At 33.4% G+C, this 144,179-nt stretch overlaps 1 pseudogene; it reads right to left on the bottom strand.

The window, feature by feature from the left end:
• Nucleotides 1-50,288: 50,288 nt before the first annotated feature.
• Nucleotides 50,289-133,413, bottom strand: LOC143386181 (axin interactor, dorsalization-associated protein-like; annotated as a pseudogene).
• Nucleotides 133,414-144,179: the final 10,766 nt, after the last annotated feature.

Here is a 144,179-nt window from a genome sequence, read left to right as displayed (position 1 = left end):
GTTCTACATTTGGTCACTGAGTGGGAATTTGTACAGCTTGCTCAATTTTGGAGTTACTTTTTATTTTAAATTTTTATTTATTCATTATAGTTTTTGGCTTTAGCTTACTATTTTTTTCTGTGAAAAAATGATTTTGGCTCAACACTTTTTACTCACTTTTCTTCATTTGTGTCATCAATTATATCTAAGTATATGTCAGCTAATATCTCCAATTCTGATGCAATACCTCAGAGTTCTTTCTGCTCCTTCTGTTTTTCTCCCTTTTCTTTTCTGTGATTTGCTTGACTGACATGAAAAACCTTTCTGTTCTTATCTTTAACATACTTTATTACTATATAAATCTCACTCTATCTACCAAATCTCTCTTTGAAGCTGACCTGTGATACCCCTTTATTAACACCATGCTTGACGTACTCATGTTACAACCTTCCAAAATCTTCCCTTTCCACTGCTGGGATGTCCTCCCCTCACAGCCTTGAGTACTGGGTCCACATACCCTTCCCTCAGCTTGGACTCTAAACCCACAAGAAACTGCTAGAGGTGTTTTCTTCTTTTCATAACATGTGGATACTTATCTACTCTTCTAAACATAAATAGGAATTTTTAGGCTGAAGTGATTTATACATCAAGGAAATGGAAATATAAGGAGAAATTGATAAAAATAAAAACTTCTTCAGTCTTCAAAAGAATTTTGAGTTTGTAGAGACCTATCAAGTGACAACAGTCAGCACTTATCATGTTGTAGTATGGAGAAATTAGCAATTCATTCTTCATTTTTATTTAATTGATTGTACATGTTTTTATCATTTCACTTTCAGCATAATGCCTTACTTTATTGATCAACTACTTGTTTGGTTAATATGATATTTACAACAAGTTATTTATGCCAATCAGAACCATTGACACCTAAGATGTAGGCTAAAAATTTGATCTGTTAGTGAAATGGAAGTATAACTTTAAGTCAACAAGGTAAATTTTGGTAGTACCAGAAAAAGAAGAGAGATATGATTTAGTAATAATAGTCTTGTGGGGAAAAGGATCATAAAAAACAATCACACATTTAAGTATATATAGGCAAAATAATAAAGAACATATTCTACAGAATGTATAGGACTTATAGGACTAAGCATATTTGAACATAGGGTGGGGAAAGAGAGGCAAGAAGGGAGGAAGGGAAGAAACACAGAGAGAAAAAGACAAAGGCAGAAAAACAGAGATTTACCCATTGCAACTTTTTATCTTAATACAGTTTAATAAATTCTGTTCATAAATACATGTTAGAATAAGTAATTCAGAAATACAATACTATTTAAAACATCTTTAGATTCATATATTTCATAAATTTTATTTTTCTGTATTTCATTAGCAAAATTAACAGTGAAGTCACCTTACATTTTCATACTTAAATACACTAGTGATTCTAACTCCTCATTTTTCTGGTCAATTGAGTTGACACAGAAATAGGCTTTAGCATTCAAGTATTCTTAACTTTTAGTATTTTTTATCAGACTAGCCAAGTGATGCATTTTTTTTCAGAAGTCTCATTTTTGTTTGTTTTCAAAGCTTATTTTGATATTAGAAGTACAGTATAAATATCATATATTTTATAACTACATAATTTACATTTGAGGGTTTTTTTTAATGCTTGAGACAGGTGAGAATTTTTTTTGACTGGTGTACATACCATCGTTTGTTTTTCATCATAGATTCTATCTACAGTCTAAAAATTATCTTCCTCTACGACTGAAATTGTAATCCAAATTTTCAACTAAAAAGAATAGAGATTTGTCAGACTGATTTTTAAATTGACATGATACTTGAGGAATGATTTGATTTTTTATATTAAAATTATCATGGTTCTAAAGTGATAATATTTTAAAGCAAATTACATTCTGTAAGCTATGACTAAAGAGAATATAAGGAAAATAATGAAATGATAGTATATCTACTTTTAAGAGAAATCATAGTTTATTAAAATAAATTCTGATAAAATTCATATAAAGAATACACTAGCCTTAGGCATAGCATTCTATAGCAATAGTGTATAACAACTTTGGGAATTAATTTAATTTTCTTCTATAAGAAAGTAAATATTTGAAATGAGGCATTTCCTTTACTCTTAATTTTTTATGCCACTTCTAAACCACAAATTTATTTTTCTTACTTCATGTCTTTTCATTTATTCAATTATCTCCTGTGTTATAAAAGGCTAGTCTATTTCATTTTTTTTTCTTTAGAATAAAGTTCTACTTTTCTAAATTCTGTTTATTAAGGTATTTTTGGCTATTGTTACATTTCCTTTTTGGGGAAATGAAAACAGGACGCATCACCGTAGTATTTAGTGTATTAATTATTGTTCTAATCATTCTGTGTAATGAACCAGCTCTCAAATTCTCCCACTTGAAGCAATCACATTTTCTTCATTATTTTCTTCCACACATCTATATATCAGTTGGTGCATTAGTTCATTTCCAATCGTTAATAATAAAAGGCCACAGAATGAGTACATTTAAATAAAAATAGATTTATTTTGGCTCATGTACTGGAAGTGCAAGGTCATGGGTCCACTGGTGATTGATGGCTTTCTCTCTGCAGAGATCTGAGCCAGTACAGAGCACAAGGCAACAGACAGGGAATGCATGTGCTCATGTCTTCTGGTTTCTCTCTCTTTTCTTATAGTCAGCAGGATTCAGTCATGGGTCTTCAAACAAATGACCTCATTTAATGCTAATCATTTTCCAAAGGCCCACCTCAAAATGCCTTAAAGAACTTCAAAATGCCTTCTCTCTCATACCTCACAATGGGATAAATTTAAACACGTGAGGCTTGGGGTACAGACTCAACTCATAACCAAACCTTAACAGCTGGTGCTTCGTTGAACTGGGTCAGAATGGCTGTGGTTTCCCCCAAGCTACAAGTCAGATCTGGTTATGCCCTACATGTCTCTCATCCACTTTGGACAGGTATGCCAAATGGGCAGGAGCTTTTCACTGCTACAACAGAAGTAGACATGAAGAAAGTAAAGCCCCATCACACAATTCCATTCCATGCCTGTTCTCTGAAAAATGTGAATGTCCCCACTTTCCACAGGAAGATGTACAGAGCCTATGTTTGAGTGATAGGAAAGTATACCCCAGCTTTACTAGAAGTAAATGTAACAAATCATACTGAAGGTCATGAATATCAGAAAAGGTGGAAAAAAACTGGGATTGATAATTCCATCCAACACATTGTCTATGCAATTATATATAACCCATATTGATTTTTCAATTTAACCTACAAAAATTGAGGCAATTTCTCCTTCATTTGTTCCTTTCCATCCCTGTCTTATAGCTATTAGTAGACAGAGCCCTTCCTTGTTCTAGAATCAGTGATCATGCAGTACAAATTATCAATAGTTTTCACTCAATTTATTAATGGAGTCTGGGAATAACATAGTATTTTAATAAATGTTGATCACACTAAAGAACCAAGGATGAATTCATATCTCTTCCTATGGACAGAGTAATGAAAAAGCAAATTGTCTTTTTAGTGTTACTTCTTACATATTTGATATACCTTTAATTATGGAAGAATAATTAGAGAAGTGTGTATGAGATCAAGCAAAGGTTGACTTTACAGTAGTGGCAAATAGGCACTCAACTTTTTACTAGTAAGCAAAAAAAGACCATTGTATTTGTTGAAAATAAGTAAATATTCATCTCAGATGTATTTTGGAGGAAAAAAAATCTGACTAACCATTAAAAGTACAATTTTCTTTGTCAGAAACTCTAGCTATTATCTACCTTTGAAAAGTACTGAAAGCTTTTATATTTGATCATTGTCATTGAACACATTTGTTTTGTTTGAATCAAAGACTGGAAGTTATAATAGTTTCTCACTGTTAACTAGGGTAAGGGGTGAAACACATGTGGACAATCTCTCATTTAATGAAGTATATGAAGAAAATGAACCTAGTCTTACATTCTGCATACAAAGAGAATTAATATTCTTTTTTCCTAAAAAAAAGCTTGCTAAGTCTTTTTCTTTTACTAAAACATTCAAAGTAATAAATATTAGAAGATTTTTATAGTGTTAAGCAGGATAACCAATCTGTCCTGCTGTCTCTGAAAGAAATGAAAGAATGAATTTAGCACTGTAATTAACATAAATATTTTAATGAATGCCATTTGCTACTGTACCAAAATTGCTCCCCAGCATTGCAGTGCATTAGGCTGGTGTGTGTTAATCTGTCAGCTGCTCTTACAACAGTGTCTGTTGAATAGGTTATGGATGCAAAAGGCTCAGAAAGATAAATATTCTAAAAATGCTTAAATCCAATTGGAAGTTGAATAAATTTTCACTCATACCAATTTTTAAAAAGCTCATAATTTTTTTACCAAAAATATTAATTTCATTCATAATGTTGAAATTATTAAAAAATGGAAAGGTTATAAATCTAAGTTAGTTTATATGCAAAATAAATTTCAGATTAATTAAATGTCTAAGTATTAAAAGGCAAAAAAGAAATTAAAAGAAAGAATCAAAAAATACATTCATTAATAATATTTTTAAACAAATGGAAAATCTATAGCTATTTGCTGAAAGCAAGTCTTCTAAAAATAAATTATTATTTTCACAGTTTAAGACTTATAGATGTAACTGCAAAACTGCAACTACTCTTCTCGATTGTCAATATCCTCTAAAAGTTTGGTTACATTTATATGAGTTGTCAACCAATATGATACATTATAAATAAAAAAGTGCATTCTCTGAGATTTTTTACTGTTTACCTAATTAATCTTTTATTTTATCAGGATTTCACCTAACACACCACTCTTTATTTATTTATTTTACCTTTTTAGTCTTCTCTCATATTTAAGAGTTCCTATACCTTTTGCTTGTTTTAATTTGCCATAAGAGTTTTGTCAAATACTGGTAAGACATTTGGATTTTTCTGATATTTTTGTAATGGTTAAACTGGGTCATATATTTCTTGGGGGAAACTGGCAGCATCACAACCTATCAGAAGCACACAAAGTCAGTGCACCATTCCTGGGTGTTGGCCTCCATCACCTGGCTGAAAAGGCGTTTGCCAGGAATCCCCACTGTGGAAGTTACTTACCCCTTTCTTGCACATACTTTATTCTTTGGAATTCAATAATCAATGCATATCTCTCACTAAAGGAGTGGGGTATTATGCTCCATTTCCCTGTGGGGATCTATAGAATATATTTGGATCATTATTCACTGAATATTTGTCTCTTACTGTATTAATTAATGTATCTATTTATTTATTTTGTGGTCCCAGGGATTGAGTCACGTCTTTTCACACATTAAGCAAGCTCCCTTCCACTCAGTTACTTTATCAATTATTGTGTCTGTACAGTAGCTCTGCTTTGAATTTCACAGACTGTACTCATTTCCAAAATTTTTCAGGTCATGTTTTTGCCCCACCTCCCTTAGTGAGGTTGTTTCACAAATTTATTAAAAACAAACAAAACAAAACAAAAATAACATCAAGTTTTGAAAAAAAAAATAGGGCTGGGGTTATGGCTCAGTGGTAGAGTGCTTGCCTGACAAGTGTGAGGCACTGGGTTCCATTTTCAGCACCACATAGAAATAAATAAACATACTGTATCTATCTACAACTAAAAAAACCTCAAAAGTTAAAAAAAAATTTTGCAAAAATATTCATATTTTAATAAACTGAATTAAATTTTTGATGAAAAAGGGTAAAAGGAAGTCAATTTTAAAGAGTTATATGTATGAAAACTGTGTTGATATGAAAAAAAGTATATGAATTTTGAAAGTGACATGAAAAATACAAATGTTCCAATAGCATATTTGAAAGTGGAATGATTAGAAATGTTTCAGAAGAATAAATCCAAATTGTCACTGTTACATGTAAAGATACTCAAATTCCTACATAGCCAGTGAATTTGAAAAGAAATTAACAATCATTGACCAAAATACAAAAGAATACCACAATAAATCAAAAGCCATTTTGTTTTAGAATAAGAAGAAAGGTTATCCATGCTCATTGCTAAGAGAAAGCAATCCACCCACAAATTTTTAAATAGAAAAATAAATATACCATTCTGCTGAAAACTGCTTTGGAAATTTCATCTCATAAAAAGTTAACATTTCAGGAGACATATGCACTAATATGTACCATATCATTCTATACTTTGAAAAGAAAAAAAAAACAATTGTATACCCATTTGTAGAAAAATAACAATATCACTTGTTCATTTAATCTGATCATTTAATTGGAAGTATATTCACAGGATATTGAGAAAAACAACTCACCCCAAAGTTTTAATAATAGTGTCTTACTTTAATTTTTTAAGAGAGAGAGAATTTTAATATGTATTTTTTAATTTTTGGCAGACACAACAGCTTTATTTGTATGTGGTGCTGAGGATCAAACCTGGGCCGCATGCATGCCATGTGAGCGTGCTACCGCTTGAGACATATCCCCAGCCCAATAGTGTCTTATTTTAAAGCAATATATGTCATATACATATACATGAGTATCACATAAACCTTAGTAAGATAAACATGGCATCTTTACTAATTGTCTATATATTTTTAAAAATATTTTTGTTAGTTATCCATGGATTTTTATTTATTTATTTGCTCATGTGGTACTGAGAATCAAACCCAGTGCCTCACACATGCTAGGCAAACCCTCTACTACTGAGCTCCAATGCTAGCCCCTTTTAATTACATTTTTAATATCAAAATAAAGGTTGATGAGGGGCATGGATCATTTCAGTGGTCATAGAAAAACAGTGTAGGGAAATAAGTAAAAACTATACACAAACAACATTGAGAAATGGTCATATTAATGCAAAAATACAAAATTGTGTAAGTGACATATGTGAAAAAATAAATGAAATAGTATAGAACAGATTATATTATAGATTCCTATTTAGAATAAGATATTGAATTTATATGTGGGTTGGCCATTTGAAACAGATGGAAAAAATATATGATTGTGTGCATGCCTGTGCCTGTGCATATTTCCACCTTACTTTATTTTTGACAGTGCATAGTAACATCTTTTTTGTTGATAAGACATGATGAGACATCTATACAAATTATTTTAATGAAAACTATGCAAGAATATGTAAATTACAAGGTATAATAAGTGAATAAATATCAATTTAATCTGATGTATGAACTTCAATCAAACTTGAGCTAAGTAATAGCTGGGAAGTAATTAGGCACAAATTTTCATATGACTCTTTCCAAATGTAGGTTAGCTTAGAGCAAGTAATTCCACAGATGACTTTATTTTAAAACTCCACTTCAGGCTTAATTGAAAGGTAGAAAATTCTTATGATCTCTGAAGTCTATTCAGAGAACTAATTTCAATCACAGTGACAGATTCCCTTGCCTATATAGGCAGGGATATGTATTTATACTTGAAAAAATTTTATATACCTACATACTATAAAATATTCTGTTGATTTTACTTGTTTATAAAACAGTTGATGATTTAAACTGAATGTGTTTTGTCCCCATTAAATGTTATTAACCTTTGTAGTCTCTGAGATTTATGTCATTGTAATCCATTAGTCAAGTTAATCCATTTCTTTCTTTAATAAAAATGGCTTATCTTGGGTAAATAGTATGTAATATCTGGAAAACCAAGTATATTACAACAAGGATCCTCTGGAAATTAAAATATGCTTGGTCAAATATATGCAGTCAAGTATAATGGCCCCCTGAGGAAAAGGCAACTAGAGATATTAGTCCTGGTAAATTAATTCACCAAAAAAAATGCACTTGACATTTTGATGTGAGAGTGAATATAGACATAGAAAAAATCTTCATTATACCTTGTTATGTTGTAATTTTTCCACTCATTCAGGAAAGATATTAGTTGAAAATTCTGATGCTATACACATTTATGCAGCAAACTTTCTAATATTTCAAAGTTGGAATCCATACTGTGAAATAAAACATTTAGAATGTTATTGTTTGGGGAAAGTGGTTACATTTTTTAATCTTTTCAACACTTGGCTACATTTTTTAAATGTTTTCAATGCTTGGCACATAACAGGTGCTGTAACTGGTTGAAGATTAAGGGACATCTCTGAGTTGTGCATACTTGTTACAGAACATTAAAATTCAATTTAAGTAAAGTTGTTTCTGGCTAAAAAAAAATATGTCTCTAGTATGCAATATCCTCTAGTATCCTCAGGTGTGACTACCTAGCAACACAATTTGCTAGTATGAGAAATATAGTTTGCCTTCCACTTCTGGAAGACAAAAGTACAAAGAATAAGAGGTGACTTCCCTTCTCAAAGACCAAGCAAACAAGACATAAAACTGCTGAACAGATAATTGTGAAGTAATTGAAGTGTGAATCAAATTAGTTGATCTCTTCACTGTCCCAATTTACCATCAGGAGAGATTTTTCAGTCAGAAACAGGGGGATAGAAAAATCTGGAAGAGTCTGATGTGTGTGAGTTGAGTAGATATAAAATATTGAAGAGACTGAGTAGCTTAGACCTCACAGAAGAGAAAACTGGAATTATAGAAGGAAAGAAATATAAAAATATGTAGAAGATGCACCTTCATTATTCAGATGAGTAATGGTCACAGCATATGTTAGAAAATAAACAAGCAGCATATTTACAGGAATGGAAATCTTCTGGATTTAGCAACAGTTCCTGCTCTCATTTGTGTTAATCAGGCTTCTGTTACTGGGGGAAAAAACTGAGAAAATCAACTTAGAGGAAAAAAAATATTTTAACTCACATATGTGAAGGTTTCAATCCAAGATCTCTGGCTCCATTGTTTGGGTCTAAAGTGAGGCAAAATATTATGGCAGAAGGGTATAGTGGAGGAAGCAGCTCAGCTCATTTCCTGGCAGCTAAGAAGGGGAGATGGTGGGTGGGGGTTGGGGAACCAGATACAATATACAGTGCTCAGGTGTATGCCCCCAAAGACCCACTCCAACAACTGGGTTCCCAACTCCTACAGTTTCCACCACATCCTCTCAGTAATGCCATCAAATTATTAATTCACAGATGAGGTCAGACCCCTCATGGTTCAGTCACTTCCCCAAAGCCCCATCTCTGCACATTGCTGTCTTGGGGACCAAACCTTCAACACATGCACCTTTGGGAGACATTCAGGATCCAAATTGTAATACCATTAGCTACCCCAGAATGTTTCATGATTCACTACACCTTGGTGCCACAGAAGACAAAAGACCTTGATAAATGATTCATTTCAGATTAATAAGTCTTAAAAGCCAGACCTGAAAGGATCTACCTGTTTCAATACTCTTACTATGTCATAAAGTAAAACTCACAATATTTGTAAAAATATGTATACACACACACACACACACACACACACACACACACACTATTAACTGCCAAAAAGGTAAAATTCAGTTTTGGGTGTGACCAATTCAAAATTTCCAACTATGCTAGATGTTACAAAATTTGGCCCATATTTAAGAGGGAAAAAAAATCAAATTTAAATAAGCTACAGCAGCCATGTAAGGTGATGCAAACTTTTAATCCCAGAAGCCCAGGAGGCTGAATCAGGAGAATTGCAAGTTCAAGTCTAGCCTCAGCAACTTAGGGAGGCCTTAACAACTTGGCAAGACCTTGTCTTGAAATAAAAAAAAAATGTTTGGGAATATGGCTCAGTGGTTAAACACATGTGACCTCAGTCTCCCGTACTGACCCCAACCAAAAATATAAAACTAACACTTATTTTAGTGTTAGAAGACAATGAAATTGAAACTTACTTACCTCTGGTACGCTCAAGAACTTAAGTAGATCTAAGGATATTTTTAAAGACAAATAGAAATGAGATAAAAACTAAAATACATAAGACTAAAAATGCATAGTGTTGGGCTGGGGATGTGGCTCAAGCGGTAACGCTCTTGCCTGGCATGCACGGGGTGCTGGATTCGATCCTCAACACCACATACAAATAAAATAAAGATTTTGTGTCCACCAAAAACTGAAAAATAAATATTAAAAAATTCTCTATCTTCTCTCTCTCTCTTTAAAAAAATGCATAGTGTTATTAATGACATATTAGACATTTGATAAGAGAAGTCTGCTAAATGTGAAGATTTTAAAATGGTACCTATCTAAAATTAAACAAAGAAAAGAAAACTGAATGATCAGGAGGGCAGTGAACATAGAATGTCTGCTCTTTCTGGCCTGACCAAAGATAACTTGAATGGCTCTCCGTGACTATGGTCAAGGAGGATACTTGCTCTCCAAAAACCAGACTTCGGACTCAGCCAGTATGTTAAAGTCATGGAAGGTACATTAGGTCAAGGTTAAGGCTCACATGTCTCCACCTGATCAAGCTAAAGCCAGCCATGATTTTAAGTAAATCTGAGATCCTCTCAGTCCACACTTAAGTTTCTTACCAGGTGTTTCCTTGGGGGTTGAATTTAGTTAATAAAAGTTAAAAGATTTTAAATGAATAAAATTTAACTTTTGCTTGGTTGATCCTGTTTTGCAAATTTTTGTTTACTGAGGACTTTAATTCTTTTGTTTTTAAATATATTATATAAATTTAATAACAATAGTGATTAATTTTATTAATAAAATTCGCAACCTCTGCATTCTCATGCCTAATGTTCTTATTTGTAGCTGTTTTTTTTTTTTAAATAAAATTGGCAAATCTCACTTTTCCAATATATTTTTTCCTTGGTCATTACATTTTTGTTTCAACTGGCAGCTATAATTTAACCTCACTTTATTCTTTGCCATGACTGTTCTCCAGGTCTCTGTGTCTTTTACTTCAATCCATCTTTCATATTGATTTCAGATTGGCTTATAGTGCATTTCATCACTTAACTTCAAAGCTCAAAGTTTATTAACTACTTCTCATTTTTAATGAAGAGGAGGAGGAGGAGGAGGAGGAGGAGGAGGAGGAAGAAAGCTTTTACTCTTCCATAACTGAAATTCTATAATATGGCCCCAACGCTTCATGTATTCAACCATAATTAATACCTGCCAATCATATGTCAAGAAAGAGGTAGCATCTGAACAGTGAAAACATAATACTCTCTTCCTTTCTGACCTTTTATTTAGGGATGGAGTAAAACATTAATCAAATTTGCATAAACACAAGAAATTTCAGAGATGACAGGTGTTAGAATGCAAAAGAACACATTCTACAGAAAGATGAAATAGAGGTATTTAATTCAGTCAGTAACATATGCAGTTTGTTTGTAAAGGTGACAAACTCTTAGTAACTCAGGAGTAAATAATATTTGGATAAAAATTAAAGACATTTGGCCTCCCAGATGGAAGTTGGGTGGGGTTGGGTGAGTTGACACTGTATCCTTCTAATTGGACCTCTATGATTCATTCCAAATTGATTATTACTTATTAAGTTAATAAGTAATACTAAATTATACTAAATACATCTAAATTACATTAATATATACTTTAAAATAACATTTAATTGAGACAATATAGTCTTGAAAATAGACTACAATATAACATTTTAGTACATGTCCATCTTTTAATTCTTGACCATACAGCTCCAATAGCATCTTCATATTGCAACATTCACCAAATACTTATCAATTTTTGTACAATCTCCTTTGACTTTTATAAAGAGCTATATAGACTCTTCTTTAATAACTTCTAAATTTTTATTATATTACATGTAGTTCCTGGACATTGTTTTTATCTAGTTACAAGTTCACTTCTCAAACACATCATGCACTTTTTAGATACTATTGCTGCCTTTATATTTCTGTGAGATGTGCTTGGTAAGTGGGATATGTTCAGTAAATTGTTACTTTTTGTATGTGGTTGATGAAAACAAAGAGACAGTGAAAGAAAAGAACAAAAAAAAAAGAATGTTGGAGGAGGAAGAAAGGCAGACAGCCAATAGGCAGACAGAAAGGGAGGGAAAGGAAGGAGGAGATTATACTGCTCCATAAAGTACTATTTTCAAATGCAATATATGAATCAGAGTAACAATATTCACCTTCTACTTCACATTTTATTTGACAAATACTGTTTTCTTTCACAGGTTTTACATAAATAAATTTGAATGCATGTATTTTCAATAAGTATAATATCACCTTGGATTTCAATTCAGAAATATTTAAATCTCCAGTACAATATATATGTACATATTTTTGAAAGTGTTCTAAAACTTGCAAAATCAGGATTGAATCCATTAAAAATGGACCAATTCCACACTGACTTTACAGATACAAAAACCAAAGCATAATTGTCATTCACTATTCATAACTCTTGTCTATTTATTAACTCTGAGGAAGAGAAAATAAACTTTTATGATAAGCAATAGAAATACATCTAATTACATATGGTAGCCTTGGCTTTGATAGTTTATTAAGTTAACACTCATTGGAAATGCAGTGCTAATACTATTTTTATATATTTAAAAATCTTTGTATTAATAATAGGTTAAAGAAATTACAAAAGTAAGTGTTAAATATCTGAAGACAAGGAAGATGAAAACACAACATATAAAAATTTATGGGATCAAGTATAGTAGTGCTAACTAATAATATATGATTTGTTACATTTAAACAGAAGATTTAAAATTAACAAGCTAATCATGAATATTGAGAAACTTATAAATGATGAAGACACTCAACTCAAAATTATACTTTCATTGCCATTCCCATCAATATCCCAATGCCATTTTTGGTATAACACCTTTAATGAATATTCCAACCTGAAATTGACATGGAATTTTAATAATTATGAAATTTCAAAACAGTCTTGGAAAATAAAAATAATAAAAACTGAAGAAATGACATTTCTTTATTTTAAATCTAGCTACATAGGTATGGTAAACAAAAGACAAACACCCAATACAATAGAATTGAAAAAGAAATTTGCACATAGGGCCATATAATTTTTGTGTGTGTAGCTCTGGGATTCAAATTTAGGGCCCAGTCCATGTTAGCCAAGCACCTTATCACTAATGTATACCGCCTAGTGAAGGTATTTTTTGATAAGTGTTCAAAGATCATTCAATGGGGGAATGACAGTTTTTTCAATGGATGACATTGAAAAAACTGGATTTCCAATATAAAAGGAGGTTGAATTCTTTCATATAATATGTTATAAATATTACTATCACAAAATGGATTAAACAGCTACATGTAAGAACTAAAATGAAGGCATAAATGCAAAGTTTTAAAATTCAAATACAACATAGAGAAAAGGCTTCACAATGTGTTTGGGATACCTTACCAAGTATACACAACAAAAGAAAACAGGTAAACCACACATTAGAACATCAACATTAACATCTGTGCATCACAGAATATACTCTCAACAGAATGGAAATGCAATTCACAGTTTGGCGAAATATTTTAAAATCATATATCTAATAAGGGGTTAATATTCAGAATATTAAAAAAATTTTACAATTCAAGAACAACAAAAAATCATGAGTAAGACAAGAGAAAATGCCTTGAATAAACAGTTCCCCAAAGAAGATATACAAATGGCAGAAAAGCACAAGAACATAATGTTCAAAGTTCCTAATCATTAAAGAAATGCAAGTAAATGTCATACCTACCATAAAAACAGAAAATACAAATACAAAGTATGGACCATGATGTAGAAAAATTACAATCCTTGTGCAGTATTGGTAGAAATGTTTCCATAGTGATACTATAGAAAACAGAAAAGTGACAACTCAATAATAAAAACTAGAATTGCTATCTAATCTATCAATTTTACTCTACAAAGGAATATTAAAAACAAAAAGAAAAAAAAAACAGGATCATGAAGAGATATATACACACTCATTTACAAAATAATCTTTTTTATGTTAGTCAAAAAAAGGAAATGACCCAAGTATCTATTGATGGATGAATAAAGAAAATGTGATATACACATACGATGGTGTCTTATTCCACCTTAAAAAAGGAAGGAAGGGCTGGAGTTGTGGCTCAGCAGTAGAGTACTTGCCTAGCATGTGTGAGGCATTGGGTTCGATCCTCAGCACCACATAAAAATAAACAAATAAAATTAAGGTGTTGTGTCCAACTATGACTAAAAAAATTATTTTTCAAAAAAGGAATGGATTCTAACATGTGAATGAAAGTAAGAGGCAAGGTGTAAAATAAACCCTTCCAGAGCATAGGCCCAGTAATCTACTTCTTTCAACTAATTCCCACCTCCCAGTAATACACATAGCTATCAGCGGATTAATTCATCAAATTTGAATTAATGTGTCTACACAGCTACAAATGAATTAATCCATAAATAGATTAATCATAAACGTGATTAATTCATTAAATGGATTAATCCACTGATAAAGTCAGAGCTCTCATAATCCCATCATTATACAAAAACCCTACCTCTGAAACTTGTTTCGTTATAGATCACAATTTTAAAACATGAGCTTGTGGGGACATTCCAGATCCAAATTTTAACAATATTGCATATATTATTCTGTTTATTATTTTCCCTATTAATCTTCTTTCTGATATCTTTTTCCAAGATATTTTTCTCTTTTTAGTTGTAGATGGACACAACACACTCATTTTTATTTATTTATATTTATGTGGTGCTGAGGATCAAACCCAGTGCTTCACATGTGCTCGGCAAATGCACCAACACTGAGCCACAATCCCAATCCCTACAGTATAATCTTTATAGAGAAAGAAAAATTGTTGGTCAATTAAACACACAATAGTAATGAATATATCCATAACTAATAAATCCTCATATCTCTAACCCTACTCTTGATTTTTCTGTTATGAGAATAAAATCATAGATGCTCAAGCATGTCAAATAATGTAAATTAATTAATTTGCCTTTTATAAATAAGACTTTTATTAAATGAAGCCATTGTACGGGCATACAATTTACATACAAAGGATATAACATTTACTTTAAATCATTGTAGCTGGTTGAATGAAAAACACCTAAAATGTCTTCATCTCAGTGAATGACTATGGCACTCTTACTAGGATAATCAGATTCTAAAAAGTACTCTTATATATACACTCTTTAATTTGAAATGTCACATTTTTCATTTTTGATTTATCATGTGAAAATATATATATGTGTAAGTATACATGTAAACTTAAAATGTTATACTCAATGAATTTAGAATATGTGTGGACTTGATTTTTTTTTAAATTTATGCTACTTGAAAATATTATTTATGATTGTAATGGATAAGAGGTTGCTAATTTTTGAAGAGAATAATTTAGCATGGTATATGTAAAAATTCATCAGGGATTTTTACTGATGTTATGAGTAAATTCTATTATAGAATCAAAGTCTTGAACTACTAAAATTGTAGATTCTTTCTGAATTGTTATTTTTGTATTAAATTAAAAGGATTTGCATTACCAGTATTCACATTGCCAAAAAAAACAAAAAAAAAAACCAAAAAAGTAGACTTGCAGGTATTCAATCATATGCAAAAAATGAAAAAAAAATGAGGTAATTAAAAGTGGAAGAAATACAAAAAAAACTATAAAGGAAGTTACAATGATCTAATATGGCCAACACCATTAAAATTCATGCCATAAATATGATTGTTATATATTTTCTTATAAAGTAGCCATATATAAGTAAAATTTGATTTTTTTTCTATCTTGACAAAAGTCAGTTAAGCAATGAAAAACCTTTTTCAAATTATGAAAGAATAATTAATAAAAGTAAAATGAACATGAGTAGTTCATTGAATTATATGACGAACTGCATAACTGATGTGTATTTAAAACTCTGCATCCATACTAGAGGCTCCAGAGAATCAAGGTCATGACTAATGACTGTAATGGGACCAGTGAGCAGTTTACTGGAACTAATTACCTTTAGAAGTTGTTGTGAGCAAAAATTGGAATTTGATGACTCTCTCCTTTTCCCTTTTCCATTTCTTTGTAGCTGTGACCTCTGTGCGTCTTGATCACTCTTTTGAAATTCAGGACAGATTACATGTACATAGTATTAGAAGAGGATAAATCTGATTCTAGTTTTTCAAAAATGTTTGAAATAGGTATTTTATTAAGTTTATTCAGAATGAGATGAGTAGAGGAGATGAGTAAAAAACTGGCTTCTAGGAAATTAAACAAGTTATTTTACTTAATTTGAAAGTCTATACGAGAATTTATAAAAACTGAATATTATTGAGATACATGCTCATTTGAATAAAATAAATTATTTCACATTTCAATTTTACCTTTTTTAAAATTTCTTACATACATGACTATAGTGTAGTTCATTACAATCATAATTATCCATTCACAGCACAACTTTACCTTTTCTCAACAACTTCTGACAGTTCCAATTCTACTTGCACATGCAAGACAATATACAAGGATAGTTTTCTACAGGCTTCTTATCTGAGTTTTCTCCTCTTATTTTCTCCCCTTTTCTTAAAAATTTAATTTGATCACATTTACTGAATCATCATTTGTATATTTACATTTTCAAAAGCCTATTACTGGGGCTGGGGCATGCGGCCCTGGTTCGATCCTCAGCACCACATACAAAACAAAGATGTTATGCCCGCAGAAAACTAAAAAATAAATATATTTTTTTAATTAATTTTTATTGTAGGTTGTTCAAAACATTACATAGTTCTTGATATATCATATTTCACACTTTGATTCAAGTGGGATATGCGCTCCCATTTTTACCCCATATACAGATTGCAGAATCACATCAGTTGCACAACCATTGATTTACATATTGCCATTCTGGTGTCTGTTGTATTCTGCTGCCTTTCCTATCCTCTACTATCCCCCCTCCCCCCTCCCCTCCCCTCTTCTCTCTCTACCCCCTCTACTGTAATTCATTTCTCCCCCTTATATTTTTCCTCCTTTCCCCTCACTTCCTCTTGTATGTAATTTTGTATACCCCTGAGGGTCTCCTTCCATTTACATGCAATTTCCCTTCTCTCTCCCTTTCCCTCCCACCTCTCATCCCTGTTTAATGTTAATCTTCTTCTCATGCTCTTTGTCCCTACTCTGTTCTTAGCTACTCTCCTTATATCAAAGAAGACATTTGGCATTTGTTTTTAAGGGATTGGCTAGCTTCACTTAGCATAATCTGCTCTAATGCCATCCATTTCCCTCCAAATAAAAAATAAATATTAAAAAAAAAATTCTCGCTCTGTCTCTCTCACTCTCTCGTTAAAAAAAAAAAAAAGCCTATTACTTTTTTTTTTACGTTATTCTCATGTTATAACATCTCTTGGACAGCCAGGTAACAATCATTTAACATAATTATCTTAATGACCCAACTGGGGTCAAGTGTGAGAGGAGATGATACTTCTCTTCTTATTAAATGGAATCCTCTAATTCTATCAGTGAGTCTGACTGCATTACAACTTTATTTGTAACTGTTTTTTCTTCTACAAATTTTGCAACTACAATTTCCCTTCTGTACTTGCCACTTACTCTTCTTTGTTCTACTAAAAATTTTTCGAATTTTATTTGTTTAAATTTCTTATATATCAAGACACAACTTAAGTCATTTCTTCCAACAAGCTGTCTGCAATCCTAAATTAGTCTGTTACTACATTAATGCTTAGCTAGTTCCTTTAGTGTGTATTTATCTCAGCAATCAGCATATTATATTGTCCTATGATTTTTAAGTATGTCATCAACATTTAATGCACTTCGTGGGGCCAACAGATTCTGGAATTTAGATAGTTGAATAAACTAAACTGAATTAGACAATGGATTAATTCTGAGTCATATTGTCTATCATTCAACTCAAGAAACTGAATTTAAAGTAAAGCTATTCAATTCATTCTTTTTTGCCCTAAAATTTATTTTTTTTCAGAAACAATATTTATTTTTAAGCATAATCTCATTCAATTACTTCTTTGTTTTTGTTTGTTTGTGACATGAGGTCACATAATGCTGCTCAAGCAGGCCTTAAACTCCTGATCTCAGATGATTCTCCTGCATCAGGCTAACAAGGAGCTGGGAGTACAACTGTACCATCAATTTCTATCTCAATAAAATCATTTCTTGATATTTCATTCCCAATCATAGTTTCTTATGATTTGTATATCATTCATTTCTCTCACTTCTCAGAATTCATCTTACCTTAAGTACCTAAAGGACTGCACATCTCACACTCTTCTTTCTCATTTTCCACAATAAAATATATAGTTAATTATTCAAAATATTATCCATAAGTCTCCTATAATAAGCTACAATAAGTGGAGGACTTTGACATTCCTGTTGATAATATATTTTGAATACAATAAAGCAGAAATATGTAAGTTAGAATCAAATGCATATATTAACATCTTTCTTATAATTTGATTTGAAAATTATTTCCTCTAACAAAAAATTTTACAGACTTTTTATTTTTCATTTATGACTGGCATATAATATTTATGCATATTTTTGAGAACCAATATGATATTTTGATTCATATAAACATTAGACAGTGATCATCTAAGGTTAATTAGAATCCATCAGCTTAAACATTAATTATTTCCTTAAAATTCATTCAAATTCAAATTATTCTCCTCTATTTTTAGATTTATAATGTATTATTATTATTTACATTCTACTTTCTGTGCAATAGAACACCAGAACTTATTCCTCCTATCAAAGAATAACGCTGTATGTATTGATTGCCATCCTGCACCCTGTCCTGTTCTCCCCCCTCCTTTTTTTTGAAACTACTGTTGTACTCTGAACCTCTGGGACAGCAAATACCAAGACTCCCATGTTTATTGCAGCACTTTGCACAATATCCAAGATATGGAAAACTGTTTATGATGTAAGTCTTTGAAATTTTGGTGAGTCCTCGAAGTTTTAAAAACACAAAAATAAACCAAACTAAAAGGATACACACATTCCCTTGGAGATGAATCTCTGTTTTTGAAGAAGTGGCTTGAATTAACTTTGAATTGCTTCATTTCCTATGGCCAGAATAAGTTCCCAGAAAAAATTTTTAATTGGTTCCTACAACTCATTTTTTTCCTCCAATACAGTCATCAAACTCCCTTTGAAATGGAAGTTTAAGCTCACATTAGTCCAAGGCAGAACGATATAAAACAAAACAAAAATTTATGTTCACATTTTTCTTTAATCTAACTCTTTTTATTTATTGTGTAATCCCTAGCAATGAAAAATCAACATTGTTTTATTTGCTTTCTTAAGTGATGGAAAAAATCTGAGTAAATTCTTCTTAATATAAGGCAATTTGTACCTCTTAGGTGTGAGGTTAAAATATTATGGGAATGCAGGCTGGGTGCAGTGGCACAGGTCTGTAATCCCAGCATCTCGGGAGGCTGAGGCAGGAGGACCTGGTGTTCAGAGCCAGCCTCAGCAAAAAGTGAGGCACTTAACAACTCAGTGAAGACCCTGTCTCTAAATAAAATACAAAAAATAGGGCCGGGAATTTGGCTCAGTGGTTGAATGCCCCTGATTTCAATCCCCAATACCACCCCCCTCCCAAAAAATTATGTGACTACAATCCAAGTGTCAATTTTAGATATGTTTAACAATGGCTTTATGGACCACTTGCCTGTTTGTCCTAAACCCACTAATTAAAACTCCTTGAAAGAAATCTGCTTAGGTGACTCCATGGATCCTAGTGAAGATGAAGTCTTCCAAGTCCCTCAGTGTTTCTCTTGCTCCCACCTTATGTCTGAACTTCAAATCCTGGATGAATCTTTCTTTGGAACTTGGGAGGTGTACTGACCTCTTTGCTCTGGGATCTGTGAGTAATAAACTGTGTGTGATATTTCACAACATTTATTAACTTCATTTCTTTGTATCTCACCTGTCACATAACTGAACTTAACTTTTTTCTTAGTCAAGGCTGTTCTAAATGTTGGCTACCTTGACAGGCATGAACTAGACAGCCAGATAAGAGCCAGGAAGACATCTTCCAGTATCAAAAAGATTCCTGTGAGAGTGCCACCTCATCACGGACTGGACAGTTAAGTATTAGACTGCAGAATAAACAAGTATTGGGAAGGACACTCTGTAAACAATCATAGGATCACATCCTCTGTAGCCCCTTTGAGGCAGAGCTAGATATTATTGTCACTCTCTAGAGAAAGAACTCAAGGCAAAATCAGAGAAAAACTATAATACTTTGTCTTAAGAGTACTAAACAGCATTGCAGTACTGAGCTTAGGAGCCATTTTAAAGACAAAATCACCAACACATAGAAATGTGAAGAGCATGACAATGAATAGCCTTTTAAGAGGATATGTTGAAATGAATATGCTGAAAGAAAAAATAATAATAAAATAGAGTGTTACCTTCTTTAACCTAATCTGGAAAGATGTAAATCAGGCAACTCAAAATTTTCACTGCTCTGAGTGTGCCCCTTAATTTGGGTTTTATATAGGAGCTAGGAAAATTCTCCAATAAAGTCTCTCACAATAAGGAGGAATGAGTGCCTCTGTGTCTGTCTTTTTTTCTGTTCCTGTATCTGTCTCTTTCTTACTTTATGCATACATGTGTGTATGCATACATAAACATTATATACATGCAGTGTTGCGTGTGCCCACACATGGTGTATGCATATATGTTTATATAAAATATACAATAATTGTAGACATATGTAGATACATAGATATATAAACATTTATATATCTGAATCTTTGTAATAGAGGTCGGTGGGAATATAAGAAAAAACAAGTGTGATGACAGAAGCAGTTTCAAGATAGTGCAATGCTAGAGTGTTTACCCTTTCAATTCTGGCTTTGCTGATGCAGGAGACAAGAGGTGACCAGCCAAGATTCATGAATGGCCTCCAAAGGATAGAGAAAGCAGGAAAATGCTTCTTTCTTAAAATCCTCAAAAGAATACAGCCCTGTTGATTTTAACCCAGTTGAATTTGAGATTTCTGTCCTTTAGATCAATAATTCATATATTTTTGTAACAGTAAGCTTTTGAATTTCTACAGTTAATTATATAAGCAATAGAAAGCTATCACTTCTTTCCATTCTCTGACTATTGCCACCATACACAACACATACACACACACATACACACATGCACACACACACAAGTTATCCATACATATGTATATAAAACATGCAAATTATGTCTATATTTGGTCCATAGATTAGTTATTTGTAGTTTGTACTATACATTAGACTTTTAAAAAAATCCCTGGTAAAATATTATTCCATATATATTTATATATACATATATGTCTATATATGTCTATATGTATGTGTATATATATATATATATATATATATATATATATATATATATATATATATATATGTAATTGACGAGCCCCATTTTATATTTTATTTAGTGACAGGGTCTTACTGAGTTGCTTAGCACCTCACATTTGCTGAGGCTGTCTTCAAACTTGTGATTCTCCTGCCTCAGCCTCCCAAGTCACTGGGATTACAGGACTGCACCACTGAACCCTCCTTGAAATTCCAAATTATACTCTATTAATACTAAACACTAACTTTCTTTAAATCTGTACTTGTGAAACTTTATGTTTTATGTAAAAATTATTTGATTTAGTTCTATGAAAATAGGAACAAATTATGAACATCTCACATGAGCTTACAGTAGAGATTCACATTCTAGATTTTTCAGATTTATTCCCATATTATCATTGGGCGAGCTTGAAATGCTCTACCACCACCATTTTAGAAAAGCCAATGAAACTTGTGTAAGGTTGGGAGATGAATGTTCTGTCATTTAAACAACCAAGTTCAGATTTCTTCTTACAAAGGGAACTGTGTGTGGTTGAATCTTTCAATAGGTCATTTGTATCAAATGAGATCCTGAAGGTGCAATAAAAGAAAGGAAATTTAAAGAGTAGACAGAATGGCCGTACTGAATTAGAAAATATGAATTAAAGTGGAGAGATGCTAAGCAAGCCCTTTAACTATTTTGGTAGTGATATCTTACCCCTATTATGCAAATGACAGTAAGAGTGTGTGGTTTGCTTTTTTTTTTCAGTTGATGGGGCTTGCATTGTCTAGAGGGGAAGATGGCTGGTTGATCTCTCCTTCAGGAGTTACATATTCAAACCTCCACTGTACATGTTCCACTAACTTGTAAAGGCAAATAATCTTTACTAATATAACAAAATATGGAAAAATAATAACATTTCTACAGAAGAAATGTTTACATTCTTGAATGTTCTCTCCCCCCATACTGCTCTCCTCCACTGGTTTGCTATTATTCAAAATATTGCAATGAACTGAATCTGATAGCTCCAAAGTAAATTTTATTGCTATTTTTTGTAATTTTGTTTCATTTTGCTACTTATTCTGTCATTCTTTACATATTTTATGTTTATGATTCACAAACATGACTGAAAGTGCAATTTAAGCACTTTTAGAATTTGGTGTGGAATTCTGTGTCTAAACCTTAGACAATCCTGAGATGTTTCATAGTGAAGAATACCTTGAACCCTGAAGCAAATAACTACCTCCATTAACAAGGGAGCTCCCCACAGAAAATTCATGTTCGTGGTGAAAGCTAATTTTAAATGGGTTTTACATTAGCTGGTAATCCAAAACCATAAAACTATTTTGGAAAAGGATGGTAAAGAACAACTTGTAAATGTGGCAATTACATAAAAAAAAAAAATTAAAAGTCACTAAACTCTATTTTGTAACTGAAAAATAATAAAAATTTGAAGAAAATTAAGCTTTTTTTTTTTTTTGCAAATTATGTTCAGTATAATTGCTTAAGAAGAAAGTCATTTAGTCACAAAACTGAAGTATACTCAGACAAAATAATTCATAGTTTGTGAGAACCTAATAATTTAACATAATTTAAAAAATGCAGGCCAATGATGTAGCTTAAAAAGTGAAAAACAATCTCATCTCCTATCTGTTGATACATTGATGATGACAGGTCATATCCTGTGGAGATGTTCTGTGATAAAGCACCTTCAAATGCCTGAGTCTAGTCCACTACTATTTCCAAATACCTTCAAATAGTGAATTTAAAATAGGAATTTATGTCTTGCTGTTCTGAAGGCTGGGAACTTCAAGATCAAGGCTGGTTTTGTATCTGGTGGGCTTCCCACATCCCTTTGATAGTGTCCTACTTTAGCATCTTCACATTGAGAAGGGTAAGTGACATGTCACCAGAGGATAAAATATGAAGGGGAAAAGAAACTAAAGATACCCTTTAGTCTTTTCATCAACGCACTAGTTACACTTATGAAAGCAGAACTCTCATAACCTAATCACTCCTAAACCCCTATCACAGAATACTATTGTACTACGGAATTAAGCTTCAATAGAAATACACAAACCAGAGCACAAAATTCTTTGTCAAATCTGTCAACTGGCAGTATTTGAAACCGTTTTTAGATGATGATGAACTTCAAAAATTTAATTCTTTGTTGTAAGGATCTGGGCATAAATAACAAATAAAGTAAATTTTATATTTATAATTATAAACCAAAGCCTGTGATTGTGATATTGTGTGGGCTTCTCTATTGACAGAGCATCACTGATAACTTCCAAAAATAAAGCATAATTTTTTTATAGATTCTTGAAAATCTTGCATCTTCCCAACAGGTTGATATTTTTGCAGATAACAAAGACTTTTAAATATAAAATTTTAAAATATAATTATTACTTAGGAGTACAAGTGATTATTAAAAATAAATGCTTTTGTAGAAAATGTCATAAAACCTCATTTGCAGGCAATAATAATAATAATAATAATAATAATAATAATAATAATAATAACCTTTTCCATGTAGAAATTCAGAAATTTTCAACAGATTTGCTTTCTACAGGATTTCCTATGGAAAATAAAATGCATGAGTACATGTAAGAAGACAATAAGTCACATTTTGTGAGTGCATTCAATAGAAATATTTTCTGCAGAAACTAGGTAACTTAGCAGATGTTTGCCATTATATGTAAAAACTAGAGAGACTCTGGAGAAAATATTTTTGTTTCAATTAATGAGGATTTTGGATTTTAAAAGCGAATATACGAAACATCATACTATAAAAGGAAATCCAGTAAATTTCCTCTTGCTGCTTATATTAGGGGGTTGGTGGAGATCACCAAATATTATATCTTATTTGGTGACAACTAGCTCTTTCTCTTCCATTAACCACAAATGTTACTAGACAGAAATTCCTTTGTATCTTCTGTTTAGCTTCAAAACTTGACTTTAACTAAAGATGAAAATTTTTGCAAGGGGAATAGGTAAATTAGTTCCTTCTAGTCCCTTACATTTTAATGCCAATAGTTTCTTAAGAATGTTATGCTTTACAATTTTCTAATGCACTGAATATTTTTTAATTGAAGTCTGCATATTTTGTGTAGCATTGAGTAGAGAATCTGGAGTTCATTATTATCCTTGAACATGCCAATTTTTTGTTGTATTATAGTAAATAATTGATTTGATAATTTATTCAAATAACAAACTTTTGTTGTTGTTGTTATTGTTTTTCCCTGTAGTAGTTGGCAGCTAAAATTTATAACATAGTCATTCAATCTTAGCTGGCCTTTGTTAAGTTGGCCCTGGGTTCTTATAGTTCAAGTGTTTTCCATATATGTGGTTGGAATTCATATAAAAAATTAGTGGCTCCTGTTTTCTAGTGCTGTCCTTTCTAGGATTTTTTCCCTTTTAGCCACGTGGCTATGATTGCACAAATACCATCTTCTGATTTTATGAAAAAAAATGAGACTCTGAGTTTTCCTAATGAAGTTTTAACCTCATTGTAAGATGTAACTGAATTATTCTCAGGCCAAGAGTGACTGAAATGAGAAAAATCACTCTTTATTCTGTGCTTTTCCTGTTTCCATGTGTTAACCCCCATGTAACATCTGCCATTTTTCACACTGTGGAGATCCACCAAATATCATATCTGTAGTGCTCTTAGGTATATTATTTAGCATACTTTATTTTCAGGAAATAACATTTTTAATACCAGAGATTGAACCGAGGGGTGCTTAACTGCTGAGACACATCCCAAAACAATTAATTTTATTTTATTTTTTTTATTTTTTATTTTGAGGAAGGATCTTATTAAGTTGCTCAGTGCCTCAGTAAGTTGCTTAGTATGGCCTTGAACTTGCAATCCTCTTGCCTCAGCTCCCTGAGATGTGAGGATTACAGGTGTGTACCACCATGCTCCACTAAAAATATATTTCTTTATTCAATCTGAAATCACTGAAATGGGGAGAAAAAATAACACTATTTTACATATCATATATCTTAAAACATACTTAGAAGAATATTTTACAGTAGAAATTAGTTACGATATACTTAGCCATTTATAGATAAAGTACTAGACAGGACTTTTTTCCTTTTCTTCTTTTAATGAAAAAAAAGCCAGGAGAAATTTGAAGCCTAATGTTTCCTCTTTTTTCAGTAATGACTTGTATAGAATAGATATATTTCTGGGGATAGTGAATCAAACATGAAAATAAGATGATAAAATGGCAAATACGAATTTTGAGGAGAATATTCTCTACATTAAAAAAGAATTGAAAATTATAATTATATTTTTTGGTATACAAAAGTGCTAATCATTCTTATACATAGTATATTATAGATATAGATTTGTCTTCCATCATCCCCAGGGTTTGGTTTTAGGATTCAACTTTGATGTCAATATCTTCAGATGCTCAAGCCTCTTATATATAAAATACCTAACATTTGCAGGTAACTTATTAACATGTGCTGTTATACATTAAGATAACACAAGTAATTTTAATACCTAGTACAATGTAAATGCATGTAAATAGTTGATATACTAAAATTTTCTGGGACAATGACAAAAATAAAACTGTACATGTTCAGTATAGATGCGGTATTTTTTCTAATATTTTTGATCCATGGTTGGTTGAATCATGAGTACAGAATCCATGAATATGGTAGGATACCATGATGATTATTACTGTAGCGATTCCTTGATATTTGACCAATTATCTGGGAATCTTTCCAGCATAGAAAATACTTAATTTTTAATGATTTGAAAATCACTAAAATAAGAGCCAAAGAGTACAATGGAACTTGGTAGCTACTAGAAAAAACAAACAGAAAACAATTTAATAGTAGAAGAAGGATTTTGGTACCATTATAGATATTTTTATGAATGGGTGTGGTGGAAACTGGAAATCCAAATGCAACAAAATGAAATTAAACTCCTCTCTCTCACCATGCACAAAACTCAACTCAAAGTGAATCAAAGACCTAGGAATTAAACCAGAGACTCTGCATCTATTAGAAGAAAAATAAATCTAATCCTACTAATCTTCATCATGTGGGATTAGGCCCCAATTTCCTTAATCAGACTCTAGTGGCATAAGAATTAAAAACAAGAATCCATAAATGGGATGCACTCAAACTAAAAAGTTTCTTCTCAGCAAAAGAAACAATCTGTAAGGTGAATAGAGAGCCTACAGAATGGGAGCAAATTTTTACCCCTCACACATCAGATAGACCACTAATCTCTAGGATATATAAAGAACTCAAAAATCCAAGTACCAAAAAAAAATACAATCAATAAATGGGCCAAGGACATGAACAGACACTTCTCAAAAGAGGATATACAATCAATCAACAAATATATATAAAAAAAAAAACTGTTCACCGTCTCTACCAATTAGAGAAATGCAAATCAAAACTACTCTAAGATAAGTGTTGGTGAGAATGTGAGGTAAAGGCACACTCATACATTGCTGGTAGGATTGCAAATTGATGCAGCAATTTGGAAAGCAATATGGATATTCCTTGGAAAACTGGGAATGGAAGCACCATTTGACCCAGCTATTCCTCTCCTCAATCTACATCCAAAAGATTTAAAAACAGCATACTACAGGGACACAGACACATCAATGTTTATAGCAGCACAATTCACAATAGCTAAACTGTGGAGCCAACCTAGATGCCCTTTAGTAGATGAATGGATATAAAAATGCGGCATATATACACAATGGAATATTACTCAGCAATAAAAGAGAATAAAATCATGGCATTTGCAGGTAAATTGAGTTGGAGAAGATAATGCTAAATGAAGTTAGCCAATCCCCCCCCAAAAACAAATGCCTAATGTTTTCTTTGATATAAGGAGTCTGACTCATAGTAGGGTAGGGATGGGGATTATGAGAGGAATAGAAGAACTCTATATAGGGAAGGGGAGTGGGAAAGAAGGGAGGAGACAGGGGGTTAGCAATGATGGTGGAATGTGATGGAAATCATTATCCAAAGTACATGTATGAAGACATGAATTCATGTAAACATAATTTATATACAAACAGAGATAAAAATTTGTGCTCTATATGTGTAATAAGAATTGTAATGCATTCCACTGTCATGTAGTTAAAAAATGAAATCAAGAAAGAAAGAAAGAAAGAAAGAAAGAAGGAAGGAAAGAAAGAAGGAAGGAAGGAAGGAAGGAAGGAAGGAAGGAAGGAAGGAAGGAAGGAAAGAGAAAGAAAGAAAGGACAGAAGGAAAGAAAACTGAGGACTAGTTGGTTCTTTGTTTTTTCCCAGAGTTTAGATGTGATCAATGTGGTGTTATTTTCTGTGAAAAATAATATATATATATATATATGTTTTCACTTCTTTACCTCTTGACAAGAAGAAATCTTGATTGGATTTTAAAATTATAAACAGATGAAAATTCTAACAATGAAAATGTAGTTGTCATATTTTACCACATGTGGTTGTGTTTATTTTAACCAAATGCATTCCACTAAAAAAAATGATTGGGGGAAGAAAAGAAAAGAAAAACAAACAAAAAGAATGGGCAATGTTAATTGATGTATTCTGATTTCTTCACAAAATTCTTAGATATAGTATTTTCACCCTTTCCAAATATTTAATGTGTCTTTACTTACAAGTCATGATGATAATATTGGATTGTCAATCCATAGAACATTTATGTGATGGCAATGCAACCAGAAGTTTTCAGAGGTAATGATGCAGACTCATGAGACCAAGTTTAATTTAACCATGATTGCTATATGTTGTTTCACTTTAAGAGAGTGGTAGTGGCCTGGGGTTTTGGCTCATTGGCAGAGCACTTCCCTCACACACTGTGACGCACTGACTTTGATCCTCAGCACCACAAACAAATAAATAAATAAAGATATTGTGTCCATCTACAACTAAAAATATTTAAAAAAAAGAATGGTGGTGATAAAGAAATAGAGAAAGGTGATAGTTTACTACAACACTAATAGATATTATCTTTGAATGAATTGAAAATGTTTTGAAAATAGGAATTTTTTTAAAGGATAAAATATTGAAACCAACATCATAACAGCATTTCTTAGGTTCCTGTTGAAATAAATAGAAAATATTGTAAAATTTTCTATATTGAAGTGAATTCTCTTTCAGTGTTTGTGGATTGATATGTCAGATGGAGTAGAGCAGATTGTACTCCCAGTGCAAGAACTTGATTTACTAAACTTTTCCATCCTGATTGCAATGTGTGAATAGTCATTTGAGATATATTTTCTGCAAAATGATAGACTACTTTTTGTTTTACATGGGCAATATTTTAGATAGAAAACCCACATTACAAGAAATAAATATTCAGGCATGAGATAAATTTGAAAGTCACTAGTATTAGATGTTCAATAACATATTGTAGGTAAGGGTTAAAATGAATAGTGTATTGTGTTTTTCTGACACTTCTTTGAATAGCATGAAGAACTAAAGCTTTGACCTGAACAATAATGCAATTATAACCTTTGCAAAAATGAATTAAAACATAGTCTAACCTTTTCATCATTTGACTTTTTCTTTATCTGGAGAACATTATTCAAAAGGGAAAAGAATGATTTTGCTGTGAACTCTTTCTGAGAGTTATATTTCAATTTGTCATTAAAATGAAATGTGAAGGACATAAAAAGGATGATAGAGAGACTTTGTTGCATCACAATATGTAGTTTTTCAGATGCAATACTTTTTATGGATTAAGAAACGAAGAGAACAATCCCTTTGGTTTTGATATTTGGAGAAAGCTTGTTGATCTGTTGTTGAGGCAGTTTTTGCTTAATAAATGTATTTGAAATGTAGCAACATGTACATTTTATTTGTAAAATGTGAGGAAGATCTTATTTTAAAGGGAACATTCACAACTTGAGAGTTTAATTAAAAAATACCAAGTGTACAAAATTAATAAGGGACTGTGAACATTAAGTTAGGTGAAAATTACAAACCTTTAATACAAAAAATTAAATTATATGACCCTTTGTTTGTTAAACATCCTAATACTTACTGAAACAGGCCAAATGACATTTTTATCATATGAAGGTCTTCTTGATATACAGCACTTGAGACTTACCCCATTGTTCATGATCATTAATGCTTAATTTCAAAGATACTTTAATATATACTTTATAAGCAGTCTAGATTTAAAATCAGGTTTGCATGCTTGATTGATTTTGTGAGTTGAAAGACAGTGCTTCATCAAATACATAAAACTGATAAAATATAAATGGCTCTAAGGTGAATTCTCAAGTATATATTATTTGCACTTTAAAGAAAAAAAACTTTTAACTTTTGTTTATTTGTTTCTAAGAGCAATTGACAGTTTAATATCACAGTTTATATTTAAGCCAAATCATGCATATTTGTCTTTTTACTTTTTTAGTAATTCAACATAAATATATATGTATTGAAGACTCACTGTGAATCAAATTCAACTGTATTTTCCTAAAATACATTAAGGATTTAATACTGTTTGGTTTCTGGGGAGACACATGAGAATAAAAGCATTTCACAAATGATAAATTATGTGATAGCACATGAGGCTTATGGAAGAAAAAATAGATCATGGAAAGAGTTTGCAATTATAGATAGGGAATGGGCTTGGTAGTAATTTTATTAAATCTGATAGAAATAAAATTTCCTTGATGATATTTAACCAAAAAAAAGATGAAGAGATGAGGATCTAGCCATGAGGACCCTTAGGGGAAATTGATCCAGCACAGCTTAGGTACAATCGTCACAGTGGAACTTGCAAGGAAGGTGAGGAGAAAAATCTTAGGACGTGCCACTGGGGAAGGAGAAGACAGAACATGAAGAATAATTGAAGATGGCTAAGAACTAAATAGGGCTGACCTGTTTGGGATGGGGGATAAGTCATTTCCTGACGTGAACATAATTTATATACAGAGATATGAAAAATTGTGCTCTATATGTGTAATAAAGATTGTAATGCATTCCACTGTTGTTGTGTATTAAAAAAAATAATATAATCAACCTGGCCCTATAAACTTTGCGTGTGTGTGTGTGTGTGTGTGTGTGTATGTGTGTATGTGTGTGTGTGTATATTTGTTGTTGCTGTTTATATTATTCCCCATTATAAAATAACAAGAGATATAAAGGCGTTATAACTTCATTAAGAGAAGGGGCTGGAGATGTAGCTTGGTGGTAAAGCACTTGCCCAGCATGTGTGAGGCCCTGGGATCAATCTCTAGTATGGGCGGAAAAAAAAGTGAATGGGGTGGGGGTTGGAGGGGGTGGATAAAGAATCTTGAGTATTTTGTTTTTCTCTGTTAGAATTAGATTTTAGCTAAACTATCTTGTAAGTAGCTGTTTCCTTTTGAAAAATAACATATATGGTGGTAATAAATTAACTTCATGTTGTTTTGGAATTATAAATAAGAAAAATACTTTTTTAAAAAAAGTGATTTATGGGCTGGGGTTGTGGCTCAGTGGTAGAGCGCTTGCCTTGCATGGGTGAGGCACTAGGTTCGATCCTCAGCACCACATAAAATAAATGAAAAAAGGTATTATGTTCATCTACAACTAAAAATTTTTTTTTTAAAAAGTGATTTATACTTTTGTTTAATAATAAAACTAAAACTCAGATGCTTTATGTTGTTAATAGAATTGTTTTCATATTCAGTTAAAGTATCAATGCTGACTAATTGCCACAAAATATGTTATGATTGAGTTTTTTGCTTGTGTTTTTTCCTATCAAAGATTCATGGTAAGATGTTGACATCAAGCATGGATGCTTCTAGACAAATGATGTCAAACGAAGAACAGTTGGAAGATATGAGGCAAGAACTTGTACGACAGTATGAAGAACATCAACAGGCCACAGAACTGTTGAGGCAGGCACACATGAGACACATGGAGCAGCTGCAAGAAGAGATTAAGAGACTTAATAGAGAGTTAGCCCAGGTATGGATCTTTAGAGTCTCTTTTCTCCTCGATTGAAATGATGGTATTTTTAATGTGGCTTTTTTTTAAGTCAAAATTATTTTTCCTAGATACAAATAAATTACAGATACTTAACATCAGAAAGTTCCTGGGATCAACTTTAGACCTTGTTAGGGACACCCTACTCAACTGATATAATGTGCATTTTCATTTTATTTAACTGCCTTTCAGGCACTGGAAATGTGACTACAATATAAATTTAAAAATTCTATTGACCATACATAGCTAAAGCACTTTGAGAGTTTTGGAAATATTATACTGAGGTACTTGAGTATACACTTGCTGTCATTCACTTTTTCAATGTTCATTTATAGTTCTGTGAGTCTACCAATTACCATCTCCAAGGTTTATCTTTATCTATCTTTAATCCATCTTTTTAATCATGAATGGAAATCTTCTGAAGTAATCTGTTTCTAGAACTCTCTCCAAGGACACAACTCTTGTTGATTAGAAAAATTCAAATTTATATAACATTCTTTTCTAAATTTAAATATCTCATGGTATTTGGGAGCTATATTCTTGTCAACTCCTTTATAAAATATACTCACAAAATTATTGCAGAAAAGCAAGAAATATTTACATGAAAGTTCTTATGAAAACAAATTTATTGAATTTAATTTTGAAAACTAAAATGTGTATTTTTTAAATATAAAATAATAGGGAAATTAATATTTGAGAATAAAATATATCATTTGAAAAATCAGTTTTGCTTTTCTTCGTTGCATTTTGTGAATTTATTCTTCTAAAATTTCAATGCAAAAATTAACAGAGAAAATATTACTCGAACTATACAAATTCCTGAATATTTAAGTTTAAATAACTTTTTTTCTAAAGTTGCAAATTTTGCATTGAACTTCATATGTGCCTTTTAATCCCTAATAATGAAATATGAATCATAAGGTAGAACCAAGGTCTCTTGGTCCCAAGGGGTTAAAAGAAATCTGCTTGATGTTTCTGCTTTTTACCTCTATTGCAATCAACATTCTTCCATGACCTCTTTTCTTATTTAGAGATTCTCATTAAACAACAAAAACCTGGTTTCAGAAAAAGAAAGGATGCTTTTAGAGGAGTTGGAAGCACTAAAGCAGCTGTTTTTAGCTGGAAGAGAAAAGCTGTGTTGTGAGCTGTGCAGCAGCAGTACGCAAACACAGGTAGTATTGACTTTGGTGCATTTAGGAACAGTAGATCAACAATGCAGTAGGATTTGTTTGTCTTTATTGTTGGTGGGAGACGTATTTTTATAGTTACTAAGCTTAACATATTGGTGATCACTTAGATGTAAGGTAGATGGAGTCAAAATGCCTTGCTTTCTGTTTAAGATAATTTGAATCTGGCATTGCTATAGGAGAAACTGTTGTTCTACCAAGGAGCAACCTTTATTGACAACCCTTATTGCCACACTATATAGAGTATATTAGTTTGAAGCCATTAAAACATTTTTCATCTCTACACTTTAATGTTTTATCCTTTCTTGATACTGCTGATCTCTTGATAAATTGTAGTTAAATATTATTTCAAGCACTTTCTGTTTCACATCATACCAGTATAGAAGAATGATATGCTGTTTTTAAGATGACAGGTTTTCTTTATGTCTTGTCCTCTCTGCTGTTGCACAAACTTAAACAGAATGAAAATGAAAACCAAAGGGAAATTGAGGAACAGACATTGAAAGAAAAGGAAATGGACAGAAAACCTGAAGATGTACCTCCTGATAGTCTGTCCAGTGAAAGCTATACAAAATGTGTATTTTTTCAGTGCAAAGTCAATTAAAATGGTTGTTCAAATGTAATAAACTTTATTCATCCTGATTTTTATCTTGTACATGTGTATTTTCTTAAAATGTCAATCAGTTATTAACTTGCATAGCCTCAAAGAAACTTTTTAAATCAGAAAATTAAGTGTTTTATGATCCTCTTTTGAGTAGTTACTGATTCACCGGCCAAGGGAAGATTACATGATAAGGAGTCTAAATTTAGGAGACAGTCATATGTGCCCAGCCATTCCTGCTGGAGGTAAATTATTTGAATTGGCAGCAATTTTCTGGGGAATGCAATAAACAGGGTCAACTTCCTGAGAGCTCTGATGTTCTTACTGCAGCTGTGAGAGTTGGAGCCACTCCGCCCTCTTCCTTAACCAAGGTCTCAACCCCCTCGATTGAGGCAGGCCACGGAGGAGTATGGTTCTCTATTTCTCTGTCTAAGTCTTGTAGTCCTGATGTATCCAGTGCAGAAACCCCTCCCTAACCCATAGGAATTCATGTGTTTTGACTTTTCAGTTGCAGCAGGAAGTCAAAGATTGGAGTGCATCACACGCTGAGCTCAGTGAACAAATCAAATCATTTGAGAAGTTCCAGAAAGATTTACTTGTAGCTCTTAATCACAAAGATGATACTATTAATGTAAGTTTATACTCCAAATACATGTTTCATCTCATGAATTCTCCTGAAATCTTCTGAATTAAAATCGAGAGTCTTCCAACCTTTTGCTTCTTTTCTAGGCTTTGACTAATTATATCACAGTTGAATCGGTTACAATGTGAATCTGAATCTGAGGATCAAAATAGAGAAGATGAGTCAGATGAATTAACCAACGGAGAGGTAGCAGGTAAGATCAGTCTCAGGGAGGTTGAATCCGTTTTTTGCTTTCCTGTTTTTAATTAAGTATTTATACAGATGCCACTTTTCAGCTGGCTGATTTTCTTTTTAAGCTTCAGGGTTGTAGACACATATCACTGGATCTATAGATATGTCTGTTGCATTGGCAGAGGTGGGTTGCTGGGGTATAATATAGCAATAGGCATGTGAAGAACACTGACTTTTTCTATCCCATTGAAAACTAGTAAGTACACTGCAGCTACAATAGTCACATTCTATACCTCTAAGTATTGAGCATTGTACAGTAAGAGAAATTTATTTCTTAACTTATGCAGATGATAGTTGATTTTGATACTCATCATCTCTATGGCTCTGTGGTTTTAAGGTCCACAGTCAGTCTTAAGAGTCCGGAGGTAGTTGGAACCATAAACTAAGGCTGTGAGAACAGAGGCTAGAGACTATCAGAAAGCTAGAGAGAGGGAGTGTAACAGTGTTTACTAATGAGGAAAATATTTCCAGATGTTTTCTTCCAAGTTGGATATTGCTTACATAGCAAGTATTTCAAACCACACCTGGTAGTAGATTCAGGGAGAAAATAGAGGATTGAATCTTTCTAAATAAGACACTTACTTGCCCAGGTGAAGATAGATCTGAGAGAGAAGAAAAGCTTTTATCTTATAAGAATAGCATAGATAACATTTTAGTTGTGCAAACTAGAAATTCACCTTTTTTTTGTTTTGTTTTTAAGACAGACACAGTACTTTTATTTATTTTTATGCTGAGAATCAAAATCAGTGCCTCACACATGCTAGATGAGCACTCTACCACTGAGCCACAACTCCAGCCTGAAATTCACCTCTCTCTCTCTTTTTTTTAAATCTAAGCTTGCAATTCTCTTAAAAGTCATTAGTCTAATCAGTTTAGTTATTTAATTGATTTTTTTTTCTTCTGGTGTTTGAACACAATCATTATTTAGTTTGGGGAAGTTAGGAGAATATAGAGTTAAAAGTAAGGAAAGAAAAAGCTAAAGTCTTTTGTTTTTTAGGTGATCAGAATGAGAAGATCAAAGATCAAATTAAGCAGATGATGGATGTCTCTCGGGTATAGTTCTTTGTAAGAGTCCCATAGTGCCTGTGAATTCTTCCTGTGCCTTACTTTTAAGAATACCTCTATTTTTGCAATTTTTAGACACAAACTACAATATCAGTAGTTGATGAGGATCTAAAACTTTTACAACTTAAGCTAAGAGCCTCGATGTCCACAAAATGTAATCTAGAAGATGGGTTCTTCTTGAGAAGAAATTGCCATGTTGGAAAGACTTAAAATTTTATTGGAAAGATAAAGAATGGCTTCTTGCTTTCATGCTTCTTACTTTTCTTGGCACTACTCCCTCAAACAAGTTCTTAAGTCCTTGTACACATATAGAGATAAGCTGTTTTATCCTTTACAGACCAAATAAAGAAATTAGAAGGTGACTGCAATTCACTACAGTCTTCTAAAGTTGGACTGGAAGAGGAATGCAAAACTCTAAGGCAGAAAGTGGAGATTTTAAATGAACTCTACCAGAAAAATGAGATGGCACTACAAAAGTAAGATTTTCATTGTTTGTTATTGTTATCACTGTGTGAACTAATAGATAATTTTATCTTTTCTTAAGATTATTTACAATTTCTTCTAGTTGTAATAAGTAGAGATTTGTCTTTTTTCCTTTGTGTTTTGTTTCCTATAAGTTGCATTTTTCTTTCCATTGTCAGTCTTAAGAGTCCTGAGGTAGTTGGAACCATAAACTAAGGCTGTGAGGACATCGTAATCAATTGTCAAATTCATATGAAGGCAGGAAGTGGTAAAATGGTATTAACAGTCACTGATGTGGAAATACCTCTCAAAGTTCTAGACCCTTTCTATGATCTCCCTATTTATTTTAATTACCTTTCATTGTGATCAGTTATGTAATTCTAATGTTTTGAACTTGTATCTCTAAATCTGGACCTTTAAAAATACTGAGTGATTTGGAATGACATGTTTTAGTAGAATAAAAACTTCAAAAAGGAATAATATTTACTTATTGATGGTACAAGTTTTGGACTTGAATATCTCAGATGTTCACACAAAATTGAACTGTGGCAAGGACCTTAAGAGTTATGATTACAGAAGTACTTGTTTATAGTATATATTTATATATTAATCTTCTTAGTGTGGAGCTAGTTATTTTTTGAAAGTTCATTTGAAGTTTTTAATCCACAAAAATACTTGGATTCTCTAAAAATGGTTGTGTCAGATTTTATTTGTTTGCACCTGATTTTACTCTTCGGTATATATATATTTGTAAAGCAAAGACAGACCTTCTTACAGACCTAACTATTTTTAGGCATTTTGACTTCTGTTGCCTAATTAATGCATTAAATATTGAAACCTTTCCATTAATTTTTCTAAAATTTTGTGATCTCCAAGCGACCTTTTTAGAATCTCAAATTTTTGTTCAGGCCAGTTCTAAATTCCTGGCCTGTTTCAAGGAAACATTTCTCATTTTATCACTTTTTTTAAAAGAACACTTGTTTTCTCTGTCCCTACTAGTAATCTGAATGACCTAAATGGCAATTAATTTTCTTTGTACTGCAATTAAATTGTAGCACTATTTTTCTCAACTCCTCCAAAATTCATTCGGTCATCATCTGTGGTTTGTACTCTTTTTACTCATCTCCAGGTACTATGTTAGTTCATTCCTGTATCATCTTTTCTGTTTCTAACCTAGATCATCTGTCTTCATTCTCCATTTTTTATATTTGTATATAACCTTTTTCAAATCCTTAGTAGTTTTCTCTATAGCCGCTTGAGTGGACTTTCTAAAATATAAGTCTGTCCATGTCAATATGTGCCTGTGGTTTATGAAGAATTTGCTTTCTATTTGATGACCTGTTCTTTTTTTCTTCCTTGTATCTTTTTAATAATTTAAATATTTTTAATTATTTTCCTCATCCCCTGTATAAGCTTGATGTAATCATAAATTATAATGGAATTATAATTGTATAATTATAATTTTATTCATCTTCTCATAATTTAAAGGCCATGGTATATATTCTGGATTTAATAAAGACCTGACATAGATTAATAGGTTTATTATTTTTTTTATGGGCTTTAAGTAGCTCCTGAATCAGATAACTGTTGTGGCATTGTATGTTAGTACTTCATATACTGTGAACTCCACAAGACATTCATTCAATTTATACACATATTTAAAATTTCTGTAGTTCTGCATTCTACACTGTTGGTTTCTTATTTGAAATTATTTTCATTCTATTTGAACATTGTCCTTTAATGATAGATTTGATTAGTGTATCAAAGGTAGTACAAGGATAAACAGAGAATAGTATTTTATCCACTAAATATTGCTACCTTTATAATCTGTATTAGGTTGACATGAACTTCATGATTAGAGTTAAAACCAGTTTCCATTTTTAAAGGATCTTTCTTTTGGCTACTGAATTTTGACTGTTACTTAGTTTTAGCAATTTAAAAATATCCAATTAATCACCATCTGTTTTAATTTTTTTCTTTAAGGAGTCCATTATCATTGTTGTTTGGACTTATCCCTCCCCTAGTTTCTGTAGTCCTTTCTCTGTTTTTTTAACAGTTGTATTGGGAAGTGCCTAGGTGTAGTTTTCCCCACCCCACCCACTTTTCCTCTTGCAGTTATGTTGCTTGGGACCATTAAACACTTCTTGAATTTTCAAGTCTTTTTCTAAATGTTGATTTTACCTCATTCTCTCTTCTGATTATAATAATGCATATTAGAATTTGATTTCCCCTGCCTCCTACATTCTGGATTTACTTCTTCTGGACATTTTCTTCTGACCTATCTTAAAAGCGCTAGGATTTATTTTACTTCCCAAATCTGCTGCTAAAATCATTCATTGAGTTTAGGATTTTAAAAAATTCAGGGTTTAAAATATTATTTTATTTGTATATGGACACAATATTTTATTTTTATAGGATTTTTTTAAGCGAGAGAGAAAGAGAATTTTAATATTTATTATTTAGTTTTTGGCAGACAAAACATCTTTGTTTGCATGGGGTGCTGAGTATTGGACCCGGGCCACACGCATGCCACGCGAGCACGCTACCGCTTGAGCCACATCCCCAGCCTGACACCATATTTTATTTATTTTATGTGGTGTTGAGGACTGATCCCAGTGCCCCACACATGTGGGGCCCATGCTTCACCACTGAGCCACAACCCCAGTCCTATTTCAGTACTACAGCTCAAACCCAGGACCTTGAGCCATGTGCTCTACTATTGAGCTACCTCCCCAGACTCCTTGCTCTTTCTCATAAGGGACTAGGGTCTTACTGCTTTCCAAGCTATCTTTAATCTCATAATTCTGCCTCTGCCTCCTGAGTATCTTCGACTGTAGGTAGGTCACCACACCCAACTATTTCTTGTTTTTTTAGTTTCTAATCCTTTGACAAAATTCGTAATTTTTTTTTCCTCTTTTGTGGTGCTGGGGTTTGAACCCAGAGCCTTGTGCATGCAAGGCAGCACTCTACCAACTAAACTATATTCCCAGCCCTGAAATTCATAATCTTGACTTTACTTTTTTGACTATATAAAGCACAGTGATTTTAAAACGTGCAAATAACCCCATTAGGTGGTTTCCTTTTCTGTGGGATTTTTTCTCACAGAATTTTTTCTTATGGAATGCCTTGTCAGTTTTGATTGGCCAACATTTTTGTGATAATTATAGATAAAATTTGAGGACTAAGACGAAGTTATCTTCTTATAGAAAAGTGTTGAGGTTACTTGAGTAAGATTGTCACATTAAACTTAGTCAGCAATTAAGATAATTCAAAAATGACTTGTCTTTTCAATGTTTCAGTATTGTTCCTTTTGGATTTTTTTCCTGTTCATCACTTAAGTGTGCAGTACTTTCTAATCTAAACTCAAAGGCTAGGGCTTTTATTAAGGGTCCCTTTATTGGTAGCCTCTTTTTTCCTCTAAGCCCAGGAATTTAATGAAGGCTTGGTTCAGACTCATATCTTTGAGTTATCTTCAATAGGAGAAAAGTACCTTAAAGTGCCAGCCTTACTTGTAATTCTGAGATTCCTTTTTCTAATGGATCTTGGCCACATACATATATCTTCACTGACTTTTTAGCTTGGATCCCTTCAAACACAATTTTGTATTCTTATAAAGATGTTTTGATTGTTCTTAGTGCTCTCAGACTAACTCTTTGATAATTGGAAACAAATTTCTTTCTGTCCTTCAAGATTTAGTTTTCTCCATATTCCTTCTTAAGCCAGTGGGGAAAATTATTATATTCCTTTAGGCATCATTTATACCTGAAACAGTGAGCTCTTTTATTCTTTAGCATCTTACAAGGTAACTAGTATATTATAGCCACTCATAAAAAACTTGCTGAAGAATTAAATGAGAAGCTATATAAGAATATATAATCCCCTTTTTCTATTTGGTGTCAGTAATCCTTTTTTACTGTAGTTCTTCTGATATATGGAAAATTAAGTTTCAAGTTAATTATCTTTTGAATTGGAACTATGGCTAAAGTAGTACAAGGATAGCAGAAAATAGTATTTTTTAAATCATTAAATGTGGCTACCTTTGTGTCAGTAGATGGACATCTTGAGTTTCATGATCAGAGTTAAAACTTGTCAGTAGATAATACTCTGATAGTGGGTTAGTTTGGCTTCTTTTTCTGGTTGATAGACATTATCAAAACTCAGATTTGTCTTTTTGCTTAATTTACAATTCTTTTGAAATAGATATCTAAAGTGTGAAAAAATGTTCTGTGGTTAATTGCATAGCTAAAAGACATATTCTAGAAGATTTTTTCTTTGACTGACTATATGTTTATTATGGTACCAGTCTTGGATTGAGAAAAGAGTTCCTCCATGACAAAGATATACTTAGTGTCCTACCCATGGCAGAAAAGAGAAAATAATTATCCCCTGCTTTATTCTAATATGTTTAATTATGTTAGGTTGATCAGTCCTGATCTTCCACATTGAAGTAAAGTGAGTTTTTATTATCTTACACACAGGAGACTTGCCCTTGGGGCACATGTTGTTTTCACATTTATTTTATTTACTGGTAAGTAGAGAATAAAGAGGAGAAGTTAGAAAATGTAAGTGATTTGCCAGAGTTTGATTTATGAAATTGCAGTTTTGAATTCCTATTTTATGTGCCTAAGCATTGTATAGAATTGTGGGAAGTGATATTCACAAAGAGAAACTTTTGATTTGATAACTGGCTTTATTTTAGGAAACTGAGTCAAGAAGAATGTGAGAGACTAGAAAAAGAGCATCAGCTGTCAGCTGCAGATGAAAAGGTGGTTTCCACTGTACAGGAAGTTAAAAATTACAAGTGAGTTCAGTTTCTAAAGGAGGGTGTCAATGTCTAATGAATTAGTGTTAGCTTTCTTTTTAATCTTTTTTTTTACATTATGTAGATAGAAGAAAATAGCATGGAAGTATAAATAACGAGAGGATATGAACACATTCAATTCACACAGGAGAAAAAATAAATTTCAACTTAACAAATAAAAAATGTTAACATAAATTTACTTGTACCCAATGGGCAAGACCATAGGGAACTTGGTCAATGCAAACAGTTCTGGGGGTTTTGTATGTTGTAGTAATTCTTTAAGAAATCAGTTTGCTGTGTGTTATATCAAGACCCACAAAAGTGTGGCATTTGATAGACCTTGGAAATCTTCTATGGATATAATTTGAAAAAAAGAAAAAAAGTTTTAAGGAGGAAGATATTTCTAGCAGAATTACTTGAGAACACACTGATGAACAGTTAAGGAAATTATAATTTATCAATTCAGAGTCTCTAGCAATTAAATGATAAAGAAGTTATTAGTATTAGATTTTTATTCTATTTATTTATTTATTTATTTATTTTTGGTGCTTTACTACTAAGCTACATCCTTAGACCTTTTTTTTACTTTGAGACAGGGTCTCAGTTGCATAGGTTCCCACTTAATTGCTGAGATTGACCTCGAACTTGTGATCCTCCTGCCTCAGCTTCCCAATCATTGGTATTACTGGCATGTGGCATTGCACCTGGCCTGTAGTATTAGTTTTGATCACTCTGAATTCATATAACTATAGAAATGTTTTTCTTATGTATGATAAAAGTCTTTAAAAGTATAGCTGATGGAATAAAGGGAAAATGGTCAGAATGTTTCAAATTTTATTCAATTGTTGTAATTCTTAGGCGGAGAATTGAAAAGATGGAAGAAAAATTACAGAAAATTGAGTCCTCATTTAAAAACCAGGTAGTAATTAATACTGTCCTGTAGTTGCAGAATTCTTTGATATCTAATACAGACAATTATAGGCTATTATAATAAGTCCCTAAAAACATTTTTTTAATGTATTGTCTTTTTCAGATTGCTATGCATGAGAAGAAAGCTCATGATAATTGGGTAAGATTTTTCCCCCTTTTCTTTATTTTTTGCATAGCCTACTGCAACTGAATTTGAATATTTTCTCTTTAATAGCTCAAAGCTTGTTCTGCAGAAAGAGCTATAGCTGAAGAGAAAAGGGAAGCTGCTAATTTGAGACAGAAGTATGTGATTTTTGTGTCTTACTGTATGTTTTATAGTGTTTTAAGGTTATGCTAGATATTATCTATGATTGCTGTTTCATAATTCAGCCCATTCTTTCTCAATATTCAAGACTACTGGAAATGACCCAAAAGATGGCAATGTGGCAAGATGAACCTGTGATTGTAAAACCAATGCCGGGGAGACCAAATTTACAAAATCCTCCTCAGAGAGGTAGGGGGCACTTTGTAAAAGGAGCTATTTTATTTCTTGGTGCAGAATGTATGTAAATTACTTTTTATTTCTGTGTGTAATGGTTATGAAATAATCTGACTGATTTGCTAAAGTTGGAGGTGTGGGGGTTGGTGTCAGGGAGAAGGCTGCCTTAAAGTAGTAACACGGCATTGTTGTCTTTAGGTCAACTGAACCATAATGGCTCTTTTGGTCCATCCCCCGTGAGTGGTGGAGACTGTTCCCCTTCACTGACAGCAGAGCCAGCTGGGAGACCTCCTTCTGCTACTCTTAATCAAAGAGATATGCCTAGAAATGGATTTGGTGAGCATTCACATGTTGCTTTATAGTAAATTACTTCAAGGTTTTGTTTTTTTTTTCCCTTTTGAATATTCTAATGAAAACATAGAATTTGGGCCTGTACAATATATAGAAGATAATTTCTTACTTTATCTTAATGAATGTTTTCTGAAAAATCTGTTCTAGAATAGAAAACATTTTTTTTCCTGGAGGTCCCTGTATTGTTTTTTTCTTTTAAATTTTAAACTGTGAAGTGTAAACCTTTATCTTTAAATTAAATCTCTATGGTGTTCCTTTTCCAAATATTATAAAAGTAGCCTTAAACTTTATGTAGCATACATATTTCCAATATGAAATACTGAGTCTTATTTCCAATTCTAAATAGGACTGTAGTCTTGGTAAGATTGGAAGTCAGGTTATACAGACTAAAGAAAAGCCAACTTACACATACTTCAAGTCTGTAGCTTAAAGTTTAGGACCAGTACGTATTAATTTGCTGTTCTATCAACCCAAGGCAGTTCTTTATTTTACTTAAGTCTCTTCATAAATTGTGATTTATGTATTGGGCAACCCATTTTTTTAAAATATTTTTAATTGTAGATGGTGTGATGCTGAGAATCAAACCCAGTGCCTCACACATGCTAGGCAAACACTCTGCAACTGAGCTACAACCCCAACCCCTGAGCAACCCATTTTTAATGTTGCTTTCTAGTTATTGTTGAACCCTGACCTGTCCACCAGTGGTTTATTTCTTCTGAAAAATACATACAAGGGCTCTGATCTTTTTTCCCAAGGGTCAATGGATGGACCTTTACCTCGTACTCAATGGTCTTCTGAGGCATCTGGGAAACCCGTTGCCTCTGGTAAAGAGACCAAGTAATTTCAAAGAATCTGTAATTGTGGATGCAGGATTTTTATTCTCTTCATGTTAAAATAAGTCTGAATCCATTCTTTGATCTCTAACAGACCCAGGATGTGGTCCAGCTCACATGAATAGCAGCTCCAAAAGTTCTTCTCCAGCTAAGGTGACAGATGAGGGCAAGGTAAGTTCTGTAGTTACTGTGAATCACGTGGTCGTGCAGGAACATGTTGCTTTCCTACAGTACTTGCTCTTTGCTTTATCCTTCTTTGTGTTCTATTTGTACTATCCCATTTGTTTTTTAAAAAGCAAACTGTTCCCCAAGAACCTGAGACCCCCTCAGTTTCAACCATTACTTCTTTAACTGAGCATCCAGTTGGAGTAAGTACTTAGAGGTTGAGAACTGAATTGGGTTTTATTCTGTGCATTTCTGGGAAGGATATTCAGAGCATGACACTGATCTTGTTTGCTTTAAACTGCATGCAATATTGAGCTTACTTTTCTCCTTGGAAATGTGGCTTAAGTGTGTACAACTATAATGAACTACAGAATGTGAAAAGTTATCACTCTAAGTTTATATGGTGTTTTGTGTTGAATGTTGTAAGGCAAAGTAAATTCATTATAAATTATATAATTCATCATTTTTATTTTTGTTTGGAAGAATGCTATTTAAGAATTCCTCCATTTGTGCAAACCCTATTTTGAGTGATTTGAATTAGATTGGTATCAGATTTTCTGAAAGTGAAATACTCTTTCAGTGCAACAATGATAATCTGAAATGACCTCTTGAGCCAGTCCCAAGCAATGGTCTCATTTGTTCACATAAGTGCATTCTCTTGTAACTGTGTTGCTATTATATCTGGTAGGTCTTCTGCAGCTCTATAATAAAATAAATTTTTAATTGTTTAGTTTCAAACTCACTACTCATAGGAAATGATAAATCAATATCTCAAATGGTGTACAGTAAATGAAAGTAAATATTAAAGCCCTGTCTTCCTAATTTGTGTATATAGCAATGTGTTGGAAAATACTTCTCAAGTTCCAGTGTATACATATTCCAGGAACATACATCTCTGGAGCAATCTAAGGGCAGCTTAGATAAGACCCCCAAACCCCTTTGTAGTAGAGGATTTAAAAGAGAGCAAAGACCCGTTGTTATAGAGGAGTAGAGGTGGGAAAAGCATGGCTTGGAGGCAAACATGGGATTGAGACCCTTTAATATGCAGTGTGGCCTTCAACAAATTATCATAATCCATTTGCTTTTGTTCCCTCTTATTTAAAACAAGACCATCTACTTAAAGATCTCAGAGGTTGAATAATTATGAAAGACTTACTGAAGATACTCTGAATAGTAGCTATTTTTACATGGGTACAGAATGTATTTTTCATTTTATTCTGTTCATTCTTAATATGGAAGTAATGAGCTATTGTGATGAAAGGGAAGTGATGGGGAGGAGGGGGACTCCCTTTGAAATAGGTTGTAGTGAATACAGCATGACATACTGGTCAGAAATCACCTCTGTTAATAACCTCTGCCAGTCCTCTTGCCTTTCCCTTTCCTGTGCAGATATAATCACTAACAAACTGCTCCCTCTTGTGGAATTCTTCTAACTTCTGTAAGCTGTCAGTGGGAATACACAGGAGGGGTGAGTAGAGTTTTGTTGCACTGATGGTGTTCTCTGGACAGGTGCCTGTTTTGGGTTTTAGCTTTTATCGGTGTTGGTACTTTGTCTTAATACATAGGAATTTTAAAACTTTTAACTGCTTTCAAATCTTAAATTGCAGGTTAATATGGCTATGAAAGGGCCCCCTCCTTTCTCAGGGGTACCCTTCATGGGCCCCCCTATGGAACCCCCGATGGGACGGCCTCCACCACCTCCCTTTTGGTATGGACTGCCATTTCAGCTCGGTGGGCCTTTTGGGTCTCGGCCAATTCCTCCACCATTTGGTATGATGATCTGAACAGTAGTGATTGACTTATAAATCACATTCATCTTTCATTTCTATTGCTTGCTAAAACGGTTGGTTGCTATCTCAGGTCTTAACAATGAAAGGATACAGCTGAGTACATTTTAAATTTTCCTCCAGTTTTTTGGGACATATGGGACACTACATAATCTTATACTGAGATAGGCAATAGCTATCTCATAGACAAGGATAAGGGGCTAATAGAGAAAAGCCAGAAATATTACTTCTGCAGATGTTTGTTGAAAATATGTTGATATGCACTGCAATAGATGAAAAGGTGGATGAGACACATGCCATAACTTAAAATTTTGTCACAGATATGAAAATCCTATAACATAAAGTTTGTAATCACCGATAATGGAAGCATAGGCAGTAGGTTATAGAATATAGAAAAGGAAAAGTCAAACCCTCCTTACCTTGAGAAAAGTCAGAGGGAAGTGTTAAAGAGGAGGATTTAACAGTGACCTAATAAATGTTGTTGATTTAATCAGGTGGCTGTGGAAGGCCTTTTCCAGGAGGGCATGCACCTTGATTCTGATGGCATGTGTAAAGTCCATGCTGAAATACTTCATGAATTTTTAATGGATACAGTAATAAATAGTGGGATTTCCTTTTATCAAAATTTCTTTGATGTAGTAAAGTTCTTATTTCATAATCTATCATCTTGTCATGGTAATATAGTACTTCCAAATATAAATGGAGCTCTTGTGAGATAGAAATAATTCTGCAATTATATAGTAGGGAAAGATAAAAGATAAGCCTGGAGCTAGGTAGAGCCATGTTTAAATCCTTAATATGTTGCTTCATGGCTGGTTGGCCAGGCTATAACCTAAACTTGTTCCATTTCAGTTTGCCTCATCTGGCAAGTCAGGATGTTCACCAGTTGATGTTCTAGGCTTGGGAGAAATTAAAGACTATATTAACATACTTGAAATCACCCAAGTTCAGAAATTTCTGGGTATTTACATAACTTCCTTTTTATTTTCCAGGTCCTAGTATGCGTCCACCAATAGGCTTCAGAGAATATGCACCAGGTGTTCCACCTGGACAATGGGATTTGCCTTTTGACCCTCGTGATTTTTTTCCAGGACCTGCACCATTTAGACCTTTAGGCTCATTTGGCCCAAGAGAGTACTTCATTCCTGGTGCCCCATTACCACCTCCAACTCATGGTCCCCAAGACTATGGGCCACCACCTGCTGCAAAAGACTTAATGTCTTCAGGCTTAAAGATGAACCTCCACCTACACCCGATTCTCAGAGTAGTGAGGGCTGTTCACAGGCCTTAAAACAGGGCCCATAAAATTAACCTCTGACACTTAGTCAGAAAGTGGACTATGAACTATTCATGTGTTGAAGGATTATTGGCTTCAAAATATAAAAGTTTATTTTAAATGGTTTATGTTTTTAGAATGAAGCTGCCTTGGTGCAGTATACATTTGGAGCCAAAATATTTCCCCCCTAAATATCCCCCACTTAAACTAGAGTATCCTTCCAACTTTAAAATGTGCAATAAGGAATACCTTTGTTTTAGTTAATGTAGCATATACAATTGCTAAATGATTTAGAATGTCATAATTATGGACATTTCCTGTGGAAATGCTTTAAGAACATGTATTTCCAGTATCCTATTTTTAGTGTATTCCAGTTGATAACAGAGAAATGGTGTTTTATAAGCTTGATTTTTCTCTTTAAATATCTGGTCACAGAGACTGTTACACTAAAAATGTTTACTCAAAGATCATAAACTTCATTTTCCTTCTTGCTGAAGTTCTTTGTTGTAATAGTTCATAAAAAAATGTTTATTAATATTTCCCAAGTGTCTGTTGATTCATTGGATCGTCATGAGACTTTGTGCCATTGGGGAAGCATGTAAACTCACTCTCAGAACTGAAGATGGTGACTTGGCAGCATATTTCCTGTTGCTCACTGTTAAGGAGGCTGGACCTTGGTCAACTGTGGACTTATACAGAGGAATTTCTTTTACTTGTGAGAAGTCTTGTGGCTCTATTTTTGTAGCACATTCATGTACTTTTTTCTAACCACTGTCCATGTGAGAATGGTTTTCTGAGAATGAGTTTACATTAGTAGCAAGAGTTGTTTGACCTGAAGTTCTACTGCTTTTGCCATTATTGCATTAAAACAATAAAATATAGGGTGGTATGTTGTGTCTATAAAAAATAAGGAAATTTCTTTTAGAAAAAATGTGCACACACACTCTTCTCTTTCCCATACCTTGCCACTGATTTTCAAGGAATATGATAAAAAAATTAGAAAAGTATAATCCTCTAAGAATGAATGAAACCCTAAGGCTTATAATGTCCTTAATCAGCAACTATGGGCTGAATTAAATTCTTTTTTATTTTTTACAGATACTCAAATATATTTTATTTAAAAATCAATTAAAGCAAGTCCTGAATCTGTAACTACTGTCTTTAAAACAATGTTCCTAAGAACTAGCTCTCCAGAGCTGTAATTTTAATTACAGCAATTTTAACAGTACATTTTAAGAGGTTTAAGATTTAAATAAAATTATAAAAGCCTGGTACTTTTGTTTACTGCTAGACCATATTTTTCCATTCTTTCAAGTTCTAGAAAGTAATAGGATTGTTGGAACCTTGAACATATCATTGTTCTTTTTATGTCCCCTAAGTATTTTCAAAATAGGGGCAAAAGCTTCAGTGTGAAACAAAATCTCTGTGAAACAAAATCGCTAAACTTCTGAAGATGACTCAGAATCAAAAAGAATTTGAGTCCGTTAGGAAGAATTCAATCTACATAGCCTCCATTTAATATCAGAAGCAGCAGCTGTGTGTAAGAGAAAAACCATATAATACCTTATGCCATTTTTAGCCATGTAAAATAAAATTTAAGTCACAAACACCAATTTTGAATGTATCTTTCAACCTCTACAGGACACAAGGCAATGCTGAAGTTACTATAACTTCTAATTTTAAAATAGCATTTAAATAAAGGTGATGTCAGCTAGGAAGATAGATTTTCAAGGAAAGGCAGATTTATTTTTTTATTCAAAGCAACAGTAGTTTTCCCTCTAATGCCTTTTTTGTATTTATTCTATTAGTAAGCTATAATGCATTCTACGTAGTTTATCTGAGCAGTTCTGAGCCCACCCATAATTTCCTCTCCTTACATCCATCTGATTGTACCACTTCTGTAGCAAAGCCCAAGGTAGCTGCCCATATACCGGTTGTGAGAGAATACTGTCCCTTGATTCAATTATACTTTCGTATCTCAAAAGTTTTAGAAGTCCTCTCCAGCAAATTGTGTTTGAGTTTAGTTACTAAAATCATTTCATTTGTGAAGCAGTAGTGTTTCAACCTGAAAGTACTACTGCTATAGTTGTAATTATTGTCCAGTGACTCATCCCCTCCCACACTAGAAAGTAAATTTAAACAACTAATTTGTGAGATACAGATTGTTTCGTGTTAATTGCTTCAAGATAAAACCACCTTTTTTGGCAGGGGAAGTTTGGTCATTCAGGTCTGAATTAAAGCTAAGCTAATGACAATGTTCAATTTAAGTTTGTTTAATGCTGATGAAAGACATTCATACAAAGCATCCTCTTTTTTTTCATATAACCCCATTCTTTGGTGGCAGCTGGGGTTGTGGCTCAGTGGTAGAGTACTTGCCTAGCACAGGCAAGGCCCTGGGTTTAATCCTCAGCATCACATAAATAAATAGAGGTTTAAAAAAAAAGCATTCTTATGTGAAGGATGCTAAATGTTTCTTTATATAAATTATCACTTTGAGGGGCTGGGGTTGCGTGTGAGGCACTGGGTTTGATCCTCAGCACCACATATAAATATAAAGGTACTGTGTCCATCTACAACCAAAAAAAAAAAAAGGTTTGTTTTTTTTTAAATTATCACTTTGATATACATGTTTTATAGTCTATAAAAAAAACAGAAAGAACAATGTATCAGTTTTGCTACATTTTAATAGTAGATTTTAAGGGAGCAACTTCAACATCAGTAACATCAAACAAAAAGGTACTGAGTACTCCACAGGGTACAGAGTGCTGCCAAGCACCTTGGAAAGTTTACATGACATGGAGAAGATGAGGCCCTTCTCTTGAGAAGTTTACAGTCTGGAAATTTTGACTACTCAGAGTTTCAGTTGAGTGAACATTTTATTAAGGCAAATTCTTCATTTCCTAAAACTACTGTAGACTGAACTATTTTTGCACTTGTGAAATTAACCCAATCCAAATGAAAGAAAAGACTAAATTTGGTTGAGAATTCTTTCAGACTCATATAGTTTTATTAACATTCATCTAGTAAACAAAATTGACCTAACAGACAACTGAAAAATTAAAGACGAGATCTCTTGAAGTGCAAGGGCTAAAATTACTGTTATTCATTTTAAAAAGCAAACAGATGGTATGATTAGGGTTTACACTAGTTTAAAAATAGGCCAAGTATTGCATTCCCTTCATGCATTGTTCATTTAAAATAGTGAATATTAAAATACATGGGTTCTACATGTAACCCACAAAAAAGCTCCTCACAAATCTTTATGTTCTGTGTATCAAATATCCACCTTGTGTACTATGAAAGTTTTATTTATGTCTCATCATTAAGTTAAAAGTAATGTAAATGGTGAAATTATAATAGGCTAATGACCTGCATATTTTCATATGAATGTCAATATATCTAAATAGGAAATAAATGGCAGTTGTATCTACCTATATTAAAAAATAGAATATCTTTCCAGATTTTGCATACTCATCACTTTATAAAGACAAGGTATGCAGGTTTTAAGGTTTCACAGTCAGTTGTCAGAAAAACAGCAGTTGTTCCTGCAGTATCTCATTAGCATCTGACTCAATTATTTTTAGATGACATGATTTAAACCCACCCAAAAATTTGTAATTATTCTGAGAGAGATGGTTTTAATGTTAACCCTAGAATAATTAATGTTAACCCTAGAAACAATAGCAATGTGATGTAGAACAACTAATCAACATGACTAAAAATATGCTCCCTTTCAGAAAAACAATCTGGTCATCTGGAAAAAAATCACAGCTACAATCTGGGGGTCACTCCCATATAAGATATTGATCTGGTCAAGGCACACTATTTCTAAGTAGAACTATCAGATGAGGGTGAATTTAGGCCAGCTCTAAGGAACAGCCTATAAGACAGACCATAAGTGATTCAATTTCCTTTCAAAGCAATCTGGTACTATCCTACCCACTTCAATTCAAAAGTTTGAAGTTAATTCAAATCAAAAGACCATATTGGAGCAAAAGTGAGCAAATGTGTAAACTCTAGCACATTCTTATTGCTGTATTTTAAAGTTTGAAGATGAGCATACGTACCACAGCAGTATTGTTCCAGGAAGCAGGGTAGGAACAGTGGTAAATTAGGAAAAAGACTATTAATTGCACAATTAATAGAAAAGTAAAAACATGTTTCAAAATCTACAATAAACCTTGTATCCAAAGGAGTCATAACAATGAGGTGCTGGACTTTAGTTCTGTGGTACAGCTTTGCAATGGACTCACTGGCCTATAGGTACGGCTCACTTCCTGCCTCCTGAAGGATGAATATGCTACCCAGAGCTATGATGGTTTGTACTGAGTGGTAAAATTCACAGAAATTCCACATTACTCATGTCAGAATCATTCCTTGTGCAAAGTTTGATGTAGATGAAGATAAAGTGATTTCTTGGTCAATAACTGCAATTTCTTTCTTTTAAAGTCAGTGGGTTTCTTGTATCTGTAACCACAATAGAAAGATGATTGTTTAAAATACTTTGATGATTTATTTACTCCAATGTTACATTCTAGATAAGAGGGACTAAGAAGAAACATGAACTAGTAACCATTAGAACAGTATGAATCCTTTATGTATATCACTTACAGTTCTATTACAATTGGCCCAGGTTTAATCTCATCCATCTCCATGAAAGCAAAACACTTGGTGCTGGTAAAACTTTTTTTAGGCTTGTAGTGTTTGAATTCAAAGAAGATAGCTGCACCTAAGGAATTAAAACAAACCACATAAGCCAGAGACCACACATTTCTTATGTGTCACCAGAAGCCTATGATTTTACAAAGTAACATGTGTCAAACAGTCTGATGACACAACTGTTGATAACTCACTGTGGCTGTCACTCCAAGCTCATCTACCATGTCTGAGTGACATTTCTCCATATCATTTAATTCTACAAAGTACAACAAAATTGTATAGCAAGAATGTAAGTTATGTACACAGGTAGAATCATAAACTACCAAAGAATATAAAATATTAAATACCACAAGAAAAACAGATGTTACTTAAGTATCAGCAGTACCTATAAAAATGGTTTCAATAAGCACCTATATTAGAATAGAAATTTAAAAGAGTTCCTTTGATATTTTATTTCTCTCCCTCCTGAAACCACCATGCCCAGATTGTCCTTTCCATATTCTTACAAACTAACTGCCAGTTATAGTATCTTTTTACCCAATGCATCTTATTGAAAGAAAAAAAATTATTCCTTAACTGTTAGAAAGTAATCATTAGGTTCCTAAAAGGATTTAAGGTAATTATTAGAGAACCTGCTTCCTTAACTCTGTATTATGAGAAATACTTCCCTGTCAAATAATATTTAACCACATTATTACACAACTAGATAATGCAACTGCTAATTCTCATATTTAAAAAAAAATGTTGATTTGACTTTCTTTAAGTCAATATTCATAACTATGTGACATAAGATCTTGTTTTAAGTACACTATCAACACAAACCCATATAAGTAGTGCCCTTAAGAAGTCCTTAAGAAGTCAGTAACTGATAATTACAAACCTTTGGTTAATTTTTCAATATGCCTCTGGAGCTCAATGTCCACATTAAAATGAACATATGTATCTTCTTTTCTTGAAGCCACAGGAGTATCTTGCACAGGAGTTAAATCTATGCCATTCAGATCTGGAGAAACAAATAAGTTTCTGCTTATGAGCATTCACATATACAGACAGAAAATCTAGAAACTGCGAAGGTTACAGTTCCTAAAGAGGCATGGAAAGAGCTGAGAGGAGATTCTCAGGCTAAGAGATTCCTATTTGGTGTGAGCAAGTATGTGAGAGTTGTTGAAGTTCATGGGGTATGTGGAGAGAAATGAATATAGACTGGATAGGAGACCTCATGAAGGGGACAAGGAAGCCTTTACATGGCCAAGTGGACAAAACTTGATCTTCATAGTGAAGTGGTAAAAAGAACAAACATGTTTTCCTTAGGGAATAGCCCACTATATTTTTCTATGCAAAAAAAAAATCTGGAGGATATAATTTGCCACAATGGAGCTCTGCCACCAATTTCTAACTTTGATCAAGTATATGGCTTATTTAGAAAAGCCTTTAAACCTAACCTTATCATAATTTCCCTGTTAAGAACCAAAAATGGATGAGAACAGCCAACAAAAACCCTTTGGTTAATGAATAATTTTTCATATATATTATCTAAATTCTGGTTATACTGTTTACAACATACCCTGAATTTACAACAACCAGATGGTACGTTATATATAGTTTTAATTTTCTGGGTTTTAAAATCTCAGTTTAATCAAATTCAACATGGACTCATTTAATAACTCCTCAGTGTTTATGTGTTATTCATTTATGTGTCTCAAAAAGCTCAAAAACAATTTAGTACATTTAATAATTAAAAAATATTTACATAAAAATATTTCAGTTTAACATATGCAAAGGTAACTTAACATTTACAACATCATTAAATATTTTTGTGTTTTAAGTATACTTTCTGAATGAGTATGCAGTTTTACAAATGGTCTATCAAACAATGTAAATATTTTCCAGTATACTATATATTTGATAACTAGTAACATCAGAATTTAAAAGTGTACCAGTATTAGTGCTGTGGATTAGGTTCTTTAAATAAATCTTTTTCTTTGTGGTCATATTTTTCTTTTAATTAGCACTAATGAACCCATGGATCTGACTTTATTTCTGCAATTGATAAAGATCCTCCATTTAATTTCAGCACCGATCTGTTCCTTTGGTGCAAAACTACAGATTAAAATAAGCCATTTGTACTAACTATAGTTATTTCTGTAAAATGGTATAATTTATTCCTTAATCACATCTTCATCCCACGGGATTGCTTTCAGGGCATGGATGTTATGGACGCACCCTACTTCCCTGTCCCCTGATTTTCATCTGCCTCTGTAGGACTCACCTATGTAGATACCACAGTAGCACAGGAAGAAGAGGGGCTGAAGCAGGAGAGATGGGAAAACAGGACATGGGGCTTTGTGTAGAAAACTACACACCCATGGAAGGTGAGGAGTGCTATGGTTAATCTACATCCCAAAGGCTGTAGCTGCTGTTAAGGACAATGTGTATGTTTAGTCCGCACATTAGCTGGAATCTGAAGAGCAAAAAATCTATACAAACTCAAAAGCAAGTAGGAAATATATTTTGTAAGTGTTTCAGAACTATGTACTGTTATGATCTCTTCTAGGATTTTGCCTCATTATAGAATGCATTAAAGTAAGTTGTCACATATACAAGACCATCCCCTGTCAAAAACTTTGTCCCATATGAGAAAAAACATAATGCAATTTGCCAGTTATTTACCCTTTACACTAACTGTAATATAGGGATCAATGCACTGTCCAGGGTCTTTCAGACAAATTTTCTCAATCCTGATAGTGAGTAATGTCATTCCCGGTTCTGATGGCAACCTTGGTAATAAAGTACCTGGCAACAGAGAAACCTCAATAAAAGATAGCTCCACCAATAATTCAGAGTAAATACTTTGACAAACAGAAGATATAGCCTACCTCTTAAGAACTAGCTAGGCAAAATTCATGAACATCTGATTTATACTTTTTTAGAAAAATATTTAATTTTACACATAATATATCTGCATTTCCCAACCATACAATCACCTTTAAGCAGAAATAATAATTTCTATAATAATAGTGTATAGTATGTATAATAAAAGTTTGTTAAAAACATCACTTGAGGAAGCCCAATTATACATAATAGTATAATATGCTCACATAATATTTATATTCCATATTTACTTCTATATTATACTCAGCATCTTAATATGAAGTGGTAGAACAAAGACAAGAAAAGCTTTTAAAATACTTGTTATTCTGTTCTAAAGTCTGAGACATTAAATATCAGAGTTGATCAATACATTCTTTCCTTTAGTTACTCCTAATAAAGAATAATTTACAATTTGATATTTATGTTTTAATTTAACTATATAGTCTAACTTCTATTCTTCATTCTATTTTGTATGATTTATTCTAAGAAAGTAGTAATATACAGACTGCCATATAAAAGGGCCATTTGTATAACTGAACATTTTCCCCCAAACCAACTAAAATTTTTAAAACTAAAAACCCACCCAGAACAACATGACAACATTCACCCACCAAGAACATATGAAGGAAGAAATCAACTGTTCAGTATGTTCCCTTTTTTGAAACTACCAATAGAGAACAGATGCAAATAAGCTGATTTTAATCAAGTATGTATACAGAACCTCAAAATACATTTAACAAAAGATTTTGGTTGATGTTTTTCAAGTTTCTATTCATCAATGTGTTATGCTATTTTTAATGATGAGTTATTTGAAATACATGAAGCAATCAACACACTATATTTGAAAATACACATTTGATTGATGGCAAATGTGGCTTGAGGAAATTTTGGGAGGTGATGGGAATGTTCTGAACTTGTATAGTGGTGACAGATGCAAAACTCTATAGAGGTGTCAAAAATCAATGAATTTTATTCTTACAGAAGGGAAATGTTATGATATACAAATTATACCTCAACAATGCTGTTAAAAATGTATTACTTTCTAATTTAAACAAATATGAAGACAATACAGACAAATGCAAGAATGGGAAGGCCTGGAGGCTGCATTCCACTGTTGCATTAACAAACCTAAATGGGCTCAGGCTGATATCGTTAAATATATACATAATAACTTTTTTATGCATCTTCTTTGATTGACAAATGAGGGTACTTTTAGAAGAGGGGCTTGTACCTGGACATCTGGGATGAACTTCAGAGAGCTAAGAAACACCTCTGAAATTTTATGAAAAATGTGAATATGTATACATTGATATTTATATACAGACATATTCACATGTATGTATATCATATATGAATTTTTCTGCAGAAAAGTTCATTCTATTATGTAGTACATGGCTGTATAAATATGCTACAGTTTATGTACAAATTCTTGTGTTGATAGATATTTGAATTACTCCAAGTGTTTGGATATAGTTAACAACGCTATTATAAATAGTCTTCTGAACATCTTCTGGTGCCCCTAAGCACCCATTTCTGAAACAGAGGAATCACTAAGTCACCTGGCATGTTACCTCTGCTGGGAGCCATCAGCCAAGTAGGTATGACAATTTCCTTGCCAGCTACTCCCATGCTGTCTAGTGGAAGGACTCCTGAAAGGTGACCTTGCTCAAGGACCAGGGTGGATCCGTGTTTAGGGTGTCCCCGGTTTAGCATAATAGGAGATTAGGGTGTTCCCCCTTTAGAATAGGGCGGTTTAGCATAATAGGAGATTAGGGTGTTCCCCCTTTAGAATAGGGCATATCCTGCTGCCTGAGTTCCTCTTGAGTTCTTAGGGTCAGACAGTATATTTGGGAGACAGAAGCCCAGTGGAGTGGTGGATTTGGGCAGAGAACCTGGATTCCCCCAGAACGTGTTTGTAGACGGCTGGTGTGAGATCGGGAATAAAGAATTGCTGTTTGAATCTACAAGCTGTGTGGTGGCTCGTGATTATTCACGTGATTTAAAAGGCTTAATTTAAATTAGGTAAACAGCTGTTAAGGATTCTTTTTAAAGGTGGTTAACAGATCTGCTTGTTTACTAATTTAAATCAGGTAAACAGCTGTTAAGGATTGTTTTTTAAGGAGGTTAACAGATCTGTTTGTTTACTTTCACCTTTCCTTTTCATTATATTTAATAATTTTTTTCAGGATAATGTCTCTTTAGCATCATTGCCAGAATTCCTATCTTCATCCCAATGAATATAACTCAACAAGTATGCTCAATCAAGGAGTCAACTTACTTTGGGAGAAAACGGACTTTGGGAAGAGACGGACAGATTGATAGATTCCTCCACTTTGAACTGCTTACAGAACTTGCCTAGACTATGTAACTATTGTTTGGTACAAGAATTGTGGTAATGCTGGCATATCTTTGCTGATGGTGTCACCAGTGGTGCAATTTTTATTTCCTTGCCAGCGCACCACATGTTAATTGTGGTAATGCTGGCATATCTTTGCTGATGGTGTCACCAGTGATGCAATTTTTCCAAAGGAACTGTCAATTGGCTTGGTGTCGTGGTATTTCTGTATCCTCCTCCCTTCTGCTAGTGATGGTCTAAATTTGGGGGCCAATGGCTATATGCTGGACCGGTAGTCAGTGACGGGTATGATCCAATTACAGTGGTATCAACCTAAGACAGGAGGCTGACGCCTAAAGGTCAGTTGCCTAAAGGTCAGTTTTCCGATGACGGGTAAAAACCATATGTTGAATTGGACAACCTACCAGGCACATTAACCTCCTTAAGCCACATTAACCTCACTCCCCCACTGGCACCAAGGCCAAATTTGGGGGCCAACAGAGGTGAGGCAAAGAACCTCACCCCCCCCACTGGTGCATAGACCTATCCACAAGTATGGCTGTATGCTGGACCGGTAGTCAGTGACAGGTATGATCCAGTTGCAGTGGTATCAACCTAAGACAGGAGGCTGACGGTAAAGGTCAGTTTTCCAATGACGGGTAAGAACCATATGTTGAACTGGACAACCTACCAGGCACGGTCCTTAAGCCACATTACTTGTTGTTTAATTAATCAGAAGGGGGGAGATGCTGGGAGCCATCAGCCAAGGAGGTATGACAATTTCCTTGCCAGCTACTCCCATGCTGTCTAGTGGAAGGACTCCTGAAAGATGACCTTGCTCAAGGACCAGGGCAGATCTGTGTTTAAGGTGTCCCCGGTTTAGCATAATAGGAGATTAGGGTGTTCCCCCTTTAGAATAGGGCATATCCTGCTGCCTGAGTTCCTCTTGAGTTCTTAGGGTCAGACAGTATATTTGGGAGACAGAAGCCCAGTGGAGTGGTGGATTTGGGCAGAGAACCTGGATTCCCCCAGAACGTGTTTGTAGACGGCCGGTGTGAGATCGGGAAAAAAGAATTGCTGTTTGAATCTACAAGTGTGTGGTGGCTCGTGATTTTGTGCCCAGCCAGAGACTGCAGCAACCTCCATACCTACTATGTAATGACAATCCATTTCCCAAGGTGGTTGTGCCAATTTTTATTCCTAGCCCAAGTGCAGTAGTGTTCCCATTGCTCCACTTCCTCATTAGGTACTGTTTTCTCAGATTCTTCATGTTAGCCAATTTTGGTATAAAGAGATCAATCATTTTAATTTGCATTCCTCTGAAGATTAATAAGGTTGAGCACCTTTTCAAATAAATCAAATAAATGATTTCCTCTTTTCTGAAGTGTGTTCAAATATTTTGCTCAATTTTTTATTGAGATGTCTATCTTATTGAGCTGTAGGAGGTCTCTATTATTTTGCTGGACAAATGTTTTACAAATAGCTTCTTAGTAGTTTTCTTTTATAAAGACTTTTTGTTGAAGTAGAGCACATACATTTTAAAATGTACAAATTGTTAGCACAGTTTGCTGAACTTTCACAAAGTGAATACACCTGTATAACTAGCATCAGATCTAGGAAAGATATGATCAGCCTCCTGGGAGTGTCCTTCCCCACACCCTATCCAATGCACTCTTCCAAAAGATAGCAACCACACCAAGTATTAGTTTTGAATGTTAAGAATGACTTTTGTCTGCCATGGTGTCTTCTGATTATGATAAATACTTATTGCTAGTAATATCAAATTTCTTAATATCTTCCTTTACAATCAGTGCTTTTATGTTATATTTAAGAAAACTTATCCCACTCCAAAATCATAAAGGTAGTATCTTGAAAGCATTTTATTGTTTTGCCATTCACACTTAATTCTTTTTTTTTTAAGAAAGAGTGAGAGAGAGTGAGAGATTGGGAGAGAGAGAGAAAGTTTTAATATTTATTTTTTAGTATTTGGCGGACACAACATCTTTGTCTGTATGTGGCGCTGAGGATCGAACCCGGGCCACACGCATGCCAGGCGAGCATGCTACTGCTTGAGCCACATTCCCAGCCCCACACACTTAATTCTATATGTCACACAGAATTATTGTCTATGGTGTATTGTAGGAGCTTTAATTTCATTCAATTTCACATAAATACTCAATTGCCTCAGCACTACTTATTAAAAAGACTGACATTTTCCACCACTGATCTGCGGTCCCACCTCAATCATAAATCATGTGGCAATCACTTTCTGAGTTTTCTGTCTTACCGAACTGTTTATCCTCTTATCACTAATACAGTATCTTAATTCTATAGCTGTATAAAAGGTCCAGGAACTGCAATAAAAATTCAGATGAGTTTCAGAAAGAGTCTATCTATATAAATTGCTTCTTCAAATTTATGAACTAGTATATATCTTTACATTTTAAAAATCATAACATTTATTTAATAGAACTTTATTTGACCTAAAAGCCTTCAGAAATAAAGACCTACAGATCCAGGGAAAACTCCTGTTTTTATGTTTATGTTCCATGAAGAATGGATGGCCATGTAGAAATGACTGGAAAGGGGGTGTGAGCTAATGGTAAAAGGCTGCCAGGATCCTAGCAAGCCCTGTCTGGTCAGATTCTTCTTGGCCTCTCTGTATAGCCTTCTTTCCTTCTGGACCTAAGGCAGGTCCTGTCTGAAATGAGGGTTTCTAAGGGAGGGGGTAAGGGAGGGTAAGGGGACAGGAAGGGAATAGCAGGGAGGGTAGAGGAGAGAAAGAGAGAGAGAGAGAGAGAGAGAGAGAGAGAGAGAGAGAGAGAGAGAGAGAGAGCTTTCTAGGTTTTATGAGAGAAGGCTTTGGGAGAGAAGGGTGAAGGACAGGAGGGCAGGAGGAGGGCAGAGGCTTTGCTGCTGAGGTTGCTTTCGGGATTCCAATCTCCTTCAGTTAGAAGTTCTCAGCAGGCCAAAACCCCACCCTTTGGGCTATCATATTCTGATCTGACCCTGCCCACCTTCCCCCTCTCCCTCCCTCCTCCTCCCTTTCTCCTTTTAAGAAAGGAATGTGTAGATCTTTCAATCTTCTAAGATCTTCTTTGATTTCTCTGTTTAGGGTTCTGTAGTTTTCATTGTATAGATCTTTGACTTCTTTCGTTGATTCTCAAGTATCTTATTTTTTTTTTTGAGGTTACTGTAAATGGAGCAGTTTTCCTCATTTCCTTCTCAGAGGCTTTGTCACTGATATACAGAAATGCCTTTGATTTATGGGTGTTGATTTATATTCTGCTCCTTTGCTGAATTCATTTACTATTTCTGGAAAGATCTACCTCGCTCTTGGGATAGGCAGAATTAATATTATCAAAATGACCATACTACCAAAAGCACTATATAGATTTAATGCAATTCCAAACAAAATCTCAATGGCATTCCTCATAAAAATAGAAAAAGCAATCATGAAATTCATCTGGAAAAATAAGAGATCAAGAATAGCTAAAGAAATCCTTAGCAAGAAGAGTGAAGCAGGGAGTATCGCTATATGAGACCTTAAACTATACTACAGAGCAATAGTAACAAAAACAGCATGGTATTGGCACTAAAACAGACTGGTAGACCAATGGTACAGAATAGAGGACACAGAGACTAACCCACAAAATTACAATCAGCTTATTTTAGAAAAAGGTGCCAAAAACATGCACTGGAGAAAAGGTAGCGTTTTTCAACAAATGGTGCTGGGAAAACTGGAAATCCATATGCAACAAAATGAAATTAAACTCATAACTCTCACCATGCACAAAACTTAACTTAAAATGGATCAAGGACCTAGGAATTAAGCCAGAGACTCTGTGTCTAACCGAAGAAAAAGGTAGGCCCTAATCTTCATCATATGGGTTAGGCCCCAACTTCCTTAATAAGACTCCTATGGCACAAGAATTAAAACCAGGAATAAATAAATGGGATGGATTCAAACTAAAAAGTTTTTTCTCAGCAAAAGAAACAATCCGTGAGGTGAACAGAGAGCCTACATCCTGGGACAAAATCTTTACCCCTCACACATCAGATAGAGCACTAATCTCTAGGGTATATAAAGAACTCAAAAAGCTAAGCACTGAAAAAACAAGTAACCCAATCAAAAAATGGGCCAAGGACTTGAACAAACACTTCTCAGAAGAGGATATACAATCAATCAACAAATATATGAAAAAATTTTCAACATCTCTAGCAATCAGAGAAATGCAAATCAAAACTAAGATACAACTCTAATCTGAATGGCAGCTATTATGAAGACAAACAACATTAAGTGTTGGCAAGAATGTGGGGAAAAATGTACACTCATACATTGCTGGTGGGACTGCAAATTGGTGTAGCCAATCTGGAAAGCAGTATGGAGATTCTTTGGAAATCTCGGAATGGAACCACCGTTTGACCAAGCTATTGCTCTCCTTGGACTATACTCAAAGGACTTAAAATCAACATACTACAGGGACACAGCCACATCAATGTTTATAGCAGCACTATTCACAATAGCTAAACTGTGGAGCCAACCTACATGCCCTTCAGTGGATGAATGGATTTTTAAAAATGTGGCATATATACACAATGAACTTTTTAAAAAGAGAATAAAATCATGGCATTTGCAGGTAAATGGATGGCATTGGAGAAGATAATGCTAAGTGAAGTTAGCCAATCCCCAAAAAACAAATGCCAAATGTTTTCTCTGATATAAGGAGGCTGACTCATAATAGGGTAGGGAGGAGGAACATGGGATGAATAGATGGATTCTAGATAGGGAAGAGGGGAGTGAGGGAAAGGGAGGAGGCAGGGGACTAGCCTCCTAATGAATGTGGAATGAATGTGATGGACATCATTATCCAAAGTACATGTCTGAAGACACAAATTGGCTGTCAACCTACTTTATATACAAACAGAGATATGAAAAATTGTGGTATATATGTGTAATAAGAATTGTAATGCAAAAAAAAAAACCAAGTACATGTATAACATGAATTGGCGTGAATATGCTTTATACAAAGATATAAAAAATTGTGCTCTATATGTGTAATAAGAATTGTAATACACTCCATTGTCCTGTATTTAAAAAAAATAAAATCAATAAAAGAAAAAGAAGGGAATGGGGAGTGGGTAGGGAAAAACTGTGGAATGAACCCAAACTAACTTTCCAATGCACATATGTGAATATACTATAATGAAACTCATCACTTTGAATATCTATAAAATACTAATTTTAAAAAATGTAAATAAATAGATCAGTAAAGTGGATCAAAGGGAACAGTGAGAGGGAGGATGGGGAGGGTGAAGGGACTGAATTGGAGCAAATTATATTCCATGCATTTATAATTAGTCCAAATGAATCTAATGTCAAGAATAACTATTATGAACAAATGAAAAAAAGAATAATGACTTCACTGTTTTTATAAAATGCATTCTCATAAACAATTCAATCAAGAGAAATGAAAAAAGTAAAAGAGAACGTACAATTCAACATCTCACCAACCATAACAATTATTAAGTCACTCTTCCATCTTTTTCCCTAATTTCAAGATTACTCCAGTTTCCTTTTCCTTTTGATATTCTTTTCTTTCTTTCAACAAAGGTTTATTTTCTACATAAAATTCTTATATTTCTTTTGTTGAATTTATAATAAGGTCCTTGATATTATTTAATACTACTATAAATATTATAATAGTTCATTTTCTAAGCAACTATTACTTGTTTGAGATAGAATTGATTTGTCTGTACAGATTTTATATCCAGAAACCGCATTATCTTATTAATGAGTTATGAATAGTTTTTTTTGCATATTCTCTATATATTCATAAATATGCAAATAAAGAACATCCCCCCTTTTATATTTCATTTTTCTTATCCTAGTGCAGTAGCTAGGGCTTCCAAAACAATTCTGATGAAAAGAAGTAATAGACACTCTTGTTTTGTTCAAATTCATCATTAAATGATTTTGGGCTGTAAATGTCATGTAGCCATGTTTTATCAAGTTAAGGATGTTTTTCTGTTCTTTGCCAAGAATTGTTTAAAATCAAGGCTGTATTTCAAACTTAACTGAGAACTTTTTCTGCATTGTTGACAACATTATGAAATCTTTCCCCTTAATCTGCTAATGTGAACTACCTTGATAAATTCTGCTAATAATATATTTTGAAAAATCACTCATTAGTTCATGGAGATTTTCTGAATTATTTTCTACACCATCCTATGTATCATAGTTTATTCTGTCAATCTTCATATGGCAGTTACATTATTTCTAACTTTTTATCATTATAAAAAACACCTCAACAGAGAATCTGGTATATATGCAAGTGTTTCCCCCTCTTTTTCCTGCATTTTGCGGGTGCACCTTCAGAGTAAATTCTCAGGAATGGGATTGCTAAGGCAAAAATATGTACTTATATGTTGTTAGAGAATGCTCAATTTCCCTCCAAAGGAACTGTACCATTTTTCTATTTCCACCAGTGATTAATAAGTACCTATTTCCCCTAAGACTCACCAACAGTAGCTTTAATTTAGTTTTTTTATTAAAAATAAAGTTGAGTATCTTTTTATATGTTTAACGGGTATTTTTAAATGTGTGTGTGTGTGTGTGTGTGTGTGTGTGTGTGTGTTCGCACGTGCGCACGCTCGCTCATGTTGTCTGTTCCTCTCATGTATTCTACTTTGGTTATTACAATTAAAATTTTTCTTTATATATTAAGAATGTTGGGTTGGGATGTAGCTCAGTGGCAAAGTGTCTGCCTTGCATTTGCAAAATCCTGGATTCGACACCTAGTTCCAGAAAAGACAAAAAAAAGAACCCACCCTACCCCACCCCCCAAAACCCCCAAGAATGTTACCTCTTTTATGTCTTACCTCTTTACTACCCTTTTTTTGACAGTCAAAAGACGATTGCTTTACAACTTTCAAAGTCTTTTTGATGTTAAGATTATTTTTTTTTCCAAGTTGATATTAAACTTGTTGTTACTTTGGGGTGAGTCAATTTTATAACCTGTCATCATCTAGATCTTTCAGTTGAAATGGTAGGGCTGATGCTACATTCCTTACCAACAATCTTTTTGCCTGAGATTACACAGTAAGTTTAATGTAATCATTATGCTTCGAATAATTTAATATGGAGGCAGTGATTGCAAGTCTGAATTTCTTGTTTAATTCAAGGTAGAATGTCAAACATTGTGCTCCATGATGAAGGAAGCTGACTGTAATTAAGATCATAGATTACATAGAAAGGTGCCTATTTAAGATGTTTCAGAATGGTCTATGATGTGCTCTCTTTCTGCATGGTCAACTCCTACATACTCAGTGAGTCCTAAATCTGGCTAGATTTATTGAACTCCCTCAGTCCTTCTTTTTGCCAACCTATGACATTGGTGCACATCTCTAATTATAATCATGTGCTTTTGGCTCTGTCTTGCTGACTACACAATAAGCATCCTGAAAGGTGTGGGAACTGTTCCTTTTGTAGTATGCACAAGGAATAAACAGATCTTTGTTGAAGAAATATTTTATTGAATGAATGACTGAATTTCCAGTTCTAGAGGTTATCATGCTCTAATAAACAAATGGCTAGAGAATCTATATCAATGAGTGAAGAAATAATAAACATAAAAGAAGATCAAATACTAAAATAATACCATACCATCTATAGCTCCCAGGTTAGATGAAAAAGGGTGCATGTTTTTGCATCAAAGATAAAACTATGATAGTTGTAAATTGAGCCAATGCATTAAAAGGAAGATTTATAAGTGAAGAATTAACATATCCAATTTCATAGTGTAATATGAGAACAAGTCAAGTACATTCATAAAATCTGAAGACTAACAAGGATAAGAAAGAAATCACTACACACAATCCAGTGTAAACTGTGCTATTTCAGCTAAATCATCTGCTCTCAGATCTAGAACAGAGATCAGAAGAAATGTTCTTCCACATGGAATTGCTATGTAAATAAGAAATAGCTAACACTTGTGAGTATTTGTGATGTGCCACGTACTGTCCTAATCCTCTCATCTAATCCTCACAACAATAGTTTAGTTCTATTTTTCAGAGGTGAAAAGTGAGGCATAGAAAAACAAATTATCCATAATCACACAGTAGTTTGGCTACAGAGTCCATGCTTTTAACCATCATGTCCCATTTTAACATCTTTATTTTAATTGTCCCTAAAGCCTTAAAAGGAACTGCAGGAGAACCTCCCCATCTCAAGCTTCTGCAAAGTTCCTTTTGCCATGTAACATAACAGTCACAGGTTCCCAGGATTAGAATATAGACATTTTTGTGAGGCCACTATTTGTGCCTTATACTTTTAAATATGGAAAACTCTAAATGGCTACAGCTGTCCAAACCAAGTTTTCAATAACATCCCAGGAATGTTATTGAGCTGTCACTAAGAACTCCAAGTAAGGGAGTGATTAAAAAAGAGTAACATTTGAACTTTGTACACTGGGCAATGCACATTCACAGGAATGGACAGAGACTGAGTAGCCCAGATAGCAATATGATAGGTCTTTATCACTCAAATAGCAGTGAGCAGCAGGACTGTGTTCATTTGGTTAATTCCACTTTCAGTTTTTACTGCAAGACAAAGGAAGCCATTGGTAGCTGGTGAGCCTCAAGTTGTACTGAACACAGAAAGCACGTCTTTTTCTGACTTATCTGCCCCAACCACCTCTTATGCACTAACCAGAGCAAGCATGCTCTCACTGGTGTCAAAAAGAGTTGGAAGGAATTACTCAATTCAGTGTGATTTTCTGCGAGAGGAAGATTCTAAGCCTAAACCTAAAGACAAGTCTGATAAAGTAATGACAATGAATTAGAAGGTTTGGAACCATTTCACCACATTACTGTAATAGGGGACACCAAAAAGTCCATTTTGTTGATGGAAACTATTTATTAACAGGTAGTACATGGGTAAAAACTCAAGTTGCTCTATTCCATTGTGCTTCATCTGTGGAAAACAATTTATGAAGGTAGCTATGGATCCCCCAAATGGCTGTTTGTTAAACACAGATGAGTTCGCTCAAGAATGTTTTAAAAACTGTGTAAAAGCGTCTGACCTAGCCAAGAATGTTACAGCCACTTCCACTGTGGAGAGGAAAGGGAATTGTGCAAGTAAGGCCTCTGCCTCTGCTGGGCACCCCACAGCACTGACACAGACCAAGCAATGAAGCACCACTCTACCTGCAACAGGTACAGAAAAACAATGGGAGAGCATCTGAAGCCCCCCACCCCCCGACCGCAACTTCTTTGTTCCAAGAGAATGCTGAGAAAAATGAAGGTCTGAGTATCAAGTAGGATGGCATCACATTCAATAGTCTCTCTGTAGCCATAGAGATCATGGAGAATCAGACAATGAAAGGACCACCAGCCTGAAGATGAATCTGGAGTGACATGGATATGAAGGTCAGTGGGATTCTTAAGACCCTGTCCTCACATGCAGAAGGGGAAGTCATTTTTTTCTTTCAACTTTTTATTTTTGCTTTTTAAAAATTGCTATTGTTTATATCTCATATCATACCATAAGGACAATTTCTAGTCCAAAATTGAAAATGACATGACAGTCTTTGTCCCAAATAGTACATTATTGTCTAGGTCAGAACATTAAAAGAGGAAAATTACCAAAGATTATATTTTTTTAAAACACTGATTTTAGTTTGCTTATTGAGTAATTTCATTTGCTTGGCTTTTTACATAATATTGTACAAATGTTTGTCACAGGCATTTACTTCAATAAGAGGTGAGTCAGTGTTCATTTTGCCTTGGTGCTTGGTGAATTAAATGTCATGAATAAGAAGTACAAAATTTTTATCCATACTTTTAGGACAGAGATGTACCTGATATCTAAAATGTAAACTAAGCATTATCATATGTATGTGATTATATATGTCTTCTTTTTTTTAGATTTATCCTACTTGTAATTAAATTCAGATGTCTGATACTACCAATTCAAAGTCTGTCACACACTTTTTTTAAGTGCACATTTCTTTGTAATTTTAAAATGCAATAAAAAGGATATATATAAAATAATATTTTCTAATATTTTGGGATAATTTTAACATAATTTAAAAAAATGGTATTGTCAAATCATTATTTGGTCATAACATTTTGTAGATGGCACAAAACATGAAATGGGTCTTAAAAATCTAGCAAGAAAAAAATTTTGCAATTTGTACTGCACATCTGCAATTTGTACACACATAAAAATTGTGTGAAAATATAAAAACACATGCACAATTTCTTTTGGGTGGTAACTGATTAGTAGTTGAGGAACTGCTCCAACCTTTCAAAATAAAGAGTAACATCATAAGAAGTTTGTTCACTTTGAAATTACATTAAAAGTTTGATAAAAATCTTAGGGGTCATTAGCTTCAAATAATAATATTTCTAAGTCTGTCAAAAATTATACCTGATTAAAGTTGTTTGTATATAGGTTATATGAGTATGTTCTTGTTTTTATTTTCTTTATTGACTGGTACTAGAAATATGTATTTTTCTGTGTTCAGAAATATGTGATTTGGATAATGGCTGAATTCTTAAGTGTCACCATCATATCTGGAAAAAAATAATAAATACTCTCACAAAACCTACGATTAATCAGTGGGTATATGTTTCATACACAGATGCTATTTAGCATGCAAGGAAGAGTTACTACAGGTGCTGGGTTAAAAATTTGAGTGGCCAAAGCACTTTCAAGAAAAAGCAGGCCAGATGTTGCTTAGAGCCTTGATGAAGAGCCTACTCAATAGACATTTCCTATGAACCAATTTCTGCAAATCTCTGGAGAAAACCTTTTTTGAATTCAAGTGACAAGATTCATGGATTAAAAAAAACTGAGCCAGACATAGTGGTGCATGACTGTAATCCCAGCAACTTGGCAAGTTAAGGCAGGAGAGGCCAGCTGGGCAACTTAGCAAAATCCTGGTTTCAAACTAAAAAAATACATCAAAGAGCTGGGGATGTAGCTAGGTGGTAGAGTACCCCCAACTTCAATCCCCAGTACTACAAACAAACAAGAAACAAATTATAAAAAAGAAATCTTAAAATGTTTCCAAAACTGCTTGAGAGTAATAGAATATTAACAAGCCTTAAAACTATTGAAAAACAGCTAGGAGAACTACCAGATAACATTGAATGGTATTTTCCTTTCCTTTCAACATAAGTACATGACTGGATGAGGGACTCTGGCTCTGACTGTTTGGCTCAGTCTGAGAATTTGAGACTTTGAGAGGAAGGAAGTGCTCGAAGAGCCAGAGTCTAACTGCACACTTTGGTGGTATTTACTGATTAACCCTAGATATATTCTGAAATTCTGTGAAATAAGGATGCCTTAATATTCATGGAACAGCAATGAATATTTTGTTGCAGTGTTCAACTTCCTATATGCATGGGTAAGAAAAAAACTGCACTTTAGCTGAAAATGAAATCCATATTTGCTTAACTCGAAAGTTCAACTCAGAATTGAATATTTATGCAGGAAATAAACAAGTACAGGTTTGATATTAAAGAAGTAAGATTCACTCTTCATTTTGAGTTTAAAAAAACATTTTTTGTACATATCTAAGACTATATAAAAGATGAATAACAAATACAAATCTAAAATAATGTTGAGATTGCTAGGCTTATGTTTAGGTCACTCAGAAATGTTTTTTAAAATTTTGTCTAAAATTGTGTCATGGCTATTTGTGCATGAGGTACTAGGAAACGAATGTAGGGCTTCACACAGGTAAGGCAAGCACCCTACCACTGAGCTACATCCATAGTTCTTTCTATTTTGAGACAAATTCTCTCTAAGTTGTCCCAACTGGTCTCAAACTTGCAATCCTCCTGCCTCAATTTCTCAAGTAGCTAGGATTATAAGCATGTAATCCTGGCCAGCTATTTTTTTTTTTAAATTTCTATTACTTTGGTTTATCATTTAGAAGCTTTAATATTCAACAGGATAAATAAATTTTCAGGTAATAAATGATAAGTTATAAATTTATATCCTCTATTTAAATGAAATCTACTGAGATTACCTTAAGAAAATTAAACTACTATTTGGACTTAAGCCAGTTAGTGTTTAAAGCAGTACACAAAAGTTACTGTTTGTCTTATGAGAATTGAAGGCTTTGAAAATGATATTAATGTCAAAGAAAGGTTTAACAATTTTTATTCTTTTCAAGAAACGTTGGATAAAAATCCATTTTTAATTTTAAAAGGGAATAAACTACTTTTGGTCATACCATATTTATATATTATACTTCATCTCATTAGCTTAACAGTAGTAGTGTTTAGCATGTGTGTTTGTCAAAACTCATAAAGCTGCACACTAAAAAAGATGCCTATTATATATGTAAGGGACACCTTAATAAATCTTTTTTAAAAAGATCACAATAAGCTAGATGCTATGGCACAAGTCTGGAATCCAGGTGACTTGGGAGGCTGAGGCAGGAGGATCCCAAGTTTAAGACTAATCTCAGCAACTCAGTGAGGCCCTCAGCAACTAAGTGAAATCCTGTCTCAAAATAAAAAATAAAAAGGGCTGAGGATGTGGTTCACTGGTAAAGTAACCCTGTGTTAAATCCTCAGTACCAAAAAAAAAGTACAATAAACTTACAATTATATAAATTACATAAAATAAACATAATAAAAATGTTATAATTCTTAGAAGCACCCTGCCATGATAATGTAGACACAACAGCCTTATCACGACTGAAATCTTGGATGTCCACAGTATAACAATTTTTTTCCCATTCTACAATTAAGTTAAAGGTTAAATTGTCCTTCAATAACATTTTCAATTTTAAAATGACACAGGCCCTTGAAAATATCATCGCAAATCAAATATAGCCAATTGAACTATATGTACTCTTTCTTACTTTGAGGAAAATAATTCAGGGAATAGAAGGGTTTAGTGAGCTTTCTGTATCTCTGAAATAAAATACCAAAATGCTATATCAGAATACAAAAATCTGATTACTTTGGGCTTAATCTTTCATAGCCAATAGACTTAATTTACAGAGTTTCTTTTCAACTCAGCAACTTGAACCCCATAAAGACCTTAATCTGTCCATTTCATGACTTATATCATCTGCTTCAAGGATCTTGTTTGCTACAGAAGTATAGCTAGTGAACAAATAACCAAACCAGAAATTTATAGAACTGGAATCTATTTCAATTATAGCATGTGGTTTGAAAAGGAAATAAAAAATACAGAAAAATTTTAGCAAATTTATTTACCTCATCATCTCAGCAATCTTGAAATTTCCTACAAATATGACAAGTAAAATATAGCTCTTTCTTCATAAGGATAAGCAGATTGGAAATACTTACCTTGTACCAAAGAAACACTAACAATAACATTTTATAGTGACTGTAATTTTTCCAATAATCCTATGGTGTAGGACATTAGCACCATTTAGAGGTGATAATGAAAATACAGTAGCCACCACTACACCAGCAAATGAAAAGTATCATGCCAAATGCTTTGTATGTGGTGCCTTAATTTTCACTGTAACCCTACAAATTAGGCATTGTCAACATCTCCTTTTATAAAGAATTAAGTACAGTCACTTAACTACTGATTGGCAGATGTTAGACTCAAAAGCGCAGGTATCTTGTTTGTCTAAGCCTATACTGTTTATATTTAAAACGTCTTCTACCAAAGAGTATTTAAATTACTGGAATCTGACTTTAATTATGAAGTTTTCTGGATGATAAGTATTTTATATTTAATTATACCATAAAGCATAGAGTCTTTAAAAAAATGCATCACAATAGTACAGTGTTATTTCTACACTTCCAAAAATGAACTAGTTCATCAGAAGTAAAAACTGTGCACTGTATAAGAATAGAAGAAAGTATAGAAGTGGAAGAGTCAAAAAATTTACTCAGGGTGCTTGACTAGGGTATTTTACAACCTTGTCAAGATCTTCCACAAATAAAAAGGACTTGCTATGTATTCTTTATTTCCCTGTTAAGGGCAACTCTTTAGTATCTGTTCCTCCAGGTCCAGGTTTCACAATCATATATGATTATTTAAAGAACAGCTAGATATATAAAGAAAATAATTAACATAGCAAACAGTTACTCTAGAAAGCCTACTTACAATGTTGGTCCATGGCTAGCAACTGGGAACCTGGATTTCAGCAGGATTCCCATCGTGCCCTGTTAAGAAGATCACTGTGCCTAAACGGTCCATGCAAACAATATGGTTTGTGCTGAACACTTGCTTTCTTCCTGGAGTCTGTAGTTTTGGTTCATGCTAACCCCAATCAGTGTCTTGTGCACTGAATCTCTACAGTGCTTCCCCAATAGACAATATTTTTCATTTCACAGGTGTGAAAGAATGTTGAGAGAATCAAGTACATATTTGACTCTTCTGGGAGAGGACTCTTAGAAGTTTGGTTTCCTCTGGAATTTGTCTGTGTGCCTTTACCCTTTGCTGATTTTGTTCTTGTGTTTTCTTGTTGTAATGACTCAGAATACAACTGTGAGTACAGCTATATGCTGAGTCCTGTGGGTCTTCCTAGACAATCACTAAACATGGGATGTTTTGAGGATCCCTGACACAAATAGTAAGATACTTTCACAATAAAATGATAGCTACCGCTAACAGAATGGCCGTGATAATTTGCTTAAGATTGGCAAATTTGGAGATGTTTTACCTGCCACTAACAAGTACAAAAGTAAGTTCCAAACACCTGACCTTGAATTATATAATGTACATTTTTTGTACCCACCAGGCACTCTAGCAGGAAAAGAATCAGGAGACCCTGCTCCAGCACCACCTTATTCTTCATCTTCTTCAAATTCTAAATGCTCTTCCTCACCAGGGGCTAAAATTCTCCTATATAAAAAAGGACAGAAAAATTAGTGAGCTACTCCACTTAATACACCAGCTAACCCTCAAAGCCACTAACTTCCCAGATAAGATGCTGATTATTAGGTTAATGTTGATATAAATGTCAATGTCAATCATTTCATTGCTACCAATGGTATCAGTCATATCACCAATACCAAATTTGATAGGGAAAAAAATCCAGAAATATTTAAAAAACAGACATAAAATAGATAATAAAATCAGAAGACAAAATATGGATGCTTATTTATTTACCTTAATGGGACAGGCTGAACATCAAATGGAAATTCTTTATTATATGTGAGAATATTCTTTAGGACTAGAATAAAGACATAGACAAACATTAGTCTTATATCTTATATCTTAGTCCTACATGTAATGTAAGTCTTATATATTAGTTAGTCTTATATGTTATATCTTAAATTGATACTTTTAATTGTATTTTATAGTGTATTAACCACACATTAATATATGTATTTTAAATTCCGAGCTTCACTATCATTTCAAGACTATGCAATTGACTACTGAGTGTATTAGCAAAATAAAAATGTCCATAGTGGACTGCAGGTACCAGTATTTTCAGAGTACTGTAAGATCTCCAAGGAAAGTCTCAGAGCCCTAATAGAAAATAAAGCATAAAATAGTTCTCCAATGTACAAGGTCCTAGGTGATATGGGGTGAAAGAGAATACCTCTTCTTCTGAAGTATTTTAATTAAAAGATTGATACTGAAGATGACTAATTAAAGAGAAATAGATAATCACATCTTATTCTTTATCCTAAGTAGATTTCCCTCAATACTTATCACACTGGTAAGGTTTGTAGCAACAAGGTTATAATTCTAATATTCCTTTTATGATGAAATTTATTATATATGTGTACACACATATATACATGCATATATATGTGTGTGTGTGTATATATATGTGTGTATATATATATATATATATATATATATATATATATATATATATATATATTACACATGTGTACACACACATACACACACACACACACACACACAGCAGACTCTCTCCTCAGGGAAGTCATCAAACAACATAATGCTATCACCTCTTGTGTCCTGGTTGATTACTTTCTGGCATGTAAGCCTACAGACAGATGTTATACAATTCTATCTGTATCTGGAAAAGTATTTTATGAAATTTATTGTTTCATTTCCCAATTTATGGGTTCCTAGTGACTACCTGCAATTATTTCAAGGTGAATATTTAGCATTATTAATTGGGCAACCCATGATTTTTACTCTAATTACTCAGACTTTAATTTTGGAGTCTTGCAGATTTGAGTTAAAAGGAGTATGGCATATTGGATTCCTAAATAAGGAAATTCAAAAAGAACAGGTTGTAATTACATAACTTATTCCAATAGGAGTCAATCATCCAGTGAGAAAGAAGTTGGAAACTTGTACCTAGATTCTCATTACTCACTCTTAATTCTCTCTCCCTTTAGCTCTTCCTCATCCTTTATCTCTTTCTTCTTCTCAACAAATGCATACCGAGTACTCACAATGTTCCAATCACTGCTTTAGGTGTTAAAGATACACAGTAATCAAGAACTCATATTTGGACCTTAGACTTTACTAAGGAAAAGTAGACAATAAATATGCCAATAAATAAACTAGATAATGTAAGATGTGATTAGTGGTATGAAGGATACAAACATGATGCTGTGTAAAAGCAGAGAGAACTTGGTAGAGTAGCTAAGGTAGACAGGGTGCCTTTCGAAACTAAACTGTAAGAAGACATTTGAGCCAAGACCTGAGATGAGAGGAATCATCCACAAGTGGCTCTAGCATAAGGGCTTCCCAGGTATTAGAGAACAGGCTGGAGCAACAACAAAGGTTCCAAGTAGGAAACAGTTTGCCTTATTCAAGGCATAGAAAGGACTGTGAGAACTTAAGTCTGACAAGCAAAGGGGAAGCAGCAGGAGATCAAAGTAGAAGGTTTAAATCAAAACCTAGCCCTACAATTGCAATAATAACTTGAACATTTACATAAATACTCTAATCTCCCCAGTTCTAAAATGAGAATGCTACTTCCTTTACAGGCTATTGAGAGAATTACAGCCTAAATAAATGTATACAAAATGGCAAGGGAAAATCTAAAATGGACATTCACTCTCTCCATGACCTTTTTGATCTAGTTGACTAGAATCCTAATATTTCTTATCTTACTAAGAAGTACTGTTTATTTTTAATACAAGAACATCTTTTCTATACTTCTGCATGATCATTGTTACTAAACTATTAAATCAACTCAATATTAATAAGTAATATTAAGAAATATTGATCACTTACACAACAATGGAATAGATACCCAAGAATGGGGAGCAGGTAACAAAAAGATTATGTCTCACTTATATCAGAAACAAAAACACAGAAAAGATCATATTGTAATAAGAGTTTAATAAAATGGGCAAAAAAATCAACCATTAAAAATGTATATAACAATAATTTTAAAAAGTTGATCCTGTTATGGTGGCATGTGTCTTTAATCCTAGGTACCAAAAGCCTGAGTCAGGAGGACTAGAAGTTCATCTGCCTAAGCAACGTAGGGAGACCCTGTCTCAAAATAAAAATAAAACAATAAAAGAGCTGGGGTTGTAGTTCAGTGGTAGAGTGCTTGCCTTGCACATGTGGCACTGGGTTCGATCCTTAGCACTACATAAAATGAATAAATAAAATAAAGGTATTGTGTCCATCTACAACTAAAAAAGTTTTAAAAACTAAAAAGGACTGGAAATATAGCTCAGTGGTAGAGAACCCCTAGGTTCAATCCCCAGTACATCAAAAACAAACAAAAAAGTTGAAAAATATCTTGGTTATTAAGAATATCTTGGCTGAGTGTGGTAGTGCACACCTGTAATCCCAGAGGCTTAGGAGGATTAAGAATTCAAAGCCAGCCTCAGCAAAAGTGAGGCATAAGCAACTCAGTGAGACCCTGTCTCTAAATAAAATACAAAATAGGGCTGGGGATGTGGCTCAGTGGTTATCTCGCATTTGTATTTTAACAGAATAATTAAATAGTATTTTCTTTTCTTTAGTATCAAAGCTCTGAAGAGGAAGTATTTGCTTTAGAATAATAGCTTTGTTATATTATTTTTACAAGTTAAAGTATTATCAAACATTTAATTTATGTGAATAGCTTTAGAACTAAAAAAACAAATTATGTTTTACTTTCTATAACTGTAGTATAGGTTTACATTTTCAACAACTATGGAATAACAGCTTCTATTGTTCTTTTAAAATAGCTTAAACTTTACATAGAGTTTTCTTTCTACCAATACTAGCAATGGTGTCTTAGGAGGATCTGAAGAGGAGCTTGAATTTTACAAAAGATATTATCATAAGTATGAAGCATGTCATGGGTTGGAGATTCATGGGCTGATTTGGTAGGACTTACACACTTTGGATCACTACATGGCAGACATCTGATGCTACTCCACCATGGAAAATTCAGCACTCCCAGCCTTTCTCTTGGAGCACGGACCTACCAACCTCCTGAAGCTAACCCTCAAAAGATGACACACAGGCAAATATCAAAATGCATTCTGCTTTTGTGACTGACGTGTTTCATTTTTGTGGTAGGAAAAATGGGCAGCTGCCTCAATTTTGAAAGGGTATTTTTTAAATTATAGGAAAAGATTCCTTCAAAACATTCAAATCTATTTAACTCAACACAATCTTGCCAAGTTCATACTACACTTAAAGCATTCAATAGGCTCTGGGGTAGGGGAAGAGTCCATTCATAATCCCTTTGAGGACTGAAACAAATACAAGTGAAAAATAACACATGTGAGAGTCTGACAATGGATAGTTAAAATGATCCTATACAGGAGAGGAGGCAGAGTTTAATTATGCCTCTATAGAGACAGCAGAGAAAGCTTTCAGGGAGAGGTGGGATTCTGTGAAGCCTTGAAGGGTGGCTTAATAGAAGGGAATTTTGCAGGGTGGTGGTGGGGAGATATGCTTGCGTAAGCAGCAGTACATTACTGCAATTAACATAAGAAAAAATGGCTCAGACTTTCACAATCATAGTTTTAGTATTTTCAGACAGAATTTAAAAGATTTCAAAATGTTGAAGTAAAGAATACTTCAGCCTAATAAACCAGCCGAGAGCTAGTGATGTAGCTCAGTGGCAGAGCATTTGCCTTATATGGGCAATGCCCTGGGTTTGATACCCAGCACCACACACATGCACAAAATTAAATTTTAAAAAAACTTTTTTTTAAAAGAAAGGAAACCAGCTAAGTTCGACATATTAAAAGTTAGAATTCACTATTTTTCCTTAGAAGAGGCTTAATTTTTTAAAAAGCAAGCTTGAATAAGTATACTTAATCTGAAATATTACTAAATACCAATTTGTAGAAAATATTTAATTCCAACTCAATAATTAACTCACAACAAGTGCCCTGCTTGGATAAATTCCAAATTACAGAGTCTACCCTACAGAAATACTCGTTTATGTTTCTTTCAGAAGCAACAGCAAATTAAAATCATCTAAAAGGATAACTATCAAGAAGGGAAAAGTACAAATGAAAAACATTATAAAAAATATAATAAAGTGAATCTCCAAAATACTCTTTCCATTTCTACTCCAAATCTTTTTTAAAAAGCCGAAAAAGTAATAGATTTTAACCTGATCTTCGATTAATACATGGATCAATAATTTCTTAGGAATTTGAACTGGAGAGCTGTACTTAGGAATGATGTAGTACAGCACCACTACAGGTATTCATAACAGCATAGTGAAAGAACCAGTCCAGGTGACCCTAAAACTCATTCCTGGGATTTACAAGCTAATGTCGGTGTTGTCCTTAGCAAAATAAAATTGAGAGGATTCGAGTGCTTAGCATATAGATGCTATTCTAAAAAAAAAGGCAATTAATGAAAGATCTTGTGAGGCAATAGAAGTACTTGAGCATGCTCAGAGGAAGAGATAATAAATATATGAAATAAACATCCACAGTCTTTACAGCCACTCTGTGTATCTATAAGATTCTTAAATTTTGCTTGGAAACAAACAACTAATAGGAAATAGTGACTGAATAAGAAGCCAAAATCCTAATTATTTTTATCATAAAAAACTGAGGGCTGGTGACGTAGTTTACTGGTAAAGCACTTGTCTAACATGCCCAAAGCCCTTGGTTCAATCCCCAGCATCATCTCTCTCTCTCTCTCTCTCTCTCTCTCTCTCTCTCTCTCTCTCTCTCTCTCTCACACACACACACACACACACACACACATACACACACACTCACACACAAACATAATTTTCAGTAGAACCACTGTATAAACAACTGTTGCAACATTTTATTTAAAGCCATCAATGTGTTTTTCTCAAAATAATCTTATATGTAGCCAGTCATAAAAGATCATATATCATATGAGTCCATTTAAATAAAATGTCTTCAATAGGACAATTTATAGACAAAAATCAAACTAATGGTTTCCTAGGGCTGGGAATTGGAAGGGATTTTAGGGGGATGGCAAGAAGTGAATGACTGCTCATGGGAATAGTGTTTCTTCTTGTGGTGATGAAAATGTCCTAAAATTGATTGTGGTGATGTCTGCATAACTCTTCCAATTTACTAAAAAATTGAATATGATATGTTAAATTGGTGAACTGTGCTTTATATAAATTATATCTCAATCATATACAAAGTATTTATTAATGCTTTTGAAAAATAAAGTTTTAGGTACAAAAAAACCCAAAAAATTGTGAGAAATATTACATTGATTAGTATCCTTATATACATTGGATATAGGCATAAGAACTATTTCTGAATATAAGTGTGTCTCTTATAACATCTCCAACTCTTATGATCTATGGCTGGAGATGTAGCTCAGTGGTAAAACGCTTGCCTAGCATGTGTGAGGTCATGGGTTTGATCCCCAGAACCACAAAGAAAAAAAAACAAAACTTTATGATCTGGATTACATAAAGTAACCAAAACTATTAAAATGACAGAGTTTATCAGAATTCTTGCCATATTCAGAAGGATGGTGTTCTGAAGAAATGAAATACGATCATCTAAAACTGTGGAAAAGCCACCAGAATCACAACAAATCTGTTACGCATTCCTTTGTTGTTGTCTATTTTTGTTAACTTCTCTTTTCCAACCCAAACAACAGAAAATCAGATCCCCTTCAGTATACTCTGAGAATCCTTTTTCTACCCTGGATTTGCAATACAATCACATTTCAGCTATCTCAATAATATATGTCTTTGTTAGAATTGCTATGAATGAATTAGATATTGGCAGTTTGTGGAATTTATAGGAACATTCTATTTAGTTCTTTTTTGGCAGGGGATACTGGGACTGAACTCAGGGACACTTGACCACTGAGCCACATCCCCAGTCCTATTTCATATTTTATTTAGAGACAGGGTCTCACTAAGTTGCTTAGTGCCTTGCTTTGCTAGGGCTGGCTTTGAATTTGATATCCTTCTGCCTCAGCCTCCCGAGCGACTAGGATTACAGGCATGCACCACTGTGCAAGGCCCTCTTTAGTTCTTAAATTAATTTTTTACCTCTTACTCAAAGCATGTTTACATTAAAAGGATTGCACTAGTGTGAACTGAGATAGACTGACAAATGTTCTGAGATCTAGACCCTGCTCAGTTACTGGGGATTTAAATGAAACAGGGCAAACAAATCATTTCATTTCTTTCCTCAATAGAGAATGTGACCACAAGTCTGAGACTCCTTTCTGTTTGAAAATGCTTTGATTTTATTATTCCCTACTTAAAAATCTTACTTAGTTGGATAAATAAAATCTACTATTCCCTAGTCACATAAATGCACTGAGATGTGCAATCTTATCTCAATGAAAAAAGAGTACAGGAGCTGGGTTATAGTTCTGTTTGTAGAGCATTTGCCTTGCATGTGTGAGGCACTGGATTCAATCCTCAACACCACATAAAAACAAATAAATAAAACAAAGGTATTGTATCTGTCTACAACTAAAAATTTTTTTTAAAAAAGGCTACATTAACTTACATTCATTTAGTTATTCACACTGTGCCTTTGCCCATACTGCAAGATGAAATCCAAATGGTAATTAAAAATGCAAATATTGTAGGAGTTTAAAAGCACCAAAAAGTAAGAGAAATAAATCCAATCACTTTCTGTGCTAAACAATCTTAATATTCACAACAGATAAAACTCTTTCTAAAGGAATATCACTAAAAAATATAAAACAAAACTTACTTGGTTCTAGCTTCTTCAGGTCCTCCAGTTTAAATTTTTCCTGGGACTGTGTGGACTAAATTTAAAATATGCATATTATATCTTTTCATTACAAAGATTTCACTACACCCTATGTCTTTTAAGTGGCAAGAATCAAATATTAAAATAAATATATTTCTTGCTTTAAAGGTAGAAAATGAAAAGTTCCAAACTGATTTTTGGAATATTCAAGCTAATAGAAACAGAAAAAATTAAAATCATATCTTTTATTTCTACAGTGTACAAAGTATGAACTAAATCATTTAAGTGTGAGATCAACTGATCAATTCCAATTGTTATAAAACCCTTCTGAGATAATATTGCTTTGGGCATGAATGTCTAATATCTTATCAGAACAATTTAGAATAATTCATTAAAAAAATCCATTTACCTGTAAAGCTGCACTTCGCAATTCCAAGCATGTTGCAATTTTGCCTATGGTTTTCTGTAGGGAAAAAATGCTATACATCCCAAGATAATTTTAACTGTCAGTTACTAAAATCAAGAATTTTTATTTATAAGAGATCTATAGGGACTGGGATTTTAGCTCAGTGGTTGAAAACTTGCCTCACATGTGTGAGGCACTGGGCTTGATCCTCAGTACTACATTAAAAAAAAATAAAACAAAGATATAGTGTCCATCTACAATTTAAAAAATTTACAAAAGAGATCTATACTTCTTTAAAGAAATTAGTATTCCTTTTCTAGTACCTTGCAGACTTTAGAGAAGAGAATCTGAAGACAAAGGGCTGAGAAGTGGGAGAGAGATGAGTATATATTCTCCTCTAAACTAATATGCCACAACCAATTCTAAATCAAGTTTGGTTTGGTGATAGGTCTAGATATGATTTAAAGGGCAACAAAGATTGCCATTATGGAAATCAGTCTGGAGGTTCCTCAAAAGATTAAATATTGAACTACGATATGATCCAACAATTCCACTCCAGGATATATGGCCAAGGGAAAGGAAATCAGTAAGCTGCAGAGACACCTGCACTCCCATACTCATAGCAGCACTATTCCTATTAGCCAAGAAATGGAAACCTACGAGTCCATCAACTGATAAGTGGATAAAAAAATGTTATATATACACAATGGAATACTATTCAGTCATAAAAATAAAGAAATCCTATCCTTTGCAACAACATGATGGAACAAGATCATTATATTAATGAAGTAAGCCAGGCACAGAGACAAGACCCAAAAAATCTTATTCATGTGGAATACAAAAAAGTTGATTTCATAGAAGTTGAAAGTAGAATAGTAGTTACCAGGGGTTGGAGCCAGTAGGGGTGGGTGGAGGGATAAATAAATGCATCCTACATTTCAAAAGAAAAAAGAAAAATTTGAAAGTTTTTAAACAGAAGAAATGATAAGTGAGTAGAAAATGTTAACTGGATTTAAATATCACACAATATATACATGTATCAAAACATGTTACCCCATTTATATGTACTATCTTTGTTATCTGTAAGTTAAAATATTGACTTTATTTGTTTTAAAAATAGCTTTTTTTAGTTGTAGATGAACATAATACCTTTATTTTATTAATTTGTTTTTATGTGGTGCTGAGGATTGAACCCAGTGCCTCACACATGCTGGGCAAGCAAGCACTCTACCATTGAGCTACAACTCCAGCCCCCAAATACTAACTTTAAAAAAGAAAACAGAAAATTAAAAAGGGGGAGGGCAATGAAAAGGGATTTTTGACATCTTCCCTTCCAATCATCTTCTCATAAAGCCTGAAATTTACTAAAAGATATCTTAAAGATAGCACAATGGTCTAATTTAATTCTGATTAAAGCTCAATTCTGACTTGTTTAAAAACGTAGGCAATATTAACAAAATCAGCATTTGTGATGAATGGTGCAGATTTTACAGTCTACCTGTTTTATAAAATAAGCTATAAAACAGATGTGATAGGGCACAGTCCTTGCTTTTAATATGCTCATGTTCTATTATGTGTGATAAAACATATACAAAATCACTATATTAAAAAGAGAGACACTCAATCTATAAGCTTCAGCAAAATAAGTTCCTTTTATTCCTAAAGGAAAAGAACAAGATCTATATTAGGAATCCAGTCCCAAAGACTAGGGAGGATTTCCAAATCAAAGAGTTTGGAAAATTGTCATGGTTCAATTACTTAAAATCCCCAACTGAAAGCAGAGGGATAGGTTTGAAAAGTAAAGTGAAGTAGGGCATAGTCATTCTGAAAATGGACCTTCCACAAACTCCTTGCTGAGGAATCTAGGATTTCTTTAACAATAAGTTACACAGAAGTGTGTTTTTATTGTTCTTTTTTTTAACAGACATGCCCTTAAGAACACTGTTGTGAGCTGGGCATAGTTATGTGTACCATCTACTGGGAAGGCTAAGGCAGGAGCCTAAAAGTTTAAGGCCTGTGTGGGCAACACGGTGAGATTCTTTCTAAAAAACAAACAAAAAACCCCTTGGCTATTGTGATACAGGTATGCAATGTATACATAATTTAAAGGAAAGGGGAAAAACTGAAGGAAAAATCATTTAAGTTATTTCAAACTGTCTAAACAATATTCAGAATAAGAATATGAATAGCTAAGGTGGAAATGAAAAGGGGAGATTCATGAGATTCAAAAAAGAAATTATCAGGGCAGGCAGCTGAACAATGACACTGAGACTTCTAGGTCCTTCCAAAAAAGATATTTCTGAAATGTCTTTAGGAATAAGTCTAGATCATAAAAGCAAAGAACTGTGTACATCATTTACAATGCTTACAAAATGACATATTTTGGAAAAAAACTGACACATTTTTCTGAACGCATTTTATGTATGACTTACAAAATGTTTAGTAAATTGGGGATTTGGTGATTTTGTGTTTGGTTAATGTTCTTTGAAAGGTAAAAGAGGAGTAAAGGGAAGTAACAGTATTGTCCTGGCCCCTGGTGCTTAGGCTAGTGCACACTCTTCAATTACTGTATCTTCAACAAACAGCTAGGATAGGAACTCACAAAAAAAACTATTATTGAGCAAGATATGCCTCTCAGACACACAAGTAATAATATTTAATTATCTCCATAATCTTTTAAAAATTTCAATATAAAAGCTTAGAAAATATGCAATTTTAATCTGAAAAGAGATTACATTTGAAAATTATATTTATACATAGTTTGCAAAATACTCAGGTTTATTCATCCTCTTAAATAGCTATGTATAGAAACCAGCAGTAAGCAATCTTTTCTACATAAAGTCTAATATCCCCAATCATTGTTGTTCAAATATACCACTCAACTCCAGCAAAACTAGTAAATAATTAAGTATAAATATAATAATCAAATAATTTATTAATAACAAAAACTGTTAATTATTAACCACTTATTAATAACTAATGAGCACCTTCCGACAGGCTCTCCTAAGTAATTTATAAACATTAATTTAATTAACCCTCCCCACAACTCAGAGTTAGCTATGATCATTTTACAGGTGTGAAAACTGAAGTATGAACAGGTTAAGTAATTTGTCCCAGTCATCAATGCCTTCTATATAACACACAAGATATTCAATAAAACCACACACTTCAATCAATTCCATTTAGCTATATTCTTTACTATATTCTTTCAAAACTGATTTTATAAAAGAATTTTGCTTGTATTGAGATGTATCAATGAGATAATCTTCAAAATAGTGGTTAGCTTTTTTTCCTTCTTGACTTTAAAATCCATTTTATTTCACACTTCAAACAGTTAAGATAAAAATGTTGTACCTGAACAATAAGAAACCACTAACAAACTATTCTCACTTAAACATTTCTTCAAGTTAAGCAAAGGCAATAGCTTTTTATACAGAAATGTACTGAACTATGGTAAAATACCAACAGGCCTTATTCATAACTATTTTAAGGGACCACACCCAGCTTCAGTATTAAAAAAGAAGTGAAACACTATTATTTCAGCTGTGGCAATAACTTTTAAAACATGTAGATTTTATTGATGTCAAAATCAAGTGCTTGCTACTGAAACAGTGTCACCTTCCTTAAAATGAACAGTTCAGAAAAATGATAAAGAAGCACAAGTTCACATATTCCAGAGTATAAGTATTGATTACTTTAATTAATGTACATTAAACCAAGCACTGAAGTGATGTTCGATTTTTAGAAAGACTTAAATCACTAGCATTTTATTCAAATTAATTGCTCATACCTAATATGATAAGAAACAGAAAACAGTATCATTTTTAGAGTATTATCTACTTTAGTTTGTCATTGCTAAGAAAATTGAGAGCCCTAAAGATCAGTTAAAGGAAAACATGGAATAAAAATGGACAATTAATGAGCTAAATTAATTTTGCTAAAATGTATTCAATTTATATAATGAATAATATCAGTTTGAAAATAAACATAATTCAGTACAGTCTTTCTTAATCCAGACTTAACTTTTAAATATTTAAGCAGCCACTCATCTTCCATCTAGCTGTTGGAGGAGAGATAACACTGGGGTAGAGAGAAAGTGGAAGTAGAAAGGTGGAATCGATAAAACATAAAACCAGTATATAGTGCTGTGATTCTCATTACCACCAAGTTTGACTCAAAACAGGGAAAAACTTTCTAAGTGTCATGAGACAGGATGTTCTATTTTGTCCAGAATCTTACATGAGAAAATCTACTACACCAAAGTAGGGAATTTCATGGAATGAAAGCTTTTGGCAGCTTTTTGTTGGCCACTAAACCCAGTTGTTATAATGACAAAACTATTGAAAACTGAAATGAAAGCTAAGGGAACTAATTGTGAGGGAGGATCAAATAAGAATCATAAACTCTTGTTTTAACTAGAGATCTTTGAGAATATTAAAAATAGAAAATAAATGTGAAGTTTTTATTCTATCACCAATTAATTTGGTTTAGACAGATTAGTAGTTCTATTTAGAATTCTTTAGATGTAAAATAAACATTGGAAAAATATGTTATTCTCTTAAAAATTAGGATTTATTTTAATAAAACATTTATTCATCAAATATATTTGAGAGCTCACTGTGAACTAGACAGCAAAAAGTTTCATAAAGAAAGCACTTTAGTAATAAGATTGGTTTTTAAATACCAAAAACATTTTTCAAAGTTCCACTAACTACTGAATGGTTGGCATAATTATATAACTCGTCACTGCTATCAATACATGAAATAGTATAAGCATAAGAAATATAACTCAAAATAAAACAACGTTTTTTCAAAGAATAAGGTTAAAAGCATTTTCTATTTTCCTTTTTGGAGAAAAATAAATTCAGTTTTCTCTCCAGCTTATGTACAGGCATAATATTTAATGCAGATCTAACAGTATGTGTCAAAATTTCCTGTATTATGTTCTTCAGAACACTAGATCCAATGAAATATTCTGTAAAGAAAGGAGGGGAGCTTTTCAAAAGCAAATAATTTTTAAAATACTGCACAACCAAACTCTTTAAAATATCCAACATACACATTAGAATATTAAAAGTCCAGAGAAGTCACAAACTGTGTGCAAGTAATGCCTATTGGGCTGGGGATGTAGCTTACTGATATATAGAGTGCTTGCTTGCCTAGCATGAGGACCTGGGTTCTATTCTTAGCACAACACACAGACACACACACATACACACAGACACAATCTATTAATTTTTAAGAGCAGTGTTTCCCAGAACATGTCTTGAAGACCTCTCTCTTCTAATCATTATTAACTGAAGACTTTGATAATTTTTTTCTTATGGAACAATCATATAAGGCCTACACATCAATATGAGTGTTTCTGTCTGTTGTGAATATTTCACTTGCATTTTCACAGAAATTTAAACCTTTAAATGCATATAACTTGCCTTATATAGTAGAACAGAATGACTTGGGGTCCTTCTTCAAGACCAAGGAATAGACAGGCAGACAGAAGCTCTGTCTGCAGTTACACCTGGCAGCCAGAAATGCCTCCTGGGCAGGTATTATAAATAATATGTTCCTCAGAAATCAGGCTTCCAGGAGAGGAGTAGGTACAGACCACTTCACATGTAGAGGTCACTGGAGTTTTAGGAAGGAAAGACCTTTTAAAGTCACTTAAGAGTTCTCTAATCTCTCATTTCTTATATAAGGAAAATCAGGCCCAGAGCCAAAGCCAGGATGCAAGACTTCAGTCTTCTAACTCTAGGTCTCAGCTCTCTCCTCTAGGACCTGCAGCCTCCTGGATCTTTTGGAGTACAAGATCTGGGGGTCTTTATAACCAAAGACAAGCTGAACAGCTATAAATTAAAGAATCAATAGCATTATCAACACCAACTCTAGTCTCAGAATACTAAAAAAAATCAAGAAAAAGTCAATTTTTTCCTCATCACTTAACAAGGTTCATTTTTTGATATTAACCTGTTTGTTTTGTAATTTTAGAATGTTTTAGGAGGTCAAAAGACTTTAATCTCAGGCCATGTGGTTCTACTCCTGAGCAACAAATGCTGGAGAAATCTAACTAACTGAAGGCAAACAGGTGACTAAAATATGGGATCATTAAAACTTTTTTACATTTTTTTATTTTGTCTTCATATTTATAACATACTTCATTAACTATTAATTTATGTACCTTGATATCTAAGATTCTATTCATCAAGATTTAGATATTTTAAGTCTTAATTCAATGATGCCGGCTGATCATTTCATAAACAACTCCTAGACAGACTTCACAAATTTTATAGAAGTGGTATAGTGTACAGTCTTTGTTCCTTTCCTTAAGCATATCAGCTATTTCTTTTGTGATAATTATTTTCCAGGACTAAGATCCTAAGTCTCTTAAATCTATTGTGGATATTAGCACTTATTAAGGAAAAAAGAAAAACACCCTTTTAAATTGCAGTAACATAATTTTTTTGAAGTAGATTTTAAATATTTTAAAAATACAAATATATTTGGGCAAGAAATACAGCTAACCCTCTGGGGGCTTTTTCTCCCCAAACTCCTGTAACTAAGAATTAATAAACACAGGCATATGGACTAAAAACTTGCTTAGGTTTAATTAAAAAGTTATGCAAAAAATTACTCCCATTTCCCATTGTGCAAAAAAAGAAAAGTATTAATAAGAGTGAATTAGGTCACCAGGATTTTCACACTGCCTTTTCTTAAGAGATGAGGAAAAGACTAACACATATTTTTCACTATCTACAGGATTAAAAATTGACTTAAAACTAGTTACTCTGAGCCAGGAGAAAATGGGAGTTGTTTCCTCCCATTTCTTCTCTTCTTTTAGAATGAAGTTACTTTAAAGTATCCCCTTTTACATAATCTCTATCAGGGAATCAACTTGATATACAAAAATTTTAATTCAAGGAATAAAGAACAGTACTGAAACATTTTGCAATCTTATATATTTATTTAGCTGACAGATCTGTACGCCAACTTCTTGACTTGAGCTAATTTTTTTTTCCATTTGTTTTTTAGTTTGGGGGGTTTTGTGTGTGTTTTCTGTTTTGCTTTGAGAGGTGATACATAAAGAGTTATGAAAATTCAGAGTTAAGCATTGAGGTGGAATGCACTTATTCCCAATCCTTCTGTTTTTCCAAGTGACTCGGAACAAACTCCAGTCTTTGGGTTACCCACGCTTTTCAACTAAAAGTGTGGATGACTTCCATTAGAGTTAAATAAGGCCTAAATAGTTAACTAAAGTAATTCATTAAGTGATAAGTTATATATCTGTATAAATGTTCACTTAATGTTAGGCAAAGCATAATCAATCTGATTTTTTTTACTTAAATATAACAGTTTTTTGTTTATTTTTCTGCTTAATGGACTCAAGAGCAATTTCATTTGGAATTGAATATATCTAGATATTATTTGATGGTACCTTTTGCTCTTCTGTGGATTCAGAATTGTTGTGTTGAGCTTGGGCCTCTTTTTGTAGATGTCTTGCTAATCTGTAAGAAGAAAACTTTTTTTTAGAACTGAAAGCATACTATCTCAACTGCAACAAAGTAAAACAAATTAAATCTCTTAAAAACAATAAAGTGCATAATACTTTGTTATGTTATTGAAGTAATTCCACATTTTCAAGGCAAATCTACATTACCCTGAGAATCAAACTTTTTTACAAAAAAAAAGTTTGTACAAAATAATGATGAAATAAGATACTTTTTATACCATTTCACTGGGACGAATTTCAGAATCTTAGAGCTGCAAAGAATCTCAAAAAGCACATAATTCAACTTTCTTTACTATGCACTAATTTCTTCTATAAACAACCAATAAATAGTTGTCCAGATTCTACTTTAACACTTCCAGTGAGCACCAATAATATATCAACCATAGATACGTTATCATTCTATCATAATTCATTTCCCAATGAGATTTGCCCAAATCCAAATTACAGCCATGACAATAACTCCATCAAAATATGCTTTTGAAACATTTTTAAATGGAAAATAAAGAAAAGCCGTCCACCAATCAAAAACAGAAAATACTGCTTGCCCAGTTATCATCATATCTAAAAATGGCAGGTAGGCCTTGAGTGAGTTTTCCAGGATGAATTTATGATGCTAGTCCAAGCTCAATGGTGAAGATCCAAAGCTATTTCTGAGACAGCAAAAGGCAAAGACTTACTCTTATGAAGAAAGAGAGGAAAAAAAAAGAGACCAATTTTAGACACAGTATTTGATTAGACATATTTCTAAACAAGTTATAAAAATGGCCAATAAACACATGAAAAGATATTATGTATCATTAGACATCAGGGAAATGCATATCAGAATCATAAAATAATTACTTAGCACCCATGCAGATGGATATAATTTAAAGAGATGAAGAAAATAATAGGCGTAGGGAGAGTACGGAAAAAACTGGAACCCCCATACATTGCTGATGAGAATGTAAATTGGTGCCAGCCATTATGGAAAAGTTTAATATAGTTAAATACAGAGGAACTGTATGCTCCATCAAACTCCTTAATGGATATATCCAAAAGAACTAAAAATAAATGTTCACACAAAGCACATGTACACAAATGTTTACAGCAGCATTATTTGTAATAATCAAAAAGTCATAAAACCAAAATGTCCATCAACAAAACGTGGTACATATATTCAGTAGACTATTATTCAGTCATAAAGAGGAATGAAACTCACATAATATGCTAGCTACAGTTATGAATGAACTTCAAAAAGATTATGCTATATAAAAAGAAGTCAGATGTAAATGGTCATATTATATGATTCCATTTACATGAAATGTCCAGGAAAGGTAAATTCATAGAGAAAGAAAGCAGATGAGTGGTTTCCAGGTTATGGAAAAATTTAGAATGACTGATACCAGGTATGAAGTTACTTCTTGGAGTGGGAGAAATTTTTAGGAATTACAATAGTGATGGTTATAACACATTGTGAATACATTAAAGACCACTTCACTGTACACGTTAAAATAGTGAGTTTTATGGTATATGTAAAAAAAAGCTAGCAAAATATTTTGAAAATAAGATTGCTATTCTGGTTGAGGTCTGGGAGTAGGAATGACAGCAAGTGCTAGGTAGAAAAGGCAATTAAAGAAGAAGTTCATCACAGTTCCAAAAAAACAAGAACTAGATAGGAGTTCTATTCTATGCAATCATATCCTTAAAGATCAAGTAGTATTCTCAATGGCCTCTATCCTCTTTATGAAAAGTCTGCATCCTTTATCATTAAGCAAGAAATTCTTACAAAAAATCTTAACATTTGCTAAGATAGCTCCACCATGTTACTCAGTCAAATTTTCATCCATTTACTTACTTGCTTCCAAAGCTGGAAACCACACAATATATTTTCCTAAAATGTCATTCACTGACTCATAGTCTCACATTTTTATGAATTCTTATGCAGGAGAAGGTACAAATAAATATGGCCCATTGTCCTTTTTCTGTATTTGCTTTCTTTTTTTTAACTCTTGCTGACCTATGTAGACTCTTACAGGAATTCACGGTCTATACACCCTTAGCAATGTCAACTATACATCCCTGAGTTCAGGGAAGTTATAGTGTAATAGTTTCTTTATTTGAATATTTCTACATATAATTTGCTAGGAGTGGCTATCAACCTAAGCAGGATTCTTTTTTTTTCTTTAAATAGTTTTTGTTTTGTTATTTTTTTAGTTTTAGTTGGAACCAATACCTTTTATTTTATGTATTTATTTTATGTGATACTGAGGATGGAACCCAGTGCCTTGCACGTGCTAGGCAAGCACTCTACCAATAAGCCCAAGCTCCAGCCCCAGCCCCTAAGCAGGATTCTTGTCAGGAAAAAAAAGGATAGCTTTCAACTCCTGGTTAAATACTAATAATCAGGGCTGGGGTTGTGGCTCAGTGGTAGAGTGCTTGCCTAGCATGCACAAGGCACTGGGTTCGATCCTCAGCACCACATAAATGTAAAATAAAGATATTGTGTTCATCTAAAACTTAAGAATAAATATTTTAAAATAAATAAATAAATACTAATAATCAGAATAAAGGAGACTAAATTAAAATAATCCTGTTTTCAAAAATTAGGCAACAGATTGGGAGAAAATATTGTAAAAATAAAGAACTTTTATCTGTAGTACACAAAGAACACCTACAACTCAATAGGTAAGAGATAATTCAATTTAAAAATAGGTAAAAGCCTCTACTCAAAATGTCATGTGTCTGCGAAGTTTTCCCTGATACCAGATTTAAAATGGTGGTCTCCTAATTTCTACCCCATATTCCTGTATTTCTCTTCCCTACTTCATTCTTCTTCAAAGTATTGACCATCATCTAAAATATAGGCAAGATGTTTTGCCAAAATGTGACAATAATGCAAGAATCCAAGTTTCTATAGCTTAAGAGTCATTTTCTAAGAATGACAATAGACTCAATCTAAAAATTAGACCTATTCAACAGTAACCAAAAAGCATAAACATGTGACATGGCAATAGCTGATGAGGCAAATCAACTATTTAGAATAACTTGATGGTAAAGAAAGATCAGGCTTAAGCTAAAACCTATTAGTGTCACACAAATTCAACTAATTACCTACAATAATTAGCAAGCTTTGTCCTGCTTTAGTCAAACCAATTTTTAAAAAATAAAGTTACAGGTGATAATATAGTTTATACACAGTCATCAGTTGTGTCCATCGAAGGGGGGCACTGTCCAGGTGTTCCCTGGATATTTTTTGAAATATCTGGGCTGATTCTGCACCTGATAAAAAAGATAGCGCAATGATAGACAACAAATGAGAAAAAGGACAATCATCTGGTCCAAAAACTTAAGACATGAAATTAAGAAGCAGACAAAACAGAAGACAAACAACCATATCACTTGGAATGTATTACTCTGAAGGCAAGTGCAGTAGAGAGAAACACAAATTATTTTAAGCAAAGTAAGAAAAGACCATAGCAATAAGTTATTTTTAGAGAAAACCAACTGGAGAAAAAAAATGTATGTTAAGATATGTCAACTTGACACAAAGATAAAGTAGAACAGGAATCTGAACCCATTTACAAGCTGAACAGAGCTGAATAATGAAAGCTAGTGTCATAAACTTGGCTGCTTGACTGGCTTTGTGTAAGAAAATATCTCAGAACTTTGAACTTAGGAAATTCCAACTTGTCTTGCACCAGGTAACGAGCTCCACAGAGCAGGAACCTATTTCAACAAGCAGGTTTAAAAAACATTTAAAAAATATTTTTCATTGCTATTAATGATACACTTAAAAATGCAGTAAGTGCTAAAATCCATCAAAGTAAAATGCACTGAAAAAATTAAACTTACTCAGAAAGATGTTCAGAATTTGGGATACAGACAGAAACTGAAATTAGAAGAAAAGTTTTATATTTACAACAGCATATGAACTATGATGAGAGTAATAATTTAGTAAAGAGTTCATATTGTGTTTGACCAAAAATAATGGAATAAATAACAAAATCCACAAGTGCACAGTTATATATACGTACCTTTCTCTACTACAACTTGGCAAGTATGGGTTTCATGTTGACTTAAGTGTGCAGCCATATTATCTAAGCCAGAAACATCAGTTAGGAAATCACAATTAAGGCACACTAGAGTAATGCCCCTATTAAAAAAATAGCATAAAAGAAAAGTTTTTATCTGTTGTTAAATCTATATACAAGTTCAATGATTATTTTTCCACAAATTATCTTTTTGTGTAATAAATGTAACTTATTTGTTATATAAATTTGATGAAACTGAAATGATTCTCTATAAAATGGTACAGCTATGTCCAAATTTTGCTACTACTTATTTACATAGAGTATTTATGTTTTATAAATATTTATCTTTTGTACCAGTCAAAAGACCTACAACCAGTCTAGGTTCCATTAACAATCTGCAATAATATAGGCAAGTCACATTCTATTTGTTCCTCTGCCCATCTGCAAAGTGAGAATAGCATTCATTCACTCAATATATATTTACTGAGGTTGTCTATACAACTGTATCACTGTTATTATGAACAACAACAACAAAAAAGCCAGTCAGTACTTGAATGAAATTTATAACCTAGTGTTTTATTTAGTTGAGGACAAAATTAGAAGAAAATTATAAAGTATTTAGAAGTATAGTATGATACCTGCCACTACATGCCAAGGTTTTAGCATGATCTTCCAAGGGTGGTTATTATTTAACATGGAATTAACTGACATAGTTAATAAAAATGTTGGAGTCCACAAATTTGGAATCCTCATCATCCCAGCACTGTGAATGCTATTGCCTACCTGATGGGGCCTATACTACTCATTCTCTTTAACAAAACTTGTGAGTGCTGTACAGAGAAAGGAGAAAGAAATTCAAGTCCAGAGAAAATAAAGACAGCATCATGCTGCCTTAGCAGGTCAAAGCAGGGAGAACTCCAATATGTTCTTGATTCTTAAATAACACATGAAATGATTAAGGACTTTCAAAGGAAGTTAGGAAACAAGTCCCAAAATCATGAAAAACTTTTTCTGAGTCTAGAATAGTTCTTATACTCACTGAATTAAACTGAATAACATTTGCTATCTGAAGTATTTAAACATAATTGGCATGTTAAAGTTATGTGTCAATGGCCTTAAGATTCATATTTAAAATGTGTTTGATCTCGTGACTTTTAGTTGAAAAGTATCTTAAACATTATTAAGACTGTAAAAATATTGAGATGGTTCAGAGAACTTAGAAAGCCACTATATAATTGAACTTATTAGATTTATTAAAATGTTAAGCAATTGGGAGCTAGTTGGGTCAAGCATTTGAAGTGCCGTTTAAAAGAAAATCAAGTATATTTAATGGATAAATGACACTAAATTGTTTAAAGTAATTTGAACTTAAATGTCACTGTTGAAAAAAATTCAGTCTGTTCAATTTAAATGAACTTTATCTTACATTAAATTAAAGTTCCTCTAGAAAGTGATTACTAAAAAGTACTCAAATTCTAAATGGAGTATTTCTAAAATTCTAAATGGAGTATGGAGACTTAAAAGCTTAAAGAAAGTTAAAATGTAAAATACTTAGCTTAAATAACTAACTACAATTTTTTCTATGAACAAACTGCCCTCATACATACTAAAAAGAGTTTCACTGGTAAAGAACAGGCTACTGCCTATTCCACTGGATATAGATAATTTAAAAAGGGATGGCATGACTAACTCAATCTGTTTTTAAACAGGGATTTGTAATTGGAATTTTTAATCAAATTTCTTGATTTGGGAAAATATGTGAGTCTGGGAATATTATAGTTGGGTCATTAGTAGAGAAAAGATGGTCTGTACAGAGAAAGCAGAAAGAAACCCAAGTCCAGAGAAAATAAGACAGCATTGTGCTGCCTTAGCAGATCAAAGCAGAGAGAACTAAAGTAAGTTCTTGATGACTTTTTGTTTTCCTTATTTGCTCTGCCTGTTGCTCCTCTACTTAAGGGTCTATAAGAGTCTTTGGAATCTCTCTAATAAATCAAAGTTTCACCTAAATTTTGTTTAGGTGAAAAAATTGATCATTTAACTGATCACTGTTATTATCAGTTTAATACAAAGTATATACATTCAATGTTCATATATTTGATGTTCATTACATAATATATATGTTACACCAGTATATGAATACAAACAAACAGGATACTTCAGACTGATTTCTCCTCCTTAAGTTCTATTCTAATAGCATGATATATATGTGCACTGAGAGAATTCACTGGCACATCAAATCTAAAATCATCTGCTTTCTCCCCAAATCATCTCCTCCTGACTTTCTTATGGTCCCATTTCACTTGACACTAAAGCTCAAACCATAGTCACCTATGACTTTCTCCTTTCTTAAAACATTTAATATGTCAAGCATTTTATAATATTAACAACTTATTGAGTACTTATCTGTGCCAGGCTGCTTTTAAACATATCATCTCATCTAAATCTTACAACAACCTGAAGAATTAAGTGTTATAATTATTACCCTTTTATACAGTACAGAGTTAGCTTAGTAGCCTACCAAGGACATAGAGCTGGTAAAGGTCAAAATCAGGCGTAAAATTATGCACTTTGATTCCAGAGCCCATATTACATCATAAACACAATGTAATACCACCTCACCACCTTAATTCAGATCCCTAATCTAAATGATTTATGCACCTACAACTCACCTTGTATGTCCCTGAATTCAACTTTCTTTCAGTATCACTTGAATCTACACAAAACACTAATGGTTCTCCAGTGCCCTCTGAATTAAGTCCAAATTTTCTAAGTTTAATTTTCAATGCATTCCAATATGATTGTAAGCTCAAAATTGTTGCTACAGACTTTAATCCATTACTATCACACAAACATCATGTTCCATCCATTTACTACTAGCCATACTTTCTGTATGCCTTCTCTTTTTCATTTCTGCACTTTTGTGCTATTTTCTCCAACTAGAAGATCTCTCTGCTTCTTCTGCCAGTTAAAAAAAAACACTCATCCTTAAAAACAAGGTAAACCTAATTCCTATCCAGATCATTCCAAGTAATCTCTCACTTCTCTGAAATAACTTATTGCACTTATTAAAATCCATAGTTACTTCTGTTCATACTTTATTTCCCACCTAATGAACAACATTCCCTGAAGGCTAGTTCCAAGATTGCTTTATCCCTATCATCTACACAGAACCTGCTACAATACATACATGATAAATGCATAATACACATAATATACACAATAAAAAGTATTCCATTTCAATAAGTAATTACAAAGATTGGGGGATATGGAATTTTATAAATATGCTAAGTTCCACTCACAGAAATTGACCAATTCCAATGTGAGACATAATGGTAGTTGAGAGAAAAACACTGCAGACCTTTAAAAAAATCAGATAATTTGTTTAAAAAACTAACACACAACTGAGCTAGACAACAATGAGGTAAAAATCAAATTAAAATCTGATTTTTAAAATGCAATAAATCCTATTCATTCTTATAAAAGTCTTTATTAAGGCAGTACCTCAAGTAACAATCAATTTCTCTGAATACAATAAACACTCTAATGAGACTAAAAGTTTTAATATTGAACCATTATTTTTATCTTCCTGTGAGCTACTGGCTCAGCATCATAAATGGGACCTTTTGTCCAAATACATATTTTTTCCATATACATTAATTTATTTAACAAATATTTACTGAATGCCTACTATATGCTAGGCTTAAAAAAACAAAAACAAATGAACAACAACAACAAAAAAAAAAAAAACACAAGCCACATAGAATGTAGTAAGAGAACACAGACCACAGACAAACAAAAAGTAAAATATACAGTATTGCAAATGCACTATGAAAAAAAATATTAAAAGGAGGTAAAAGTGCTAGAGTGAAGCATGGGGAGAGTGGATACAATTTCAAATGCAGTAATTAAGGAAAGGATCACTGACAGAGTGGAGATAAAGGAATAACCATATAATATCTGGGAAAGAGTAAACTATGCATAGGAGATAATAAACACAAAGATCCTAAGACATAATGCCATTCCCTCTTCCTCCTTTTCCATGAACCCAAAGCATCAAACAAGTCTTTGGCTATACTTATCAATAAATTAGTTTGGTGGAACAAAGATATTGTTATTTCAAGGAGAATAGCAACATAAGCAGAAAATAAACAAAGAAAAAGAAACAAAGGAAATCAGAATTTTAAAAAATGGTGCTCAATGGATTTTGAATTCAGTGTGTGGTATAACCAATGCTAATTATCAACATTCATCCATAGTTTCTTTACAGAAGCTAAGATGTATACTTCTATTTGAAAAAGAAACAAACAAAAAAGAATTATGAAGACTACTGATTTCAAGAATTTCAGTGGTTTCATATATGTGCTTCAAAAATTAACAGTGTCACTTTAATAGGTATCTTAAGTAACTTTTTGATATTCAAATATTGTTGGTGGGTCTGATTTTTCCTTTCATTTTACAATGCAAATGCATGAGAATTTCATCTTAACACCATTTGTCACCAATGAAATAAATTTACCAAGAGATTAATGGCATATCTCAGGTCTTATAAGGAACAATATAATATCCATTAGGAATCACTCAGATTTCCAAACTGGCACTCCCAGACAGTTTAATTTAAAAGTGCAAACCACAATGATACAGCACTTCCTAGCAACTAGGATGGCTATAGCAAAAAAGATATAATACCGAATGTTACAAAAGATTGTGAAGAAACTAGAACCCTCATACACTGCTGGTGGGAATGTAAATAATGCGGCTACTTTGAAAAGCAATTTAGCAGTTCCTCAAAAGGATCAATGTACTATAAAATCCAGCAAATTTAATGTTAAGTATATACTAAAGAAAAATAAAAAGACATGTCCTTATAAAAACTAATATGTAAATGTTCACAATGTAGCATTATAACAACCTAAAGTGAAAATGAACTGAATGAATGGCTAAACTATGACATATTTATAATATGGAATATCATTCAGCACTTTGAAAAATGAAGCATTCATACATGCATGCTACAATATACATAAACCTTTATATGCAGTTGGAAAAGACTATATACACAGTCTATCATTCCATTTGTAGAAAATATCTAGAATGAACTAATCTACATAGGCACAAAGTAGATTCATGATTGCTTAGTAATGGGGAGAGTTGAAAAGAAATGGGGATAACCACTAATGAATGGGGAAAGGGTTTCTGTTTGGAATGACCAATATGTACTAAAATTAACTGTGGTCATTGCTGTACAGCAGCAGTACAGTATAATACTATAACTATTATAGGTTTGGATGCTATACTATACTGTATAGTATAATATAGCACAATACCATAACCTATTAATTTTATTGTTAAATGCATATTGTACAGCATGTGAATTATATTTCAATAAATTTGTTATGCAAGAAAGAATGTAAATTATAACCATTGTTTAGTAGAAAGAATTAAAAAAAATCAACTAGTTACCTGAGGTCTTCAGAATGCTCCTTAAATATACAAAACCTTTTACTTGGACGAGTACTGTGAAAGCTGGAGGGACAGAAGACATTTTAATAATTTTAGTATAGAATTCTATTATTTCATAATAATAATTATATTAATTTATAAACATATTTCAAGTCTGTACTTAAGTTTCTAGTTTTTAAAAGACTACAGAATAAATACTGAACCATTAACTCTGTTTAATTTAACATTTGATCTGATATTCCATTTTGCTTTTAATTCCTAATGACACACACTTTTCTCCCTAAGCATATACTTAGATGATCAATACCTCACCATTATGTAAAAAGGAAATGCTCAAAGAGTTAAAAAACAAACTAAATTTTTCATTTATTATACATTTAAAATAATTCTAAATTTTTATTAACAAATTAATTTTGCTACAATCTGAATTATTATTAGAAATCAACTTTTTGAAAATAACTTTTTAATAATCTTAGCATGCTGGTATAGAGGCAGGGGAACAGAATTCAATTGATCTAGAAAGTACACACTATTTCAGCTAAATATTACTGTTTACCATCTGTAAATTCAAACATCTAGACAGTTCTTTGTAATTGTTAGTAGAGGTTTAAGAAAAAAAGCAGAACTCATAACTTAATGCTTCCTCTAATCACAGAACAAAAAACCATTAACCAAACATTGTAGCCAATAAGGAAAGCTTTCTGTACTAGAAAACCAGAAGTAGTTTAGCACACTATATCTGAAAGTCACAGAAAACCGTATCACCATCACCTGAGAGTTTATTTAGAAATGCAAAATCGTAGGCTCTTCACAAACCTACTGAATTAATCTCTGGCAGTGGGATCCAGGAAACTGCCTTAACAAGTTTTTCAGTGGTTCTTACATAAGTTAAAGTTTGAAAAGCAGTAGCCAACAAACTAGATAAATGGCTACTCACATCAGTGATGCCTGTATGTAAAGGAACAGGAATGTTCTGGCTAAATATAATCCCTAGAAAACAGCCTCAGAAGATTTCAAATATCATTTCTTCAAGCTAGGTTAACTATTATTTGGAGATTTATGAATTTAAGATATTATCACAAAAATACAGTTTTTAGAGAGATCAGGGGGTTGGGAAGCCCTGAAATTGTGTGCAAAAAATTATATAAATCATTGTTTCCTTAGAGGAATGAGTCCAAGACTGGGAGGCAGGTTTACTGGGGATTGAACCCCAGCGTGCTCTACCAGTGAAATATACCTCCAGCCCTTTTTATTTTTAGACTAGGTCTCTCATAAATTGATGAGCTGGCCTCCAACTTGGAATCCTCTAGCCTCAACCTCCTAAGTCACTGGGATTACAAGTATGTACCACCAGGTTCAGTTCAAAATAAGTTATTTTTTTAATGACATTTTAAAGTTCTTTCTCTTCAAATAAGTATACTGTTTTTATTTATTCTTTGATAAGGAGAGAGAAAAATTATATTTTAGGGTCTTTTTGATGGCTTCCACATCTATCTATAACTTGAACCAAATATCTACAAATGTTCCTAATTAAATTTTTAGTTGTCTGAATCCAGTTATGATTTAGAGTTCCCTATCTTTGGGAAAAAAAAGCATTTATACTGCCTCTTTGACTCATCTGTATTTACTACATAACTTCTACAATTGCAATTTCTTGTAATGTAAGAATGGAAAAATGAATCACAACTCACAAATAAAAAGGAGGAAAAAGCTACCTTTCTTCCCTATTTCCACAAAGTTGATAGAAATACTTAAAAGACAAATTACTGGTATTTTTACTTGTGTCTTGGTTTCTAAATGCATGTAATAGCAATTTCAATGCTTACAATTACAAGAACTTTTTTTTTTAATGATACTGGCTTACTGTTAGCACATAATGTTTATTTTAACTTGCAGACTGTGCCCTTTATAAAAAAGGTCCATTTTTCAGTTTTACATTCTGCTATTTCAGCTTCCCTAAAAGGCTCCTTATGAAAAGAAACTATGACCTTCAACAGCAGAGAGTGTAGTATAAATGAGAATACTTATTTAGAAGAGCTTACTGAAGCTTTTTGCTGAATTTGAAAATAAAAGTTATTCAATCAAAACAACAATTTTTGGACTGGTCAGCTATTTACAATTACTCATTTTGAAGCCCTATAAGAAATAATCTTGCAACTATTAACATTGATGATAATGTCATCAATCTGGAAAACTATCATCAAGAAGGTTATAACATATCTCTTTTTTTACACCTCTACCACACTACTCTTTACAGCAAGTTATGATACACCTTAAAATATCTTTCTTCTTTGGCTTTAACACAAGCTCTACAACACCTACCAGAAAAGTCCTAGTCTTGGTTAAGTATTTACATATGCAAAGCCAATACCTTTTAGCTCAAAATCATAAGCACTTAAGTATATTTATATAAAGGATCCTTTAATCAGCTAGTTATTTTCTCAATTATTAAATAAGCCCAATCTGGAGTTCATATTTTTCAAATGAACAGATGGAAATGGGAGAAACTAAAAGGGCAAATTTTTTGGAATCATGTTCACAGAATGAAATATACCTATTTTCATTGATAAGTAAGGGGTAAAATACTAATATCACAGTATGATAATAACAGAACAGAGTAGAAATCTTGAGCTGTTTGTTTCTTACCATCCTTGAAAAATAATTTGCCTTTCCAGCTTTACTGGAAAAATTAAAAGCAATGTTATATAATACACTTAATTTTGGTTATGAGGTACTTTACTTTAAGGTTACATTTATCAGATAACCAATATATTTTAAATGCTTAATCACTGGATGTTATCAAATGGAGCATGCTGAAAATTTCTAAATATTCTGATAACATAGACCTATGTCTCCGGAAATAATTTCTGAAAAAAGAAATTTCCCATTTTCATGTTTGATATGAAATGGAAATGGCTAATCTTAAAAGCAAAAAAAAAAACAAAAAAACTTGTTGCTCAAAAAATTTGTAATATGATATGTGTCATATTTAATTTGAACAAGGAGCTTAAATCAGTTAATCACACTTCCATGCTTATCATTGCATCTATTTTTTAAATATATATATTTTTAGTTGTAGTTGGACACAATACTTTTTATTTATTTATTTATTTTTATGTGGTGCTGAGGACAGAACCCAGGGCCTCACAGGTGCTAGGCAAGCGCTCTACCACTGAGCCACAACCCCAGCCCTCATTGCATCTATTAACATGATTTCTGACATATTTTACTATTAAAATGGTAAAAATATGTAAATAGGTGGTAGAGTTCTATTATAGTACTGTTTCAGTGTTATATGTCAAAGCACAACTTCCCCTTTGTTAAAGAATGGGGACCACTAGTTCTTGATGGCAGTTAACAGTGTCACAAAGGAGGTAAAACAATGAGAAAATTCATATGATATAAGATATGGGAAAGAACTTGGAAAAAGTTCTACCATAAAGCAACCATTAATGATTATTATAGGAGCATAACATAGAAGACAAGAAAACAAATAAATGCTGGGCCCAGGCGTGTAAGTACATGCTTAAAAATGCTACAGGTGATAGTTATAAAGAGTAAATGGAATATACATATATATATATGTATGTTTGTATACACAAACACACACATATCTTGTCTAAGTACACTGATATCTGCAACTTACTTTGAAATTAAATTAAAAGTCAGATAGTCCAAAGGAAGAAAAATATGATAAAGCAAGTACAGTAAAATATTAAGAATAAAATAAAAGTTGTAAGTGTAGAAGTGTCCAATAAGACTTAAATTTTTGATGAGTATTTGAAAATTTTTATAATGAAATTGTAGAAAGTAACCTTATATACTATAAATGTCATGCCATATAATCAATGAAAAATACCATTCAATATATCTTGTTATTTTATTCTTGTTACTCACTTACATAAGATATCTTTATAGTATATCATGTAATGCAAAAATTCCAAAGTAAGTTTCTAAAATTTAAAACATTTGTGTACACCTCTTCAAAATTTCATTGTGAATGAAATCTCTAATTGTTAAAGGTGTCAAATTATAAAATCAAAGCAGACACATCTCCTAGAAACGGTATACCTTTAAAACACATTGCTTTTGGCTGGGCTTGGTGGCACATGCCTATCATCCCAGAGGCTTGGGAGGCTGAAGCAGGAGGATCTCGAGTTCAGAGCCAGGCTCAGCAAAAGCGAGGTGTTAAGCAACTCAGTGAGACACTATCTCTAAATAAAATACAAAATAGGGCTGGGGATGTGGCTCAGTGGTTGAGTGTCCCTGAATTGAATCACTAGTAACCCCATCCCCCAAAATAGATCACTTTTCCCACTAGGTAAATATTCTTAATATGAATTGAAAGCTTTGAGCATTAAGATTAGCATAAAGAAGTTCAAAACTGGACACTTTTGAAGTGCTTTCTCCTATAACTGAAGAAAAATAAAATGTAAACTACCTAAAAGATTCACTGCTAAAACAAAATGAACTTTTTTTTTCTTTTAAGTTAAAATAAACTTTGTACATCTTAAGAAATGTGAAAGAAATACAAATAAGTAGATCCTGGTGTCAAATTCTAAAATACAAGAAATGACAAAAGCTTTTCAACAACGAACAAACAAACAAAAAGTCTGCCTTTGTCTATAGTAGAAAGTATTAGAATTGTTTATCTAGAATAGCATAGGAAAATGTAACCTAAAGATACAACATTTATATTTGTAGCATTTCAATTTTCAAATAGAAATAAAAATAAATATTTACATACCTAATATTATTTTTTAGAATTTTCAAGCAACTGAAGCGTTTAAAGGTTGTGTGAGTCTTCTGTTCTTCCTGGGCATCTTCTTCATGTTTTCCATAATAAAAGTCATTAACTAACATGATCAATTTTCCTTTCTCTGAATCAATAGTCTTATTTGTATTTGCTGTATTTGAAAATTCTGTTTTAGCCAGTCCCAAAAAGTTATTTATCATTTCTGGACAACAATACTGAGAAAGAAAAAAATTAGAAGCCTTGTTTAAAAAAAAAAAAAAGCAAAAATTATTCTGTGGTTACAACTAAGGTCAGGCTATGTAAAACTCTGCTTGGTAATACATCTGGAAAAATAGTCACCCAAAATTTGTGGTGCATATACATATTCTAAAAATCATAAATGACAAACACTTATTGTCTTAATAAACAAAAAAAAAATTTTCAAAAAGAAATGAAAACCCTTAAACAGGACTTGGCTATAGATGTAATAACCATTCCTTTGCAATTTATCTATTCAGGTGTAACAATTTAATAATAATTTGTGGCTTGGTCCAAAATTATTCATTTCACATCTATTTTGAGAGTACATAAAGAAATATTTCATTTGCCTTGATGTATATTTTTAATTATCAAGTAACACAAAAAAATTTTGTAAGACCTTAATGGAACTAGACTTTGACCCTACTAACCTGCTATTTCTTAGACTCAAGGTACTAGAAAAGGTATTGAACGCAAAGATATATAAGACTAATCTTCCCTCTTAAAAAAAAAAGAAAGAAAGAAAAGAAAAAAATCCACTTTTTTACATTAGGTATAAAAGAAAAGTGTTTTTACATCTTAAAACCTAGAATGCTAAATATCTGAAGAGGAAACTTACCTCTTCGGGAGTAAAATCACAATGTCACATAAAATGATTTTAATATGGAATTTGTTCATATGTGAGCTTTTCCTTTTCTTTTTCAACAAGATAGAACTAATTCTATCTTTTATTTATTTATTGCACATAACATTCAGTTATATAGTTTTTACTTAAAGGGCAAGCTCAGGAAGATGTGCATTATAATATTTGTTAAAATGCTAATTCCTGGGCCTCACTTCAGAACAACTAAGCTACAATGTCCAGAGATAGGGCCTAGAAGTTAATATATTATCTATTATTTTTTTGATAGTTGTAGATGGACAGCATGCCTTTATTTTATGTTTATTTTTACGTGGTGCTAAGGATCGAACCAAGTGCCTCATACATGCTACGCAAGATATCTGCCACTGAGTTAGAGCCCCAGACCTAGAAGTTATATTTTTTAACAAGCGGTAATTCTTTTACAACTTAAGTGTTTTCTATACGTGTTATGTGTTAAACTGGCATCAACATAAGAAAATTTTAAACTCTTAATACACCTATTTCATTTCTAAGATAACAACATCCACTTCTACCACATGTGAAATGTTAGACAACTGGTGGAACACTCTGTATTACAAGGGACAGTGGGCCTTTCTGGTCCAAGACAGACTTATAACATTTCTTTCAAGGTTGCATTTTACTTATTTTGTTTTACTTATCAATTTATAAATCTGAAAAGAAAACACACACACACACTACACACACACACACACACACACACACACACAATCTAAAATAGATACAAAGAAAAAAAATACTAAGTAAAATGGGCCACAAATAAGTGGTATAACTAACCTATGTTAAGGAGTTGAGGTTTCACCCACATGCAAAATTAGGACAAATAGATTAGTTCTCTAATACAACATGAATCTCTGTAGTCTTCCATTCAGAATAAATTATAATTGAAATAGAAATACAACATAAAAAGGGAGGTAAGAAAGGTTTTGCTATTTATGTTCCTATATTCTTCTTGCAATATTACATAATATCTGAGAGCTCAAACTTAGGAAATTCAGACTATTTCTAAGGAGTTTTACAAGACTAAGTTTCTTCTTTTAAAAAGAATGCTACTTTCTACTTTAAGGATAAATGAAGAAAAACATGGTAGGGAATAAAACAACTAGCATTATTAGAAAAATTACTCAAAATGTGTATCTTCTAACTACTACTAATATGTATCACTGGCACCATTTTGACAAACAAAACGCTTCACTTATTTGAAGGATTCCTTGGAGAAAGATCTCAAACAATGAGAAGTTATAATGCACAAAAATAAATAATAGAGAAAAGTCTTCCTATTAAGAAATGCAGATTATTTTGTGTCCCAAACACAAAATCAGGCATTTAGTAGAAGTTATTCTGAGTCATATTTAGCACCTGATTATTTTCTGAAATCTACAAAATAGTTTATGAGAGAGTATGTTGCAAGGTTTATATTCTCCAGAAATGTCTAATTTGAAATTAAAGTTGACCTAGAGTAATAAATTACAATATATATATATATATATATATATATATATATATATATATATATATATATATATATAACATATAATCAATTACTTGCTGTTCTTTTTTTTTTCTTTTACACAAAAGACAGGATCAGATTTTTAAAAATTAACCTACAAATCTTGTTCACAGCAACTTTAAAAATTTGTTTTTAAATTGTAGTTGGAAACTATACCTTTTTTTAAATTTATTTTTATGTGGTGCTGAGGATTGAACCCAGTGCTTCATACGTGATATATGAGTGCTCTACAGTGAGCCACAATCCCAGCCCTCACAGTAACCCCTCACCAACAACAGGTCATCTCTTAGACCTGGAAATCTGTCATCTCTACCATGAAGCCTGGATGACTTTAAACAATTGTTGACCAGTCTGACACTTCATGATCCTAACATCTCTGGTCCCAGTAAGAATGCTAAAGCACTGCATGATGTTGCTGAAAACTTAGAGACTGGGTTCTGAGAAGGGGAAAAAAAGAGGCTGAATACCTAGTTTTCCTCTTCCTCTTCCCTGTGCACAAACACAAAACATGCCCTTTCTACAGAAATAAACTTGCTTTAGAATCCCACCTTATCCCAGACAGAGATTAAGAAGTAGGACATCAAGGGAAAAGGAGAAGGGAAAAGGAGAGGGAAAAATGAATAACAGAGAGGTAAGATAAATTAGAGACAAGGATAGTAGTAAACAGATACTGCAAAATAAAAGAAGGGAAAGAGAGGCCAGTAATGAGAATAGCAAGGTTTAAAAAAAGAGAGATTAGGATTAGAGAGAAAATGACAGATATAGCATGCAAAGGAAAATTCATTTTGGACATACAACTGTATGGAATAAATATTTTAAAATATAATTCAGGAAAACTGTGCTAAAACAAAGGAAGACACAAATATAAAGGCAAAAGAATACACTGTACACTAGAGAAGACTGACTCAAACTTTCTATAGTAAGTTATGTCACTATAAAATTATTAATGTTAAAAATATTAGTCTAATATAGATAGATAGATAGATAGATAGATAGATAGATAGATAGATAGATAGACTGGGATGTAGCTCAGAGGTAAAGTGCCCCTAAATCCCCAGTATCAAAAAAAAAGAAAAAGAAAAAGAAACTTATTACTTTCTAGATGAGACCCTCTGCAATTTAGTGAGACCTTGTTGCAAAAAAAAAAAAAAGAACTGGAATGTAGTTCAGTGGTAAAGAGCCCCTGAGATCAATTCCCAGTACCAAAACACAAAGTAACAAAAAACAAACAACAACAAACACTGAACACTAGAATCAAAAACAAAACACTTTTTGAACATTTTAAAATGTTAAGGATACATTCATGATACAGTTATGAAAGCTAGATTCTTCTGTATCACAAATATCAGCTAAGTAATGAAAGATATGGATTGAGATGTGATTATATATCTAGGACAGAATAAGTGAAGATAAGGATATGTAAAAAGTTTTATCAGTGGATACTAAACTACAGTTAGATAGGAATACAAGTTCTGGTATGCTATTATTACATAGTAGGGTGTCTATAGATAACAATAATGCACTGTACACTTTAAAAAGCCAGAAAAAGGGAGTGGGGATTATGGATCAGTGGTAGAGTGCTCACCTGGTGCGGGTGAGGCACTGGGTTCAATCCTCAGCACCACATAAAAATAAATAAATAAAAATAAAGACATTGTGTCCACCTACAGCTAAAATTTAAAAAAAAAAAGCCAGAAAATTTAAAGTTTTCACCATAAAGAATTGATAAGTGTTTGCAGAGTAAAACATTAAACAATGGACACATATCAAAGCATCGTACCCCATTAATACGAAAAATTTTATGCTTTATGTACCAGTCAAAATTAATGTAAATAAAGACTAAAATTATAATGAATACTCTGAAAAAGTTTATATGACAAGCAAATAATTTACTTATTATTTTTAGTGTACCTCACTAAAGACTAAAATTATAATGAATACTCTGAAAAAGTTTATATGACAAGCAAATAATTTACTTATTATTTTTAGTGTACCTCACTATCTATAGTATATCTTACTATATCATACACGTATTTTCAAATTTCTACCTAATAGTAAAGAAAACAACCTACAGACATTTTTGCTAAAGAAAAAAAAGTATTCATCAGCACTTGGGCTTTACTATAAGAGGTATGGTTAGAATACCAATTAACTAATAATGCAATGAGAAAAATGTCTAACTTTAAGAAATTCCTAAAGAATAAATGAAATAATGTATTTATTCAAAGCTTAGTTTTATGTTTGACACATGGAATCAAATAAATTATTATAGGATATTTTAATATTTTTCCATTGAAAAAAACATTAACTGTGATATAATGAACTTTGATTTATCAAAAACTTCTATTTAAGTTTTTTTAAATTATTGATCTAAAAATTACATTATTTTATGGAAATTATATTAAATTTTAACTAAAATATAAAAATATAAAAGCTACAAAGTAAAAAAAAGTCCCCAGTTTTTTATTTTTTAATTTTTATGATCAACACATTATATTTATACATTTTTGAAACAATGTGATTTTTACATTTTTATGATGCAATTGTGTGAACACAATCAAAATCCTCTTCTAATATGAGATATAGAATGCATTACTGTTAATTATACTCACCCTATTATGCCATAGAACATAAGAATTTGCTGTGCCTATCAAACTATAACACTGTACCTGGTGACCAACCAATTTCTATTCCCTTCCCCCTCTACTTGTCCCCATCTCTGATGACCTCTAGTCTATTTGATTTCTATGAGATCAACTTTTTAAAACTGCCCACTGACTGAGATCATGTAGTATTTGTCTTTCTGTGCCTGAAACTCTCCAGTTTTAAACATTTCCTTCCTAGATTTGTGACTATGCTTTGAGACTTCATTATTATAAACACATACATTATTCAATTGCGTTCAATTTAGTTAAATAGTATTTCTTACACATTGTCCCATTTTATCTATCATAGAGATACCCTCCTTTCATAAAATGTTACAGTGTTCCATTACATAAATCTTTTAATATTTTGGTTATTTCCAGTACAAGTAATCACAAATAATGCTATAACATGTAAAAGTCACACATGGAATAAGGTTGCCAATCTCTCCAGGCCCAGAAATGTGTACGTTTTGCATGTTTAACTGATTCTATTTTGTATACAGACTGTATGCAAAATAGAGGGGAAATAAGAACATTCATGCCTACTTCTATATGTGAAAAGAAAATCAGGAAGGATATAAAACTGGCAACCAGGTCATAAGAGTCTGAGGTAAAGATTCTTCCCATACACACCTTCCTATTTTTAATTTTTAATAATGTGACTTTGCTACCTAGTATAAATAAATAAATAAATAAATAAATAAATAAATAAATAAATATGACTAAGAGAACATAGTAGCAAGAGATCTTCCAATAATGGTAGATTAGAGGCATTATACACTTGCCTGCATCTCCTTGAAACCAAATTAAAATAACTGTAACATAGTTGCTCACTGAGATGAATGACTATGAGAAAATACCAGGTTTCAACTGTGGATAGAGACTTGGAGAAGCCCAAATAAAATCGACTGTGGAAGACAGAATGAAACACAATGCACCAGTGCCAATCCCAGGGAAGTATGCCCCAGAGGTAGAGAAGAAACAGAGTCCCAACAAACATGACTGGCACAGGATCCAGCCTCCTGCAGAAATATAGGCTAAGCAAACAACAGTACAGTTTGCATGTTGAATTGGCTCTGTAGAAGACACCTGTACTTCTTTGCATATTCTCAGTTTTATAATTTGGAGCCATCTTAGAAAGGTCCTATTGTCTGAGGTTACTTACTGCTTTAGAAATCAGCATATGTAGTAACAGATGGTGCTTCTCATTAAACCTGGCATTTTGCCAGATGCAGCTCTCAGAGTCTGGGGAATGAGCAGTCACATGTAGCCAGGACTGGAAACACCAGAAAAATGGACTGTGGATTATGCAGAACTCACCACCATCCCTTCCACCACAGATCTTTGAGACTCTATATCCTCTCTCCATCCTTGGGGGGGGAGCATACAGGGACACTCCACAGAGCTACTATTAGCTCTACCCTCCAAGTACTAAGCTCTGAAGAGAAGATTTGGGGAGTTCCACATTCTGACATGCCATGATGTCAGCATCAGCTCTGCTCTAGAAGTGCATAACACAAATAGCTCCAGAGAGAATTTGTTTCTAGGGAACTCTGCATTCCACACTAGCTCATTCTGGTGAACAAAGCAGCTGAGAGGTATTCCAACTGAATCAAGCCACAAATTGCTACCATCAGTCAACTGACTAGTACCAAAGAAAGGAGTAAGCCCCAGTCTTTTCTCTGTCCAAGCAGCACACAGACTAAAGACAAAGAAATTCTCTGATCAGCACAGTCAAAGAGTTTCTATCCTTCCTGCTCACTTGGGCACTCGAGGGAAAAGAAAATTTTCATTTTTTTATTTATAGTTTTACTTTTTTTTTTTTTAACTCAGGGGTACTTTCAAAACTGCACTACATCCCCAACCCTTTTCAGTTTTTCAGACAGGTTCTCTTCAATACTGGCTTTGAACCTGTGATCCTCCTGCCTCAACTTCCTGAAGAACTGGGATTACAGGCATATACCACCACACCTGGCTTAAGTTTTTGTTGTTGTTCTTATTTTTATGTGCTGTTTTGTGCTTATTTCCCTTTTTTCCTCTTATTTTTTTGATATTGGGGATTGAATTCGGGGACACTCTACCCCTTAGCCACATTCCCAGCCCTTGTTTGTGTTTTATTTAGAGACAAGGTCTTACTGAGTTACTTAGTGCCTTGCTAAATTGCTGAAGCTGGCTTTGAACTCTTGGTCCTCCTACCTCTGCCTCCCAAGTCACTGGTATTACAGGCATGTGCCACCATGCCTGTATTTTTCTCCTCTTTTTAATATGAAATATTTTTCTTCTCTTCCTTTCTCCCTTTTCTATTTTACTTTTCTCCAACTATATTTTATCCCTTTGATTAATTCTATTTTTATTATTTAACTGTTTGTTATTTAATATTATTTTTCTTCTTTCTTTTCATTTGTTGTGGTATTACTGTTTTTAGTTTTTGGATTTTACTTTATTTATCTATCTCATTTTTTCTTTCTTCTTTGTTCCTCTTCTTTTTTTTCAGTGATTGAGATTGAGTCTGATTGTGTTGAACACATCAGCTGGGTGCTCTGCCACTGAGCTACACTCCCAACCCAGCTGAGGGGAATTATGCCTTGCTTGGGCCACACTTTAACCTTGGCAGATACTTCAACTTAGGGAATAGGAGGAATAAAAGCCCACAGACTATAACCTGTCCCCAAGCAAGCATGGCAAGGTGGGTGAATCTGAAGTCCCTCTTGGGAACCCTCACTACTATAACAAGAACAGAAGAAATAGCATAACTGTTATAGGCACCATAAGTATGGTATATGGTGCCTCAATATCTGTCATTCCCATACCCTATCAGACAGCATATTGCTGATAGGGTTGGAGGTGAGTGTGACAGTGGAGGGAGCTGTAACTGGCCATTGTTTCTCCCCATGAAACAACTAGAGATGCCCTGAATGTCTAAACAAAAGATAAAGGCTCCAGAACATCACCACAATTGGAACAGCCAGTAGCAGAACTGCTTCCAAGTTAACAACCAAGATCAACAAAGCCCAGAGGAAACCCCCAACACATACCTGATAGGGGCTTCAATTCCCACTATAGGAGTAATCACAGATGGTACACTCTATATCTATTGCTGTCTATAGCAAAATTGCCTGAAATACCAGACAGACTACCCTCTTGCAAGTCCTATAAAGAAAATAAATCACTTAGGCTCTGACATATTATATATTGTGTAAAAATCTTTAACCACAGCTAAAGAAGCCACAGGAAAGTACACAAGGAAGTACAAATTGAATTAAATTCAATACTAAATAGAAACCCAGTAACCCAGGGCTCACCAAGAAATAGTGGAAAAGAGTGAAAGATATCCATCCCAGTGCATGAGCAAATCTCAACATAGAAACACAAGAAATATGAAAGCACAAGGCAGTAGAATAGCTCCTGAGGTTTATAAATCTCTAATAAATCTGTAATCCAAAGATATAAAAGTAGATGAACTACTTGACAGAGAAATTAAAAGAATAATTTTTTTAAAAAACAGTTCAATGAATTCCAAGAGGATATAAGAGCTGAATGAATTAAGGAAACCAATGCAGGATATGAATGAGAAATTTGATAGACAGGGATTTTGAAACAGAACCAACCAGAATTCTTGGAAATGAAAAGCTCAATAAGTCAGATTATTAAAAACTCACTTGAAAGCCCCACCAAAACATTAGATAGACCAAAAGAAAGAATAACAAGACTTAAAGAAAAAGTTGAGGAGTTATCAGATTCAGAAACTAATTTTAAAAAATCAGTAAAAATGAACATAATATACAAGATCTCTAGGATACCATTAAAGAACCAAACACAGGTATGATCAGAAAGGATGAGGGAGAAGAGCTACAGATTGAAGGCATAGAAAGTCTATTCAGGGAAATGTCAGAAGATAGCTTCCCAAATCCTGGAAAAGACATGGATATCCAGGTCAAAGAGACATACAGAGCCCCAACTAGCCAAGCGCCATGGTGCTTGCCTGTAATCCCAGCAACTTGGGAGGCTGAGATTGGAGGATCATGAGTTCAAAGCCAGAATCAGCAACTGCCAAGGCACTAAGCAACTCAGTGAGACCCTATCTCTAATAAAATACAAAATTGGGCTGGGGGTGTGGCTCAGTGGTTGAGTGACTCTGAGTTCAATCCCCCGTATCAAAACAAAACAAAATAAAACAAAAAAAAAAAAACCCAAGTAGACATAACAAAAAGAAAAAAGAAAAGAAAAAAAAAGCTTACCCACAACATATTATATTTAAACTCCCAAAAGTACCTAACAAAAAATATTTATAAAGCTGCAAAAAAGAAGGGTCAAGTCATATTTTAAGACAAAGACATTAGAGTAACAGTGGATTTCTCAGAAGAAACTCAAAAAGGCCAGAAGGGCAAGGAATGATGTATTTCAAGGCCTAAAAAAAAATAAATGTCAAACTCAATTACCATACCCAGCAAAGTTTCCCAAATCAAAGGAAAAATAAAGAACTTTCATGATAAGCATACATTAAAGGAATTCCTGACCACTAAATCAGCATTATAGAATATACATAAGGGAATTCTACACAGAAGTGAGGAAGAAAGACTAACACAAAAATAATGACACGGGAAAAAATAAATTTCAGTAGACGAGATTAGAACAGCTAATAAGAAAAAAAAAGGAGAGAACCAAACAGTATTAATAAAATCATCAAATTTCTAAGATCAATAAAAGAGCAAGACACAACATAGAACATTCAAAACAACTAGGAAAAAACTTCAGCCTCGGCTGGGGATGTGGCTCAAGCAGTAGCACGCTCGCCTAGCATGCGTTCGGCCCGGGTTCCATCCTCAGCACCACATACAAAGATGGTGTGTCCTCCAAAAACTAAAAAATAAATATAAAAAAATTCTCTCTCTCTCTCTCTCTCTCTCTCTCTCTCTCTCTCTCTCTCTCTCTCTCTAAAAAAAAAAAAAGAAAAAAAAACTTTAGCCATGTATGGTGGCACATGCCTGTAATCCCAGCACCTGGGCAGCCTGAGGCAGGAGGGTTGTGTGTTCAAAGTCAGGTTTAGCAACTTTCCAAGACCCTAAGCAAATCAGTGAGACTCTGTCTCTAATAAAATACAAACAGGGCTTGGGATATGACTCAGTGGTTGAATGCCCCTGAGTTCAATCTTTGGCACAAATAAAGTAATTTTAAAAATTACAGAATAACAAGAAAAAAGTGCACACGCACCTTTTAATAAGAATTCTCAACATAAATGGTCTTAATTCTTCAATTAAAAGGTGCAGATTAGCTCATTAGATTAAAAAAGAAGACCAAATAATATACATTCTAAAAAACTCACTGGCAACAACATACACAAACTGAAAGTGAAAGGATGGAAAATGATACTGTAAGCAAACCAAATCCAAAAGCAAGCAGCAATAGCTATACTCACAGATGACAAAACAGAAAAAACAAAGGAGGTCATTACATATTGATAAAGGAAATTATTCATCAAGACACATTAACAATTACAAACATATGAACGAAACATAAGAGCACCAATTTTATAAAACACCACAGGACACAAAGGGAGAGATGGCCCTAATAATGAGTAACTGCAGTTCCCACTTTCACCCTACAGACCAAATAAAATCAACCAAAAAATCATCAGGGGTGAATTATACCATAGTTCAAATAACTTAACAGACATATACATCTAAGGGCTGCAAAATGTGTATTCTTTTCATCAGTGCATGAAACTTTTTACACAATAGATCATATTTCTGACCATAAAGCAAGAGTTAACTAATTCAGAAAAACTGAAATGATTACTTGTATCATATTGTATCATGATGGAATGAAACCAGAAATTTGTAACAAGAAAAACTGCAGTAATTATATCAAAACATTGAGACTAAAAATACACTGGTGAACAAACAGTAGGTTATGGAAAAAATCAGGAAGGAAATTTAAAAATTCCAAGAATCAAATAAAAATGAAAACATAATATAGTAGAACCTGTGGGATACAGTGAAAACAGTACTTTGGGGGAAGTTTATAGATATGAATGGCTATATTGAGGGAGGTAGGGGGAGGAGATCCCAAATAATAACCTAAGATAAATCTCAAGGTCTTTGAAAAACAAGAATAAACTAAGGGGCCAGGTGCAGAGGCTTACACCTATAACCCCAGTGGCGTGGGAGGCTGAGGCAGGAGCATCACAAGTTCAAAGCCAGCCTCAGCAACAGTGAGACCCTGTCTCTAAAGAAAATACAAAACAGGGCTAGGGATATGGCTCAGTGATTGAGTGCCCATGAGTTCAATCCCTGGTACCAAAAAAAGAAAAGAAAAAATAAATGAAACAAAGAGCTGTTTCTTTGAAAAGAAAAATAAAATTGAAAAACTTTTACCAAATTTAACCAAAAGAAAGAGAAGACCCAAATTAACAAAAATAGAGATGAAAAAGGTATACTACAAAAGACAACAATCATAAGATCCTTCGGGAAAATCTGGGAAAACTACATACCCAAAAAAAATGGAATATCTAGAAGAAATGGAGGAGATTCTGAACACATATTTTAAAAATCCAATTAGATCAGTAATGAGCAATGTGACTGAAGCAGGAGAAAAGTCTCCAAACAAGGAAAAGCCCACGCCTAGACAGATTCAATGCTGAAATTTACCAGACTTTTAAAGAACAGCAATGCTTCTTAAGCTATTTAGAAAAAAAAGGAAGAAAATGTTTCCAAACTCAGCTTACCAAGCTAGAATTACCCTGCAACCAAGACCTGATAATGACACAACAAAAAGGAGAAAACTATATACTAATATCCTTGATAAACATAAATGCAAATAAATGGAAAATCCTCAATAAAATACAAATCAAATTCAATGGCACATTAAAAAGCTTGTCCACAAGTTGGCTTCATGAAAGGGATGCAAGGATGGTTTAACACACACAATTCAATAAATGTAATATAGCACATTAATACAAAAATTAATAGAGGATAAAAAACTTGATCTCATAGATAAGAGAAAAAAACCTTCGATAAAATTCAGTAAAGCTTCATAATAAAATGCTCTGAATAAACTATATATAACACAATCATACTTTAACATAATAAAGGATATATATAACACACCCATAGCCAACATCATACTGAATACAGAAAAATTGAAAGTGTCCCTTCTAAACTCAGCAACAAGGACCTGGAGTTGTGGCTCAGCAGTAGAACGCTCGCATAGTGCATGCAGGGCACTGGGTTTGATCCTCAGCACCATGTAAAAATGAATAAATAAAATAGAGGTATTGTGTTCAGCTACAACTAAAAAATAAACACTAAAATAAATAAATAAATGAACTCAGCAATAAGACAAGTATAACTATTCTCACCAATCTTTTTTTTAATTGAATATGACAGTGGAATGCATTACAATTATAATTTTTTATAAATACGACAGTGAAATGCATTACAATTTTTTTATAAATGACAGTGGAATGCCTTACAATTCATATTACACATATAGAGTACACTTTTTCATACCTCTGGTTATATATAAAGTGTATTGACACCAATTCGTGCCTTCATACATGTTCCACCACTCTTATTCAATATAGTAGTACTTAAAACCTTAGCCAGGCCAATCAGGCAACAGAAAGAAATAAAAGGGATAAAGATAGGATAGGAGGAAGTTAATGTATCCCTTGATTACAGACACAATTCTATATTCAGAAAATCCTAGACTCCACCAAAATACTCTGAGAACTGACAAATTCAGCAGATTTGTAAGATTTTACAAAATGCACACACAAAAATCAGTAGCTTTTCTAGACACCAATATCAAACTCACTGAGAAAGAAATCAAAAAGCAATCCTATTCACAGTAGTCTCAGAAAACAAAAACTAAAATACCTAGGAATAAATAAAACCAGAACTGTGAAAGACTTCTGTAATAAAAATGACCCCCAAAGAGGTATAAACATAAAGAACTTGAGGAAAAAAAGAAAAAACTAATGGAACATGGGAAGGCTTCCCATGTTCATATTAGGAGAATATAATTTAAATGGCTATAACACCAAAAGTGATCTACATGTACCATGCAATCCTTATGAAAATATCAATGACATTATTCATAGAACTTGAAAAAAATTCTAAAATTTGTATGGAATCATAAAATACCTAGAATAGTCAAAGCAATCCTCAGCAGAATGCACAATGTAGGAGCCATCACAATACCTGACTTAAAAATACACTACACAGCTATAGTAACAAAGATATGTACTGACGTAAAAACAGACATGAAGGCTATGAATAGAATAGAAAAACAAGAATAAAGCCACAAATCTAGAGCCAACAGATTCTTGACAAAGGTGTCAAAAACATATCAGAAAAAAGAAACCTTTTCAAACTGGATAGAAAACTGGATATTCACTTATAAAAGACTGAAAATACCAGACCCTATCTTACATCCTGAACAAAAATAAAGTCAAGATGGATGGATCAAAGACTTTAATGTAAGACCTGAAACTCTGAAACTACTAGAAGAAAACATAGGGGAAAAATTTCAAGATACTGATACAAGCAATCGTTGATTGCCTGAATAGGACTTCAATAACTCAGGGAACAAAAGCAAGAACTGACAAATGGGATGATATTAAACTAAAATGCTTTTGCAGTGCAAGGGAACAACAGAATGAAAAGACAGCCTATAGAATGGGAGAAAACTTTGCCAACTACTCATCTAACAAATTATTAATATCCAGGACATATAAAGAACTCAAAAAACTTAACAACAAAAGAACAAGTAAAGTAATCTAAATTTTAGAATGGGCAAATTATCTACACAGACACTTCTCTAAAGAAATACAAATGGCCATAAATACATGAAAAAATATTCAATATCTTCATCCATCAGGGAACTACAAATCAAAACTACATTGAGATTCTATCTTACCTTAGAATGCTATTATCAAAAAAAAAATCCAAAAATGCTTGCAAAGAAATGGAAGAAAAAAAAAACCTCTTATACTCTTGTGGGAATATAACAGTACATATAGACACTATAAAAATGGGTATGAAGGTTCCTCAAAATATTTTTAAAAAATTAAAAATGGAACTATCATGTGATTCAAGTTTATCAATTCTGGGTATATTATTATTATCCAAAGGAAATTAAGTCAGCATACAAGAGATACCTACATATCCGTTTTTACTACAGTACTATTCACAATAGCCAAGCTATGGAATTAGACTAGTTGCTGATCGACATATGAGTGGGATAAAGAAAAACGGTATATATTTTTCAGCCATAAAAATGAATGAAATCACGTCATGTGCAGAAAAAAAAAGATGAAATTGGAGGACACCATATTAAGCAAAATAATTAAGAGAACAAGCATTATATTTTTTTTCTCATAAGTGGAAACTTAAAAAAATAGCTAAGATGTAGCACAGTGGTAGAGCCTAGCATGCACAAAGCCCTGGGTCCAGTCAAGTCTCCAGTACTGCCCAAAATACATAAAGATAACCTGGAAATATGAAAGACATTCTTAAGGAAGAGAAAAGGGACAAAAGGTAGCGGTCAGAAAGGAAGGACAAGAGAGGGTAGGAGAGTGGATGGATATGATCAAAGCACAATATATATATATACATGCATTGAAACATCACAATGAAACTTCTTAATTTGTACAATAAGGACATATTAATAATTATAAATTTAAAAATTAAAAATTTCAAAAGAATAACTACAAGATTAAAGTCTGATCAGTTGCCGGGAGGACTGAATGTAGTCTTTTTTTTTTTGTCCTCTCCACCTATAATGCAAAACATAAAAAACATCAGGTGTCCCACCAAAACATTATAAAGAAGAGGAAATTGAAAATACTCACAGGGGAATAGTTTCATATAGAACCTAAGCACTAAATTGAAGTGATTAGAGGCTACACTACACTACTACTAGAGCTGGAAGTGGTATAGATCAAATATAGTCTGTACATTAATAAAGAGCCTGTATTTAAAAATTTAAAAGGATCCCTTGCTTTTTTCTTTCTTTCTTTTTTTTGTAAAATGCGACAAAAAAGTTGTGTACCGTTGAAATAGTGAGCAAGAACTTTTCCTTACTTCTTTGCAACAGAACCCTTCTTTTTCTTATATAATCTAAAAAATTCCTTAAAATCTGAATTTCAGAGCCTCCTAAAATAATAAAATGCTCAAACTAGTTCAAGAGAATTATATAAACTATGCTCTGAACTGTGTGTTAAAACAATTATTTCATATGAAACACTTCACCATTTGAAGTTTATGTCTGACATTTAAAAATTAAAATGTAAAAACTCAGATTTTCATATGTAATATGGCATGTACATGTTGGCGATTATGAAAATAAGGTAACAAAATTTCTAAGTTATTAAAAAATTAAACAAATGTTTTCTAAATTTGAAAAACAATGTGACCAATAAAATATTGATTTTTTAAAATAAAATAAGAATAAGCATCCATTATAAATATATGAACTTAATTTCTTAAATCTGATGATTAAGGAATGCCAGTCTTACATAATTACTATGAAAGCAGATTTTTATCTAAGCTAAATAGAAATTCCATTATGAGAAGATTTCTTATCTAAATATTGAGATAGACCATAGTGACTGTAAATCTCAAAAAATTCCTTTTTGAGAGGGGGAGTCTCACTATGTTGCCCGACTGGCCTTGAACTTGTAATCCTCTATCCTCATCTTCCCAAGTAGTTGCAAATATAATCATGTGCCACCATGCCTGGCTTCAACCTTTATAAAAATTAAATTCTGAAAGTTTTACCTTCATGTGATTTTTCAAAGGATCCAAAAGATTGAAATGAATATTGCACTTTGGACAAGCTCTTGGAAAAGGTGTTCCATTTTTAGATTGATTTGATGAGGTGTTTGCACCTAAAATAAATTCAGAACATTTATGATTCAAAACTCATCACTTTTGAACATTAAATAATCACTAATAGTTTCAAAATTTATAATAATTTCTAAAATTTATGTATAAATACTATAGTAATTTTTATAGTATAGAATGTCAGATTTTATATTTACCTTTTGATGGCATAGCCTGGGAAGATGTCAGTGAAGGAGGTTTAACTGAAGGGAATTCAGCTGGAGAATTTGTTCCAGAATCAACCTCACAGGGCTTAGGCTTTTTTGGATTAGCACTGTTTACTTCAGAAGCAGAAGGATGTTTTGATAAAAATGAACTTTCATTCACACCTACAATGATTTAAACAGTGGAAAAAATATTTTAGAACACCTAGAATACTACTCATAACTAAGTACAAATACTTTGGAGTTAATTTACAGATAATATAATTAATTACCATATCACACAAATAACAACAAAAATTAAGTGATCCAAACTCAGGGCATATACAGAAATAGTATAAACATTTATTATAAACTCCAAGAATTAAGATAATTTGTAAAATAGCCTTTCTATGCAAGAAATTCTAAATGTGGCTTCAAACAGAAATACATAAACTGCTATTATAAAAGAAGCCAGACCAAAAATTTTAAAGCAGAAAACACTGAACCAAGTTCCCAGAAGTAAATTACGTTTGGATACTTAAATGTGTTAGAATTTGTTAAAAAAAAAGAAAGAAAATCTGACAATAACTTTTTTTTGTTCCAAAAATTGATACCCTCTTATGCTTTTTTATTTAGCAACTTAAAATGTCTACTGCAATGTTAGCTCTTTTCTCACCTAACAAACTGAAGAGTGGTCTACTGACAGCTTTAGGTGATTTTCACCACTTATTGCCATGTACAAAGTGGAAACAACTAAGTTTGAATAATATTTTACTCATTCATATGAAAGGGCACATAATGCAGGGAGTTAGTATAAGGATTTTCATACTATGTTCCCCAGAATTTAATGGGGTCATTTTAGGGAATATATTGGGCATGTCTGACAAAAAAACACTTTTCCATTTTATTTATTTGATATTCACATAAAATTTTGTTTGTACAGGGATTTCATTAAAAAAAAAACCTCTTCCATTTAAAAACCATTGCCTTAAGGATAAAGAATTTAGACCTATTTAGAGCATTACTAAGAAAAATGGGGATATTTAGACTATAACCAAGCCAGGCAAAGTCCTTTTAGAAAATAATACACAATGGGCTTTGTAAAAATGGATTCTAAAACTGTACATCATATTTTAATAATGCCAACTATACACTAAAAGTAGAAGCAGTGAATAAACTACAAATATTCTTGGCTTTTAAGTCAGACAAGATAAGTTCAAATCCAGACTACTACGTCAGTCTCTAGTTATGCACTCTTAAGCTTATTTAATTAATTTTTCTGAGTTTAAGCTTCCTTTTTTGTAAAATAAGTTATAATGCCTTATTTTACAGAGCTATTTAAGAAAAAAGATAATATACTTAAAATATCCCAAGAAAATATTTGGTACATAAAAAGCACTCAGTAGAAAGTGAAAGCTACTATCATTACTAACTAAATATTTCCCATCTTTATTTTAGGGGGAAAATTATTCCAACAGATATAATAGTAAGAGCAAATATGCCATAAAAATAAAAAGTATTATAGTAGTTAGCTTCTCTCTTACATCCTTTGAGATAACATAAAAATGATCTCCCACTAATGAAGCACTCTATTACAAACTGCAGGTCCATAAGACAGATTCCATGAGATCCCTTTAGCATTCTTGTGAGAGGTTTAGGTTACCTGAAAAACCACTAAGTGCTAGCATTTCAAATGAATCAGTTGATTTTACAACAGGCTAAATAGTAGAAATAGATTACTTTAATGGAGGAATTTAACAGAAGAAATCTCAATGTTTTAAAAGTCACTTGCATTTGATTGAACTTCTGATTCTTTAACTTATCTCCATTCTATTAGGCTGTGCTATTCCCTACTTTTAAGAAATTCTATCTCTGCCAGTATAAATCCTATACTCACTCAAGATCAAACTCAAATTCAGTCTTCTCTGAACCCTCATAATTTCTACCGTGTGTTACTGAACATCATAGTACATATAATTATTAATATTTATCATACATAACTGCTGTCTTGTCATTTAAACCTTATAAATGCATTTTTAAATTTACTTATCTTATTTGGCCATCAGAAAAGCCCTGAATAGAATGGCAATCATCAAGAATACGGTAACAATAAATGTTGACGAGGATGTGGGGAAAAAGGTATACTCAAATATTGTTGGTGGGACTGAAAATTGGTACAACCATGATGGAAAGCAGTATGGAGATTCTTCAGAAAACTTGGAAGGGAACCACCATTTGACCCAGTTATCCCACTCCTCAGTTTATACCCAAAGGACTTAAAATCTGCATATTAGAGTAATGCAGCCATGTCAATGTTTATAGAAGCTCAATTCACAATAGCTAAAGTATGGAACTAATCTAGGTGTTCTTCAATAGATGAATGGGTAAAGAAAATGTGATATATATATATATATATATATATATATATATATATATATATATATATATATAATGGATTATTACTCAGCTTTAAAGAAGAATGAAATTATGGCATTTGCTAGTAAATGGATGGAGTTGGAGAATATCATGCTAAGAGAAATAAGCCAACCCCGAAAAATCAAAGGCCAAATGCTTTCTCCAATACCTGGATGCTAATTCACAATAAGATGGGAGGCACTAGAGAAGAATAGCATTACCTTAAATTAGGTAGAGGGAAGTGAAGAGAGGGGAGAGGAGAGAAGGTGATGTGGCGATAGGAAGAATCATAGAATGAAACAGACATTATTACTTTATGTATATGTGATTGCATGAGATATATGTTTCTACAATATGTACACTAAGAAAAATGAGAAATTATATCCCACTATGTATATCAAAGTGCATAAATGCATTCTTCTGTCATGTATAGCTAATTAAAACAAATTTTAAAATTAAAAAAAGCCTGGAATAAACTATATTAAAAATTAAAATAAAGGGCTGAGGTTGTGGCTCAGTGGTAGACTGCTCACCTAGCATGCGTGAGGCATTGGGTTCAATCCTCAGCACTACATAAAAATGAAATAGATACTGTGTGTCCACCTACAACTAAAATAATATTTTTTAAAAAAGAATTTAAGTGAAATCTCCAAATGGCTGATTCAGGTATGGTGAATTAATGCATAATATAAGAAAAATAAGTACCTCTACTTTGAATAATATCAGAAAACAAAAGTGGAAAGAGGCAAACTGACTAAACATTCTCCAGATTAGAGGTTCAAACTTACTTCTTTCAAATTACCTTATTTACTGCTCAGACTAAAGTTTCATTCTTTATATCAGAAAACCTGGCTAGAGAATAGGTGTCATAATCCTTACTTTTAAGAAGTTTCAAGAATTCATATCTTCTATGAATAAAAGTCCATGCGTTTTGTAAAACCAGATTTAGCACAAACACATCCCCATTTCTCTTTGGGTCTTACCTACTTTATTAACTAGAAGTTTACTAGGTATGTAGTGACACCAAGAGAAGTGAGTATCAAATATTGTGGAAAAGAAAAACAGTGGTGTACATCTAAAATCACAATGACTCATGAGGCTGAGGTAAGAGGATTGAAAGTTTGAGGGCAACTCAACAACAGCTAGTCTCAAGTAAAAATATTTTTTATAAAGTTCTAGATCAGTGGTAGAATGCTTGCTTAGCACATGTAATGCCCTAGATTCAAATCCTCTATACCACACACACAAAAAAGAAAAAAACATTAAGCATTATTACTATGGAAAAAGAATGGACAGAAGTTGAGTTTGGTAGATTCTTCACACTGATCTGTTTAGTAAACAACCTAAAAACTCCAAAAAAATCATATACATCTCTACTTCATCAAATATTTGAAACACATATAAATTGCCAGTACATAAAGATTAAGTACTTTGATTACAGAAAATTTTCAATAAGACAAAATTTATACTATACAAATGTATTTTGATTAATGAAGAATTTTGTTATACCCTCAATGAACTTAAAATCTTCTTCAATAGGTAAATTTCATTACTTTTTCAAATAGCATTTATTGAGTACTTACTATGTACAAATCATTTCTTTAATGTGGTTACTTTACACTAACACTTTAAAATCATGTTTTACTATCATATTGAGACCATTTATTGGACTAGAGTGACGCTAACCTAATGAAGAAATCAATAATAACAAACACTTTTTTCCCCTAACTGGTCATAGAAACTAATTTTTAAAATAGAATATTTAGGGCATATGAGGACCTCTATAATTCATATAAATTACTTTAAGGTGTTAAGTTTGGCTCCAAGTGAGAATGAGTTCAAAGAAGTTTAGCCAAGATTTTATATAAAGTTACCCAAAAAGGCATTCAAAAACTATTAGCACAACTCCATGTTACAATATATGAAAGACTTCACAAGAGGATTTGAGCTTCAAAATAGAAAGTTAATTCCATAAGCAAATTCATCAAGTTTTTCTTTTATAACTTTTTGGAAAAAGTACTAATACCAACCTGCTATAGAAAGTGTTGGTCCCCCTTGGTAATGTGATAATCCTGTCTCCCGGGTCAAGTCAAATAGTAATTCTGAAGAATTATTAGATACAACTTGTGATGAGCTCATTATGTAATCCTGTTAAAATATTTCAGAGAAAGAATATTACATTTATTTATTATAGTTATAATTATTTTTCATAAAATTTATAAATGCAAATTAATTATATACCAATATTATAAGAATAACCTTTGATGCCTCAATTATTAATAAGCTTAAAAACACAAAGAAGATTTCTAATTTGCCAAAATTATAATTTACTAAAACTTTGAAAGCAAGCTAAGAGAGCTGGTTTATTCCTGACTAGCCAATTAATTTGAAGGAAAAATTATAGTCCAACATTTTCAAGATAAAAGAAAAGTAAATCCATTTTACATTAATAACAGTGATACACTCTGAGAGGGATTCTAAAAATGCTGTATCACCATCAAAAAGCAAATAATAGAACTGGGCAAAATCTTGGGCTAAACAAGGAGACAAGTATAAAACATAATCAAAAATTTTATAAGGGTTATTTCAGAATGTGAATTTATAAAAAGTGTTAATGGCTAAGAAGAAATATTAAAAGATTGAAGATATGAAAATATATTTTAATATAAAGGTTAAAAAAAAGAGAAATGTTTCTAGATGAGATAATCTCTGTGTGGTAAAGTAAAAAGTTGTAAAATGCCATTTAAAAAGATTTTGAGGAAACTAGACTTACTTTAAAAGTTTTAGAAAGGAAGAAAAAGAAAAAGGTATTTGTACATGGCAGATTGAGACAAAGCTTCTTAATGGAGTAAAAAAGGCCTTTGGTTGAAGGGCAGCCATGTAAACTAATATTAAGCGATTTAAACAAAATCTAAGCCTCGTTTAAAATAGTGAAGCTGTAAGTGGTGAAAAAGTACATTTAAAAGTACAGTATAGATGATAATTGGTAGTCTTTAAAAGGTTAATTTGAAGGTGGTTAAGATGCCTTCATGACGGAGGAAAGATTGCGTCATTCGAAGCCTAGTTAATCTTAAAAATGGGAAAGGGGTATATATCCCCCAAAGATAAACTTAAAATAACCCTTTTTACTCTAAACTTTTTAAATTTGGATTCATCAGGACTTAGTGCTGCGGAAAGACATATGTATCCAAAAAATGTACATAAGACTAAAGTACTTTGGAAAGATATTCTAACAGGACAATGGAAAGATCCTGACCCAGTGATTTTCTGGAGTCGGGGTTCTGTTTTTGTTTTTCCACAGGAAGAACAGCAGCCGATTTGGATTCCAGAAAGACTAACTAAAGCAATTTCTACAGATCGAAAAGAAGATGATTTGACTCAAATCCATAACAGCTGATATCCAGAACTCCAGCTTGGCCATTCTTACATCTGCGACTGTGATTAACCAGGATGTTTTTTTTTCAATATCTATTTTATTATTGCATTTTTCCACATCATAAGGCTCTATTTTTATTTTTTGAGCTCATACAAACCTAGGTTATTGTTTTTCTGATCAGTTTTATTTTTTTGATCTTATGTGTTGTACGTTTGTTTGCACATTTGTGTTTTGTGTTATATGTCTGTGTGTGCATATGTCCATATTTCATATATGAGGAGCGCTCATGAGAAAATGGATCCAAATTATTATTTTTTTTTATTCACATGATTTAAATGGCTTAATTTAAATTAGGTAAACAGCTGTTAAGGATTCTTTTTAAAGGTGGTTAACAGATCTGCTTGTTTACTAATTTAAATCAGGTAAACAGCTGTTAAGGATTGTTTTTTAAGTAGGTTAACAGATCTGTTTGTTTACTTTCACCTTTCCTTTTCATTATATTTAATAATTCTTTTCAGGTTAATGTCTTTTTAGCATCATTGCCAGAATTCCTATCTTCATCCCAATGAATATAACTCAACAAGTATGCTCAATCAAGGAGTCAACTTACTTTGGGAGGAAACGGACTTTGGGAAGAGACGGACAGATTGATAGATTCCTCCCCTTTGAACTGCTTACAGAACTTGCCTGGACTATGTAACTATGTTTAGTGCAGCAAATTGTGGTAATGCTGGCATATCTTTGCTGATGGTGTCACCAGTGATCTTTGCTGATGGTGTCACCAATGATGCAATTTTTCCAAAGGAACTGTCAATTGGCTTGGTGTCATGGCATTTCTGTATCCTCCTCCCTTCTGCTAGTGATGGTCTAAATTTGGGGGCCAATGGCTATATTCTGGACCAGCAGTCAGTGACGGGTATGATCCAATTGCAGTGGTATCAACCTAAGACAGGAGGCTGACGCCTAAAGGTCAGTTGCCTAAAGGTCAGTTTTCCGATGACGGGTAAAAACCATATGTTGAATTGGACAACCTACCAGGCGCGGTCCTTAAGCCACATTAACCTCACTCCCCCACTGGCACCAAGGCCAAATTTGGGGGCCAACAGAGGTGAGGCAAAGAACCTCACCGCCCCACTGGTGCATAGACCTATCCACAAGTATGGCTGTATGCTGGACCGGTAGTCAATGACGGGTATGATCCAGTTGCAGTGGTATCAACCTAAGACAGGAGGCTGACGCCTAAAGGTCAGTTTTCCAATGACGGGTAAGAGCCATATGTTGAACTGGACAGCCTACCAGGCACCGTCCTTAAGCCACATTACTTGTTGTTTAATTAATCAGAAGGGGGGAGATGCTGGGAGCCATCAGCCAAGTAGGTATGACAAATTCCTTGCCAGCTTACTCCCATGCTGTCTAGTGGAAGGACTTCTGAAAGGTGACCTTGCTCAAGGACCAGGGCAGGATCCGTGTTTATGGTGTTCCCCCTTTAGAATAGGGCGGTTTAGCATAATAGGAGATTAGGGTGTTCCCCCTTTAGAATAGGGCAGTTTAGCATAATATGAGATTAAGGTGTTCCCCCTTTAGAATAGGGCGTATCCTGCTGCTGAGTTCCTCTTGAGTGCTTAGGGTCAGACAGCATATTTTGGGAGACAGAAGCCCAGGAGTGGTGGATTTGGGCAGAGAACGTGGATTCCCCCACAGCGTGTTTGTAGACGGCCGGTGTGAGTTCAGGAATAAAGAATTGCTGTTTGAATCTACAAGCTGTGTGGTGACTCGTGATTTGTGCCCAGCCAGAGACTGCGGCATGGTTATAAAAGTTAAAAGTTCTTGTGCCTCTAAAAAATTCTGCATCCTGGTGTCTGGGGTGTGGCTCAGTGGTAAAGCACTTGCCTCCCACATGTGAGGCACTGGGTTTGAGCCTCAGCACCACATAAAAGTAAATAAACAAAATAAAGATACTGCATCCATGTACAACTAAAAAATATTTTTTTTAAATCCTGCTTTCAAAATATCAATATGCTGGGAGCCATCAGCCAAGTAGGTATGACAATCTCCTTGCCAGCTTACTCCCATGCTGTCTAGTGGAAGGACTTCTGAAAGGTGACCTTGCTCAAGGACCAGGGCAGGGCGGTTTAGCATAATAGGAGATTAGGGTGTTCCCCCTTTAGAATAGGGCGTATCCTGCTGCTGAGTTCCTCTTGAGTTCTTAGGGTCAGACAGTATATTTTGGGAGACAGAAGCCCATGTGGAGTGGATTTGGGCAGAAGTGGATTTGGGCAGAGAACGTGGATTCCCCCAGAGTGTGTTTATAGACGGCCGGTGTGAGTTCGGGAATAAAGAATTGCTGTTTGAATCTACAAGCTGTCTGGAGACTCGTGATTTGGGCCCAGCCAGAGACTGCGGCATCAATACAAACAAACAGAAACATTGAGGACGAATATATCAGACAATATGAATTTTGGAACCATGTTTCTTGGAGAATGTTATAAATCAGAAAAGACTGGTCCCCTCACTCTTCCTATCATCCCACAGAAAGCTGTGGTAGGCCAACCTCTCCCCTTTAAATAGCAAATATAAAAGCAACCTGGCCAGTAGGCTGAATAAGTAAGAATGCCAAGCAGACAGGGAACAGAATAGAAGTTATTTACAGAAGTGATCTGGGTCAGCAGCCCTGCTCCTAGAGACCAGAGCCTCAAAGGAAATTTCAGCCCTTCCATGAGGAGAAAGGGTGGTTCAAACTAGCAGGAAGATCTCAAGAAAAGAGAAGTAAAAAGTATGAGATGAAGTATGCTGTGGTCAAATATACAGTAATAAATACATTTATGTGAAAATATACACATATATTTACTATAAATAATTATGAGAATTGTGGTCAAAAAATTTAGGAATATTCAAATAGCATTGTATATTAAAAATACTGACACATACACAAAACACACACCACAATATTATGCTCCAATGCCATTTTCATAAAAGACAATCATTGTTGAGAGTAAGCCAGACCACTCTACATGTTGTAATATATAGCAAGCAAGTTTTAAGATTAACAATGCTTAAAAATCAAACTGGAAAAAAAGACAGCTACTTTTAGAAAAAAAAAATGGGCAAAGGACATAAACTGAGATAATTCAAACTAAAATGCAATGGCCAATATATTCAAAATACCTTTTTTTCCAACATACTAGTCAAAGAAATGCAAATAATAGTGTTTACTGTATTGGCATTCTTCAATACTGCAAAATATATAATTAGCAGCTACTCTTAAGAGTATCAAGATCAAAAAAAGAATTAATAACTGCAGAAAACATATGACTAAGAATAAACTACAAGGTGAGATCATGAATAGGATCCTGGAAAGAAAAGAAACATTAATGAAAAAACTGGTGAAATTCTAATAAGTTCTGAGGTTTAGTTCATATTAATTGCCTGTGATAAAAAGTTAACATTGGGGGAAAATGGGTAAGAGAAATATAGGAACTGTTTGAATTATTTTTTTCTTGTAAGACTAATGATAGAACTGTTATGTCTTATTGATATATGGTTTCTTTAAGCAGTGGGAGGGAGGGGAAGAAAGGGAGCAAGGGCGTAGGAATGATGTGGAATGAGTTAGACATCATTACCCTAAGTATATGTATGAAGACATGAATGGTGTGAAAATACTTTGTGCACAATCAGTGACTTGAAAAATTGTGCTCTATATGTGTAATATGAAATCAACTGCATTCTGCCATTGTGTATAACTTAATTAGAATAAATAAATAATTTAATTAAAAAGACTAATGATAGTTTGAATTAAGTTAAAGTTTGAAAATGATGACTGGGGATGTGGCTCAAGCAGTAGCGCGCTCGCCTGGCATGCATGGGGCGCTAGGTTCCATCCCCAACACCACATAAAAATAAAAAATAAAAATATTATATCCACCTAAAAACTAAAAAAATAAATAAATTTTTTAAAAAATGATGAAACATTCACTGCTGGCAAAGTAGAGATTATATTTTGGTATTATCTGCATAAAAATGTTAGCAGTAGTTACCAAAGCCTTTAAAATAAGGTTCACATGATTAAATTATTCTACATTCAAGGATTCATCATGATAAGGAAATGAAAGTGTAATGGAAAATTATTTATAATAGCAGAAACATTAAAACCTATATATCTAATAATAGAGGAGTGGTAAAATAAATTGATGGATAATCATGCAGTCATTAACATCAAGATTTTGAGAAATAATCAATGATATGATCCAAGTAGAATGTTTAGTAAGAAGTGAAATACATATTGACATATACAACATGATCCGGATATATTCTTCTCTCTTTTCTAAACTTTCCTCACAAAATACATATTATTTTATAACAAAATTTGAAGTATTTTGTTTATAAATTGAGGGCTGATCAAGTTTAAGAATTTTGCTTTGTTACTAACTTTCCAATTGACACAGGACTGTTAAGAAGTTATAGAAATAAGTTATTACTGTAACACAAATAACATCTAGAATTTAGTACCAAAAAGAGAGATATGGATATTTGAGCCTTAAAATGTAGTTTAAAAAAATCAATAATGCCATACTGAACTATAACTAAGCAAAATTTTACTTCAATTTAAATATTTTTTCTAAATATATGCACTTTAAGAATTGAAAATTTCATTTTCTAAAATAGTTCTTTTAACATAAGTATAATAAAGTTAATGCTGTTAAACACTTTTCTAGAAGAAAACTCTGATTAATTATCACAATTTCAGAGAGCAGGCAATCCACTAATCAACAATAACTAATTAAAATAATTCTCCAATTGAGAATTATTTTATCTCCAATTGAGTCATTTTCCTTGAGATGGCAGGTACACTGTGTTCAATTTTGAGGAAGTGATTGCCAACTACCCAAAATAAAAGAACCGTGCCTGGCAGATATATACTAAAGTGGCCACCACATCCCACCTCCTGTTAATCATATCCTGTGTGATTCCCTCCCTTTGTATTGGACCTCTGACTTGCTTTGAACCAGTAGAATACAGCAAAAGTAATAGGATAAACATGATTTTCTATTAGTAATTGCATTAATTCAGACTCTAGTGACATTTTGCTAAGGATTCTCCCTTAATACCTTTGAGAAAGCAAGTAGCCAACCTGGGAATACCCATCTGACAAAGAATGAACCAAAAAACAGTCAGATCCTGAGACTCAGTTTGACAACCTGTAAGGAAATGAATGCTACAAACAACCATGTGAACTTGAAGCAGATACTTCCCCCACAAAGCTTCAGATAAGACTGCAACTTCCGGAACCACATACTGAAAGTGGCCTTGTGAGACCCTAAAGCAGAGGAGCCAGCTAAACCATCATCCGACCCACAGTAATATTACATAAGACTGTGAGATAATGCATGTGTTGTTTTAAATACATACATGTGTGATAATGTTGATACAAAAAAACAAATAAATAATACACCATGGTTTGTCAGTCATTGTTTCAAGTAAAAATGGTGTTCTAATTTTTGTTGTAATTAATCTTGGAATTTTATTCCTTTACAATTGCCAAAAAAATAAAGATAAACAATAAAAACAGCACAATAAGGAAGTCTCGAGTCATCCAATGTACACAAATGGGCATATATTTTTCAAATTAAATCCATTACTATATTTCTTATAAAGAATTATTTATTAGTTCTTAGGGATTACCTGAAAAATGTAGTCCTGGTCAAAAGAAAAGAAAAGATCAGATGCGGAGAATTTCTGAAGTGTGAAAGATACAATATACTTAGTTGTATAAGTACAAGATTACAGTCCCTGAACAAAGGACTGCAATCTCGTGCAAAGGACCTATAGTTTCCTCTACCAAAAGTTATCCTTTACCAGTAAAACCATCAACAATTGCTTGAGGATAGGGTAGAAACCACTCAAACTTGATTAGGCACATTGTAGGAAAAATTTGAGCCCAGGTTTGTATATCTATACACAGAATGGGTCTGATTATCTATGTTTGGTGTAATGATTCCCTTTCTGCATTTTTGGAATACTATTCCTAAGTATAGGATGGTCTATCTCCAAATCACTTGAAATGGAGAACTTGTGTAAAGATATGGTAAGGGACCAGCAAGAACAACAGAAACGTAGGAGCACAATACCATCTATTATGTGTAAAACTGGATACCCAGGGAATAGAGTGAAATGTCAAAGAAATTTCCTGGTACACAGGGAAGACAACCAAAAACCAAAAAAAACAGCCTTCTTCTATCCATGTGTTATCCAGTAAAACTCTATGCTTGTAGTCATTAAATTACCAGGTAAGAGTTTCATATACCATTCCATAAATAAGGAAAGAAAATTTAGACTAAAAAGAATATAAGACAATAAGAAAAAGATAACTCTTTTGATTCTGGGCTTAAGGAATGAGAATTTCCTAAGATATAAGTAAAACAAACTCAAACTTTCAAATTTCCATACCCCAATTCCATTTATAGTTTAGGTAAGGCATGACCAATATTGCAAGGTAATTAAAATGAAGCAGAAAAATAACTGTTGGTTTCAAAATCCAAAAGGTCATGACCTGAAAACTCACCAGGATCCCTACCCCTTAGACCATCTGGTGCCATCTACCGATTTCATGAAACTTTCAATGAAGGGCTCTGAAAAGGACTTGGCACACTGTTTGAACTGTTAGGCTTAGAAAAGAGCTAATTCTTCTGTAAGAATCTACAGTCTTTTAACAAAAAGATTATATATAATTTGGGATTAGTAATATCTAGGGAAAAAACATTCCAGTATGATGGATTAAGCAGATGTCTTACACATAGTCTCCGCCTTATGGGAGAAAACAGGGGAGGCTCATAATGGTCACCTTTTTCAGGTTTAATGAGACGAGAAAAAAACCTATATGCCCTACATAGGGATCACTTACATTATAAAGCTATAATTAAATATTTAGTTCAAGAATAAATTTGGGAAATGTCTATTTAGATAAAATGTTCTATTTTTAAAAAAACAAATAGTGTAGCTCATAATTCAATCACACAAGCACCAAACTTCAGACACAGAAGTACTTTATGTATACTATTTCATCATGCAAAATATTTTAAAAGACAAATATTAATGGGTAGAGTTTAAAAATTAATAACATTAATGTTTTATACTTAAACTGGTGTTAATAGATCTTAGTAGTTTCATCAAGGAAATGAATATAACTGGAATCTACAACCCATCGAGGACTTAAGCCAGAGACTCTGAATCATTCACTGCCTACATACAGTTTTAGCCATGTATGAATGACAATGCAATGAGGCCTAGATGTGAGAACTTCCATCTGATACTAATATACACTTAGTATATTCCAAAATTTTAATCTAAACATTCCAAATCTTTCCTTACGTAACTGCTAAATGAGAAAAGACAGAAATAAACAGATAAACAGTTCACTCGGATAAACAGTTTCACTAGAAAATTTTTCCAATCTCAGAAGACCTCCAATGCAACAAGCCAATCTAAGCCTACTTCTTTCTCACACATCTGATATTTAACCTTTGGCTTCCTTCTAGTCTCCAATCACATCCCCATTTTGATTCTCAAGTTCTTACTGGCCTCCCCCTCATCTCTCATCCCTAACTCCTTACAGTAGAATAAGTAAACTGAGTCCCATAAGACATTCACAAGTTTTTCTTTAAAAATAATATCTTATAAAATTTGGCTTTAGTAAAAGTAAATGCTTACTGGAACTTGCTGGTTTTGAACTCGATATCTCTCCAACAAAGATGGGCTCATCATCAACATCATCCTCAACTTCTTTTACTTTCTTCTGCCATGGTTCCAGTTCTTCTTCACATTCCATAAAGAGTTCTGCCATTTTTAAATTATCTAATTTTCAAAAGGAGAGAAGTAACCTTATTTTCAAAAAGAAAAGTAAAAACATTTTGCAGGGTGAGTACCAGGGATTGAACTAGTGGGCACTAGACCACTGAGCCATATCCCAACCCTATTTTATATTTTATTTAGAGACAGGGTCTCACTGAGTTGCTTAACACCTCGATTTTGCTGAGATTGGCTTTAAACTTGTGATCCTCCTGTCTCGGCCTCCCAAGCTGCTGAGATTGCTGGGATTACAGGCTTGCACCACCATGCCTGGCAGTAAAAACATTTTTGTAATACCTGATATTGAAGATCTACTTTAAAAATTCTAATAGCAATTTCTGAATTGATATTCGTAGTCAGTACCCTGTAATAACAGTAAGAAATTCAGATCTCACTAGGATAAAAACTAGTACAATTAAGATAGATTAAAAGGTAGATAGGAAGACAGAAAATGAAAGATATTAGTTATTTACCATAGATAGAAAACTTAGAGATAATAAAATCCAAAGTGAGCTGCAGTAGTACACCTAGATAAACATATTCTATCTAATCATTATCTTTCTAAAGAGATATTAACCACAGGTAGACTAAGACTAAGAAATAACAGGTAGAAAACAAACTAGAATTACTACCAAATTCAGGAACATTAGGCACAGAGCAAAGAAGAGATAGGTGCTAAATTAAAATACAGGAAATGAGGGAGGCTTATACCAGCCAGGTTATATTACATTTTCTCACCTGAAGAAACCGATCAAAACAATACATACAGTAAATACTACTTCTCAGAAATTATGACCAAGTATACTGAGCTCCTAAGAAGCACATAGATATAGGTAGAACACCAGTAGCATCAGGATTTTAGGAAAACCTCCTATCCACAAAAGAAATAAAAATTTCCAGGGTTCTGGCATTATCTTTAATACATCATTTTTAAAAGGTAATTTTTTATTATACTAAAATAATATCATTTCTACTTTTAACTCAAAATTCAAGCAATATTCTACCATAAAACTGAAAGATACCAACTGAAATTATGCTCTGGAGACGGCATGCAAAGCAAATATTTTAACAAATTAGATGCCATTTTTTTTTTAATGAATATATGGAAAAGTATGTCACAAACCATTCCCTGGTCTAATATTTAAATGTTTAGTAATCTACCTATCAAAGGCCTTCCTATTTTTTCAAATGTCATCAACATCACAAACTGACCCCTTTCTTTTATAATTGTACTATTTTAATAGTTAGATAAGAGTTCTTTAAGTTTTTCAACTCAGATCATTAAAAATACTAAAAATCTATATCACTTCTGCACAGAGTACCTTACCTTAATAATCTATATCATTCCAGTCTACAACATAAAAAGGACATGGACTTGAAATCAAATTGAATGGTTTAAATCTTCACTGCCTTGTAATTGTATGACTGAAGAAATTACTTGAAGCTATTTATGATATCTACCTAAGTTTTATATACATTCAAGAAAATGGTAAACACCATGTAAAACATCCATTTTCAACTAGAAACTCAAACAATTAATTGCCTGCTTGCACTAATCCTTGGTTCAATTATAAATTCCTCAATAAACCATTACATTTTTATTTTCCTTTGAATTTTGAACTACATTGACAGTCAATATCATTCAATTCAAATGTTAAAACACATGATCTCAAACTACTCTCTTTCTTCATGTCTTAATTTTACATAGCCACAGTCAAATTTAATTCACTGAGAATAAATTTCCTCCAGAACATTAGATAATCAACATACCCACAGCATGAGGTAACGTATAGATAAGGTGAAGTAAGATAGTACCTAATTTTGAAAAATTAGGAAAGATCCACTGTGAACTGATAATAAAAGTACTATTTATTTCCAGCTGATATATGTAATGGGTTAAATTGTGTTATCTCAAAAGCCATATGCTAAATTCCTAACCCTCACTACCTCAGACTTTGGCTATATTTATAGATAGACCTTTAGAAATAATTATGTTAAAATAAGGTCACTAGGGGCTGGGTGATAGCTCAGTGGTAGAGCACATGCCTTGCATGCATGAGGCACTAGGTTTGAGCCTGAGCACCACATATAAATAAGTAAATAAATAAATGAATAAATAATATTTTTTAAAAAGGTCACATGGGTGGCAATAAAATCCATATAACTGGTGTCTTTTAACAGAAGTGAAAATTGGGATGCAGGCATATGCACACAGAGAGGACCATGTGAAAACCTAATGAGAACATGGCTATCTACAAGCCCAAGAGAGAAGCCAGGCCCTCCCCTTGTGGCCCTCTGAAGAAACCAACCCTACCAACAAGTTAATCTTGGCTTTTTAGCCTCAAAAATTATGAGAAAACAAACTTCCATCCTATAAACCACCTAGTCTGTGTTACTTTGTTGTGGCAGCCCTAGAGAACTGATAAGAGTATGCAAAGATCTTTCTTGTTCTTTCTCACAGGACTCTGCCATTGTTAAAATATCCAGAATACACTGCAGAGAGAAACGTTAAGGTCACATAGCACTTTTTTAATGTTTTCTAGAAATATTTTTTGTCTATGCATAGAAGAAACACATAAATATACTAAATTGATATTTATCTCTTTTAACAAAAAGAATAAAGTTCACTTCTACTTTAGTTTTTTATATGAACATTTGCTACTCCAACAATTTTAAGTTTTTAAGAAAAAGTCCTCCACCTTCTCTTGAAGCAGTTAAACAAAAACCATACACACTGTCATCTGTTGTGGCCACAACACTTACCTTTTGGTTGAAAAGGGTTTTCGCCCATCAAGTTGCAGAGCTAATTTTCTGTAAATTGTCACCTAAGTACTGATACATGAGATCAGTCAATTTTATTAATCACTTTAAGGAAGACTAAATATTAAAACATGGGACTTGGAATTAAGAAATTATTGGGGAGAATTTTGATCTTAAAACTCACCATGTGCCTCCAAACAAGACAGCAAATTATATCTGTTTTCCCTCCTGTAAAATAAAGATATATTATCATTAGGATGGGGTAATTAAACTGCAATAAACTCTTTTTTCCTATAAAAAGCTCAATTTTTAAGTTGGATATGTTTGATATATACATAACTCATATAACTGATTCATCCCTAAATAAACCCAATTAAATAAATAAAATGGTGGTTGAAGTAAGCACTTAATAATTGAATAAATACAATGAATTACTAAATAAAAACAATTTTTAAACAATATTCTTTCATAAAAACTAGTAATCAATCACCTCATGATGTACTGTTTTATTAAATCTGACTTTTCAAATGCCAATTGGCATTCATCTTTATTACCTACTTTTCACGTTTCAGAAATGTAATAATTTCTGTAAGAAAACAAAAGTTAAAATAAATTCTAGTTTATTATTCTATTTTTTTAGCAACTGAAAAGGAACAAAAACTTGGTTGGATACATTTCATCATAGACTGATACATTCAAAATATAACTACTGAGATCCACCCAGACCGGCCTCTGCCGCACAGGGCCCAGGCGCGCAGGGCCCAGGTGCACAGCCCTTTCCCAGCGGGGCAGACACTCGCCATAGCCTAGCCTCTGGTGCAGGACCACCCCGTCTGACCATTCGACTACTGAGGAGCCCAGATCCAGCCCAGACTGCCACTCCAGCACCCTGGGTTTATGCTCTGAGTAGGTCGGGTTCATCCCTCCCCCAGCGGGGCAGACACCTCCAGAGCCTAGCCTTTGGCACAAGACCACCTCTTCCTACCAGCAGACTACCACAGGAGGTCAAGCCCAGTGGCCCAGATCCACCCACACCAGCTTCTGCAGGGCCCAGATCCAGAATGCAGTAGCATCCATTGAGGGTCTGAAAGCCCAACATCAAGGTGAGGTACAGACAATCTGCACAGATACCACAAGAATATAGGGAAGAAACTGTAATGTCTCAGATCCACACTGCAAGAAAGGAAGACACATAGACAACATGAAAAAACAAGAGAGGAAAGTGCCCCAAACAAGACAGGACACTATAATAACAGAACGTATGAACACCGAAGTTGATGAAATGTCAGAGAAGGAGTTCAGAAGGTTCATAATCAAAATGATTTGTGAATTAAAAAATGACCTAAATGAGCAAATACAAGCACAAATTGATCACTCCAACAAAGAAATAGGAGAGCAAATACAGGTAGCAAAAGATTACTTCAAAATAGAGATAGAGACTCTGAAAAAAAAAACCAGTCAGAAATCCTTTAAATGAAGGATAGCTTAAATCAAATAAAAAACTCAATAGAAAGCAAAACCAACAGACTAGATCACTTGGAAGAAAGAATGTCAGATAATGAAGACAAAGTATACAATCTGGAAAATAAAGTTGACCACACAGTGAAGAAAGTTAGAAACCATGAACAGAACATCCAAGAATTATGGGACAGCATCAAAAGAACAAATCTAAGAGTTTTTGAGTTAGAGAAAGGCATAGAGTTTCAAGTGAAAGGAATGCACAATCTCTTGAATGAGATAACATGAGAAAATTTCCCAAGCATGAAGAACAAATTGGAAAACCAAATACAAGAGGCTTACAGGACACCAAATGTACAAAATTACAAAGATGTACACCAAGGCACATTATAGTGAAAATGCCTAGCATACAAAAAGAATAAGGATAGAATCTTAAAAGCCACAAGAGAGAGGAATCAGATCACATATAGGGAGAGACCAATTCATTATCTCAGCAGATTTTTCAACCCAGACCTTCCAAGCCAGGAGATTGTGGAACAACAAATACCAAGCTCTGAAAGAAAATGGATGCCAACCAAGAATCTTATATCAGCAAAATTAAGCTTTAGATTTAATGATGAAATAAAAACCTTCCATGATAAAAAAAAAGTTAAAAGAATTTACAACTAGAAAGCCTACACTACAGAGCATCTTCAGCAAAATAGTCAAAGAAGGGGAAATGAAAAATAATGATGAAAATCAGCAGAGGGAGGGATTACACTATTGGAAAATCTCATCAAAGAGAAACCAAGTCATGTTAAATATCAGAAATAAACAAAAATGGATGGGAATACAAATCATGTCTCAATAACAATGTTAATGGCCTAAACTCACCAATCAAAAGAAATAGACTAGCAGATTGGACCAAAAAAAAAAAAAAAAAAAAAAGACCCAACAATATGCTGCCTCCAAGAGACTCATAGAAAAAGACATTCACAGACTGAGGTTATGGGTTAGGAAAAAGCATACCACTCACATGGACTGCAGAAGCAAGCAGGGGTTTCTATCATCATTTCAAATAAAGTAGACTTCAAACTAAAGTCAATCAAAAAGGATAAAGAAGGACACTACATTCTGCTCAAGGGAACCATACACCAACAAGACTTAACAATTATAAATATATATGCCCCGAACAATGGAGTGGCTATGTTCATCAAACAAACTTTTCTCAAGTTCAAGAGTCAAATAGACCACAACACAATAATTTTGGGTGACCTTAACACACCTCTTTAATCACTAGATAGATCTTCAAACAAAAGCCGAACAAAGAAACTATAGAACTCAATAATATAATCAAAAACTTAGACTTAACTGAGTTAAGAATATTCCAACCTTCAATGAGAGAATATAATTCCTTCTCAGCAGCACATGGATTCTTCTCTAAAATAGATCATACACTATGCCACAAAGCAACTCTTATCAAATATAAAAAAGTAGAGATACTACCCTGCATTCTATCAGATCATAATGGAATAAAATTAGAAATCAATGATAAAATAAGAAATAAAATACACTCTAACACCTGGAGACTAAATAATATGCTACTGAATGATCAATGGGTTACAGAACATCAAGGAGGAGATTAAAAAGTTTTTAGTGGTACCCAGATAGAATATATCAAAATTTCTGGGACACTATGAAAGCAGTTCTAAGAGGAAAGTTCACTTCATGGAGTTCATTCCTTAAAAGAAGAAAAAGTCAACAAATAAATTACTTACCACTACATATCAAAACCCTAGAAAAAGAACAAAAAATCAACACCAAAAGCAGCAGACAACAGGAAATAATTAGAATCAGAGCTGAAATCAATGACATTGAAACAAAAGAAACAATTGAAAAAACTGACAGAACAAAAAGGTTGTTCTTTGAAAAAATAAATAAAATTGACAGACCCTTAGCCATGCTAATAAAGAGAAGGAGAGAGAAAACTCAAATCACTAACATACATGATGAAAAAGGAAATATCACAATAGACACTACGGAAATACAGAAGATAATTAGAAATTATTTTGAAAACGTATACTCCAATAAAATAGAAAATATTGAAGGCATCGACAAATTTCTAGAGTCATATAATTTGCCCAAATTTAAGTAGGATGATATACACAATTTAAACAGATCAATTTCAAGTGACAAAATAGCAGACACCATCAAAATCTACCAACCGAGAAAAGCCCAGGACTGGATGGATTCACAGCCGAGTTCTACAAAACCTTTAAAGAAGAACTAATACCAATAGTCTCCAATTTATTTCAGGAAATAGAAATTGCTGATGATATGATTCTATACCTGGAACACTCTAACTAGTTTTCTAGTTTTCCACCAGAAAACTCCTAGAACTAGTAAATGAATTCAGCAAAATAGCAAGGTATAAAATCAACACCCATAAATCAAAGGCATTTCTGTATATCAGTGAGAAATCCTCAGAAAGGGAAATGAGGACAACTACCCCCTTCTTGATAGCCTCAAAACTAAATGAATAAATACATAAATAAAATACTTGGGAATCAACTTAATGAAAATGATGAAAGAACTATATAATGAAAATTACAGAACTCTAAAGAAAGAATTCAAAGAAGATCTTAGAAGATGGAAAGATCTACCTTGCTCTTGGTTAGGCAGAATTAATATTATCAAAATGACCATACTTCCAAAAGCACTAAACAGATTTAATGCAATTCTGATCAAAATCTCAATGGCATTCCTCATAGAAATAGAAAAAGCAATCATGAAATTCATCTGGAAAAATAAGAGACCCAGAATAGCTAAAGCAATCCTTAGCAGGAAGAGAGAAGCAGGTGGCATCACTGTACCAGACCTTAAATTATACTACAGAGTAATAGTAACAAAAACAGCATAGTATTGCCAACAAAACAGACTGGTATTACAATGGTACAGAATAGAAGACACAAAGACTAACCTCCAAAACTACAATTACCTTATATTAGACAAAGGTGCCAAGAACATCATTGGAGAAAAGATAGTCTTTTCAACAAATGGTGCTGGGAAAACTGGAAATCCATATGCAACAAAATGAAATTAAACACCTATCTCTCACCATGCACAAAACTCAACTCAAAATGGATCAAGGATTTAGGAATACAACCAGAGACCCTATATCTAACAGAAGAAAAAGTAGACTCTAATCTCCATCATGTGGGATTAGGCCTCAACTTCTTTAATAAGTCTCCTATGACATAAGAATTAAAATCAAGAATCAATAAATGGGATGGAATCAAACTAAAAAGTTTCTTCTCAGCAAAAGAAACAATCTGTGAGGTGAATGGAGAGCCTACATCTTAGAAGCAAATCTTTAACCTTTACACATAAGATAGAGCACTAATCTCTGTTATATAAAGAACTCAAAAAAATAAACACCAAAAATACAAATAAACCAATCAATAAATGGGCCAAGGTCCTGAAGGGACACTTCTCAGAAGATGATGTACAATCAATCAACAAATACATGAAAAAATGTTCATCATCACTAGCAATTAGAGAAATGCAAATCAAAACCACTCTAAGATTTCATCTCACTCCAGTCAGAATGGCACTTATTATGCATAAAAACATCAATAAGTGTTGACAAGGATGCAGGGGGAAAAGGTACACTCATACATTGCTGGTGGGACTGCAAATTGGTGCAGCCAATATGGAAAGCAGTATGGAGATTTCTTGGAAAATTGGGAATGGAACCACCATTTGACCCAGCTATCCCTCTCCTTGGTCTATATCCAAACAACTTAAAAATAGCATACTACAGGGACACAGCCACATCAATGTTTATTCACAATAGCTGAACTGTGGAACCAACCTAGATGCCCTTCAATAGATGAATGAATTAAAAAAATGTGGCACATATACACAATGGAATATTACTCAGCAATAAAAGAGAATAAAATCATGGCATTTGTAGGTAAATGCATGAAGTTAGAGAAGACAATGCTAAGTGAAGTTAGCCAATCCCAAAAAGCCAAATGCCTAATATTTTCTTTGATAAAAGGAGGCTGATTCATAGTGGGATAGAGAGAGGGAGTATGGGAGGAATAGATGAACTCTAGATAGGGCAGAAAGGTTGGAGGGGAAGGAAGGGGGCATGGAGCAATTAACTATGGTTGAATGTGATGAACATTATTATCCAAAGTACAGGTATAAAGACACGAATTGGTGTGAATTACTATATATACAACCAGAGATATGAAAAATTGTGTTCTATATATGTAATAAGAATTGTAATGCATTCTGCTGTCATATATAAATTAAACACACACACACGCATGCACACACACACACACACACACACACACACTCATGGCCTTCTGTAAACAAGGTGTTATGCTAAATTCTAAAGGGAAATACATGAATAAGTCTCAGCCACAGTCTTCAGAAATTTATGACTGAATGTCTGTCATTCATTGGACTTAAAAAATTCTGTTACAAAAAAAAAACATTATCATAAAAATCACAATTAAACTGCTTTATTTGAACCAAGAATTTATTATCTGTGGGGGGCTGAAGATAGAGTTCAGTGGCAGTGTTTGCCAAACAAGTACAATGTTCTGGGTTAAATATCCTAACACACACAAAAAAGAATTTGTTATCTGTATTTTTATGTATACAGAACAACATAAATTTTATTGAAATTCATTTCCCCTTACATTCCTATAAATATCCCAGTTGCCCAATACCCGTATTCATCCAGCAGGATGACTTTTAATCCAAATTGAACATGATATGACCCTTAACCATACTCTGTTCCCTCAATCTATTTTCACATAACAGCAGGTCCTGAGTTGATCTTGCCATGCAGGTATGTAGGGAATCCTCCAGCTGCTGAGAAGCTCAAAGGTAGATGCAGAAATAATCCCTGGAGCAAATGTAGGCAGCTAGGTAGAACCTGTGAGGTCTAAAGTCATCTTCCATGGCCAACAACCCAGTCAGGATGAAGGGATGAGGCTGAATCAGCCTCTTTCTTCTCAATACAGGGAAGATGGACACAATCAGGTCTGTGTGGATTGCTGATCCCGGGCTCCTAGGGTATATAGACCTTTATGTCTTGTGAAAATGTCACAGGAAGGTGGGGCAGCCTCCATCTCATGGGACCCTTGGAAACAACTGTTAGGACAAAGTGGTTGCCAAGGCAGTGACCTCATTCACTTCCCTGAAGGAAGTGACCTCACCTCACTTCCTTGGTGATGGAAATCTCTGAACTTGGGATCCAGGAGCCGAGGCATCCAGAGGCAGTTCCACTTCCAGTGGGCTCACTTGATTGTCTGTACCAAGGCCAGAGTCATTCTTTGTTGGTACCTAGTGATGTGTGGATAGCCAAATGCCTTGAATGGTCTCAACAGGGGCTTTTCCTGAGAAAGAAGTGTTGGCTCATTGCTGGCTCCTGACAACTACACAGAGATGGCCAAGGAGACCAGAGCTGAGACAGGAAAGGCCACTGCTGAGTAACATATTTTCACCGACCAGTCAGAGGACAGAGTGGATAGATGCAGACCAAATACAGGGGTGGTTTGTGTGTCTCAGTGGGTGTGGGTTTCAATTTGTCATTTTGTCTCATGTTCTGAGAACATGAAGGAAAAATGTTTTGTTGGGTTTTTTTTTGTTGTTGTTGTTGGTTTAAAATGGACTGTTAACTAGTTAGCCTTTTTATGTTGGTGAATCCCACTGGGGTTGTGGTTAAAGAGAGTAGAGAGAAGAATGCAGCGGTGAATGTGTCTTCTCTAGTGGAAATCTTTGCAGGACTCCTCATGGCCAATTTATGAATGGACTGCCGCTTGCCTTGCAGATGGGCAACACCTACCAAGATCCTAAGTTCCTGTATTCTTCCTGAATTTTGGCCACTCTCTGAAGGGGTTCGTGGTTTTGTGTCCAAGATGTGTACCACATTCAAGCTCTGTGACATGGCCATGGACTGGATTGCTGAAGGGCATGCCAAGCATCTCAGAAAACTCAAAAATTAGCATGACTGGTAAGGATCTCTCTGGAGAATCCCTGCTTGGATAGATAGTAACCCAAGTTGCATGATTAGGAGCTGTCAGTGCCACAGTGTTCAATTAAAGAAAAGTTTTTCTCCAGGCTTCTTTCTTCCCTATTGTTCTGTTCCCCTAAATTTCAGGGAGGTGTTTGCCTTAGGGCACTCCTTTGGGACTCCTCAAGAAAACAGTTTCAAATGGAAATGAAGAGGCCTAATCTGTGCCTTTGAAGTAAAGTGCTTTGTAAAAGCTGTGTCTGAATCAGACTCTTGGCCCTGTGTGTGGCTGTGAATTACATTCTCAGCACCCCAGGAAACTCAAGAAAAATCCCATGTGTCCATCCCAATCTAAAAGGATGAAAACGAAGTGTACTATTGGATGAAGTCTCTTACCGTCCTCTGGTCAGGCTCCTGACCCCTATGAAGTCAGAACAGAAATCCTCTGGGTCAAATGAGTGGTTGCAAGCCCTCCAGTAACTAGCACACAGGTGTTTGGGTTTTTTCATGAGTCCAGTACACATAACGATTCTACCCCTGGCAGACAGGAAGCCTCTAATTTGACAAGCAGAGCAGTATGAACTACAGGCCAATTTTATCTATCCTGTTTCTCAGGAAGGGTGTCCAGGCCACCATGACATTTGGCATATGATGGGCATGAGAGCTTACTTTGCACACCATCTAAGACTGCTCACCCTATAGAAACCCCCAGCCAGAATGTTATGATGAGTGTCTGTATGGAAGAAGATGAGGGCCATGTGGGAGTGTTTTTGTTAGAATAGTGGTCTTTTGTGTGGTGGTTGGAAAAGATGACTGGGTCCACCTCAGCTTGAACTCTGGTGTGATGCCATTAGAGACTTAGTACTGGAACTGATCTCAGAGAACTATTGCCATGAATTGTGTTGGGATTTTAGAAGGCCAGGCATTGGAGGAGCCTTTGGAAACTGAGATCTAGGCCGAGGGTGGCTTTCTCCACAGCACTGGGAATCTCAGCCAGGATTTCACATGATTTTGCTGTTAAAGCCTTCTCAGCTATAGTTGAGAGCCAAAACTCACAGGAACCTCATATTTTAGATCGCAGTGGGCCTGGATTCTTGTGACCTTTCGCCACTCTTTGGGAACCTTGCCTGCATGCCATCTCAAGAGCTTTTACTGGAAGGAGATTGCTCAACACTCAATGGCTCCTGAATGAATCAAAACCCACAGTGTCCACTTCTTCATACTTGAAATATGGCTAGGCCAATACCATGAAGTTTTTGAGAATCCCATGACCAGAAATCCCTGGAGAACCTTTAGATCTCTGTTGCTCATCATGACTGAACCAGCAAGTGCCATTTTTGCCTGAGTGGAATTCATGACCATGGTGAAGAACAGAGAGGCCAGTGAGTAGGAGCCAGCAGGGAACTGGGCCTGGAGCAATGGAGTGCAGGTGTGTAATCCAACATCTGTTGCGGGGCCCCTGTGGTTCTGTCATTGGTTTCCAAATGACATGTGACTGACAAGGTGCAGCCAGTAGACCCGAAAATATAAAGGCACGTTGTTGTGGGGAGAGGATTTGGTGGGATGCTCAGAAACAAGTTGCTATGCTCAAGTGGGAAAGATATATGGGGTAGCAGCCCAGTTTGTGTTTTTGCCTTTAGACCCTGACTCACCCCACGTGGCAGATCTCCCTCCAGCACTGTGTCCTGGTTGACCTTTTTGTATTTCAAAAACAAACACCAATTTTCAGGGAAGCTGTAAGAAATGCCATTAAAACAGGGCTTTGAGCCAAAGGCTTCACAATGCACCCAGGGAGACATTCATACCCCAACAGCCACAGTTTCCTGCATAGATAGGATTCAGCTCTGCTGCCTCCTGTTCCTATTGGAAATATGAACCCATGTACTCCTGTTCACGTAGACTCAGACCAAGCTTTCATGATCTCACTACAAAGGAAGCTAAAACACAAAGCTATATTTCTAGTGGATGAATGACAGAGGCAGATAGTCAAGAAGTCATTAGGCCAGCAAAGTTCCATGTTTGTGGAATGTTTACCCTGTCCTCTACTTTTGGGATCTCTTCTGCCACACCCAAGTTTGTGAGCGCCTCAGAATTTCCAATTCCAGATATGTATTCACAGATTTTTTTCCTCTTCTCCTCTCATTGTGTCTTCTTTGGGGTGATAGTAATGTCCAGGCATTGTGGTGGATGACAGTGGAAGATTTTTATGTGCCTCGTGTTCTCATATGTATTAGAATCATTTTCCGTTTTGCCATTTGAAATATTGAATCTCTGACACAAACCCAGAACCTTCTAGGCTCTGACTACTTATCCTAACATCGATAAAAATAATCCTAAAGGAATAGAAGTAGAGGCATTTGATAAGAGGCAGGGTGTATACTTGGACTTGCCTTTCGCTTCATCAGAGATACATATTATAAAACCTGTGACACATTTTTCTCATTTTACTTCTCCAAGAATTTTCAAAATCAACAAATATGTAACTTCCTGACTCCCTGTCTCTGTCGCCTGGGTCACAATGTATATTTTTATATACCTATATATAATCCTACTGCCAACACAGGTATATTTTTGAGAGTACTCTCACTTTGGTAAATACGAATTTCATGAAGAGATCACTGCCCCCCAATACACTGAGGTAACTGAAAATTCAAGCTGCAGTGAGCTTTATACTTCAATAAGTTTAGACATAAAACATTTTGGAGGAAAATGAATGTTTTGGGTACATATGTGAAGGATATATATATATACCCTTATGAATTTCGATTAGCATACATACTATTACATTTTAATGTACTAAATATATATATATATATATATATATATATATATATATATTACACATATATAGTATGAATTTGCATTCATGAACTATATGTGTCATATACTTATTCTACCTTGATTCTTTCATGTCCATCTGTGTGGATTTATAATCAACTTTTCAGGAGATATTTTTCAGAAATATTCATTTTCTTGACATAACATATTCATTTCGGAATACTCAAAATGAACTTCAGTGAATATTGAGTACTAACCCTAATATTTCTACAGTAAGTGACCCAGTTTAACATCAATGAAAGTATACTCATATGAGACATTATGTGTATTTTGAATTAAATTTTTATTCAAAATTGTTATATTCCGATTTCTTCAGTATATATACATCATAGGATGTATCATTGCATCCACAATTCACAAATTGATATGCATACGATTCACTTTCATTCACTCCCTGTATCAGATCCCATGTATTTCTCCATGTTGCTTTACTTGCTTTTTCATAAGATTTCTTTTATATCAAATAACTTTTGAATTCCTTCATCATTTTCGAAGCAAAACTCAAACACAGTTCTTTTTAATTAGTAACCCTAATATTACCACTACATGTATAACTACTTGGATTGAATGTTTGTAAGTGAATACCAGATTTCATGTATTTTTAAAAATATCAATTCAATCCATTTTTAAGATAGTAACCTGTTATATTTTTTATTCACCATATGGTCTATTCATGCATTATCTCTATATACATAAACCCAGGGTACACCTATTTTTATCCCCAAATGATAGGGTTTCAAAACATGCTCCCAGAAATGGTAGAAGAAATACGCATGTCACCTGCTCCATATATTCCTTACATCACATTATGTTCTGGACACAAAATGCAAAACTCACACTTATCTTATTCTTCTCCCAAAGCCTCATTTTAAAGAGAGCATGGATTACTAAAATCATCTATGTCTGCATTGCCTGTTGTTTTCAAATTTCAATCCTATGGTGAGTATACACTTGATTCTTTCAAGGATAGTGTGTTCAACTACCCCCCTGTTGAAATTATCCCTGATCTTATCACTCGTTTTGTACTTTGCCTGATCTCCTAACATCCTTATTGATATCTATTTCCCCAAGTGCCTTGTTGTGACTGACTCTTCATGTGTGCTGACATTCCCATTTACACTTTAATAGAAATTCATTGGATTGCAAAAAGGGCCTTTGGTCCAAATCATAAACTCACTCTTCTTCCTTACCCTACACTGGAATCCTGCCTACTCTCTCTATTTCACTGCAAGTTCTCTTTTACATTCAGTAGTCCCAGGTACAAGATCTTAAGCCATTGTCTATGGATTTAGAGGATTCATCTCTGCAGAACATAATTCAAAACTATGTATCCAAATCAAGGGCCCAACAAACTTGTGTGCTTCAGATCTAACCT

Source organism: Callospermophilus lateralis, unplaced genomic scaffold (genome assembly GCF_048772815.1).
Source record: "Callospermophilus lateralis isolate mCalLat2 unplaced genomic scaffold, mCalLat2.hap1 Scaffold_98, whole genome shotgun sequence".
NCBI lineage: Eukaryota > Metazoa > Chordata > Mammalia > Rodentia > Sciuridae > Callospermophilus > Callospermophilus lateralis.
This window is presented reverse-complemented; position numbering and strand designations above follow the sequence as displayed.